Source organism: Catharus ustulatus, chromosome 2 (assembly GCF_009819885.2).
Source record: "Catharus ustulatus isolate bCatUst1 chromosome 2, bCatUst1.pri.v2, whole genome shotgun sequence".
NCBI classification, from domain to species: domain Eukaryota; kingdom Metazoa; phylum Chordata; class Aves; order Passeriformes; family Turdidae; genus Catharus; species Catharus ustulatus.
In genome coordinates, this window is record NC_046222.1 from 97,989,807 (window position 1) to 98,133,985 (window position 144,179).

Consider the following 144,179-nt stretch of genomic DNA (forward strand, 5'->3'; position numbering starts at 1 on the left):
GGAAAACCCTGTTTTATTATAAAAATGAACAGGGTAAGTACAAGTTCAAGGTGCTGAGCAGAAAAAATTAAGAGTAGCTTGAGTCTCCAGTGGGGAGCTGCTGTGTCTCTGCTGCCATGGGTTCTAAACTCTGCTTTCTACTGGGAAACAAAAATCATGTGTCAGAGCTCTAGAGTTACCAGGGAAATCCTTTTTCAGCATTCCTACAAAAGTAACAAGGGGCAGTGATCTCTGAACTGACTCTCTACAGCTTAGTTTAGTTTAGTTTAGTTTAGTGCCTCTGTAGGGCTCTCATCCCACAGCACCAGAAGTGTTTTGCAATCCCACAGCCAAGCGCCTTCAGCTGAGGCACCAGGATGTGACAGTAACTGATGTGGTTTCAAGAGAGGTGATATCTTATTTCTCCAGGCAGCAAAGAAAATCTTTAGTAGAACCTATAAAACCAAAATTCAAACCTGGCAGATATTTTTCCCAGGGAAAACAGCCAACACGTTTTTTGGAGGAATAAAGGGAATTTTCAATGCTTTAATTTTTTTCAGGATGTAGGCAACGGCATAAGCACTTTGTTTTTGGGTAAAATTCTGAGCCTTCTGATTCAGTTTTGGTAGAAAGCGAAGAGCTCAAATCCCCCTCCAGTTTCTGATAGACAAAACCACTGCATTTTTTGTTTGGCTTGCACCTCAGGCATTTCTGAAATTTCCCTAACCAAGAGGGGAGCAGTGCCCCTGATCCTGGCTGGTGAAAGAAGTTTTTTATAAAAAAGCCTTCTTTAGCAAGACTGGGTGCCATCCCCAGCAGAGAAAAGATGTGGACCAGGGGACTTCACCTCCTTTCACTTTTGCCTCTACAGGATGCAACCCCACTAGTTTTGTAGGACCAAACCAACTCAAGGGTTTTTCTGCCAAAACCAAGTTCTTCTAAGAAGAATAAGATCAAAAGCATGGCTATTCAGCTTTTCCTTTACTGACACACAATTAACAGCTTTAAGAGACCCCTGGCTGCCTGGGGATCAGCAAGGGCAGGTGGTAAGGGTGGGTAAATGAACCGGACTCAGAGGTGCAGTGTTACTTGCTCTGGCCAGAGTAGAGCCTATCAGCAGTGTTCATCCCAGGTAATGCAGAGTCCTGCTTCCTAAATATCCAGCTACAACAGTTTTTCACCTACATAAATGAGATGATTTGTTTGAGAGAGTCTTACACAAGAACATATTAAGCATCCTTTGAAGATCAGCTCTCAAATAATTGATTGCTCAGTTTTATCTCAAAACAATTTCCAAGATGACCAAATGTGTTTTCTTTTTCAGATTATCAAGTTTTACCCTGGCAGGGGCATTGCACCAAGGGTGAACTGCACATATGTGGTAAGAGTATGAGGTCTCACATATTTCAAGCACTGCAGCTTTGAGAGCAAGAAAGTGCAATGGTGACCAGAAAAAACACCCCAGCAGCTCTGAAAATCAGATCCCAAATACTTGGAATATTCTCAGTTCTGCACAAGTTCTTGCACCAGCTAACACGCTAAGGAAAAACCCTCCAAGTTTGCTTTATTTTTAAATCACCTGAAAATTTGCATTTTCGTGCTGCAGAGAACATTTGCAGTTTGCTTTCAGCTCCCTGTAGTGACTTTCACATCTCAGTGCAGCTCCCCCAGGCTCTCAGCAGGTCCAAGTCACTGAATTCCCAGCTGCTCTCAAAGGACAATTGCCTGCTTTTCTTGGCAATAGTAACAGCGGGAGATTCCCACTTTTATTGGAAAAACAAGACTGGTGCTTAACAGCCTGCTGAACCTGAGCTTTAACACACACTTAGCAGCCCTAAAACACTTCCCTTGGCTGGTCGATGGTTTCCTCACCCACAGAGCTTCTTCCTCTTGTTTTACAAACAGGGAGAGGAGTCTCGCCCGCTGGAGGTGGACTACTACCCCGTGAATGGCACCTTCAACCTGCACTACTTCCCCTACTACGGGAAAAAGGCTCAGGTGGGTGCCTCTGTATTTAACTTCTCTTTCCCTTTATGTAAGGTGAAACATCCTATGCAATCCTTTGACAACTGGAGAGACTATTTTCAACACCTCATTTTTAAACTGGTAGTGTAAAATTTAAGTATTTTTAATTTTTTTGTTTTTTTATTTCTCCTCCTAGCCCAGCTACAGCAATCCCTTGGTAGCTGTGAAATTTCTCAACATTACGAAGAATGTAGAACTTAAAATAGTGTGCAAAATCATTGGAGCTGGAATTACCTTTGATAATGTTTACGATCCGTACGAAGGAAAAGTGGAATTTAAACTGAAAATAGAAGACTGAGCAGCAATAGAGACACTTACGAAAAATGTATGAAAAGCAAACTTAACTATTATCACATTCATCTATATTTATTTTCTCACTATGCTTCCCATATAAATTACAGTGCAAAGAGACATTTTCTACTGCAAGCTGGCCTATAGAGCTAAAAATCAAGATCCTACTCTCAGTGTGTAAAGATGAAGATTATCTCAGTGTACATAGCTTAATATTTCATGGCTACAGGATGCTGCTGCCTTCATGCAAATATTTGTACAAAACAAGTTTGCCCCAAAGGGTGCAGCTGTGCCTTCAAAAAAGATAAGTATAGACTCAAACGATCCTTTTCAATCACTTTTCAAACCATAATAAATAATTGATGTATGATACTGAATCTTGGTTATTGAGAAATCAGATAGCTTGAAAAGGAAATCAATACTCTGAAATACTAGCAAGTAATTAAATTTTCAATCTCTCTTGTATAGGATGTATAAAAATGTATTAAAATTATCTCTATCCCAATGCATTGGCTTTTTGCACTAGTCAGTCGAGTCAGATTTTTTTAGTTGACAAATCAATGGCTTCAAAAGAAGTGAACTTGAAATCTGTCCTCTAGCTCACAGATTTCACTGTACCACTTACCTCTATGTATATAACCTAATAAAACTGACTGGTAAGACTGTAACATCCAGTTACCTCCAGGAAACCACTCATTTAACTAGAGGCTGCAATTTGTTTGGGGCTTTTGTTTGTTTGGTGTTTTGTTGTTTTTGTGATGGCTTTATTTGTTTTACCCAGTAAAATAGCCCTGTATTGCAATGGTGAGTTGGGTTACTTGGAGTAATCTGGACGATGCTGAAATAACACTAAATCTTTAAATTAATCTAAGAAGTCTGACTGTACCACATATAATACAAAGAGACAGGATTGCTCTGTGTCTATAGTATGTTTATGTTACCTGAAGTCCAGGATGCTCCAGCCAGAGAATAAACACTGTACATAAAAAAAACCAGTTACAGCTTCACTGCCTGGACTTTTCAGAAAGCGAGAAGATGTAACAGATCACCTCCTGTACTACACCAACATTCAGCCAGCCAGCTTGTAGACAGAATCCAGTTAGAGGGGAATGTTTCACTTTCAAAGCCACAAATAATATTTGAGCCTTTTTTTAGAAAAATTCTGCATTTCAAAAGCAGTAAGAAAGTACTTCCACATATAAAACCTCTTTTTTCCCCTGGCGTTTCCTGTTTCAATTTTTACAGTGAGGCTTTGCCTTTGTTCTAAGAGACAATGAAAATCAATTTTATATCCTTCTTAGAACACAAGTCTCCCCCTGTAATCTTTCCAAAATAACATGGAAAACAATAAAATACTTTTGGTAACAAAACAGTAACTGGTTAAATGATGTCTACGAACAGAACATTAAAATATTTCCAAGAAAACCCAGAACTCTTCCCTTGGTGCTCTAGCAGGGGCAGACTCTCTGCTTGACTGTATTTTGTATCTCCAGCTTGCACCGAGCTGGGCAATGCAGTGGCACAAGCTCACACTCCTGCCAGCCCTACAACCACAGCACAGGAATATGCTGAACAAATTCCCTGTGGATTGTGTGCCTGCAAAGCTTCAGAACAACCAGCCAGGACCAGCTTCACAGAAAGACCTGTGATGGAATAAAGAGAAAGGGAAGCATCCCTGCGTTGACCAAATGATGACATCAAAAAATGACCCACCAAATCTGGTTCTCTGCCTAGAGAGATTACCATCCTGAAGTTAAATGTTTCTTGAACTTCCAGCCATCTGAGATGATTCTCTTTCTTTATTGAAATTAACAACAAAAAGCAAGGTTTTTGGCTAGTGTAGCTGAAGTAGAAAAGTGTAATTAATATTAGCCTGCCCAAACCCCAAATGCAAGCACACTTAAATAGCAGAATGCTGATCATGCAAATACTTTGTAATACTAATTGCTGCATGGCACAACCCAACATTATGTACAAACATGTCATCCAGTCAGCACAGATGCATTTTGGAGGCATACAAATGACAAAAGTTACAAGATACAGACCAAAATAAGCACATGGAAGGAAACAGGAAGGGCATTCTGCCCAAGGCCCAAGAAGCATAAATGGTAAAAGCTAAACAAGCTAAAAAGCATGTGAATCCAGGGGAAGGAGGCCAAGAAGCAGAAAACACCAGCAACGAGAGGGAAGAAATGAAGAGAGGTATTTCTTCTAAGAAATACCACCTTCACCCCTGGAGAATGAGAGGACCTTGGCCACCAGTGCCAGCTGTACAGCAGCACCTTCAAGTTACTGTGCAGTCACAGTTAATTTAGTGACTGACAAGCATTACAGACTAACAGTTGTATACACATAGCAAGCGTTATTACTATGCAGGAGCTAACATTAGCACGAAGTGTGTTAAGGAATTAATTTAAAAGCCTTGTTTTCAAATTTGAAACCAGACACATTTATCAGACTTTTGAGCATTTTCACTGCAAGAGTCAAATTCCTTGAGAGAAAGATACACACACATTCAAGATCATATATAAATATATACATATGTGTATCTAGGTGCATCTAGATATAATCATATACACTGGTTATACATACATTCAGCTGCAATAGTAGCAGTATTTGATTAGACCAAACAATAAAAATGGGAGAAAAGAACTTCATCAGGCTATATGGGAAACTGAAGCAGCAGATTGTAGAATGAATTGCAAGCAAATGCAAATTCCTGAGTTTAGTTAGATGCAGATGAGCTATGACGGGGATGGGTGGTTAGTCCATGCCTCTGGAGCAGTGGAGGGGCCAGGAGAGCAGTATCACAGACCACACAGTGCCTCTCAGTGTCAGACTCTGTCCTTTTTTCCTACTAGATGTGCAACAACAAGATTAGCCAGGAGAAAAGGCATGGGGAAGGCAAAACAGGCCATGAAACTAATACACTGACACCATGAATTTCTATATACAATAAATTTTAGTTTCCAGACTCATCTGCTAAAGGTGTTAAATACAACTCTTGAAGATCAGTGCAGAGAACAGAAACACAGCAGTTGCTTTGAGATGCACTTTCCACACCTCCTCATCAATATTCATGGCAGTGGCAAATTATGAAGTGCAAAGTCCTAATGTCTGTTATTAAAATAATACAGTGGAGAAAAACATAGAATACAAGCACCTTGATGCTTAAAGTACTTTGTGCTATGGCTATGAGACTACAGCAAGTTCAAAGCCTCCTCTATCTTTCAGAATTGCCAAGTACTAGATATTAATAATTGAGTCTTTGCTTAATGGTCTGATATGATGTCATTGCTATTGCACTTGGGAATTCCTCCCACCATTTCACAGAGCTGTTTTTAATCTCTTACCTGTAATAAAAGTCAAACAGAAATTGATTCTGCAACAAATAAAGCTGTCTAACCATGTGCTACTTTCAGTAATTGGATGTAAAGTAACAGCTACATCAATAATGCTTGCAGAAATTATTTTTGGCTGTGCACATAAGCTCCCTTCACAAGCTTCATTTCTTTCAGGCACAAAACCTTAAGCTCAAACAAGATTATTTTGTTTAAAGCAAAATAAATATGTGCATGAAAGAACAGGTACCCTTTTCTTCAATTTGATTTGAAAGATTCTTCTCACTGGGGATGAAGATGTTTCACTTTTCTTTCAATTTTTTTTTTTACCAGAGTGATAACAATGGATGTGCCAAATTTCTCATTATTTTAAGAGCAGAAATTGTGCTGAAAATTCTCTTTTTAGGATCCTGCTACACCTCTGAGAAAGCACTAAATTCTGGAGAAATACTTGGGCTAAGACCATTAATTAATGTGTATGTATTTACCTGTAGTCCTACTATTACCACGGTGGGAATGTCATCATTCCAACAAAAACATGTTCCAGGGGTTTATTACTGTCATCAACTAGGTAACTCATTTTAATTACAGTGATTTCAAGTTCCATTTCTTAAATCTTTTGTCACTTTTTCCCCAGATGAGCCTGTTGAAATGGTTATCTTTTGTGGGACCTGACACAAATCCACTAATTTCTCCATTTTCCTCCTTTTTATTAAACAAGCCAAAACAAGATCTCAAGTCTCACCGTACTAGATATTGACCTAAGGAATCAAATAATGGGGGGAAGGGCTTTTTTTCTGAGTGTTTCCTTATTTTGCCAACATCCTTTTGAAACAATGATGCTAACAAGCATGCAGCTGTTCACTCCTGGTCTCACTGAATGTATCTGGATGTAACACCATTTTCCAATCCATTATTAGTTTTACCTACACATCCAAATTCAGATTAGCAAGCTCCTCATGAAACAGTGTAGGAGACATGGAGTTATAATCTACCTTGATGCCCTGGATCATTTTTAGGATCCCACACTTCCAGCAGTCTTTTCTCCTGTAAGTGTACCTTGAATTCTTTCTTCACAAGATGTGGAGTTTAACCATAACACTTTTGGATATTACCTGCTTGCCAAACAATTCCCATTAATCTCTCCTCTTCACTGCTTACTTCTTTTCTAACCAGTACTACTTCCAAATATTTTTGAATTTTTGGGTTACTGAAGAAATTGTTAAACAAAATTACAGTCTTACTTGATGAACTGTTCAGTTAGTGATAATGCCACAAAAACAATTCAGCAGTAAATAGTTCATAACCTCTTAACACACAATTTGGAGATATTGTAAAACATATTTAAAATCAGAATGCAATGAAATAAAAAAGGGTTAAATATGCTGAAGCATAGCCATTGTTTCCTTAATCAGCATTTGATAAGACCTATTCTGTACTTCGTCATTAACAATTAATCTTCCAGGCTTCTAATTTTCTTCAAGCTGTTTCTTTCAACAGTTTTTCTGATGCAAGATTCAGGGCTGATCTCTAGACCACACACATTTGGACCAGACTTCCTCACATCTTTGACACTTTTTACTTTTTCACACTTCAAAAACTGGCACTCTATCATTATTTTAGTCTGAAAGAACTATTCTAAGGTTCATTAAAAATCAGCATCAGAAGCTGCCCAACATTAATTACTGGAGTTGCCTGTTTTATGACTATGTACTAATGTCCTGCTTTATGTTTAATAAATTCTCTCAAGTTTACATGAATAAAGAACAGGAATCTTGCCTCAAGTCTGCAACGCTGCTGTCTTTTTAACATGGTACAATGCAGATGCTCTGACCAGGCAGGGCTGATGAAATGGCACTATTTATAGCAATGTACCATGATGTTGTCCTGGGTTGCAATACAGCATGTGACCAAAAATATCTATTCCATGACCATCTGATGATACCAGGTGGGGCAGTGATCCTTATCTCAGCGGGAGATATTCTGCTAATGGGCCATCTATTGAAACCAGGCAGGGCATTGTTCTTTATCTTTTCACAACCCATCCTTCCTCCAGCGAGTCATTTTCTGCTAATGGCCCACTGAGTCCCACTGGGTGATTGATAAAATTACTGCATCCCATTGGAAGTTGCTACAGCCAGGGGGAAGAGCCAAGCCTTTCCTACCCAGATAAAAATTTAGATTTTGGGACACCACGAGAGCCCTTTTTCCACTGGATTTCAGAGGAAAACTGGATTTCTCCACATCGTCACTGGACCTCCGGAGGGAAACTGCACCTTCTACAGGAGCACTGCTCCAACTGAGCCACATCTGTCACTGCAGGAGGATGCAGCCACCATTTAATGGGACTGCTACCAACACCCTGTCTGACAGGGTGTCAGGTTGTACTCTGACTTTGTCAGGGTTTGGAGTTTGTTTCTTTGTAGTGTTGTATTTCTATTTTAATTTTCTTAGTAAAGAACTGTTATTCCTATTCCCATATCTTTGCCTGAGAGCCCCTTGATTTCAAAATTACAGTAATTTGGAGGGAGGGGGTTTACATTCTCCATTCTAAAGAGAGGCTCCTGCCTTTCTTAGCAGACTCCTGTCCTCCAAACTAAGACTGATGTGTACACAGCAACATGATAAAAGAAGATTAAAATTTTCAGCCTAGATTTGGATTTCAACATGTTGAAAACACCCAAAAATTTAACAAAAATGTCATGGCAGAACAAAGAAAAGCACTTGCAATGGCATTACATGGGTGACTTTCAATTAACATCAGCCTCTTTTCTTTAATCTCTTCCCTATCAGAACATTCTGCCTTTACCACAGCTAAGCTGTGCATCAATAATCACCATGATTTTTCCCAGCTGTTGTTTCATAAAGTGCTGATGTTTACTGAATGTGAGGACAGCAGGTCCCATTTGAGGGAGGGGTAGACACTGCTAGGTCAGAACCATCATCACACCAGACAGGAATTTCCAGTGTAACCAAATGCTTGAGAAACACTCGTATATTGCTGCTTGTTGCCCTTCTTCATCAGTCTGCTTCTTAGAACTTGAAGACAGTCTTCACTTCTATCTGCTCATTTAACCCCCTCTTTCCATCACTTTGGTACCTTTAGACAGCTTCCAATGATGAGTTGAGCTTCCATTTATTTTCTGACAAGTACGGCAAGCCAGATGCCCCACTTGTTAGTCTGCTCTCAACAGTGACACCTTCTAACATGTTTTTTCTTTTCTTTCTCTCTCTTATGGGATCCATATGGCAATTCAAGCTGGAAGGCATCTCACGTTGTCTCCTGTCCAATCTCTGCCCAAAGCATGCTCAGCTGTGAGGTCAGACTCTATATTGCTTAGGGCTTTTCTCCTGTCTGGTCTTGAAAACCCTAAGGATTGAATCAGCACAAGCTCTCTGGGCAGCCTGTTCCACAGTTTGACCATCCCAAGTTGCTGCTCAGATTCAGCTGGAAACTCCCATGTCAGCTCGTGTGTGGTGCCTCTCCATCCTCTCACCACACACCACTGTGCACTGGCTCCACTGCAGCAATAACCTTCCTGCAGCACTGCAAGACTGCCCTTAGGTCTCTCGAGGCTGCCTCTTCTCCAGACTGAACAAGTTGCTTTCCCTCAGCCTCTCCTCATAGAGCAGCAGCCCCTGTCCACTAAGCATTTTTATAACCCACCAGAATCCATGGAAGTTCAAGGACCAACCAAAGGTAAGGAAAAAACAACATGAAAAGGCTGCTTTCATTGTGCTGGCTCATCTTTGCTTTTCCTGATAAATGAATGACAAGGCTTCAACAAACAGTAGCCTCATCTTTCTGGAAGTAGACAGGGCTGAGAAGTGGTGACAAGTTGTTAACTCAATGTAGTCATAAAGACAAATGGCCTACTACACTTCTCATAAGCAGACAAGAGAAAGGAAATCCCTACAGTAAACAATTATCTATCTGGGAAAAACCGTATATGCTGTCCTTTGTACTGGTGATCATTCCAGTAGTGTTACATCATGTTGGTTGGTTTCGCTTTTTTGGTTTTTTTTTTTTAAACTTTTGTCCTTTCTATATGAAAGCAGCATCCCATTTTCAGTTTTCTCATTAATATGAAGATTTTACAACCTGTGTATTCACTGATTAAGAAATGAGATTTGTGACAGTACATCCTTTCATTAAAGATTCATCCTTTCATTCAATTAAATAAATGGGCATCAGTCAAGGGTCAGTACTTTGTCAGCCACATTTTCTTTTTCTATGCAACACTTGGCACCTTTCATTGAAGGAAGGTTAAAAAATCCCCAAAACATAAGTTTCTGAAGTCGCAACTGCATCTCTTTGGTTAAGACAAATTCCCATGGGAAAAGCAACACAGATTATATGTGAAACAGTTTAAGAAATCCTTAACTTGTTACACATGTCAAAATATAGTCTTTCAAAGCTCAGTAACACTTCAGAAAGCATGAAAGATGCACACTGCTCCCAGGATTTATCTGCAGGACCATTTCAGAGGCATAAATACACACTTTGCAACTCTTCTTTTTTTCTTCACAGCACAAAAAAACACTGGTTAAGTAAAGGAATTAAAAGTACATTCCTCTCCTACCATGTTTTACCCCAAACTAAGCCCTTATAACAATTCTCATTCCCTTTACCGTAATTTAATCTTTCTTAAACTGAATTCTAGTTTTTATCTCCTTACAGTATTTTCTCCCACAGATTTCCTCAACAATTTCCTGTCACAATTTCCTGTCACATTCTGTTCATGTTCTAAATCTTTATTTTCCATCTGTACATGCGCGATCACTTTTTTCAGATTGTTACCATAATTTAAAGTTATCTTTCACTTTCCAGTTCCTTTCATGCCATAATGTCACCAGACATTATTAAATATGTATCTCTCTACCTAATTTTCTACTACTGCTCTTTTTTGTAGTCTTTGACTAGTCTTCTCCTTTTTTCCTCATTCTTTCCAACTTACAGCTTCATTTTTTATGTTCCCTGCTATAATTTGCTCTTTCTTTACTGCTTCCCTCCCTCTGCTTCTTCACATTTCCTTTCCTCATCTCAACCTGGCCCCTCACCATTGGTCTCTTTTGGTTTTTTTGTCTTTCACCTGAACACTGTAACCAAGTGACCGCTCAAAATCCAGCAACTATTAAAAAAGTCTATAGATTTTCTCTTGTTATTGATTGCTACCTTTACTAGTAAGCTCTCCCAAAACAAAGGTTATACAGAATCACAGAATTGTTTAGAAGAAAATCTTTAAGATCATCAAGTTCAGCCACAAATATAATAAAAAATAATTTCCCCAAAACCACCCCAGTGTTTAAGGTATCAAATTCCAGTTCAGATTCATCACTAAGCAAAAGAAAAGAGAAAAATAACATCTTAAAAATATTTGTTTTGTCACATTTTCACTCCCACCATGACCTTGTCTTGTTTGAGGACTATTCTGCCAGTAAGAACCAAAACTGTCAGATTCTTTCAGCTCTCCTTTCCTAACAACCCTCTACTCACTCTTTGCAGGTAAATCTTGGATCATGCATTGGAGAACGCAAGGGAAAACTGGAATAATCTAAGTTCCTCTGCAAAGTGAGCTGCCATTCAACATCAATGACAATTTGAATCAACTGTCTCACCCACAAGAACCCTGTGTTTGGCATTAGCACTGCTGAGAATGGCCCCTTCCCTGAGAAGCACACATTCCATTAGCCTCCTCTCCCCCAGATTTTTCCCCAGTCCCACCATGTAATCTGCCTGGTTCACTCATGTTACAAGGTTTGATACAACCTTCAGTGTCTATCAGTTGTTCTATGCTATTCACCCATATCCCCACCTTCCCACAGCAAATTTTCCTATGCATAATCCCTTCAAGAAAAAAAACAAGTAACGCACTTCACATTTACCACAGGGTTTAAGTGCATCCAGAAGCCCTTACCACAGTCAGCACACTTCATAAAACTTTTCAGGGACTCCCTGGACTTTGTGGAAGTATCAAATCCTGACTGTGACAACAGCCTGCAGTGACTGAGCCAGTTCAATTCGCTCTTACAGGTGAGAGCAGAGGATGTGATCTAACAAAACGGTTTAAGGAGGAAGAATATGGAAAGCAGATTTTTTGAAGACAGAGGAATATATGACAGGGAGCTAGGACTGAGTAACATGAGATGAAAAGTCATTAGGCATGGGATTTTAAACAGAAGCTAGATTGGAGTACTAATAGCAATCTGTCAAGCTGAGGAGCAACATGGATGAAATAAGGAGGTGTGAAAGAAGAGAATATACCAGGTACGTTATTGCCTTTTGCATCCTAAGTTATCAAGAGCTCTAAGGGCAAATTATTAAATCAAAGCAAAAACTCTGGGCCCTCTGTAGCACAGATGCAGCATCCCAAGACAGCTAATTCTAGGTCTTGTGACGAGAAGTGGAATGTTCTAAAATAATCCTAGAATTAGAAAAACCACAGAGCTTGTTAAAAATGCCCATGCGCGTTTTATTAATAAAAACTAACAGTGCCAAGGTTAAACAAGTCAAACAATTATAGTCTCTTTATATTTCATAAAATATTACAGAAAAGTTTATTTGTGTTTCAATAAAAAGACTACTGTCTTAGAATAGGCAGCTGACAGTATTTGTGCAGTTAATTGTTTGTGAATAAATTTAAAAAGACTACCACCTGCCCTGAAATTCCTTTTATAAAAATGAACTATTAAAAATGATTGACAAATTTTGAGTTAAAAAACTTAAAACATTCTCTATATTTAATTTCAACTTTATAATAGATTACAGGAAGATGCTTATGAAACAAATACAAACATTTGTTTCAGTACATGTCTTTATATGATAGACTTATAAGTATGTAAACAACTATATAATAAAAAGTTTCCAAAGACTGCCTGTAAGAAATCAGGCAAATTTTACCATAAGCAATAAATCATTCCAAACCTTCAAGACATTTTATATAGCTGCACCAACTGGCAGTAAACATTTGCCAAAAACTTTGTAATTCATATGTCCCAACATACAGTGAAAAGTATATAAACTTGATGGAATCATAACATTAACTATAATTTAAGGGAAAATAAGTTCACAACAACATTCCTGGAATTTAACATGTAAAAAAGTAGGACGTATCTTTCTTGTTTGGTTCTTTGGACACTGCATGATTAACAAAAAACACTACTACATTAGCTCACTATCCCTCAAAAAGTGGCATAATCAAAATACACTCCAAATAAATTGCCATTCAGTGTATTCATTTTCCACAGAAGGATAGTATTTTATTTCTCAATGATGTGTCTACATTTTCTTTAGCAAACTTTGAAAGAACATTTGGGGCAAAATTCTTTTTCCTTCAAGTAAAAAAGAAATCCCAAACAAAAAACAACCAACAAACCAAAAACCCCTAAAACAAGAGTAAATAAAGGCTCTGCATTAACACACTGGTATCAAAAACACACATCCACACCACATTTAAAAATATCCTACATAAAACAATCCTCGCTTGCTTATCAGAGGTGCAATTTCTAAACTCAGAACTGCTTACCAATATTCTCCTTGGGGGATGGGGCAAAGTAATTTGAGACACTTCTCCCTAGAACAATTTATTCCTGAAGCCTGCTGAATTTTAACAAAAAATAGTCTACAAGCAAAGGGCATCAGTCGTCATCATCATTTTCATTAAAATCATCGTCATCATCATCGTCATCCCCAACATAAGAAACTGGTGTTTCGACTCTGGAGCCACTGTACTGAGATCCATTGGAACTTGTAGCCAACATCCCATCTCCACCATTGGAAAAGTCACTGGAAAAAAAAAAAATTCAGTTGGCACTGCTTCATGATTTCTCCCATATCTAGTCCATTCCTTTAATGAATCTGCCACTGCCACTTTATAAACAGTCTTTAGTGTATGTCCAAGCTGTCTCCAAAAAGCTACAACAGTCTCACATAATTTTGAAGTGGTTCTTATTAGGTTTCTTCCTTTAGGATTAATATAAAGTTTCAAACCTTTTCATGGGCACTTTATAAATATATTTTTCAGGTTTCTTCTAAAGTACATTTAGTGTTAAGGCTACAAAGCTAAGCTCTTTAGTATTTTTGGGTAGCACTGGACACTTGCAAGTGAATCATGTCTTAGAATCACTAATCTTGATTCAAAAACCTAGAAAATTGAGGAACTGTTAGCTTTTCCTGGATATTACATAGTAAACTGTGCTGCATTTTTAATTTGAAATTGTTTTCTTCTCATTGTGCAGTATTTTATTTTAAAAGAACCAGAAAACTCCTGCCTCCACTACTACTTGCTACTTTGCCAATCTATTTAATTGTTGATTTTCTAAATAGTTTAGTAAACTATTAAACCTGGCCAGAAACTTGTGACAAAATGTTTTTGGGTTTTTTAATCCCAAAAATATTATCTCACTTGAAAGACATTCACCATTTAAAAACTGCTTTCAAAAGTACATTTGTTAGTAATTTTTAAAATGCTAATCCAGCTAATGCACATACTCAATCATGCACACTTGTTGCTGTATGGACCCAATTCAATGGTCTATCATCACACAGAATGAAACTGCAGGGGTACACCCTATAAGCTCACAAGAAAAACACCCAGTAAGACACTTTGAAGAATTTCTGTGGTTCTGCACAGTTACTCAGCAGCAAGATACTAAGATATCTGTCTAGCTGTAGTCAGATGACTTATAACAGGTCTGCAATAACTACCTGCAAAAGCAGTTTCAAAAGCAAAGAAAATAAAACAAAACAAGAGAGATCGCTCTTGTGCCTTTGTAAACTTTGAAAGTACAAACCCAAAATCCATTCTCCTCTCTTTTTGATAAAAACAGAACTGGATTTCATAACAGGAGTATCCTAGTAAGTAAGGCAAAGGAAGTGGGATGAAGGTAATGGTAGCAGCATCTCAGACTTCTGCAAACTTTCTTTAGAGACCTTGTTAAATAAATGTACAGCCTTTATTTGCCTTGGCAGCACAACCTGTATTGCCATGAATGTTCACGGCTATTGCTATGAATATTCATATGTATCCTATAATTAAACATAATTTGTCACTGCCCTGCCCATTTCCAAACTCCTAAGAAATGGAAATGGCAGAAGTTCTTGTACTCTCACCAACATAATGAACCCCAGTCAGCCTCTGGTTTTCTACTGGTCTCTGGCTAACAGTGGCCTATTCAAATTTCAAAGTCTTAAAAACACATGGTGCTCTTTTTCACTACCCCATGCTCATTACCACAAAAGGAAACTAAAAACAGAGATCTTAGGTACTGTTCAGCATCTCTAAAGATATTTTGGCAGAATTCTCACTCAAGCTTCAGTTCCCTTGCACAAAACATGCAGAACTTAATTCAAGCATTTGTTACGAATGCCAAACGTTTCAATGATCATAGCATCAATTAAGTTAGAAAAAACCTCAGAATCCAGCTGCTGAGTATTTGACTCATTTTACAACCCTGTGGAGCTCACAGAAGGACATCTTTTTGATTAATACAGCAATAAGAAACTAGTGAGTAACGAAGTTGAACACTAGTTATGGTTTATCATGCTACCAGCTTCTGATTGCTGTTTAAAACCCAAATATCAAAATATTTTTTAAAGTTAGACACTAATGATCAAGGAGTAATCTTTCCAATACTGTATCTTTAGAGAAAAAATCTATTTTCTTGTCACAAACTCTAAACTAGAAAAAACCCCCAAGCAAACAAACAAAACACACATTCAAGAATAACACCACTCTTAGCACCTTTCTACTATACAAGAAAGGATTTCCTTAATGACACTGCTAAGAGCCACCATAGAAGTGATGTCTGAGAATAAACTTAAAACATATCCATAGCACATTCAATCAAAACAGAACTTGTTTAATGAAGCATTTAATATCCAGATTTCTTTGATAACCACAGATTTTAAGAACGAATTGAAGATTTCATCTCACCTGGCTGAAAATCTTGTGCCGTTTGATGCAGAACCTGATGAAGATGTGACATATACACTGCTGATTGATCCCTGAGCCATTTCTGTAAAACAAACAACATGCAATTCAGGAATCCTTTCAAACACACCCATCTAATTCAGTGGAAATGCTTAATTCTTTTAAGTCCAGAAAAGGAGTCTTGCAGCCCAAATAACAAAATGTTTAAATCCAAAACAGCATAATTTAAAAATAGGCTACTGCAAGCAACAACAAAATTTCAAAATACATTTTAAAAACCCATTTGTTCTGAAGTGAGCAAGACAGATGACTTCAGTATTCATCATATGCTTGCACTTACTTCCTTTTGCCTTTGCAAGTGAAATCAAGCACAAATACTGTTCTCTTAAAAGAATTACACATTGCAAACATCTACTTGTGTGGCTTGATGCAGAATGTTTTGCAAAGGGCAACAGTCCATTCTTCATCAATCACTATGTTATTTGGTTCCTAAGGTATATTAAAAAGCAGATAAATTTGAGAACTTGACAAAAATCTTTACCACAAACTAGTGGAAATTAACTGATCTAAGGTATTTCCATGTTTCTTCTTAGAGTCCTATATTAAAGAGGAAAAAAACCAACTCTCTTTGGAGTAACTAACCTGTCACATATGGTTCCAGAGCTTTAGGAACCAAACTCCTTGCAATTTTTAGGTCCTCTGCTGAACAGCTTCCAGATTCTAGCCCACAAGCCATTCCCATTCGTTTTAGTACTTCTATATCATCATGAATTTCAAAAGTATTGTCAAAATTAAATAGATATTCAAACCTGGAGAGGAAAACATGTCTCAATTAACTTCAACAACTTTAACTACCTTTCAATTTTCAGGAACTGCAGCATTTCAAAAGCTTTACACACAGGTGAAGTGTGTTAGTGACACATCACACTAAGCAATCAAATTTTTAAAAAATGAAGATTTATGTATTTGCTCTTGACTGCTTCATTCAGTTTTTATTTAGCTGATGAAAACTACAGCTTTTTGAATCAAAAATGGAGAACAGCAGTCCTGAAAGCAAAATCCATTTTCAATTCTGCTGGCTGTGTTTCACTATGTTAAAGCCAAAGGAAAATACTGCTTGGGTAAAATGTCAAGAGAGATGCCTAGTATTGCTAGATAGCAAGTCTTAAATAAGTTATCAAATGTGAATCAATTAGTCTATTCATTAAAGGGGTACATAAAACAGCTGTCTGAAGTGCATGTTCTCAATATACAAAAGGCACAAGTAAATTAAGTTTGCATTTAAGCTTTAACAAATCTACATGAATATTTATATGAACTCAGAGCTCTACCAAAAGCCAGATGGAAAACTTTGTTAGCTTACTTGTCATTTGAAATACTGCAGTCGATCACTGTCTTCTTGCTGGTGTTCACAATGATAAATGGCAAATGGATGACAGAATTGGAAGGGGGAGGTCGGTTTGCCTGCTGTTCTGCTTGACGGTTTCGCTGGACGAGGTTCTTAAAGGCAATTTGCTAAAAAAAGCAACAGCAATATCAAAGTATGAATGAAGCTTTTAGGATCATGTTAACAAAATTCCTAAGGATTCCAGCAGTGGTTGCAGCAAGTAAATGCCTAAAAGGACAGAGTGTTTACCATATTCCTGCATAAGATGCAAGAAGAGCCACAGATCACAGTATTAAAAGAGACAACATAGTAAAACTTTACTGAGGTAAAAAAAAGCACATTCTACTAACTGAATTAGGACAGTTCCTTGGACAGATTCCAGGCAGAATGAAGAGAGAGCAATGATTGGAAAAATAAATTTTCACATAGCATCCTATTTCCTTTCCATTTACTCTTCCCTACTAGCTACCGCATTCCAAAAAATACACCTGAATGTTAATACTGAAATTAATTATATGCTAAAAAAGGTTAATGTTTGGGATTTGAATATCTGCCATTAGGTTTAAATGGGTTTAAATACCCATTTAAGATTAGTGACTTTAACATCTTACCAGAATTGCTTTTTACAATGGCATGTTCCCATTTTAAAACTAGCTATTTGAGTAATTAAAAGCCACAGAAACTCAAGTTATAAATCATACAGTAAGCTACTGAACAAAGTAGCTTTCTCTGATCTTGAAATCAAATGAAATAAACAAGAATTAAGACCAAAATCCAAAGCCAACACAGAGATTGATAAAAATCAGGCAGCTGTCCCACAGCTGTCAGTACTTTCTTTCTACATCTCTGAGATTCTCATTCCTACTGTGTAGGTAACACATTTCTATGGACCAGCAGCACAGTGACTTGGGAAATAGACTATTGCTTCCCCAGGTGTAGTAAGGGAAATGTGGGAAAGAGTTCAGCCACTGTTTCACAGTGGTGCAGCCACTAATACACCAGTGACAGTAAGTCTCCAGAGGCACAATGCAGAGCATTATGACAGACAACTTCTACAGTCACCTAATTTTATCTATGGATGATAACACAGAAGAAAATTCCAGATACCTGTATCTAGTTCAGTTCCTGAACTGAATTAGAAAATTCAAAGGGTATGAAATGCTTCTATCAGAATAAAACCCTGTTTAAACATACTTGAAACTTCGAACAAATTCATCATAACTGATGGAAGGTTGATAGCATCACCAATAGGAACGGCCATCAGCACGGTCCCAGCTAAACTACAGTGTTAAATAAAGCTGCATACACCTTATCCTGAAATTCACCTCTAGTCTTCCTAGGAGTTTCCCATCCCTCAGACTGGGATAAAACAAGAGGAATACAGACATAAGTTACCTTGCCCTATAGACAAGAGTACCTTGACTGTACCTGTAGAATGAGTTCTTGTAGCTGAGACTGTTTTTGCTTTATTCTTTCAATTCTTCTCTGTTTCTCCACCTTAAGACAGATAAAAAGCACTGGTCAGTTTGTTGGTTTCAAGTAGTACTTTATGCCAACACTTTCTTCCTTTAAAATCACTTCAATACCAGAGAAATGGAGGTAGGAGATATAGCAATCAATCATTAAAATTCTACACAATTTAGAGACTTAACTATCAAGACACATCAGTACTACCTATGGAAACTAACAAAAAGCAGAATTAGAACCCTGGGGAATAAAATACAACAACCTGTGAAGATAAAAACATCTTTGCAAACAGAAGTTATGCCTCAAAGGGTTACAGGAATTCTCTCGAAGAGGCAAAGACAGACAAGAAGGATGTATTTGATACAGAGACTATTGATATGGGAGGTATTGGAGAAGATCCATCAAAGATAGTTAAAGACACAAAGCTGCTATGGAGCCCAAGGTTAAGGCCTCACAGTATTTAATATGTACTAAATAATAACAAAAAAGGTAAGAGACAAAAAGGTAGGAAATACACAGCTTTCTCAGTGGAAGAAGCTCCCCAGCAGATTCCCACAGGGATTAGACTGACACACTGTTGTTATTCTAACGATAGAAAATCAGATTAAGTTGACAAGGTGACAGAATCTGCTAGCAATGCTGGGTTACCTGGCACAGTAAAAAGAGAGTCTGACACAAAGCAAACTCGGAGTGTCTTGTAGCATTTTGTGATTACATCACTTAAATTACTTCTGGTAAAAATAGTGTGGTATGTGTGAGAAAACAATCTAATCCATGCCTACTTTAGAAATAAAATGACATTCAGTAGAGATCTAAAATTACAGTATCTGCAAAAACCATCAGCTCAGTATACTATGACAGCCAAAAATTGAATTATTAGGCAAGAAACAGAGTACCAAACAGGAATTACCACTACATTACTCTATGAAGCAGAATGTTTACTTCTTGAATTCTGTAGGTCTGATGATCCTATTTCAAGACAAGCATATGAAAGAGCAATCGGGATCATCAATGATACAGAACAGACTCTTATGCAAGAGAAAAAAGGAATAAATTAAGACTCTACTGAAAGGAGAATGAAATAATGGGGAAGAACATAAGAGAGCCCTATAAAACAATGAACAGGATGAAGAAAGTGAGTAAGGAATGATTAGGTCACCACCACTTCCAACTGAAAAACTATTCAGCACGTATGAATTAAATATAGTATGTTCAAAACTAAACAAAAGGTATTTCATAAGAAGTTTCTCATGTACCTGAAACTCACTGTCACAAATGACCCAATATTAAAAGCAAACTTTGAAAAAAGAGTAAAAATTTGTGAGAGAAATATTGAGGGCTATTGAATAGAAAGATAATGTATCTGCCTCAGTTATGCCTGAACCACAAGTTACAGAAGAAAACATCACAAAATACCTTCTCTAATCACTCACAGAACAGATGTGATTGGAAGGGACCACTGGAGGTTATCTATTCCAACCTCCCTGCTCATGATGTGTCCCCCCAAGCACATAGCTCAGGACTGTGTCCAGATGGCTTTTGAGTATCTCCAGGGAAGCAGTCTCCACAATCACTCTGGGAAATCTATTCCAGTGCTCAGTCACCCACAGAGTAAAAAAGTTCTTCCTCATGTTCAGGTGGAACTTCCTGTGCATCAATTTCTGCCCACTGCCTCTTGTGCTATTGCTGGGCACCACTGAGAAGAGCCTGGTTCCATCCTCTGACACCTCCTGTCAGATACTGACAGACATTGATGAGGTCCCCTCTCAGTACCCCAGGAGTGCCTCCCCAGGGCTGAGCAGAGGGGCAGGACCACCCCCCTTGACCTGCTGGCAATGCTCTTTCTGATGCACACCAGGACACTCTTGGCTTTCTTGGCCACAGGGACACTGCTGGTTCAAGGACAGCTTGTTGTTCACCAGGACCCTCAGGGCCTTCTCCAGAGAGCTGCCTCCCAACAGGCTGCCCCAGTCTGTACAGGTGCATGGAGTTATTCTTCCTGCATCTGCCTTTGCTGAATTTCATACACTCCTTCTCTGCCCATCTCTACACCCTGCTGAGGTCCTTCTGATGGGCTGCACAGCACTCTGGGGTATCAGCCACTCCTCCCAGCTTTGTGCTGCCACTGAACTTGCTGAGGAGGCATCTGCCCCTTCATCCAAGTTAAACAATACTGGACCCAGCACTGAGCCGTGGGGAACACCACAGTCAACCAGAATCTGTGCTACCAATCACATCCCTCTGACACTGCCATTCATCCAGCTCTCAGTCACTCACTCTCCACTCTCAGGCCACACTCCCTGAGCTTGCCTATAAGGATATAATGGGAGAGAGTGTCAAAAGCCTTGCTGAAGTCCAGGCAGACAATGTCCACTGCTCTCCCCTTCTCTACCCAGTCTGTTGTTCTATCAGAGAAGGCCATCAGGTTGCTTAAGCACAATTTGCCTTTGGTGAATTCACAATGACTACTCCTGACCATTTTCCTGTCCTCCAGATAATTTAGGGAGAACCCCCCAGGATGGATCACCCCATCAGATTCCCAGGGATTGTGAGGCTGACTGGCCTGTAGTTTCCCAGATCCAACTCTCCCTCCTTCCTAGGTAACTACTACTGTCAGCCAAGATCCTGAATAGACAGATTGCTGGCCCAGGAAAAAACCTTATTTTCTTACATCTTTAAAATGTGCAACTAGCAAGGAAATTACTCAAGTTAAAAATTCACATGAATGAAGTTTACTGTTTGGTTTTGGTGAAAAAAAACCAAACATCTCCAACCTCCCAAGTGTACACAGTTGAAAAAACAAAAGATGCAAAAAGGCCTGAAGCTATATTAAAAAAAAATATAAAAGAATTAAAAGAGTAGGATCAAGTCTTACAATTCAGCATTAGAAAGTAAGCCAAATAACTGCCTCCCTCCAAAAAACTTAAAACTCACTTGAGATATTTTTGTATCTCATACACATAGCCTATACTGCCTTACTTACTTCATTAATAGCCCCATACACTCTGTTTTTTTATCAGACCAAGTCTAACATTACCAAATCTAACATTCTAATTTACACGCTAAGGACAAGTTCAAGAATATTTAAAACAACAAATAGTTGATAAGGAAGCCCTCAAACCCCTATGTTCCTTATAAACTCTTTGGCTTGATTTTCAATAGTGTAAGGATGAAGCTAAACAGCATTGGATGGAATAGCAAAATGAACTTTATTAGAAGTGAGAATTTTACAAATTAAACATTAGCTTTCAGAAACTCACTGTATCACACTTGTGGCTTAATTATTCAACAGTTAACAGAACTCCCCCCTCCTCTTGTGACAGCTAATTAACACGTTCTCACTTTCTTTTAACCAGAAGATAACACTGTTCCCACCTTACATGCATGAACCTTCACTATACATTATTACATTCTAAGTAGCTTTTTCTTAACTTAAGCACTAGTATTATCCTACTCTTCTTTAGGACATTATCAGTCCTCACATCAAATCCAGCTGGATGAGCCACACTTCTTTTTCTTTTGCTCCAACATTGCTGGCAGTGCCATACTTTGTAAAACAAGGAGATCTACTTTTAAAATCCCTCCAGTTAGCTGGTTCCCTGTTCAGTAAACAGCACTGTCATCCTGGAACCACTTCATCTTCCATACTCACCCTATTAATTATGTCCCAATTATCACTCTCTTATCTAGTAATTTTCACTTGGGATGATATCCAAATAAATCTCAGTTCATGATTACACGCCCTGTACTTACTTTATCTAGATAGCAATTACACTATTAAAAGAAAAATCAATTATCAAACAAAAATTAGAATCATCCCTTTGTAGATAAGGCTCCAAAACACTTTTGTTCCACTTTTCCCCCCTCACTTTGGCACCTTCTACACTGAATTTTTTTGTCCTGCTGAAGGAAATTTAGACATTAAGAATAAATACAACGTCTCATTCTGTTCTGATGAAGTGAATTTACGTCAGTAAACCTCAGAACTTACAAATCTCTTTCAGAATAAAGCATTTCACTTCTTCCCCAAAACATGCATTAAGAAAGCCTGACATACTCACATAAGAGAATTGTCACAAAAAGCCAAGACCTGCAACAATGGAGATGCCTATGTGTACTGACTTACATGCACCATCTATCATCACACATCTATTGTCTGCTTGGCATCAGGAGAAAACAAATCTTCCCAACTCCTGAGTACCACTACTGCAATCTTGGAAACCCACATTAATTTTTTACTACCTTCTACTCAGAACCACTTCTCATGTATTTAAAAGCTGTATTTTTGACATAGAATAATGAAACACAGACAATTTGAACAATGTGGAAGTTGAAGAGTGTGTTTTCAGTGTATAAAAAATAAAAAAAGAGTCAAAGGACCATACTATCCTATGTTGCTATCTCAGAGAATTATAGGCATGTATTGCATCACGACATATTAAAGCTGTAAATATTTACTCAAACACAAAACCATTGTCAACTTCCAAATGCACATACCTCCAAATTCTGACATTCCTGAGCCGAGTTAGTAGGTAGACCAATCCATTTGATTTCCTTTTTCTCCTTAGAGATAATGTTCATGGCCATAAGGACATTTAAGGCATCATAGACACGTCGTCTAATATTCTTCTGGTCATAAGCCTGCTGTAGACACAGTGCATTAATCAAAAATATACCTGTGTCAAAAATATTTGAAAATAAACATATTACAGCAAATGGGTTAACTCAGTTAATAGCTGAAGTGCTTCATTTAGCAGTAGGAAAAACAGAAAAATATCAAAAGAAATTTCTCTTCCCCCATTCAGTTCACATGTAATTGACTTCCCATGTACTTACTGATTCATTTGGTGAAATGTGATTATCAGTGGTAGTGAATTCTGCAACCAACTCGTCTGCCACCTCATTGTATGAGGTGGTTCCTTTTCTTTGTACCTTCTCACAAACCTTCATAGAGAAATGACGTAAACCCTTGCCATTCTTCTCGCCTTTTTTGTTCCGCTTCCTAAATATATGTATAATATATATTTTAAGATTTAAACTTTGGAATATTTGATGTCTCTTTTTCAAATACAGGCACAGTGCTGTAAAAAACCCAAGCCTTCCCTTTTCTTCTGCTTATCCTTTCCCAACCTTCTCTCTTACATTTTTTTTCCTTACAATTTACAATATTTACAAACAATTTTAGTATTTTGATGCTGAAACACAATATAATTTTTTTTTTTTGCCGACCTTGCTAGCTCCGATAGAATCACAAAATCACAGAATAGTTTGGATTCGAAGAAATCTTTAAAGGTCATCTAGTCCAACTCCCCTGCACTGAGTCAGGGTATCCTCAACTCAGTGAGGTTGCCCAAAGTTCTATCCAACCTGGCCTGAAACATTTCCAGTAGCAGGCAATAAATTAACAATAGGGATATTCCTTGAAGAAGTCAATAAAGTAAACCTTCCAAACTTCAATAAAAGAAGAGATAAGGGGATAAATACTAAACCATGAAAACTGAATCAGAGGAGAGAACTTTTTTGTCCTTTTTAAAAATTTTTATTTTTAATTTAAAGCAGCACATAGATTGAGCATTTTCTATGCAATGTGATACTGATACTGACTGAACAAACGAAGTCTGGTACTGGTTGAACTCACTAAACATTACACTATTACTGTAACACAGATTTGAAGTGCAGCATATGAAATTGCTATTAGAACTTGAAAGTTACACGATACAAGCAGTATAACAAAGTTTTCTGCTTTGTAAAGTTTTAAAATAAAAACTTCCTTGTAACTAGAGGAAAAACACAAGTATCAACAAAATTAATTTCAGCAAGGGGAAGTCTCAATTCTTACATCTCATTTCATTGTATAATTCCAAAGCAGAAATCTATTTATGTGTAACAGGCCACTGATAATAAATTTAGTCTTAAAGCAGCTACATTTAACAAGGTGCCCTTAAAAACAAGCTTGCATGAAAAAAACACACCAAAAGAACGCATTCTTTGTATTTAATACTTTTCGTCAAAAAGGATTAAATTCTCATTTCAAATATGACACTCTGGGATACCCTTGTTCAATCAGATATATACCATATTTTTCTGAAAATACACCATGACAGAAATCACAGAACTAAGCCAGACAAATGCCTGTGTCCTTTTAGGAGCTAAATTCTATAAATGTTAGTAATGTCGGAATATCTACCAGACCTTACAGAAAATATCCTGCATTCTTTCACAAGAAATAAAGAGGTACTTATTATTGTGTGACTACTCCCTATTTTAGTAGACTTCAGTGGTGAAGTGCCCTTGATGAAAAGACTTTCCCACACTGCTAACCTGAGGAGCACATACACTACTGCAACATTTAAAACAAAAGTTCCAACATTTTATTAATCCTTTCTAGCTTTCATTTTGCTCACCCAGCAGACCAAGGTGAAGAATCTCCAGTCTGGTTCTGTGATGCAAAATGTGTGTTAGGTGTGTGTGGACTTCCTACAAGGATAGTATTTTGCGCAGAAGGTCTCTGAGGTGTACCGATAACCTACAAAGATAAAATAATAAAGATAAAATAATTTGGAAAACAATAAGAATTCCAAGACATTTGTAAGTGACACAATTGAAATGATACATTGCCCAAACACTAGTACTTTATAGACTTCTCTTAGATGCATCTAATTTATACACACTAGCATAAAAAGCTTCCAACTACAGTTAATATTATTAGACCACACCCTAAGTTGCAAGCATTTATATTTTAACCTCCTTAAATCAGGTTTTCATGCTTGCAGGATTTCTTAACACTGTTCAACACTTTGATAAGATCAAATACACACTCTCTCTCTCCCCCTCCAAGGAAAATGGGGGGAAAAAAGGAGGAAAAAACCCCCCTACCCTACCAAATTATGTATAAAGATGCTGCAGTAAATTAAAGTTAAAATACGAATCTAAGAAAATCTGAAAATCAGTAAAATCAGAGAGAAAATGCATAGTTTTTGCACAGCCCATTCTCCTGGTGTCAGACTCTTTCACTAAAATCAAAAGTTAGAGGTGAAAAAGAGTAAGAGCAAACTTTTCTCATCACTGCACTGAGTGACATCAAATTAAGAAAATCCATTCCACTGCAAACATGTTAAGCACACACTTGGCTAAGCACAGTTTTCCAGTCTCCACGTGAACCGTCCTGAAGATGTGTTAATTTTATCATAAAGTAATAATACATACATTAGGACATAGAACTGCGCCCTGCTACCTCTGAAATTAGCTAAATAAAGCACCCAATTTTGCAGGTGATGTCTTTTATCTCTGAATTGCTTTAAATGTAACTTTCTAGAAAATATGGGAAAAAGTGGTACCATATAAGATTACTCTATTGTAGAAAGATATGCCTACTTTTTGGGGGTACATTTACCTCCCAGCAGAAAGAATTGGTTGCATCCCTGACATCAGGTAAATTAAAAAAACATCAAACAAACCTAAACCCATAACCACTTACAAGCTTGCTATATCTTCCTGCAGCTACATTCTGTCTGAGCAGCAAGACTTAATTTTTTTTCCTTGGGCCAGGTTCAACAGTTTAGTCTCAACAAGAGTAAAATACAAAAACTGAAAATGGAATATTTCATGTGTGGAAGTTACACCGACAGTGCCAAAGGCAGTCCAGCAACTGTTGGATGTCCGTGATTTCAGCTGTCTGGTAAGACAAACAACTGTATTTTTTCCCAAATATTCTCTTTGTATTATGCTACCTCTCTGAGCAGTTAACATAAATTTGTTACATTCACTTCTGACAGCTAGAATATCTTAGGTACTCCTTTCCAGCAGCTTTGTACCATACTTGAAATGTTTCTGTCTCTTATGATAAGCCAAATAATCTCCTCTACTGGTTCTCATAAACAAAACTTCCAATTGTAGGAAATAGAATGAGGATGGGGAATGCTGACACAGAACACATGTGAACCCACTCATTTTCTCCCCATTAAAAATATGCTATCAGCTCTAATACCAACTGGTCTGGCTCACTAAATGTCTCCAAAGAGTGTGAAAACCAGCCATGTGCTATTCGAATAAGCAGACTCTATGGAGAACTGAAGAAAGCTGTTAGCTAGTTTCTATTCCCTAGGATGCAGTGGCAGAAGACTGCAAGAGATGATTTAACACCTCGCTTGCAGAGTCCCACTCTCCAATTCCCTACCTTACTTATTCCATGAGCAGCCTCACCAAGTTACCACATCTACAATTTGTATCACTACAATAAGATGAAAGCCAAACCAGTAAGGGGGCAGGGTGGGAGGAAGACAGGAATTACAGCAGGAGAAAAAACAAACTGGCAGCAGCAAACACCAAACCTCTACTGCACTCAGGAGAGTCCAGAAATACTCAACACTTCAAAGGAAGAAATGAAGTGTGCACAAATTCACAGGCTTACTTCTAGAATGGGGCAGAAGTGTGATTAACACCTACTCCACATTCAAAATCTACTCTACTGCTTTCATATCAAGAAGAAACCCAAATATAAGACACTCTAGTTCAGATGTTTACATGTTACAGTTGCTTTCCAGAAGACTGAGACCAATTCTATTCAGGTCACTGAATTTTAATTTTGATTACTGCAAGAATTACTATAACTTAGGTATTACCTATTGCATTATAAGGTTCTTTGAAACATCTAATTTCATATTTCTCACACAAAGCTCAAAGTATTTCAGCAAAAGAATATTTAAATTAAGCACTAAAATATTGTTATGGTTTCAATTTTATTCCACCTAGCTCAAGTCTCTAAAAACATGTTTATGCATTTTCCCTATGCCAGATTTCAGGGCAGAATCTGAAAGAGACACTGATTTTAAATGGCAAGATAACAAAAGATCAAGCCACACGAACAGTGAGGTAACTTAATGTTGATTTGAGAGTCATCTTTGAACTTCTTTATGCAATACGTATTTTTTTAACCTAAGTCTATTAAAATTAGAAACAAACTTAGGTTATCTACCCATGACAAGTGATACAGACTACCAGGCTACGTCAGATTTGCAGCATATGTAAACAATAGGACAAGCAATAAAACAAATAAATAAAAACCCAAACAAACAAAATGCACAAAAACCCCAAAACAAACAAAACCCTCAAACAACCCAACCCCCCCCACATCTTACAAACAAAGAAACAAACCAAAAAAACTCCACAAAGTCTCCTTACCACTTGTTGTGCAATGTTGACATTGGACTGTCCAAATGTTTTTGGCAGGAGCTGTTTTCCAATCGTATTTACTGTAGAAGGATGAACAGCCAATAGAGAAACAACCCCTAAAACAAATGCAAGTAGAGAGTTTAAGGTCAGCACAGCGTATTATTTTAGCAAATAGTCTCAACTCTACTTCAAATGCATATTAATGGAAACTGAAGCCCTGAAACATGTAGTCTCAACATAAATGTAGCATTCCCTGTATTCCAATTTTTCCCTTAAAGCAGAGTAACAGAGGCAACCAGTATTTGAAAAAAATTATAATCCTCTCATCTTCCACCCTTATCCTTTGTGGCTGTTGAAATCTTTTTCAGTATCACCTGACAAACATGCTCAATGCCAGAGCATACGGCAGCCTTCCGAGACATTATGATCTACAGGAGATAAAATCTGGCTGGAAGGGGCCTTTCCAAGAGAATATTCCCAGCTTTAAGTGTCCCCTCCCACCTGAAGGTAGGGAATTAAAGAACAAACATCCTCAAGAATCCATTATTTCAGAAAAATACATACAACTCAGCAGACTGACCCTGCAGGAAAGGTTGTTCTCTCTCTCCCTGTTCATAACCTATACACAATCAGCACTGGCAGTAAAGCAAGTCTTCAGCCATGTAGAAGATGAATCAACTACAAAAATAACAACCCAGGTATCCACTAGCAGTTTGATGTTCCACAATATTGTTTAGAGGAAAGAATCCCAAACCCACCAATTCAAAACAAACAAGAAACTCCCCAACCAACAACAAAAGAGAGCAAGAAAAAAGCAGCTACTGACTACAGTAAGAAAATAATGAACAAATCAGTCTTAAAATACTGGAGACTTTTTTTTTGCCAAATCAACTGTCAAGTGGTTGTCGGGTTTAGCAATTGTTTCTCTGAGATGACTTTTAAAGAGGCCAATGGGGTCAGAAGGACTTGGTACAAGTTTCATTCCTCTCTTTTTTTCCCCATTGTCCAACACAGAAGCAATAAATAAGCATTTTACAAGGGTTGTATCAGGAGGGCTGTAACAGGTCCTTGATGCCTATCATCCCTCTTTACACATTCAGGAAGTCTACAGGAGGTTGAGGACAATTCAAATCTTCTTTAAGCCCTTGTTTTCCAGAAGGCTTTTATTTCCCAGCTGCTATTACCACACCACGTCAAAGTGATAGCTTCACATAAGAATCTCCTCTCAGTGATCAATCTATTCCCAAATCGGATGCAGCAGCACATCCTTCTTCCGTTGTTAACCAATTTTCCAGTGTACTTTCAGAAAGTCAGCAGCTATCCAGTTTGTAATCTAAGTCTGTTATACCTTCCTGTCCCTTCAAGCACACTCATCGCTATCATGACCTGAATTGTGTTTGTTCTTCCTCTCTGTGGAATACAATAAATAAACATAAACTACTCTCGCTAGTAGTGCTTGTGTAGCTGCTTCTCAGCTTCCTGGAGGTCTTTTTTTTTAAAACTTCTCCTCACTGCTTTAAAATAATCAGCGCAATCTGAAGACAGTATTTCTGGTATAAAAGAGGAGTTGTAACTGCTTTCCAAGGTTAAGACACTTCATCTATTTGACCATCCTCTCAGAATCACAGAACATTCTGAGTTGGAAGGGACTCACAAGGATCATCAATTCCAATTCTTGAGTGAATGGCCCATACAGATAAAATCCCCAACGCTGGCATTATGAGCACCATGCTTTAACCAACCTTCCCTTACCTCCGATGGCCATTGTTGCCCATGCTTACTAGTTCTCCTGCCCTTTCTTTTGCAGATGACAGGCATCCATACTGTATTCATGACTGAAGAATGCAGTTTGTTAACTATGTCTCTACCGCTTGTTTACTGGTTTATTCCCTGTTTCTTTCCAAGTAATTATCAAAATTCAGTTTGCTTCTTCCCTACCAAACACTGATACCACATTTTCATTAATATAACCTGCGACAACTTCAAGATCTTTCTTCAGTGCTAATAGCTCACTTCGGATACTCATTGTACCAAGTTCAGTCTTCACCAATTATTAACTCATGGGAGGACCATCCAATTCTATCACACCTTAGCTTAATGGGCTGATTAAGGACCTCGATAGTCAAATTTTTTATTATTATTTTTAAGAAATCCAAGGACATCGCTCTGATTAGATAATCCTTATCCACATGTTTGTTGACTTTTTCAAAGCATGACTTTGAAAAGAAGTAACTGCAGACCCTCCCTTTCCCCCTCCCTCTAGAAAAGCCCTGTTGAAGGTCATTATCACATCTGTGCACACATGTACTGCTTCTCTGTTACGCACTCAGCCGAGCTGCCACAGAAGTCTGATCTATTCATCTGCCATTATATGAGCCCTACACAAACTGGTGCAGGCTGTGTGGCTCTTTCCTTCTGGTATAAACCAATTACATACATACTGAGTTACAAGGACAGAAGGACTACTGCTGGTTCCTTTAAGAATTCAAAGGTAGACAGTTTTCTGACAATGAGCGCTACACTCATTCAAGTTAGGAGTTTTTTCCTACAACTTCCAAATATTACTTCAGTAGGACAACTTCATAAAGAACAAACTCCCCTGAGACGCCCGCTCTAGCCTTCAGATTTGCTCAAGAGGCTTAATTATTCTGGTATGTTTAAAAATAAAGTAATTCTTTATGCTATCATGTTATTTAAAAATTTTATGTAGACAACAAAGACAAAAATTTGGTGCCAACATAAGTTGACACAAGAGCAGAGGTTGGGGTCAGTGGTTAGGAAGCAGATACTCAGGAAAGCATCAGGGGGCCTGGGCAGACAATGAGTTGTGTGTGACCCAGAGGTGCTCCTCAACACTAACAAAGATTTAAACACATCCTGGGCTGTATTGGGAAGCATACAACAGTAAGTGATTGTTCCCTTTTTTTTCAGCACTCCTTACACTGTCCCTGGATGACTCTGTTCAGTTTTGGGGCCCGTGGTGCAAGAGCAGCATTAGCAAACAGGAGAGAGTGCAGCAGGAAGACACCAGTGTGCCTTGGGAACCAGAGTATATCCTGCACAAGGAGAAGCTCAGGGAGCTTGGGGCGTGCAGCCTCTGGAAGAGAAGGTTAAGGTGGAACAAGGGCTGTTATTTGCAGAAATTGCTGCCTTCAACTATGAAAGGGAAGTTACAGAGATGGCAGAGGACATGACAAAAGGAAAAGAGGAAACAGTCACAAGTTGTTGCATGGCAATTTCCAATCAGGGAAAAATGCCAAAGGCAGCGCACAACAACAGGCTGCATAGGAGGTTCCCTGGTGATACACAGCAAAATTCAAGAACTGAAGGCTCTTTGTGACAAAGCTGACCCTGGTTTGAAGGTAAGGTTTATTAGATGGCCTCCAACATCCTGTTATTAATAGCTCTATTTTCTGAACAGAAATAGCTATCTTGCAACTAAAACATCCATGCGAAGGGAAGAGCACACACTATGTTTCTTTAAATTTTGTAATTACACTAACATTTCCTGTAGTGCTGTGCCAGAGTTAATTCATGCAACTGAACCAACCTGGCTTTAAACAGAAACTACAAGGTTCATCTTTCCATACAGCACGAACTGACTGGCAAGGAAACAAATTAAGTGAAAGAATAGTAACACAAGCATTACTGTTCAAAGCAAAGTCAAAGTCAACTTACAAAAGCTAATACAAAAGAATGTAACTGCTCACTTATACAGAAAAAAGATTTTTTTAAGAGGATATTTTCAATGTCTCTATCCAAGTGCATTCCATTTTCTCATTTCCCTCACATGCAAACCTTTTCCTCACACTTACCTGCATTTTCAAAGGCTCATAGTACATGGCGGGGTTTGTTTGTTAAGTACAAGCAGAAGTAATTTTATCAATCTAGATTTATAAGTGATTGACAGCTCAGTTTCTCAAACAAATCTTACTACTAATTTCTTAATTACTATTACTCAGCAATCACTGCATACAGCAATCCTGTATTTTGCAGACAACATACGGTGTACATAACAGCATGTAAAATTAAAACCACAAGTTTGCAAATGGTTTTGTTGGCATCAGCTCTTCTTCCTTTTCAAAACAAATTATTAATACTGCTAGTACTGACACATCTTTTTTTTCTCCTTAAAGACTTTGAGAACCACAGGAAAATGCCATGTAGAGCAGAAAAAACAACAGAAGGATGTAACTACTACTACTGCTACTACTTACATTCTCAGAGTCCCAAATGTTTGGAAAACTACTTTTAGTAACTTATAAGCAATCAATAAACCTAAAGGGAAGTAGAACTTCATCAGTATGATGTTCCAGAATACCTTCAAACACAAGAAAATGATGCAGGTGGAATCAAGGAGTAATGGCATAAAAAAATTGCAGATCAAAAGAAGCAGCACTAACAAAACCTGCTATTTATCTGTCTACAAACAAGCAAGTGCTCTCTCTGGTTACTGGTTAACTAGACCTTTGCTTGCATAGAAAAACAAACCAAAGAGTTTTAACAAAAACAAAGAATCTCTTGCAGAATTTTAAAGGACAGGCGATAGAGTTAATTAACAACATTTAAAATAACTTAAGATAGCACAGAAAAAAGACACAGTATCAAAGAAATGAGTGCCCTCTACAGACAGTAAAGCAGATCTCCCGAAAAGCTGACTACTCTAGTTCTTGAAACAGTAATGACTTTGAATTTGGTGTTCAGGTTAGAGAGGATGGGCTGAGATACTCCTTGCCTCAGGAGCAGAAATCCCATTCATTCTAGATACTCTACCATTTCCTGAAGTAATCTGCATTTATGTTTTCTTTACTTGTAGAAAAGAGAGCAGTCAAAGACAAGCAATTCAGTTCCTTGTAATGTACAGTAATTTCACGACTATAAGGCGCACCCTTTTGACTAAAATTTCGGCCCGAACCCGAAGCGCGCCTTATAGTCCGGTGCGCCTTATATAATGGACAAAGTTGCGAAATTTGCCAACCTGGAAGTGGGAGCTGCAATGGGGGGGTGGTGCCATGGGAGTGCCGAGTCGCGAGGGGAGCAGGTGGGCGTGGTGGGCAGGAGCCACACGGGGAGGGAGGGAGCCAGTGCTGGCTGCTGCACGGGGAAGGAGGGAGCTGCTGCCAGCACGGCGCAGGTGGCACAGAGAAGGAGGCAGGGAACAGCCGCCACCGCTGCCGGGCCGGCACGAGCGGCGCAGGGAAGGAGGGAGGGAGCAGCCGCCGCCGCCAGCCCGGTGTGAGCGGCGCAGGGAAGGAGGCAGGAAACAGCTGCTGCTGCCGGCCCGGCGCAGAGGAGGCAGGGAGTAGCCGCCGGCATGGCGCGAGCGGGGCAAGGAAGGAGGAACCAGGTGGCCACAGAAGCCGCAAGCCGCAGCCACCCTGACTCAACCCGGACCACAGGCAGCCCTGAGCTGCCCCAGACGGCGGGCGGCCCCGAACAGCCGCGAGCCGCGGCCGCCCTGAACTGCGCCTCGCCAGCCGGCACCGGGGGCGGGAGGGATACCAGGGCCCGCGGCAGGGGGAGGGCGCCTGGGATTGCATTTAAAGGCTACACCAATCTGTGAAAAATGTTTGCAAATTGAGCGCCTGCCAGCAAACCCTGCTATTGCGCGATTCCGTTACTATTTCATTACTTTGTTGCGTGCAGATCCTCGCTGCACAAAAAAAGTGCACCTTATAGTTCCGGTGTGCCTTATATAATGTACAAAGTTGCAAAATTTGCCAGCTCCCAGAGGTGCGCCTTATAATCTGGTGCGCCTTATGGTTGTGAAATTACTGTAGTCTCTAACAAAGTTCTGTCATACAATAGAGGTGATGATTATATCCTGGGAGCTGATTCCTCATGTCATTCCTATGATGCTGCAGTTGTCAACATCTCTGTCATGAACATCACAGATATGTTATTTTATTAGTTAGCTATATACTAATTTTCAGAAAACACTGAATTCTTTTTGAGGATTTCACAGATGATTGTCTCCAATCGTGTGCCAAGTCAAGTAAAAGCACCTCTACTTACTGAACAAGCCACACCATCGTGTTAAGACAACAAACATACTTAATAGAGCAATTCTGAGCTTTTATACAGACATCCATCTCTTCCAGTGTGTAGTACTCACTAACTGCTTACATCAACTCAGACTTCTATGTGACTCTTCCAATCGTTAGAGACTAGTTCAGCTATTACAAACCAGTTTTTCCAAGTCTGTGTTGAAACAAACTGGGGTCTACTTTTACACTTCCAAAAACTCCGTTTCTACTTCCAGAAATAGTTTTATTTCCTTAGCTTGACTTTAGACAATAATAATTGGATTTACCTCAGCTGCAGTAATACATACACATTTTATAACTACAGTAATTTCACGACTATAAGGCGCACCCTTATGACTAAAATTTTTCCCTAAACCCGGAAGTGCGCCTTATAGTCCGGTGCGCCTTATCTGATCTACAAAGTTGCAAAATTTTCCACCCCGGAAGTGAGAGCCGCGAGGGGGGGCGGCGCCGCGGGAGCGCAGAGTAGCCATGGTGGGGCAGCCGCGGGCAGTCCCAGGCACAGGGAGCAGCGCGGGCTGGAAGGCAGAGGGCGGCCCCGGGCAGCCCCAGGCATGGGGAGCAGCGCGGCTGGAAGGCGGGGCGTGGCCCCGGGCAGCCCCGGGCACGGGGAGCAGTGCGGGCTGGAAGGCGGGGCGTGGCCCCGGCGGCTCCGGGCACAGGGAGCAGCGTGGACTGGAAGGCGGGGCGTGGCCCCGGGCAGCCCCGGGCACAGGGAGCAGTGCGGGCTGGAAGGCGGGGGACGGCCCCCGGCGGCTCCGGGCACAGGGAGCAGCGTGGACTGGAAGGCGGGGCGTGGCCCCGGGCAGCCCCAGGCACAGGGAGCAGCGTGGGCTGGAAGGCGGGGCGTGGCCCCGGCGGCTCCGGGCACAGGGAGCAGCGTGGACTGGAAGGCGGGGCGTGGCCCCGGGCAGCCCCGGGCACGGGGAGCAGTGCAGGCTGGAAGGCGGGGGACGGCCCCCGGCGGCTCCGGGCACAGGGAGCAGCGTGGACTGGAAGGCGGGGCGTGGCCCCGGGCAGCCCCAGGCACAGGGAGCAGCGTGGACTGGAAGGCGGGGCGTGGCCCCGGGCAGCCCCGGGCACGGGGAGCAGTGCGGACTGGAAGGCAGGGGGCGGCCCTGGGTGCCCCAGGTACCGGGAGCAGCGCGGGCAGGGAGGTGTTACTACTTTGTAACTTTGTTGTGCGCAGCGGCCTCAGTCGACGGGACCACAGTGCTGGGGGCAGCGGCGCCACAGCTGATAGGGGCAGGCGCAGCCAGCGGGGCTGCGGTGCTGGCGGCAGCGGCGCCACAGCTGATAGGGGCCGACGGGACCACAGTGCTGGGGGCAGCGGCGCCACAGCTGATAGGGGCAGGCGCAGCCAGCGGGGCTGCGGTGCCGGCGGCAGCGGCGCCACAGCCCGATAGGGGCCGACGGGACCACAGTGCTGGGGGCAGCGGCGCCACAGCTGATAGGGGCAGGCGCAGCCAGCGGGGCTGCGGTGCTGGCGGCAGCGGGGCCACAGGCCGATAGGGGCCGACGGGACCACAGTGCTGGGGGCAGCGGCGCCACAGCTGATAGGGGCAGGCGCAGCCAGCGGGGCTGCGGTGCTGGCGGCAGCGGGGCCACAGCCCAATAGGGGCCGACGGGACCACAGTGCTGGGGGCAGCGGCGCCACAGCTGATAGGGGCAGGCGCAGCCAGCGGGGCTGCGGTGCTGGCGGCAGCGGGGCCACAGGCCGATAGGGGCCGACGGGACCACAGTGCTGGGGGCAGCGGCGCCACAGCTGATAGGGGCAGGCGCAGCCAGCGGGGCTGCGGTGCTGGCGGCAGCGGGGCCACAGCCCGATAGGGGCCGACGGGACCACAGTGCTGGGGGCAGCGGCGCCACAGCTGATAGGGGCAGGCGCAGCCAGCGGGGCTGCGGTGCTGGAGGCAGCGGGGCCACAGCCCAATAGGGGCCGACGGGGCCGCAGTGCGCCGAGCCGAGCGAGGGATGGGAGGCAGGGCAGTGGCGGCGCGGGGCAAGCCCGCCGACATGGGGGCACCCGGAGCACCAGGGAACTCTGGAGCAGCGGGGCCCTGGGGACGCCGCACGGAGCGGCGGAGGGCTTTCTCCGGCCCCGGGGACGCCACACGGAGCGGCGGCGGGCATTTTCCGGCCCCGGGGACGCCGCACGGAATGGCGGATACAGGCAGGCCCGGGAGCCAATGGCTGCCGGGTTGGGGCAGGGCCTTGGCCAGCAACCGCGCGGGGGGAGCTGGGGGCGGAGCCTCGCTAAAAAAAAAAAAAAAAAAAAAAAAAAAAAAAAAAAAAAAGTGCGCCTTATAGTCCGGTGCGCCTTATCTGATCTGCAAAGTTGCAAAATTTACCGACTCCCGGGGGGTGCGCCTTATAGTCCGGTGCGCCTTATGGTTGTGAAATTACTGTAATTTCAAGCATGTATCTGTTTGTCAAAGCATAATTCATGGGTTCTGAAATTGATTTCTAGTTCTATTCCAGAAGAACAATTCCAGTCATTGCTAAAAATCAGGGAGTATGAATTTTCACATAAAAGTAACAATAACATTACACCGCAAGTTTCTTGTCATATAAATAAAAAGAACAAATCAATCAAATCAATCTATAGTTAGGCAGTGTTGAAATACCAGTCTAAACACATCTTAAAACGTTACATGTTTGACTTTTGGATTTTTTTCAAATCTGAAACGTAAATATAATTAGCCACCAAAATGTGAAAACTTTTTTTAAAGTGTAAGTGGTGAAAGGAGCTAGAGACATACCTAACAAGTATTTTCTTGTACATATCAACTTACATACCAATAATGCCACCTACTGGCACAAGAGAAGATACAACTTTTCTTTCTGAGTAATTCTTAAACTAAGAGCTTTAATTTCAATACAATATTAACACCACTGGTTACCTTTTCCTTGCACCCATCTGAAGCAAATAATTACCTTCATCCAAATTTCTCCACAAGTAAGGGGCAGGATTAGAATAGAACAGCATTCTATTTAATACTTAAATATCAACACTCATTGAATATGGCAAGGACCAGAATGTGACAGCCTTCTTCAAAATATAACCTCCAGAAACAGCAAAATTTCTCAGTTTCTAAAATTCATTGCCAAATACCAATAGAAAACACAAAGTCATGAGGAAGTTTTACTAGTTCAGCCCCTATTAAAAATTCTTTCTATCCTTCCAAACCATATGTATTTGCTAACTCTCAAAATGAATTAGTCAGTTGGAAACCACCTTCCTGGTTACCAAGTAAAATAAACCTTCCACAGTCATACTGTTTTTTTCAGGGCTATATGGAGTGTTACACTCCAGTAATGGATATACACAGGGGAATCAGAAAACATGGGCAAATTTAAAGGCAATCTTTTCTGGAGATTGCACAAACACTGGATGAAACTCAAGCTGACATCTAATTTCTATCACAAATAAGTTGATACCTCTTTATTACACACTAGAGATGGTTTTGAAGAAATACATTTTTAGAGCATTTTCTAGAAAGGTATTTTATGTGCATGACTAATTTATTCAAAATTGCAGCATTACTCATTATAAACAAAACCTTTGTGGGGGTTGTTGTTTGGGTTTGTGGGGCTTGTTGTGTTTTTGTTTGGGTTTTTTTTTTACATACTGTTTTCTCCTCTTAAAACAAATAAGGTTAGTCTCTGCTTTAAAACAAAAATCCTAATCTGGAGTTCATGGTTGAGACCAGTTGCTCCAAAATGAGCTACTGGAAGCACGTCGCCATTTGCTGAAGCAAAAGGGTTGTATATACTGATAACCTGTTTCTGTCAGCAGAGATTAATGAATGGTCAGGGAATGACTGTATGGATAACACTTGCATACAGAGATTATTTTCTAGCATACCCCCTCTCTCTAATTCCAAATCTTTAGGACTTTTTGAGCAAGGGGTTGTTCAGCATAACTGTTCAGCAAGATGGTGATGTCCCCTCTTCATTATTCATCTAAGAAACAACAGCAACATAACCCTACCAACAAAACTCAAGTCTGAAGACAACTTACCCAGTTAACATATTTCTGCCAGTGCAGATTAAAAACTTACAGAAGCTCATTCACAGCCTATTCTGAAAGCATTGCAACAAAGCTGTTCAGGCTGTGAGAATTTTCGCATCATAACCTGTTTTGGCCAGAAAAGTCAATTTTGTTTATCTTTCACAGCTGAGTCATATACCTACCACTTAGTCACACACCTTATAGACTGCTGACCATGATGGTATAGAATCATTTCAGTAACAATAGTCTGCTCTTTCTCTTCAACCCTTTCTCTTTCTTGCAAGCATGTCCTTATGACCCAGCACACAAGTCATTTTTTGTCCTCTACCATCCCCCTAAAACCTTTCTTCCTCTGACAGCTGAACTCCTCCCTCCTTTCACATCTGGCTAGCAACAAAAGAAACTGAAGCACGTAATGGATCTCTTGTTGGATTTTCACTCTCAGTCCCAGAGCTGGACTCTCCCAAAACTATGATGGAATGCACTCTCAGGTATTACTAATCCAATAACTTTGAGTGCTGTAGGAGCATAAGAAGGATGAACTTTAAAAAGTAGCCAGGTTTCTGCATTCTCCCTCAAGAGCCTGCCCAATTGCTGTTGTCAAGGGGAGCAGATTGGGCTAAACAAACCACTCATTTGACACAGTAGGGAGATTTGATCCCATAGCTAATATCAATCATGCAATGTACTCTCAATCTCTTCTTGAGATTGATTTGAAATTTTCAAAAAAGACTCCTTCTTTTTAAGAAACACAAATCCAAAGGGGAAGATGAAGAAAAAAACCAAAACAAAACAAAAAACCAAGCAAACAAACAAAAACCACCTTTTAAAGATTTTTTCCCTAACCACCTTCAACTCACCCTAAAAAATACACCAGATATGCTTCTGCTAACCTATGGAAAGCTTACTCCACGACTGTCCTCTCCACCATGTAATTAAGAAAAATTTTGCACAGATTTTAAAAGATAGCACTTTGTTGATCTAATGGCATGCAACGCAGACAACTACTTTTAGAGAGAGTGTAGCACTTTTGTGTGTAGTTGCCAACGTCAACATTTAAAGACTGCACAAAACTCCCTAAAAATTATAAAAAGTGGCAAAGGAAAAGCATACTACTTTGATAAACAAATTCTGATACATATTTGAGTACTTTAGTGACAAATATTTGCAAGTTTAAGCTCTGATTAAGACTACAGAGCCTGCACATAGAACACAGACAAGCTAGAGACAAAATCCATGAAGTGATGAAGCCAAAAGAAATAGTTTTTTCTTCTCAATATTAAGAACTAGCTACTGTCTATTAACTTCACAGAACTCCCCTCAAAACACTGAGCTGCAGAAATTGACTGAGGATAGTTCAGTTTGCTGTGTTATACATTGAGAGTAGAGCTTGACTCTCAACATGGACAAAGTGCAGGGCTAGAATAAACTATTTAATTTATTTATTTATTAATTAAATTTCTTTACAAAATTCTATAAGCAATAAAAATGCCCTCTAATCTGACCAGTTCTACTTAAAGAGCTATGTAATAATGGAATAGTCATATTTCCAGTTCTTGCTGTTCAGACTGCACTGTTTTGACTGGGTCGCCACTGACTGTAACAGGGTCTAGACGCCTAGATGTGGGTGTAAAATGTACTCTCCTAAAGTATCTGCCCTGAGAAAAAAACACTTTTACTGCTCACAGGGTTGGGACATATGGTACAGCTGTTAAGGATCAGGTACCTACTTGCACGCTTCTTTAGCTCAGGGGGGTGTAACTCTGTTTACAGAAATACACCTCCACCAGTTAATACCGGTCTTTACTGAACCCTGAGTGCCCCTCCACCAAATGCAGAACAAGACAGATTAGTGGGATAGCCCCCTTTTGTAAAGCAATGCATATTTTAGACAAGGAAATGTGCAAGACAGAGTCCAGTGAGATGCCAATAAAATACTTGCTGTACCTAGTGGTGGTGACAGAAGTTAAATGGGTTTCCTGAAATTATATATAAAATACTAGAGCAGTAATACTAAAGGAGTTCACTTGAACTGGACTACAGGTTAATCTGGGAGTACTGAAGCATTCCAGCAATGCTTAAAGTCAGTAGATTAGTCAACAGTAAGGTTTGCAGACAGTTTGCAGATGACTGTCCTAATCTAAATTTCAGCTTACTTCATACAGCCTATCAAAGGACACCATCTATTACACACAAGAATAAAACAAACTGTTTTAAGCAGCTACAAATTTTGCCAAAATATATTGTGAGATGCCTATGAACCAAACATGATGTTGCATAGAAAAATTACTGATCTCTACATATGACTGACACTTCACTTGGGAGTCACACGTACTATTTTAATCACTTGTACTCAAGAAAGTTGATGAAAGCAATCAAACAGGCTCAAAGGATATAATAAGGAAAACACAGAGGACAAAGAGCACATCTGATGAGCAATCTAGGAAACAGTGGCAAGTTGGTCTGTCAAACTAGTAAAGACTAGTTAAGATACTCAGTTGTTCTTTATAAAGAGTAGGTAAACACACTGGAGAAAACTATTAACCTAATAAACAGCAGAATGCATAAACTGACAAGAATGTATTTTACTGGAATTAGAGAAGAGTTCTACAGTCTTGCTATGGAAACAGCCCTCTGGTAAGAACACATGAAATGTAGTCTTCAAATAATCAGTTTACAGAAGAGGTTACATGACACAGCTGTCCAGAACTGTGAACTCAGTGTCGCTTGTTTTTTCCCCCAGCTATGCTAAGTGGGAAAGTGCAGCTCCTAATCCCCAGATGTTTAGGTACTCTCAGTTTTTTAGCTCACGTATCAAATTCAAGTTCAAATTTGTATCTTGTGCTTTATTAAATTGCTTAATGACATTACATTATCATATATGCACAGGCATTATCTGCAAGTCCAAAACAGTTCTGTTCACAATATATTTTGAGATAATCTTGCAGCAGAGTGGTTGCACTATCATAAAAACTGTCATAACCCATTTTAAACTTCTACCCTCCTGCACTTTTTTTTCCATTTGCTAAAACACAGTGCCCCAAAGATGTCTCAGAACATCCTGGTCTTTATACTGAAACACAAGCTACGCTAAGGAGATCACATATGGGACAAACCACCACTGAACTGCACCTGTAGTTTTAAGACAATTATAAACCACAGCAAATCTACAGTTTGCTTACTGATCATATAACTGAAGAAAAACTTCACAAAAAACTATGCTAAGAAAGCAGTTTAAAGCCAGTAAAATGCATAACAACTAAAAACCAAGAAATGCAGAGTCTAAGAATTGTGTTCTTACCTTTTCCAGGACTTAGGTTTTGGTCTATAAACACCTTAAGCTCTCCGTTGGCTTCAATTAGTCCAGCCTGTCAAAGAAAGCAACTTTTATTAAATTTACAAACACAGATAGCTTTTTATTGGTAAAGATGAAAGGTATCTTACCAGTAGCCTTTACTGCTACCACTCTCATTTTGTCACAAATCTGCCACTATGTATTGCTTGGGGTATAGTACTTGTCAAATTTTAAGGTCTTGATTTTAAAAACACCATATTCTTTAAGAGTAAGCAGAAAATCAGTTCACACTTACTTTGCTATTTGTGTCCTAAGCTCTTACAATGTGTACGCATGTTAACAGACTGCTAAACACCCTTCTAATCAAAACCACTGACACCTGCAACTACAACTTTCTCTCTGTAGATACTACTCACCTAATACATAAGGTAAAAAGACATTACAGCAAAAACAGTACAGGTGGTGGAGACTGCCTGGGCCATTTTAATAATGAAAAATACAATCAATAAGAAATACCTTGAGCTTTTCAATTATTATTTTTTAAAGATCAGAATACAAACCTCTTAAGTGAAAAAAGCTATAGGGTGACATAAGGTTTACAAAATCATCACTGTCCTTTGAGAAACCTCACAGTAGTGATTACTTTTCAAAATGCTAATAATTTTTGAATAGAGAACTGGATGCAATAATTTCTTTGCACATGAAGATAGGACACACTGTTTCCATTTAGATACAACTACAAGCAAGTCAATACCTGTACTTAACCACAGTGTAGCATACAATGTTCCAGAGGCACAAAGTCCCGAGCTGCATTCTGCACATAGTGGGTACGTGCAGACTACTGACAACCCTGAGCAAGGATCAAGTGCTTTGCTGTCATTTAGCAGCAAAGCCTCTCCCTTAGAAATATACCTGAAGAGCCTCACTTGAGATCTGTCAGAAGTTTAGGAAAACAAGGAAGCCACTAGATGATGCTGTGGAGCCATTACTATCCAGGTGTATCAGACCAAGGCTTTCTTACCCAAGACAGGGAACTTTACAGGAAACTTTCTCTCCACAGTGAATGGGAAGAGAAGATGATGGAGGCATAGGAGACAGGCTGGAACTCCACAGAAGACAAATTTTGCTAAAAAAGGCATAAAGAGCAGTGGCCTGCAATAGCATGCAAGCAATGAGGACCTAGTTACACAGAGAAAACATAAGTGAGCAGACAGTAGAAGTGATGGATAGAAGAGCCTGCAGCAGTTCTGTCCTCCATTCCCCCCCTCCTAAAAAGTAACACAATAGCATAATTTTAGTGAGGCTGCAACAACTTTCCAGTTGCTTCAGAACACTGCCTGTCATCCTTCTTGCCCACGGCAGGGATTTCTAAGACCCACTCGAACAAAGGATGGTTTTACCACCCTATTCCCAGGCACCAGAACTCTTTAAAAGCCTCACGCTTTATCACACTTAACTACATCAGACACTTCCAGAGAAAAAGGCATACTCACCAATATGAGCATGACATTCCAGAACACTGAAACCCCATGGGAAAATATGAAGGAGAATTTTTGGCCAAGTGTTACCTTATACTCCCATTCTACCTAAATTTCACAACAGAAGCGTTAAACCAGGCAGAAGGGCAGTCTCACTGTCATCATTTCTTTCAATGCAGTATTTAATACTTTGTATTCCACAGGAGAAAAAGGTTTGTACTCAGGACACCTGCAAATTCTTTTTCCATGAGAATAAATAAAGATTATAAATGAGACTGGGAAAGCATTTAATATATTGTGGTTTTGATCAGAAAACCACCAAGAAAATGGCTGTTTTAATCTGTAACGACTTGCTTTCAAGCACATGAATTTAATAATTTTGAATTATTAAATCCATTCATTGGTTTAATATGCAAAAACAAACCTGCACCAAGTGCAGTTGGGATATCACAGTATCCCAAAACCAAATATTTAAGATGTGTCATTCAGCAAATTTAAGTATTAATTAAGTATTAATGTAAATCATTATGGAAAATTTGGCAATCCAGTAATCAACTACTTATTGGTCCCTTCCATTTTCTATTTTTTCAAATTAGAATGTCTCCAGTAGAATATTTTCTATTCATTTTACGTAAACAAACCAACATCATAGTATCAAATAATCTCATAAGCTCCAAGGCTTTTTCTGCATAATTAAAACATACAGTGAGAAAATACAACCCAATACAATATGCAACTCCAAAAGCCATAATTTAATCCAGCATTACAAAGACTCAGGTTAATGATATATACCCTATACTACGCTTTTGTGTGACTGAAATTACGGAAGTCACTGAAAAACTAGAAAACATTTGGGAAAAAACACCACACTTACTCAATAAAAGAAAACAATTTGGGAAAATTCAGAGAATCTCTGAATAAGAAGAATCCCCTCAGAGACCACAATACTAATGACCAATATAGAAGTTACAGTTCCACCACCTTTCTATCAGTGTCTTACTAAAGGTCCACCTCCAGCAGTTAAAATGGTACATAAACATTCAACTCATTTGTAAGCATATGCCCACAAAGACTCCAAGAAAGCTATTGGGAAAGAATACTTGAATCCCACAGCAAAACAGCACCCCTTGCCCCTACTAGCTGCTATCATTCATAGTGAAAATTCATTTCTAGTGAAAATTCTGTTATTCCAGTCCCAGTATGCTCTTCACACTTCTGCATACACTTTTAATTGTAAGGTTAGCAAAACTCATTCATGGTTGAAGGGGCAAGTTTTGGTCAAAGAAAACTGAGAAGCAAAACTTCCATCCCATACAGAATTCTGGTGTCTTTGTTCTGAAGTGGAAACATTAGACAAAACATCTCTCAGTGTGCATTTTGAGGACATTCTCGCTATTTTTCAAGCCAGGTTATTTTGGAGGAAGTACCAGGATTACTCCTCTGGGACCTGTGTAGCATAGTGCCCAAAAGAAAGAAAATCAAGGAAAACACGACTATAGCGCCCATTCCAGATATTATAATCACAGATTGACAATAAACCAAAAAAAAGAAAAACTCAAAACAACACCAAAACCCCCCAAAAAACCAAAACAACTACTACAACAAAACAAAAATAAACAAACAAACAAAAAAAATGAAACAAAAAAAAACACCCAGGAAAAAGTATTAGCTTTTCCCAAATGGAAAGGTAGCTTTCTGTCAGGAAGGGTTCAGACATCAAGGAAATTATATTTCCTGATGAAAAAATACACTTAGTTTTTATGCCTTATCAAGCTACTTGTAACAAGGTATTTGGATTTTTACTATCTTCATTTGTAATTTTTTTGTATCCCACAGTTTCTTCTTATCCTCTCATGATTCGCCATCTCAAGATGTGTTACATCCTTTGATGTGATCCTTGAGCTGTTTGAAATAATAATGCTCTTAATATCTGATTTTGAAAGCTTATTTAGTGTGTGCAACTTCACGATTCAGGAAAGTTTTCCTCTTCAAAGACAAGTTGGCTATGTCTACTTCTCTACGGCAACAAAAAGAAACCCCTGAAATCCTAAACAGGCAACAGATACGGATACAGCCTTCATCTTTCACACACCACAACAAAGCCAACAATGATTTTAAAAAATAGTTTTTGACATCCAATACAGCATCTAAACTGTAGTAACTTAATATCCTCCTACAATCACCAGAAAGGAGGATAAAGCCCACTGGACAAATCAGTAGATCTGACAATTTGAACTGCAGAAGCTGTGGTGGAGTGGAGATCCCAACCATCACCAAGGTTTCGTTTCAGCTCATTGTTCAGAGCTCATTAGGAAAAGAAATTAACTGAAGGGCTAAACATATAAAAAAAATCAACTAAAGTTAGCTTTGGCCTGCTATGAGATCATTGGCAGTCCTAAGGACTGGGAAGTCTATTTCTGTTTTGTTTACAAGTGAAAACTGAAAAGCACTACAAGTGCCCTCAGCCTGAAAATCAGTAAACTAGGAAGTATCTTTTTGTTGATTAACCGAAGTTAATCAAAATTTTCTGAAGATTCAGAGAATTTCAATTATTAAAGAATCCCTAGAGATTATGAGAGAATAATTTAGTATTTTACTAACAAGCACTAACAATAACAATCTTACTAACAAGCAATTACTAGCAATAGTAATTTGCAGTCTCTGAAGTTATGCACTAGAAAATCAACAACCTTACAACAAAAATACAATTTCTTCCACAGTTTTCAGGTCTTGTAATTCAATTTGTTAATAAAAACTGGCATCAAATTATTCACTAAACCTCCAAATTAAACAGGAAAATATGCAAGGTGAATTTGGACTAAAAAACAACCTATAAAAGCAAGAAGTTTATCTGACAAAAACCAAGACTGAGTGAGTACATGTGCTATGTATATCAGATTTAACCCAAAAGGCACATTGCCCCACACTACTTCAAATAAGCACGGGGAAGAGAAGGGTGCTTTTGTGCCACAGAAATACCTCCTCTACCCTGCTTCTAAGTAATGAGCCCATTTTAAGAACACTACCTGAAAAAGTTCTGAAAGAAGAGCAAAAAGGATAGAGATACATGGAAAGAGAGGTCCCTGCTACAAGGTTGTTTCCCAGAACAGAAATTTTCAGTTAGTAACAGCAGATTAAGCCCACAGAGCATGAAGGCACAGGACTGGGTTTGAAAAGAGATACAGGTGCCAAAAGTACAATAATAGTGAAAGAATGGGAGTCAGAATGGGACAGTTTGAAAGAGAGACAATTTTGGGACTGGTTGGGAAAGACACAAAAAACGAGCTAGAAAATCGGATGGAAGATGGCAGAATTAGGCGCTGAGGCAGAGAAAGAGTGAGTCACTGAAAAAGTACAGGCAATACAACTGAGGAGAACCTAAGAGAGCTTTATGGAACAATGAGATCAAATCCTGCAAGAAGAAGGGAAGAACATGGGAAGTGGGAAAATGAATACAGCCTGAACTACAACTGAAAGGGGAAATAAACTGGGACTCAGACAGAGAAGTTCAAAATAAATTAGGAAAGCAGTAGCAAGACAGAATCAGAAAATGGAGGAATTGGGAAAGAAAAGCATTTCCACCCAGAGCTTGTCAGAGGCAGTTGGTGCTGTTGGTTTGATAGCTGGACTTCTTGACCTTTGGTCTTTTCCAACCATAACAATTCCACAGTTTCATGACCAGGATGATGCCTCTGCTGTCTACAGGCATTTGCAAAGCCTACCAGCAACCACCCACCCATCTTCTGCAAAACTGCACCTAACTGGATCCATGATGATCCCCAGTCATTCTAAAGGCAACATGCCTAAATGTTCCACACCATGCAATTTTACTGTGGGCCACTTTATTGACAATGCAGGGTTCCTTTTTTTGTTTGCCCTACTTCAATATCAGGAAGCAACAGAAAATAAGCAAAGTTACAAAGTGAAACTGGAATAAAGTTAAAATCAGAAATAAACAACCTCATTTTAAGACTGCTTAAACAATCTTCATTATTCTTTCACCCCTATCCATATGCAAATGCCATTTATAACAAGATGATAATGAACTACTTTCCCCATTGGTTTCTCATCTCATGCAGGGACCAGAGCAAACATGCTCTGGGAGTGAATTATTATGCAACTGCAAAAGATTAATTTTATGAGACATCCATTTCATTTTTTGCAAAAAAATTAAAAGGCAATCAAGATATTAAGTAGAGGAATATTGTAGAAAAGTAGAAAAAAGTTGTTAAATTTAAAACATTTGGATTTCATTTTGAAAATGAAGCCGATGAGATCCATTCTTTACTGTACAAATAACATAAAAACTTTTGAAGTTGGGCTACAGGAGTCTGATTGTACAAAATTCTCAGATGTGTTGTTTTACTCTGTTTCAGTAGCCTTTTTCTGTAACAGAGATAACCATATCATATCCTCAGTTCACGGCAGTATCGTCAACATTAATCTGCCAACCTCTCAGCAATGAGCTACACCATAGAAATGAGCTTTCCAAAGAGCACATTTGAATTTTTAGCATCTTAACTAACAAGGCATAGTCAAAGCACTAAAATAAAGGTCTGGATACCATAGAATAGTGAAGGCAAAAAGCTAAATACAGGTGAGAAGCTCAGTCAAGCATTGTTGATCTTTGTCTGATACAGGTTCTGCTGATACTGCAGGTAAGCTGGACACTGAGTAATAAACAAAGTGACCCTCAAGGTCTCCTCTATTGGAGAATATGGCAAGACCATTAGCTTCTTGGCTGTTCATTCTGACAAGAGCAACATATCCAGAATACAACAAAAATTAATTTAAGAACTCATTTAGAAGACAAGTCAAATGGTGGTCCTGTCTAAGCAGCCAACAGATCAAAAACACCTTAAGAGTCAAAAGTCACTTCATGATGTTGCTTCTTACAGTAATTCAATTGCCCAAGTGATACAACCCTTGCAAAATTTGAAGCTGACATCCCCAAAACTGACAGTGAAGTTGTAAGAACGAAGCAGAATTGAATATGAGACTCCTAGTGGTGAATATGACATCAAAGCACTGGTTTTCCACTTTGATCACATAAATTAATCAGAAATAAAATCATCATTAGTATCCTCCTGGACTAAATACTCATATGTGGAGGTATCAGCAGTAGCCACTTCCACAACTATGTCCTGCAACCATTCTAGGTTTGACCATAAGAGATTGTTGTTTTTCCAGCCAAACCAAGCCTTTAGAGCAGCTTGTTCACCAGCATCTGAACCACAGCTGGAATCAATAACATTACACTGGACCTTTCCAAACCATTTGCCTCACCAACCTCCTTTTCAGTGTATTTCAAGGCTGGAGTGGTCCACAGTGTAACTTTCAACCAATTCTGTGTAACCAATAATGCAATACTGGAACACTTAGCAAAGGTAATGTAACACAAGACAAGTAGCTAGAAGCATTTTTGGGGAATATGGACCACCATCCATCTTTAAAATCAATTTGTCTGCTACCTGAGAACCGTTTCAATACAGACAACTTTTAGCAAAGATTGATCCATTCTTCTTCCCACTCCTAATTAGCAAATAATAAATCTCCATTAATAGATACCCACGCAATCAAACACAAATATTAAAACAATTGATCCCCAGTGTAACTTCTAAAATTTGCATTTTTGTTGAGCCTGTTGCCATCACAGTGTAGTTATTCAGTAAAATACAGCAACATACCTATATAAAGCCACTATGATTAACTGGCACATACAATAAATAAAGTGTAACACGGGCTACAAGAAAATGCCTCATTAAGACAAATAAATTGGCAAAGTGACAGATAACTTCTGATTTGCTATTTCCTGATTTTATAACACAAACCAGCATAAGAAAGAAACAGTTCTGTCTGTGTGCCTGGAATGTATAAAAGAGAGTTTAAAGATCACTTTCCTTTTGCCTTCTTTGAAAAAGCAAAATAAAAAAAATTAGCAATATTCAGAATCCCAAACAGAGATGCCTTTTTAGATGACCTAATTTTGTAATATTATTTGATCACTACTTTGCAAACTTCTGGACATGTTAGAACTCACTAAAGGCAAACAGAAGTAGATCAAGCTACTGAACTAAAATGATACCAAAGAAGGTGCATGACCACTCGAGATTCCTCAAAGACTTAACTTCTCTAGTCCGCCTCAATGAAATTTCCAGTACATAACCCAAAAATACACATAAAAGGAGAAATGTATGCTGGTATTTTAAAAAAAGTCTGAAAAATGTTTTGAAGACCTCTCATACTTCCTAGGGATTGAAAGTGCATCATGTAAAAAAGGTCCAAAACAAAGTTGTTTTCCCACTTCCATTGGGTTCTTGTTTTGAATTCATCCCAATATCAATTTTTCTAGACTCACTCAAGACTGATGTAGAAATATAACATAGAAGTTATTAAAAAGTACCACTTTTGTGGTGTTCGGCAAAGAATTAATACAAAAGCACAGATTTTGAGTTTCCACAAAAACAGCAGCCCTGTTAATCTATCCAGTAAAACTGTGTGAAGAAATCAGTTTGCTGTGAGTTTTTAAAATATTCTTTGTGCAAAATAAAAAAAATTATTAATACCGCAAAATAATTCCACTAAATTAAGCTACACACCTGAATGTATTCTGAATACCCAACTAAAATAAACCACCAGTGTTAATTCCCACATCTGTACATCTCTTAAATAGTCATGTTAGATCAGGTGATGAACTTCTTACGGTGTGTCCTCATACTTTCACATATTCATGGAGTTTCCTTTGCAAAACTGGATATATGTGCCATATCTGTTACTCAGTAAGATTCATGGAAGTACCATAAAAAACTAAAGAGATACAATAATTTTTATGCAAACTAGGGATCAAGAGAAAAATCTCTTTTAAAATAATTCAAGCAAAAGATGACAGTAGAACGCAATTTTTAAAAATAAATTTAAAAATCTAATTTTAGAACAAGCAGTTCCAAAGCCAACACCACTCTCAGTCACCTATGAAACAGTAACTCAAGAACAACTCTCAAGAAAGGTATTTTAACCTGTGAGAAATTCTGAAGGCTAACAGTGGTGTGTTGGTTTAAAAGGTTTTTTTATCTTTTTTTCAACTTCAAGCTCTCTGTGCACAATTAATTTTTTAAATGGCTTGAAGCAGTCCATCCACTAATAGTGAACAACACAAGCAATCACAAACAGCAGGACTAGGTAAGAATATTTCATTTACATGATTCATCTATTCTGGTAAGTGTAATTTTGGAGATCAGAAGGAACCACACTCATTCCTTTTGTCTAGCCCCTTCTCTTCAATATTCACTGTAACACCATGCATTAGACTATCCTCCGTAACAGATCTAGTTCCTGCAAGTGGTTGTATTAAGAGTACAGAAATTCAGGAGAAAATAAAACTCCACTGCCCCTGCTTCTTTCCTATGTAACACTGAGTCTTGGAGAAAAGATCCACAAGCTTCTCTTTCCTTATGGCTCCTTGAGAGGCCTCAACAGTTCAGCCAGTGACAGAAGTAACTGAGGGGAGAAACACGGTCACCACAAGCTGGATCTTCAGCCATGCTACAGACACTGGTAATTTAATGGCAGAAGGTACATTAACCAGTGCTACTAAAAGAAGTATTTATCGTCTTAATTTACAGATAATTCTCAAAATACAACTGAATATAAAAGTGGCCAGCAGGCACTGCCCTGTCTTTCACTGGAAGCTGGAAAAAAACCCAATCTATCAAATTTGCTTTCTTGCAACAGTAATTCCTTCTACTTCATTCAACGCTGCATCCTGCCTAGTTTTAGGCACGCCAAGGGTGGATGGGTGAGCACTGCACACAGGGAACAGCTTTTCCTTGGCACTATTACTCCCATGAATCCAGTAAGCAGAACAAGTAGACTGAGGACCTTGGCTGTACATTTGGCTTCTTCAGCTCCTTCCTGGAAGGTGCCACATTTGTAAGTAGTGGAAGAGTTCAGAAGAGATGAGGCAAACTCAGTGACAGTGACTAACCAGAAAGAGTAATTCTGGCTAAGATGAAGTTTCTGGAGACTGCCCACATGCAATGACCAAGAAATTTCCCACACAGTGCAAATGTCAGTGTAAAACTGTACCAAAACTACTGAACTCAACTTGTCATCCCAACTCTGAAAAGCAATGCAATGATCCCACTCTCAAGGTACGCAAGTCCTTGAGTTACGGCAATTGCTGTTCTCCTGTCCATGTGTATTTTTTCATTGTTTCTTTAAACTGCACAAACAGTAAAGTCTTTCTAGGAACTAAGATGTCCTGAACTGAATGTGATATACCATGTCTGCCTGATTCTGTTAGAATTGTTTCCCAGCTTCACATGGTGCTCATAAACTCAAAAATGCTGTGCTTCCCGCTATTACCAGATCACACTAGAAAATGAGTGCTTCTTTTTTCTGCCCTTTATCTTTACTCCACTTCAGATCCTCTACCCAAAACAAGAATTGATATACCCACAGATACTTTAACCTTCACAAGGCAGTATCTCTTTTTGCATTATTATTTTTCACACTATCCAGCTATAACATTGTGATTATGCACTTAAACTCCATCTGCAAGTTCAATTAAGGTGCTAGGTATGATTATATCTTTTCCACCCCCACCTCACAGCTTCCTGACTACTGCTGAGGAAATCAAAGTATTTTGCATAAAACCCCAAAATATAAATGAAAGAAAAATAAAATCAGTGCTTTGCTACTTATTTTCTCTTGATTGTACACTCTGAAAAGCATTAGAGAGATACACTTTAAAGTGATACTTCACAGAATTTAGTCCTGGACCACATAGTTCATAAACATTAATTTGCTTACCTGATCACCACTTTAGCAATTCTTTAATACTTTATAAAAACATTTCAGTGGATTTGCTACTACTCTCCATCACACTCTCCCATTTGTTCACTTATCCAGTAAATTTTCAGACTGTAAACTCTTACAAGTATTTAATTTTCCAGCAGGTGTTATGAAATTATAGGTTTTATAAAGAGGCATCAGAAGAACTGGAAGGGAGCAATAGAAGGAAAAGTGCTCTCCTGCAGCAGGCAGGAAGAAGCATAAAGTAGGAGTGTGTTCTGCTGTGGTCCACTGTCTCCAAACCTTCCCCTTCTGCAGGGCTCCCTGCTCCACTGTCACCATGGCACACTGGCCCCAGCAGCACAGGACACCAGGGGTGCACATCACTCCTGCAGCGGGAGCACACTGAACACGCCTGCCCATGGAAACACCACCTGAAGCACAGACTTAGCACTGTACCAGCACAGCCCTTGCTACAGTTTAGCCATCTCAGCTCTGCTGAGAAAAAGGGAAGGAAGGGGCAGGAGCAATCATCAGCTTTGCCATCTTCTTCACCACGACATCTCACAGACAGTTAGAGCACTTGATGGGTGACATGGCAGAACCACAAGTCATTAATCACAGCAATATTTTCACATCAGCATGTTTAAATTTACAGCAACACAGGTTTTCAGAGACTCAGTGCCCAGAAATTTAGTGATACTGTCTGTATCATGCTTAATTCCATTATTCTGCTTGAAAAACAACTTGGACTTTGAACAAATGCATGGAAATAAATATCTTCCCTTCTGAAAATTAAAAAAAAAAGTGTTATACCAATTAACATTTCTGTGTTATAGCATTAAACCACAATTCATAGGGCCCATATTCAGACCTAGAAATTTAAAATTTCCCAACACTCACTACACATTTTAGGTGTCATGTAATGGTGGGTACAAAAAGGTAAGTAGTTCATATTTCTTCCCTGAGGCAGGTTTGAAGCATATGTAGATGTTTTTAAGAACAGGTTAGACAATATTCAGTTAAGATTTCATGCCTTTCCAGCTACCCAGTTCCAGTGCTCAAGTACACTTAAAATTTTACCTAAAACCTGACCCAGATTTTCATTTTTCCAAATTCAGTTTATTACTTGTTCAATAAAGATACTGAAAGCACTTTCTTATTGTATCTTGAGCACCTTCTCCCATTTCTTAAGTTTACTATGAGGTAGTTTATTCCTTCCTTTCTTTCTTATCTACTTTCTTTCCTAGAATAACCTAGATCTTTCAAAAGTAAGGTTTTTTCTTGAATGTCTTATTCTCACTTAGAGCTGGCAGGACATTCATCTGCATTTCCAGGTCCTAGCAACTCTTCACTTAGTTGATCTCTCTCCCAAAAGCTAGTATCAAACAAATGTACTTTGGTATCTCAATTACTTTGAACTGTTTCAATTTCATCTAGCCTAGCACTCCACTTTCGTTTTCTTCCCGCTTATATGGCCTATCATTCCCTGAACTCTGCTATCTGTAATGTACTTGGCCACCCTTATCTCTTCCAGGCAAGCTTGGAGTGACTACGTATGTCTGGTTGCTTCTCCACACATTTAGATGTTTTTCAGTTGAACTACTAAAAAATTACATACAAGATTAATTTTTTAAACCAATCACTTTTTCATGGTAATTCCCGCTATTTGAAAGCTGAAAGTTTAAACATTCCACATTAGGTTGCAACCTGCTGTTTAACCAGTGAGTTGCAACACTTTTCTTCAGCTTGCACACTTGTTTTTTGAGGGTTTGGGGCTTTTCTGAAGGGGAGATATATTCTAATTTGAATATAGACTAGTATTTTGTCTCATTTTAAATAAGAAAACATGAATGCCCAATTATATTAGGTATGAACAATGACTGACATCTTAAAGGAAGAATAAATTGAATTTTTTAAAAGAAGTACTAGAAGAGGGGAAGAGCAAACCTGCTCCATGAGGCAGGTCACAGAATCAATGCTGCAAACCTTAACGAGAGCAGTTAATGGAAATCCATGGTGGAAGTTCCCAAAGTCTGTTTTTACAGACACTAACGAGCATCTTTTGGTAGACAGAGATAAACAATGAATGCATATGCAGAAGGAACCATCTTCCCTCAAATGTCTGATGCCTTCTTGAACTCAAGAAAGGCAATGTTAGTTGACAACAGTAGTCAACAACAGCCCCACCATCTGAACAACACTTGCTGGGTTTTTTTCAATCCAGTCCAAACCCAAGCTGTCATAGTGTTCAATACGAACGCACATAACAACAACGGCCCCAGTGCTGTTATTAGCACAGAGAATTCTCAAGATTAATCACTCTGAAAAATGGCAGCAGATCTGAAGCTGGTTTACACTGTCTACAGGAAAACAGCCTAAGCTTGATGCACAGTATAGATAAAGTTCCACATATTCATTAATGGCAGCTATCATAAAGCATGACCCCATTTGCTTTTGTTAATAAAAACATTCTATGCTCCCACATTTTATGTGCTACAAATATACTTACATCTTTTGCCATGTTACCAAAGACTAAAAACCAGTCGTCTTAAAATCTTGATGGCTGCAGGACACAGAGACAATGCTATTTTCTGGAAAGCAGAAAGCAAAGACAGCACCAGCTATAAAAAATAAAAGGAGGGAAAGTTTTTACAATTGAAATTATTGACTACTACCAAGTACAATTTAGGTTTCTTTCTGAAAAACCACGTTTTTGAAAAGGGAAAAGTTTCCCATCACCACCTTTGCGTCCCTCGAGCCCCACGCACACGTGTGGGGGGCACTCCTTTCCCTTCGGCGGGGCGAGCCGTGCCCCGGCAGGGAGAGCCCTTCCCCCAGCCCGTGCCCGATCCCACGCGGGGCCGGTCCCTGTCCAGCTGCGCCCCTTCCAGCACCGCGCGCAGGGCGCGGGCAGCGATCACGGCCTCCTCCCCACCCCCATTTCCAGCAGCAGGCACAAGTAGGCCCCAGGGGCAGCTCCCCCCGGCGCCTTCCAGCCCCGCTTTTCTCCTCCTCCTCGCAGGCGGACGGGCCGCGGCCGCACCGGGCGGCACAGAGCGGCGGCCGCCCCGGCAGCTCGGGCACCCCGCGCCCGCCCGCGCCCCCCGACCGGGGCCTCACCGCCCGGGCAGAGCCCTGAGCCCCGCGCCGCCTCCCCCCGGCAGCGAGGGGCCGCGCTAATCGCCTCGGCGGCGGGGGCGCGGGCAAGGGGGGACGTGCCCGGCGGCCGCGGGGGGAAGGGGCGGCGGGCGGAGAGCGGGTCCGCGCCGTCCCCATCCCCATCGCGCCCGACCCGCCGCCGTCCCACGCAACCCCCGGTGCTCCCATCCTCGGGCGCGGGCTGCCCGCACCTGAGCGGCCGAAGGCAGAGAGAGCCGGCTCCATCCCCCGCCGCCGCCCCGAGACAGGGACCCGGAGCGCGGAGCGGGAGCACCCCCCGCCCGCCGCCGCCGCGCTGCTGCCGCCGCTTCTGCTGCTGCCGCTGCGGAGGCGCCCGACTGCACATGTGCGGCGGCTGCGCGGGCCTGGCGGGAGGGGGCAGGGGCGGGGGGAGGCGGCGGGACACCGACATCGGCAGCCCGGGAACAGGGGAGGGAAGCAAGGAGGGAGGAGAGGGCACCGGCAGGGACCGCCTTCCCCCCCCCCCCCCGCGCTCCGGGGGAGGGGGTGCAGGGAGAAGAGGCGGCGGGGGAAGAGGGTCTCCCCCGGCGGGCTGTCACTTCCCAGCGCGCCTCTGCCCCCACCGGCCGCCAGCCCGCCGGGCTCCCGGCCGGCCGCCCCCGCACGCCGCGGCCCCGCACACCTGCCCAGCGCCGCTGCCGCCGAGGGACTGCCCGCGGGAACGGGGGCGATGCGGGTAAACGAGCGGGGACGAGCCAGCGCAGCGATCCCCCTCCTCCCGCAGACCCAGCGCGCGCGACCCCGCCACTCTTCCCCCGTCTCTTCTTTTTTCCTTTTTTTTTTTTTTTTTTCAAATAAAATTAAAAAAAAAAAAATTGAAACTTACACTTTTGTGCGTCCCCCTGACGCTGCGCGCTGACGTCACGGGCGCGGCGCGCCTCGCACGGGCACACGCGGAGCGGCCAAGCCAACCCGCCCGCCCGCCGCTCCAAGGCGCGGAGGGAGCGGGGCACGGAGCATGCGCGGGATTTTCGCGCCTTCTTCCGACTCCCGCCCGCCCCGCGGAGCCGAGCGGTGCCCGCGGGCGCGGCCGCGCTGCCGGCGCGGAGCGGGACCCGGACCCGGCGGGGCAGGGCCGTGCGGTTTCGTTGCCACAACATCCTGCTGCCGGTGCTTCCTCATCGCGTTTTGTCCGGCCGTTACTCGAGCAAAGTTTCGCTTGCAGCGATCCTTGCTAAAATTAGAGATTTTTGTGGTAATCCAAGCGAAAGTTTTCCTTCGGGCGGTTGCAGCTCTTAAACTTGCGCCCAAAACTAAAGCACCTCGGGGCTGTGCAGCCTCTGCGTGCAATGACGACCGCAGGAACAGAGCATGTTAGCGAGGCTCGTGTTGATGTGCTTACATCATTGTCCTGTAAGTTTTGGGAAAAAACCAACCAAAACGTGCAGCGTTGCTGGGGGGCTACAAAGGCAGAGCCGTTCTAGTGGAAAGCAAGGAAAGCTCACGGGTCGTGTTGCTCAGAGGGGTGGGTGCAAGGCTGTTTGATGGGGAGGAAGCTGTACAGAGGTTCTGCACACAAGACCAAGTCTGCGCGGTACAAGGCTGCTCATAACGCAGTGAAGAGGGGAGCAGTAAGAAGAAGTCTCGTTCGCTAAAATCGTGCTGCTTCCTGGGAAAGAAAACTAGCTGGGGATAGAACACACGACCATAAAGCCATACATTGCAGCAGCAGACAAATACAGCAGAGAGAATGCTGGAGAAGACGCATTTCACAAGTCGACAAGATTCTCATTTACTTTTACACCTTACTTTTTTTTTTTTTTTTTTTAAGACATTGAATTGTTGTGCTTTACAATAATAATGAAACACCACGTTCATTTTGCTGATAAATAGCAATCTTCAGAGTTCTTAATTAACAATATCTCCCCACATGATGCTCTAGGGCTATTACCCCATTTCTTCATTCCTCTTGATTAAGCTTGACATCGAAGAAAGGTGATAATGAAAATGTGTCTGTGATTTTATAACTTTCCAGAAAGCAGCAAAAACCTTTCACATACAAAACCTATAAGCCAGCTGCAGAAAATAAATGCTTCCTGAAAGACATCTCCAGTTGATAGTGCTGCTCTCCACCTTCCAGGTCATATATACTGTGCCTGAGGGTTCAAACCGTCTGTGTATCTCACGTCCCTACCCACCCACCTCCCGCTCCTTTGTTTTATATTAATTCTTGTAGGAAAAACACTTGCGAGTCAACAGAACAAGCACAAACAAGAAGGAGTGTCCTAGTTTGCTAGAATTTATTTTGATACATACTGCCCAAACACGCCCAACTCTTGGGTAGTGGTTTTTTTTTCTTTAGCCGAGGGTTGTTCACAACTAATTTGAAGTATTTGTAACAGTGAAAAAAAACCTTTCAACACCCTTCTAATCTCTGAACACACCTTTTTCAGGTATTCTGGAGCTTTAGGATTTTGTTTGTGTTCGTAGTGGTGGAAGGCTATTCCACTTCACAGTTTTCTGGGGAGTGCCTCTCCCTTTTAAGGGCGCAGGAAAAGCAGAAGGGATCGTAACTTTAAACATCATCAGTGCAACAGGACTGCATGACAGACACGAGGAAATTGCCTCAAGAGGTCATCTAGTCTATGGGCAGAAAGCTTCAACAGATGCCAGAGGAAATGCATGCGAAGTGGGAGCAATCTGAACACCGTTAAGGACCTAATGCCACCTGACCACCTTGTCAGGCAGGTACCATCTTCCAATTCTCAAATTTCTATTCTATTTTAGGAAATAACAAACACAGCTCGGTACAGTAACTTTGAAAATTTTACTATTCTCTGATCTAGGTTTTGTCCCACAAGGCAGGATGTTATTCCTAAATCACTCTTGTCACACCCTTGTCCAGTTTGTTGTCTCCAGCAAGCAGGTTTTCCTAGTCCCACTGTCCTTAAAAGTGTCAGTAAATCCAACTCTGTTGGTAATTACTCAGCAGAGGTGGTGGGAGAACTCAAGGAGCAAATCTCCTGGGCTACCGAGTGAAGTTGGTAGAGACATGCCTTTCCCTTCTGCCTTAGGGGTTCAGTGGGCTACACATCTCTGAGCCCTGAGGACAACTCGCTGTTCTTCCTTTTCCCTGCAGTAGTTCTGTTGGCTCCCTTGTTGCCAGATTATCAACACTGAATGTCTGATACCTTGCTGCTCCTTACAAGCTATTGCATTTCCCACAAAATAGTAATGCTCTTAGTGTGGCTTGCCTCTTGTCATTCAGGGATCCCTTTCCTCCACCTTTGGCACTGCCCACGTGCTGGAACACTGCCAGGACTGGTTACAGAGCAGAACTATGGATTCCTTCCCTAGACTAACCCCAGGAGTGCTTTTGCGGTTAGATTGTTCCTGGGATTGTTCCAACAGGCAAGACCACACTAGATTTCTCATCCCCTCCATCAAGCATCGTCGTACAGCAATATTCTCTCATACAAGGCACCCCCACATCTTTCTGCCTGCAAAGCTAAGGATGTCCAATTATTAAACAAGTAAAGTACAATGCTTTGTTGCATGCTTTTCCTCATATTTGAGAATTATAGGAATTATAAATTCTTGCAGCTTTTAAAAGGGTATGAAGTCCCACGGACTTAGTCCACCATCACCACATTCTTGAGCCCTCCTAGATTTACATCAGTCACAGTTTCAGAAAACCACCTCACAGCTCCCACAAATACCTTCCTACTGAAGCCACCTGCTCTGTATGGGATAAGCCACAAGTAGGTTGGCTGTGGGTCCATATATGGTCCATACCAATCTGACCCTAGGGCCAGGGAAATGGCTCACAAAGCATAGCCCACACCACCAGCTTTTAAACTACTCTGGTTCCTTTATCTTCACAGAACTATCAAGGATAGCAATTAAGGGGAACACGTAAGAACTCAAATTTTCAGAAAGCCATGCCAAACAAGCACAGCTAAATCCACCTACAAAATAAATCAAACACCCCCCCCCCAAATAAAAAAAATTCAATCCCAAAATAGGTTAGCTGAATGAACTGCAAGTTGAGCACAGAGTAGACCTTCCTTTTTACTCCCTTAAGTTCAGCTTAACCACAGGAATATCCTCTCATCACTTAATGAGGTTTCTACTCTCTATCAGCTTTTCTGTATTCAAAGGTTGCTGATCATTAGTTCATGAATGAGATAGAACCACTGTCCAAGAAGCTGGAACAATAATTTCCAGAAAAAGACCTTTTGTTTTTTAAGGAACCTTTAATAAATCAGCAGATTTTCCTTTCAGGGCTCCTGGAACTCTGCTTTAATTTTATCTGCTTGACACAGAAAGGGAATATTCCACAGTACAAGCATAAGGTTTCCAAAAAGCTGCAATTATATCTAAGTGGGCTGGTTATGTAATATTCTCCCCATTTTCCATACAGGAATGAGTGATCATTCAGGAATAAGGTCTGTTGTTTCTGTCCTAAGAGCCTATCAGACTACCCCATTTGGACATGGAATTATGCATGAAGCCATTATTTGCAGTTCAGGCAACATTTACAGTATCTCAATATACCTCCAGATTTCTATGAGGCAATCTCAAATGTCTGACTGTAACATACGTCTGTTAAGATTACTAATTTGCACTTACATCTAATATTGAACCAGGCAATCCAAGTCTGTGTCAACAGAGGCACAGAACACTGGCACTCACAGGAGGCTATTTCTCTTCCCCCAGATCTCCTAGCCAAGTTGGCCTGGTTTTGGACAGGACAGAGCTTTTTTTCACAGCAGGCATGAGAGGGGAACCTGAAGTGGTGTGGGCATGTTAGTTACCTCGTTGTTCTACACCATCTTACCTCATTGCCAGAGGCAGGGAAAAGGGGCTCTCCCTCTTATTTCCAGAAAGAAAGGTGTCCCCTTTGTGTGGGGTGGGGAACTGTTGTCTGGAGATCCTCTTTGTGCACTTTTGTTATTAATATTGTTGCTGTTGCTGTTCATTTTCTTATCCCACTGCTGTTTACAGTAAATGGTGCTTATCTCAACCCACAATCTTTGCCTTTTGTGCTTCCAGCTGGGGAGAGTGGGGAAAGAACTGACAGCATGGTTTTGGTGAGAGCACTAAATTTGAGAATACCATTCCTAAACCATGACAAAGTCTTTTTGGGAGAGAACTGAGAGAGATGAGACAACCAATAAGGTACCTAGATGCTTGCTTTCCTTTTTTGAACATGGTACCAAAGAGCTTTTCACCCAAATCTTTTAAAAGATATTCAGGAAAATATTTTCTTTCTTTCAGGAGACACAAACCATGAGTATTTCCTAGTCTCCTTCCTAACTTTTAAAGAGTTTTCTAGAGAACTACAACTACCCACAGCAATTTATTTAGATAAAAGTTTTACTCATCACAGGTGCAGTATGTCATATAATTGTTTCAAGGGCTAACTAAGTTATGGAAACCATACAGAGGTCTCTACATGACCTGTCATACATTTCCCCCCTGAAAGAGGTGGCAAACTACAAGTGAAATAAGCATGTTTCAAAGCCAAAATGAAGCATTCAGGAGAGATGCTTGTCTTTCATGCAGAAACAATGAGCTAGGTCAGTGGATAGAGTGGATAGGACAGTTAAGAAAAAAATTATTTCAGTGACATACCTGGAAAAGAGTAAAAGGTCTGAGCTAGTAGACTGTTAAATGGAACCATAAAACTTGAGCTGCTCCTCTATTTTGAATAAAAATATTGAAATACACCAACAAATCAGTTTTGAGTTTCTTTTCTGTTATAGGTTAATTTTATTTTAAAATATTTTACTTATAGGGCAGCTTTTTGCTCTGCATTTGTCTGTTCTGCAACAACTTTTGAAACCATTTGAGGGGAGGTGGAATTGCCGTACATTGCTCCAACCTTTATGAAGCGTTAGTGCCTAGAGCAAAAGCCCTGAATCCAGTGAGCAAGAACTCAAATATAATGATCTCTACCCTGTCCCACCAGTACATACACACTCCAGACTAATGCAAGTTTAATTGGGACAAGCCTAGCAGATGTCAGAGAAAACAGAAGAAACTGAGGCTGCTATGTGGAAAGCGGTATAGAGCACAAAAATTCATCCAAAGCTTTGTTTTGCTACTAGGAGGACAATTTTCATTTTAATTGGCAATTTAAACCTGGTAACATGCGTTTTTCTATCCATTTTGTGGGTATCAATGTTATTTCAAATGACACTGCAATACTGACCTGAAGTGTTCATGTATCTTAAATAGTATTGATTTTAGCAGATAAACCTCAAGATGATTCTTAAATGCTTTGTCACAGAGTAGACTATAGCTTACTGGAGTAAGCTTTCTTCATGGCACTTAAAGAATGGGCTTTTACACAACCTATCTCACTACATACAACATTTTAAAGGAAAACCACATTTAAGATCACATTCAAAACACTGTTTTCTAAAGTATCACAATATTTTAAAAAGACTAACAATTTATTCAATGTAAATGTAACTTAAAAGGTCATGGGATTGCAAATACGCATCCAGTCTGCCATTTCCAGTTTTCTGCAAGTTAATTCACTTAAAATAGTTTCAAATCTAGAATAGTGTCAGCTAAGACCCAACCTCCAAGGTTACAGAAGTGCTATTTTTCACATCTCATTGAAATTGCACTTCCCAGTTTTACTACATTTCTTTTTGATTTAAAAGAAAACACCCCTGCAAACCATTACTGTAGCAGCAGTTAGCAACAAGAATGGGTAACAACTGTCAGTCTACAAACGTAAGTAATGCCCTTTCTTACTGTCAATTTTTAGTCAAATATGTAAATAAATACAAGAGCTAGCACAAAATATAACACTATAAGAAAATACATTATATGCTGCAATTTGGAATAAAACATCATACAGTACTGGCTGCATGATTTGGAACATGTAATTAACTGCTTGGAACTGATGCTAAACAGTTAAACCTTTTCTTTGTGTAGAAGATCACTCTTTTATTCACCACTAGAAATTTGTTTTGTAATTAATTTTATACTGCTATATTAAAATCCTAAATGTGAAAATGACTCAAGTCATTTAGTGAAAGAAGATACCATAGGCACCATAATATATATATATATATATCTTTTTTTCCTTTCTGAACAAAATCTGGTGATAAACCAGCATTAACAGGATGAAAATTAAAAGGCACATTCAGGCAAAAAAAATAATCAACATAGTTTGCATGACATTATATTTTAAAAAAATAATTTATGCTCTGAGTGATAGATTGGATCAGAAACAAATATCCTAGCAGATTCCAATCTGTCAGAGTTAAAGTAAATTTTGTAAAAGGTGTGCAATTCAAATGATGCAATTATTTTTAGTACTGAATTTTGTTTTAAGGTCAGTATAAGGCTTATAACCAAGTGCTTGTTAAGAGGACTGACTACTCAACAGGTCTTGTTTTCTGAGTGCATAGAGATACAATGAGCAATGAAGATGTTTTCCTTGCAAGAGGACATATTCTTCTATTTGTGCAAATCTTGATCAAGTACTTGAGCGTCTTTCAGGTCTTGGAACGCATTTCATAATTGCAGCTCTCCACAGGGCAGGGGCAAGTAAAAGGCTTAGAGTAGTCACACTCAGAATAAGAAGATAAACCTGCAAAAGGCAAATAAAAGCCATTACTTCTTTTGGTTACATGGTAGTATAAAGAAGTATCTAGAAGTTTGAGGAGATCAGACTCTTCTACACCATGTTTTCAAGAGGCTTCACCTGTCATCCTTAGCATCTTCGTGTATTGCTACAAAAGCAAACAAGTGCATGCTCAAATTATAATTACCTGTTTACCTGCTGTGAACATACAATTGCAAAAGCATCATTGAGATGTTATAGAAAAACAGTTGTTTTCATGTGAAGTGATAAATTTTGACAGTATTCATTTAAAAAATCAAAGGCCAATTATTTTTGCTTTATTTAAAATACAAAATGAAAATCCCCAAACAAACATACCGAACCAAAAAGACCCCCAACCAATCAAACAAATAAAAACAGCCCCACCACCACTCTAACTATTCTTGTTTAATGATATAACGGCAAAGTTCACTGCTAGTTCACTTATCAAGAGAAAAAACAAACAAAAATCCCTTTAAGTCATACTGTACATCTTCTGAAAAAAAAAAAAAAAGATCCTAACTACATAGTCTGAATAAGTCCTAGAATACAGTGGCAGGAAATAGTTTTGAGGTCTCAAGCAAAATAATGAGTTTAGGAAATTTCAGAGGTATGAAAACTTATACAGTAGATAATCATGTGAGAACAGAAAAAAAATGAAAGCCTAAAAGCCTCCAAGCTCAGTGGGTGGGCCTCTAAACTGGTTCTGTGATCACATATCTTGAAAGTCTATGCAAACATGCAATATTTGTAACTCTTAATTATATGAAGGAGTGAACATGAAAGTGAATCACCCTTACCTACAAGTGAACAGCATTGTGTAAGTTTTTCACATGTGTTTTAGTTGGAATTGGTTCCAACACTATGCAGTCCACTGGCTCAAATAACAAAAACCTTGGAGCACCAGGACAGCATTTTTTGTGAGCAGAAGCACAAAGGATAAAGCAGCTAGTACTAGAAAGTGAGGTCAGTTGCTCTATCTCTGTAACCACAATTTACTTAATTTCATAAATCAGACTTCACCTTCTTTAAAGAAAAAAAAAAAAAAAACAAAAAAAACAACATTCTCATAGGTTCAGTATAAAACTAAGTTTAATGCTTCTTTCCAGGAGGACTTTTTTCATGACTACCAAAAACACTGGCTGTTTCTTCTGTGGAGGATTTAAAATGAAGAAGTTTTACAGGTTAAAGTGATTACAAGTTAATTTGCTTGTTTAAATGTTAAGGGAGTTTTTACAATATCTGTTCTCCAGTTCTTATTTACTGGTATTTCCTTCTTCAAATCTTATATTCTCTCTGTATTGTACACTCCTATACCTCTTTCAAGTGCAGTATCAAGATTTTAAAAGCAAGGGCTTCTCAGTCTTTGTGACTTGGGTGCTATCTGCAACTCACTGTTCACATAATTAAGTTGTGAGAGAAGTTAAGGTAAAGCATTTATAAGTAATCTATTTAAAATTCTAAAGTACAATATGAAACAATAAAAACCAGCACTAAGAACCATGTCAGGGACATGCAAATATCCATTTTTATGGGTTGATTCTACTCTCCTACATTTGAGAGGTGCCACAAAACTGGAGTGTATTAGTGTAAGTTATTCAGGTGCAAGAAATGAAGTTAATAACCACAGAACAGCTTACCTCCCGAGATATGATCCCTGCTCTGCGTGCTCTACTTCCCAGAACAAAAGAGAATTCACTGACTTGTGCCAGTCCTGCTGAGACAATCCACTTGATATACTGGCTGGTCTTTGGAAGAATCAAAGAAAGGACAAGCACTGCCAAGACAAACTTTAAAAGCAGGGTTTTTTGAGTCATTGTGGGTTTGTTTTGTTTGTTTGTTTAAACAAAGAAGTGCAATAAATAAAATAGTATTATCTCTGTAAGATATATAGCATCAGATAGAATAATTTTGGACATAACATAAAATAACAGACTTCCAAATGTGTCTACTGTAGTAATGTCAAAAGAGACAAATGTACATTGCACAGTAAGAAGTAGCATCTTCTTTACTATAATAAAACACTTGACAACTGTCACAAATCCCAAACTAGAGAATTAGATGCTTTGCCATGTGCAACTTTTAACCTGAAGAATATTGTATCAAACTGTATCCTAATCAGTAAGATTCCTCCAAATACATATTTACAGTAATATTCTCTGTTATATCAAATGTTCGGTTATTGCACAGAATTTTCTTTAGGGCATGCAGCACAAAGATTACTTAGATTATTGAAGATTAAAATATTTTTAATAGTGTAAAAGAAAATACCTTCATTATGACGACAGACAATGTAAGGAATAGCAAGACTGTGAGTTCATATATTACAAATGTGGGAAAAACATGAAGTCCTAGAAGAAAAGAAAATATTGCACAGTTTGAGGCCAATATCTTACTCTGGTAATTTTCTATGTTAATAATATATTTCATTGCAAGATAGTATTCCTAAAATCAATCAAACAAAAAACCTTAACTTACCCACCAAGCACTTGATCACTAAAGCCCTAACTACCTACTTGATCACAAAAGTATTTCCCGCAATATCCAGCCCTTTTTTCCTTTGGGGAGGTTTAGCACAGGCAATATTCCCAGCTGAATTAAGTTACATATGACTGATGCACAAGCACTTCAATTTCTAAAGCCTTCTGTCATCCACACTAGTCAGCAATATAAAATCTGAACTGAAACAAATGAAAGCTATAAAAATCCTGCAAGAAAATAATTCCATTGTCATGCACAGTCACTGCAATATTTTGCTGGTCATTTAACTTTTTTTTTTAATGATATGGTAATAGACTATCACAGTGCAAGGAACATGATACTCAGTATTTGCACAGACTATAGCTACAACAGAAATCCAAACTGTTTTCATTCTATGACCCTCACTTCCAAATGCTGAAAGTCACCTGAACTTGAAAAGTCACTTAGACTACAATCAGGTAAGGCCACAAACCCCTGAGCATGGTCTAACAATTAAGGAATTACAGAAAAACCCATTGCTATGATGTTGATGGTGTTTATTTTGTTGGAGTGGATTATCATTGGGGTTTTTTGCAATTTGGTCATTTTAACGTGGTAATTATTAGTAAAGAAAGGTAACAAGAACCTCAAAGAACTCAGAGACATAAAACTAAATCCTGCAAATATTAAACATAAGAAAAATAAATATTTGTTGGGGAATATTCTTATTCTGAGGAATAATTTTACAAATAAGTCCATTTTTATCTTCTGAAGCATGAAGAACTTGTGCAGGTAAACATAACTGTATCTTCAGAAGCTCGTTCCTTTTTCATAAAAGCTTCTAAAAAGTGAACTCAAAATAGTGGTGGTGTTCCCAATAAACTCATAATAGCTGGCATTTCTCCAACCCAGTTATTTCTGATGAAGGACAAGAATTTAGCTTTCTGAAGCATAAGGCGTGTAAACCAATGCTGTAAATAACTTCCTATTTTAATGCATGACAAAGCTCCGCCAATTTTCCCTCTCTCCAGTGCTGCAGATCCAGATGAGCTGTAGAGAACCAAGAGTTGTCATCTCTTCCAGACACAGTAACTTCACAGGGTTTTGTCTGTATGCACATTCAATTGCCCATGGAAACTTTCTTCAATTACATCAGAGATCTTCATACAAGTGCCACCCAGACAGCATGCACACACATACCCTGCTTTATTTCTTAGTTTCCTTTCAGCTACTGAAGCAAAATGCAAAAGACTATCAAAATAAGAGGAGAGACAGCAGAATAAGAGATGAAAACCACACCCAAAAAAAGGAATCCACATATATGCACAGACGCATGTGCAAGGGCAAGTAGCTTCTGTTTTCACTGTGTATCACGTGCACAGTACTCCTTCACCTTTAGGCCGACCTCAGAAAATACAGAAAAGCAATTAGAGAAATACAGCCCATAGCAATGGCATGTTTGATAAGAGGGACAATTCTGCCAGATCTAGAACTGAAGGTTTCCAAGGGAGGCTATAAATAAAGTCTAGCGCTGTCATCACTACGGGTGGCACTACGTGTTCAGTTCTGGAGCACACAGGCAGTCTGAAGTCCATTTGAACAGCTGCCCACTGTGGAGATTATTGCCATATTCCAAAGAGCTGAAGCACAAACTACAGCAGATTTCTATAACAATCCTTTGGAGGAGAGTCTCGGCAAGGTGAAAACGAGCCTAAACCTGTCACATACACTATTCTGAGCAGACAAATCAACATCCCAGAAACCAGACATTTTTTGAAGGAAATAAATCCCATCATAAGGTATTTTTATGGTCAGCAAAGACCTTTGCCCCATTCCTAGATGAAAACCCAGGATAAGGCCAGAAGTGCTATCAGACTCCTATACAAGCACATGACGCCTTCCTGACAACATAAACACCATCACAAAGAAAAATTTCGTAGGCAGAAGGTGCATGAATATGGACAGTTACTGTAATGATTTTGATCAGACTTTGACTAAACTCAGGATTAATTTTTAAATCGTTCTCTAACATGGAAGAAACACTTCAAATAACTCAGAAACTTCAGCAGTGTCATTGGCACATGTCACATTGACCAGGAGTCAACAGCTAGGGTAACAGTTACGTACATTTTACAGAGCTGACCACAAGCTACCAGACTTCAGCTCTAAGCAGTGTTCACAAAGAGCTGGATCACAGGCCTTGGGGTGCATCACTGTCAAGCCAAAAAGCACAGTATACTCACAAAGCTGGTATGTATGTGCAGGCAAGACTGCACAATCTTTTTTAAAGTATTTTTTTCTTAACAAGTAAACTCCCTCTTTTCTCAATTAGACAGATTCTACCAATCTGCTGGATAGCTTCTGAACAGCATGCGATGATCACATCTTTACCACATTTTGGTAAGATCAAACATCAAAAAAAGCAATCTTGGAGATCCTTGATGGCAAACAAGAGTACAAAAATCAGAACTCTGTGGGTCAAACTGGAGCCAATAGAACTAATTCTGACACATTCTCAAGATAGGACATCACTCAGAAAAATCAAGTTAGCTATGCATTGAAATGCTGTGTCTACTAAGAGTCTTAATGAACCTAGGATCATAGCCAGCAAATGCAATAAATGCTACAGCCCTGGCTAGATCATTAAGCAGCAGAGGGGAAAGCCAATCTTCTTAATCCTTCTGCAAAGGGGAAAGTCCTTTTGATTCTATTGTCAGTTCTGAGAGCATGAAGCCTCCAAATTTCATTGTGGTCCGTGTAGAAAAACAAAGCACTAGAGCTGGATGGGTAAGGGGAAGGTAATGCATACCACCTAACAAACTCCAGTTGGAATCTGCCTTTGATTTTCTCAGATTCAACAGAAATGTTAAGAGGCTTATTGGACAATCCTTGTGTGCATGTTTGTTCTTGACAGTGGTGGTTCCGGCAGTGTCAGCATCACCCATCTTCTCAAGAAAAAGACTGAGCTGTTAAAGGGTTTTCAGCCTCTTGCATTCAAGGTCCAACACCGACCACAGGAGTTACTCAGAAGGGAAATGTGGAACCTGGCAGATGGGTACATCTGTACAGCCATTGAGAACACACAACTTGTCAATCAGTGGAAGTAATCTGTTACCCCACCACATGTAGACTAAAAAAAAAAAAAAAAAAAAAAAAAGCTTTTTTAAAACAGTCAAACAGGCTATGCAAAGATGTCTTCCATCTTTCCAAAAAGCAATCAAAACAAAATCAAACGATGTATGGGTAAAGATCTGTGTACTAGATACAAAAACAGGAACGAGAAAGAAAGTGCCCAAAATGTGGCTCTAAGGGATTGGTCAAGGCATTCTCTGTCCAGTAAGGACAGAGACTAACAGAAACTGTCTAACCTCAGCAGGTGACATAAAGAATGCCAGGAACCTTGAAGAACACCCAGAGGCCTAAATGAACGTACAGATAGAGAGTAACTCAAAGTGCAGCTGTTAATGCCTAACTGCAAAGGTGCATTATTCCCACAAATGCACCCAAGCGCAAATTTGAAAGCAGTACCATTGCACAGGTCAAGGTAAGGGCAGGTCCACTGCTATGGATATTACATGAACAAGTACAGCTCAGCTTTTAGGCACCAGAAGGATTTCTGTAGTAAGAGCAGAAAAGCAGGCATTTAAGACAAGCAAAATAGGAATGACCTTTTCAAAATGACATACTTACAGTATGAACTTTTCAATTAAGAGAATTTTTTCCCATTTGTGCCTTTATTCTAAAGGGACCAGAAATAATACTCTGCAGTGGTGTTCCTCAGAATCTCAAGTATTTCTGCTCTCTATAAGGGGCTTGCTGCATATAGTAACAAACAAACCTTCTCTTTAGGCAGCGGGGAGGAATAATCTTTCTCTGTGGCTTTTACATAATTTCACACAGTAAATCTCTACATATTTATATATACATACAATTTTCAGGTGTATATACGTAAGTAGAGAGCAAGCAAGAAGTCTTTAAAAAGAAATCTAGTAAGAAGAAAAATTAAGGAAAACTCTTTGTTCTATTAAGTTTTCTTTGCAACATCACATCACTCCTTTTAAAACCTACCTCCTTGCCACCCCACAGAATTTCCTGTTAACCACAAAATTTAAAAGTAACTGAAAGGGGGAAGGGGGGAGTAATTTTTATTTGGGGAGAAAGGGGATTTTCTTTTAGGTTGGGGTTTTTATTAGGGTTTTGAGTCTTCTCTTTTGTTGGTTTTGGAGGGGTTTTTCTTGTTGGTTGGTTGGGAGTTTTTTTTAACAAGCAAGCATTATCGCATTTTGTCAGATGTCTATAACATGGTTCTTCTGATTTTTTAGCTAATTTTCTTCTGAGGCAGGAATAATACCCATTTTATGTAAAATCACACCAATTTGTGAGGCAATTTTCTTTTCTTCCCTTCTTGCAATTATAATGGCAACATTTGTTAAAAAGAATTTTAATTTTGTAGCAGAATGACTAAAATAATTTCCTTAGAGTACAATGTAGGCTGTATGGAGCGCTGCTAGCATGCCAACTGAGGTCTTGCTATTTTCTTTTACTCTAGTAAAGTCTTATCTCTAGTCTTAATTTATGCAGCCACAAGAGTGTAGGACAGTATTTTTGTTCAGTCTCTTGTAAAATTAACTTTGGGCTTATAATCACTTGTCATGCTTTGTATCCCTGATAACATTATCCATTCCATCACCATCTTTACTGAAACACAAACAACTTATATCTGTGAGCATGTAGCAACTACTATCCAAGCTTGTTGGCTTTACGGGCCCAAGTTTCATCAGAGCTCACCACTTTCCTCCCATTATTAAAAAAAAAAAAAAAAGTTATTCAAATAAACATATTTATTATTAAGTAATCTGACTCATCACCAGATGCTATTATCATGGACTGGATTAAAAAAAAAAGAAATTAAAATTAGAACTGGCAAGCATAGCTATTTCATTTTCATTTTGACAGCCCTCAGTTTTAGTTTCTGTTACAAAACAACGAGTATTAAACAGGCATATAACGAAAAACATTAAAATCATGCTGATGGCACTTTATTGTTATCTGAATAAATAGATGGAGATAAAAAGAATAAAAAACTTCAAATAACAGCAGAAGAAAAACCAAGGGTGTTTTGAAAAAAATCCAAGTGTAAACCCTAAGACTTTCTTAGTAAACATGGATTGAAGTACGTTGGATTGATGCACCAGGCCACATCCAAATCTCCTCTTAGACACTGTAATGTCACCAACACAGGGACATGTATCTCCTGTACAATCCACAGGGAGAGAGAAGTGCTTTCTCAGGGCCTGTTTCCTCACCCACTGTAGCCCAGCACCTCAGTAATGTGTTCCAGTTTCCTTTAAAGTGTATTGGGGCATGCACACACAGCTGCAGAATGTAGCAGTTCAAAAGGAAGTTACTAATTTACTGTAAGTATCCTGAGTTAACTCCTTTTGGATATCAGGCACCATGAGTTACTCCCTCATACTTCAATGCTGCATTTCAGTTGGCATTCAAGTAGTGTCTGAGATACATCTTCTTTCAATTATTTTTCCATGCATCGAGAATACAGATCACACCCTCCCAACTAAATTTCTAAAGAAACAAGCTATAAAAAATTATGATGACATTCTGCTTCTACAGAAATCCAAATCACAAAAATTTGAAATCTATTCTATCAATTGACTCAAAATAGTAATACAATTTCAGTATAAATTACAAATACAGCTGCTGGGAAGACAAAAGAACATTCAAAAAACCCGCAATGAATCAACAACCAAACCAAGGCCTCTTTACCTTAAAATATTTAGTTACATGTTTTAAATAGGATGATTTCAAAATTAACATTGAAAAATTGACACTAAACCAAGTCTTGGGAGTATAACACCAAAATGGCTTCTGAAACTGAATGTTACATTTAGAAGTAGTAGCAAAGGCAAACCAATGTTGTGGTCAATTAACAGTACAGTATTTTAACAAAATAAAATCTATCTCCTCCCCTCACATTATAGACACCATTTTTTTCTCCTCACACACATTGTAAGCAATGTTTTTATAAATTATATATATTTTATATAGTATAGATTTAACAATATTTAACATTACATATAAACATCAATTATTTTAAAGTAAGATATCTTGAAAGTTACCTATGGATGCAAAGAAAATGATGGCAAGAAAGTCACGTATTGGTTCAATACAGCACATAATCTCCTCAGTAACCATGTGACCCTGAGAAGAGATCAGAGCTCCGGCTAAGAAGCATCCCAGCTCCATTGAAACATCCAACAGCTCTGTGACCTGTTAAGGAATAACAGAGAATCTATTGCTGAGTGACTTTATATACCATTTCACAGCAAAACTATAAAACTTTACATTATACCAAATGCAGGAAATTACTATGTCTTTATGCAAATTCAACAACAAACAGAATTCAGTGTTCTGCAGTATTGTATTTATACAGAAGACTCACAAATCTAGCTTCTCCCTTTATGTTACCTCCTTTTCCACAAAAGCAAAAATAAATTTTTAATCTACATTGCAATGCCTTGTGTGACCCTTAAGGAGAGAATATGATTTCACAAGTCAGAGAGAGACTATGACAGCTTTGGAGTCAGGATTACACAATACACTGAGGCTGTGAAATAAAGCAGTAAAAATAAGGTATTTTCCAGCTGTCAAATAAGAGGGGAAAATGGAAATCTAAGCTTGTATCTGGGAGAAGAGTCTCAATCTAGCAGAAGTCCCTGGCATAAATTATGTTTTATTATTGTAAATTTGGTCTGTAAATGTGCCCGTGTGCTTTACTGAATAGGAATTCATTTAAGTGTGCGAAGTAAACTGCTGAAATGAAGCACAATGACTGCCTGAAAGAATTCAGACTGCTTCATTCTTTTTTAGTATTTTAATGCAGTAATAGAAGAAGAGATGAAACACATGTAAAGAGACTAAACAAAACACAAAGCAACTGCTTAAGGCAATGCTTGGAACACTAAAAGAAAAAAAAAGCAAACTGCACTTCTAATGTATGGTATAGTATAGAGTATGTTTGAAAATAATAACCTCACAATCACACAGCTGTACGTGGTCATCTTGCTGAGAAAGGACAATGTTATTAATATTAATAGAACCTATTTTTATTCTTAGAATAAAGAACTTAGAAAACTAATAGAACTTATTTTTATTCTAATTTAGATTAAGCAAGAATACACTATAGTACAATTATGGACACCATTCATCGTATCTTGAATGATGTTTTACTGTAAGATATTAAACAAAATCTCAGGCAACATTAAACTAATGGAGGAGTGCAAAAAACACAATAAACAAGTCTCCACACCATGCATAAGATGCCACCTAAAAATAATCCCAAGAGCTTTGTATATTGAAGTAATAATGTCTGAATGTTCATCACATAATTGTATTTGTGATAACACTCTGTAATTTATTGCAAGATATTTAAGATAATAAATTGTTTTTGTCAACTAATATAATTAGTTGCTGATCATGCAAAGCAAACAACATAATGTTATTCCCATTTTAAAACAAAAGGAATTTCAGTGCTTTTTAGAACCATTTGAAATTGTAAGAGGGAAGAAGCCGATATATACATGAATGATTTTAAAAACACCAAGAGATTAATAAAATTAAGGAAACAGTTATGAATAGGAAACAGTTAAGTTCTTCTCAATCATACATTAGCTGTTTTAGAAGTCACAGCCTCTTGTGGATGATTAAGATCCAGTATAACCTAGTCAAATAAAGTTGGAATTGTTTTTACTACCCAGCTATAATCTTCCCACACTTAAGTGCCATCAGCTGCAACAGAGCTCCACATCAAAACTTTTATAGCTAATATTTTAAACATTCCCTTGGACAGGATTAGGTTACAATAAAGGAAGAGATGCAGCGTTATCTTGGACCAGAACTGCATGATACTGCACTGTTACTTCAAGCAAGGAGCAACTTGAGTGTGAAAGAAATATGTTTGTTCAGAAAGCATCAGACATAACTGGAGCAAACTGTATGTCTAACTGGGAATTTGGTCCCACAGCATAAAAACTGGATCACACTCCTGCAGTTTATGGCAAGCCAAGCATGAGCCTAGGGGCCTGGTAAAAAAATAGGGATGTTTTACTATTTTTTGTCTAGTGTCTGGGTACTACACAGCTTCAGCTCTACAAAATCCATGGGTCACTCTACATGCAGGAAAGTGTGAAGTGTATCAGACAGCAAGAAAAGAACCAAAAATTACATCATCTTCTTAACACTCTCTCCCCTCCTCCAATTTGCTCTTCACATAAACAGAATCAACTAGGTTGGAAAAGACCTTTGAAATCATAGGAGTCCAACCTTTTATATGTAGCTTTACTCAGAAATTCCTTTTACAATTCTCATCTTGGTTGCCAGTTGTCCCATAGTATTACCTACAAATGGACACATTTCCTCAGCTAAAAATGTAACATCATAAAAATGTATGCTACATAATGTATGGGCATGTATATGTGCATATGTAATGTATATGTGCATACATATACTGGAGAGGACTCATTTGGCTGGCAGGAAGGCATTCACAGCAGAGTTTTTTACATAAGCAAAACCTGGAAAGCATTGAGCATTTAGTATTCCCTCCCTGCTTGCATTACTTCTAACGTTCAGCTTTTACCAAACAGGACTTTAGCCATTACTAACCCCTGGGCTTTGCACTGTTCTCTTCTCAACTCCTAGGTTTACAGAAAACTTTTTCAGTCAAAATTACATGAAAAATTTTGTCAATTCGCATGTTTTTCTCAGCACAACTTAGTTTTCAGTTGTATTCAAGGGTCCCATTTCACTCCAATTCGGAAAGGATTGCTTTGCTTTCACAAGAATATTGGATTTTTATGTTCAAATGTTCTATCACATCAATAAATCAAGAAATAAACATTACTGCTATAGCATGTTCTGGGTGAATCTCAACCATCTGTTCAGCAGTTGTTTTGCTTATATTCTCTAATGATGTCTATCTTATTGCCACTCTTTAGTCCTCACAGAAGCTTAATGAATATGGTAAGCCACTAAAATTAAATAAAATTTTGGTGGAAATAAAGGTATTAGAATTTCAGGCTTTAGTAACTTAAATCTGCTCAAGAGTAAAGAGGTGAAGCTTGCATTTCAAGAAAGCAAAGCTGTAACATAAATTGAAACAATTTTAAGTGAACGTTGCAAAAACTCTATCTCAACTGTATTTTATGAAATTATTAACTAAAATATTTGACATTACAGTTCTTAATCTTCTTAATTGATAGAAAAGAGTTCATAATCAGGTTATAAACCATTGAGAAGTACTTCTAGTAAACAAAGAATGATATTCTAATACTAGTAATGACATCCATAAGACACTGCAGAAAAACCTCAATACATTTGCATATGTGAAGTACTGCAATAACATCACCGTATTTTCTTTTCAGTATATAAAGCAAACTGGCAATTTGCCTCCACTTGCTGCCACCATCCCAGGTCAACCATCAAGCAGTGAAACTAGAAACCACTTTTCCCCCACGTGTATGCACAGTTCTACAAACATGTAAATGCATCTGCTGTCCTTCCTGTCAGGTCAGTTTTATATTTTTCCATTTCCCTTATAACATTCCACAATTTCAGTTTTAAAAAATGATAAAACTGACTACTGTGGTCCTGCAGGTTTCCAATACAACACTTCATTATCAGGACAGTGTTTAAAACAATTTTCTTTGTAATGTTTCCGTACATACAGAACAACAAAAAGCAACACTACAGCAGTGAATGCTCAGTCTGACATATTCTTCAGCTCATCCTGGTAAATACCTTGACTTAAAACTACCAGTTTGGCCATTGATCCTGAATGGTCACGTTTAAAACCGTATGTTTAATTTATTCCTTATGTTGCAATTCAGGAGAACAGTTCACCAACTCAAACAAACAAACAAACAAAATAAATAACTAATCCCTATCTGCATAACTCAGAGCTTGAAAAGGAGATGCTGCTGAAAGTACAATAATGATCTACTGAACCTTTGTTACCGAAGACAAGGTACATGAATCAAAGATCCACAACTCTGTCTCAGTGTCATCTATGACAGGATTGGCACTTGACACAATCCCCACCTCCCAGACCTGACCTGCCTAACTAGCTGAAGGACAAAAGGGAAGTGAAGTTCAATTATTTCTGAGAATACTGGAAAGAGAAAGGGTATCTTAAGCTCCCAGTCTTACTAAAATATCTGCAGGTGTACCAAGCTGCAGTGTTATCCAAGTAACTCAGATTCAGAAATGCTCAAAAGTCACAACCATACTCGAAGGTCCTCAACTGACATGATAATCCTTATATGAAAATTGCTTACTAGCATTGCAGTATAGGAACCTCTTCTGTCTCATCTTCCCTGTTGTTCTCCTATACAGAATTTACCCTTATTGGCAGGAAAATGGCAATTCTTTAATTAATCATCTGAGATTTTTCAAATGCAGGAACCAAGCAAAATAAATCAAGTCTATATATAATGAGCGTTACACGTGCTGGTGTTACACATTAATCCAAATACAGAAAAAGCTTAGCTGGACCCCAGAAACCCAGCCAACACTGAAGCATGTAATAACTAACTATATGCATGAGGCAGGAATGCCCTGTCATTCCTAGTCTCTTTTTTGTGTATTGGAAAGGACATGTCCTGCAGAGTAACTCACAGTGCTAGACAGCGAGTTAAATAATTTCATTTAAAAATGTATCTCAAATTTCCCAAATGGTACCACAGAGCTGTCTTTGGTTAAGAATGCTAAAATAGACTCTCTCTTATTGCTCCTCTACAGATTCAAAAGGTTTTTCAGTGTAATTGTTTTCCTACCTGGCACCCAAAGATATGCAACTTGTTTTCAGCTTAGATTGCAATCACTCATCCTACATTTGTACTCTTGACAAAGTACAGCATCTATATTAATTAAGATCGGTTTTCCAGAAGATTTGTTCACCTATTCAACTCAACAAGCAAACACTTTTTTACTTTTTTTTTTGGTGTGAGTGTGTATTCAAACTCGTACCATTACTCTAATGAATCTGTAAGTGTCAGCAAATATCAAGCATCTCAACTGGTTCCCCGAAGCTACCCACAGTATCCTTCGTGCCATTCCCTTTGATAAATTATTCATCAACTTTAAAAGGGAAGAATTTTGAAAACACTGAAGAAGCCTTCTGGGTTTGCAGTACAGATCCAACAAACTCAAACATATTCTCCCCCCATATTTGTGTACACACATGTATTGTGTGAAGTCACGTAGACAAACTCCTTGTATATTTGAAATGCAATTTGGGTACAAGAAGCTCAATTCTATGTAGGCCATGGTTTTAGTTAAAAATAAAATTGCTTCTAGATACCATAATATTTTACACAACTTCAGTGGTTTCTTTGCTGTTTTTTATTAAAGTTGTTCTACAGGTGTAATGTTTGCTTGTTAGAAAGTAAAAAGGTGAAACCAGTTTTGTTTATCTTATTAGAGGACACATTTGAAATATGAACAGCTGTTTAGAGCAATGGCATTTTTAACTTACACAGTCACTAACTAAAGCTATGGTCTCACTAACTTCTTTTTAACCTTCTTCCTGAAGATGGTCAGCTTTTCCTGTTGGCCTGTCGTAACCAACCAAATACCCCTAGAAAACAGGCACAGGAACTTTATGGTTTAATTATTCTTGGGGGATGTAACAATCTGCACATTCAGGATAACGGAGTGTTAAACCCACAACATTATCAAGCAACTGTCACATTCTGCTCTCCAGCAGTATAGTTTTTCAGAAGGCTGAAATGTGAGATAGAAACAAAAATGGAGAATTCAGGGGAAAATGAACTACATTCAATAGAGTCAATCAAAATCTATAAACCTTAAGGCACTTCTCTACTTTCTTAACTTCGTCCCAAAATTTATCTCTCACACAAAAAGAAAATTATTTTATTGTTGAGAATTTGCTGTTGAGAAGAAACTTGCAAGCAAATGTCACAAATGTCATTATCAGTATCTCAAAATCATTTGAATGATTTTCAAATGCAATAAGTACCCCACAATTAAAACTCAGATCATGATTCCTAAACTATCTGTATTAAAAGCTAACACCAGAATTTCAGCTGACTCACAAATTGTACCTCTTCTTACTCATCTGTGCTATAATGCAGGAATCATCTGCACATTTGGGGGCTGTTTTAAAACAATTTAAAACCAAATCATTACAGAGGCACATGTATATTCAATAACACTAAGTGTGATGGCTTTTGTGATACTGATGAAGTAAACTACCACACGTATTAAAATGTTTTATCAATTTAAAAGATTACCGTTAACATAAGGAAGGTGAATGCAGTTATTCCTAGAATGAGGATTTCTTTATTCCCTTTGCTTTCTGTGTGCAACTTGCGGTAATACGGTCCTATGAGATAAGTCTTTATAACAAGACATAGAAGAAAAACAGCAGCCAGAGAAAACAGAATTTGGCCAATCAGTATCAGTATTCTCAGAATTTCCTTGAAAATGCTGGAAGAGAAGAACAAACAAAAAGTTTCTTTCAAGTGCTCTCATACCGGCCAACCAGTTCCCTGTAAATGAAAATACCTAATTCCTTAAATGCTCAAAACTGAATAGCTACAGGAAGGTACTTATATATATTAGTAAACAAGATTAAATCTGCAGAGTGCCTAGAAACCTCTTTTACAGTCTAAAATTGACTTCCATGTTGACTCAGAAAGATTTTCATTGACTATCTCCAAGGTAAGCCATTAGGCACAATAATACTATCACTTAGTCTTTGACAAAAACATGACCTGCAGGAATAAAGTAAGTGAAGAAATGAACTTATTTTTTTACAGTAACAAACTTTTCACTAAAAAGTTTAATTACCACACAGGACTAAAGCAGCAAAGAGATTATTTTATACAACTACTCCTGGTATGACTACTACAGGTTTCTACTTCACAACAAGTAGCAACAGTAAAGGAAATCTCACTGAATAGAGTGCCTATTTTCCATGGAACTGACATTAACTGTTGTGCTTTCACATTCACATTGGCAATCTAGATACTAATTGCAAGAGGCAGGGGAAAGATCCATACAATGATTTTTCTTACCTGGAATATGTGCTCACTCCTGCTTGAATAAGTGTAGGCATGACAGCTATAAATAAACCAAGCTGCACATCCTGCATCACCAACATGCCAAGCAGTACACTGCTGTAGTCAATATCTCCTGTACACCAGCACAGAGGTTATGGAAACAGCCATCAGAAACTAAGAATGCTTGCAAACACTCAGAAATCTAGAAAAGGCTTAATCAAAAGGAAACCAAATATAGCTCTTAATGGGCTGAAGGTCATTTAAAGTAGTCTAAGGACATTTTTCCCCACTAGTAGGTAAATTAAAATGTTTCTGTAAGACATAATAAAATACAAACAAAATATTTATATGAAACTTCTGTTACACAATAAAAACATCTACTTTGCTTAGCAGTTAAGCCCTAGTTAAATTTAGTGAAATGAAATTTAGTTACTAGAGCATTTAGTGAAATCCCTCTACTGAGAGTATACAGGCTTTATTCTGAAGACACACATTTGAGCCAGCATGTGTAAAACACACACCTTGAATTTTGGCATTAGAATGAATATTCTAGAGGGTGAGGAGTACTTTAACACAATTTGTATGAGGGAGATTTAAGTGGAAGAAAGCACCATGTCAAAACTTCCAAAAGGAAACATTTAGAAGTATTTGAGAAGCTAGAAATATGGCCCTTGAAGGTCCTTATTTGAAGAGCTGTTAGCTATGAAAGACCATCTGGACGGGTTTCTGTTTCCTGAAGAAGGATGTGAATTTTTACAATTAGCCTTTCTGCCCTGATGACAGGTAGAAGAGAGCTAATCTGGTAACCTCCTAAAAAGTTCAAGGATTCGAGACACTCGGTAAAGTCAGTTCTCAATGGAGAGCACTGGTTGTACTACACTGTCTTTGCCCAAAGAGGACTGGCTATGTACAAATCAAGTACATTTCCTAGCGAGAATACTCACAACACTGGCCAGCATTAAACAAGGATGATTGCAAACCAGGCTTAAGAGCAGGTTTTGTTTTGAGTTTTTAACTGGCTTCTCTTATAACATTACAAACTCAACGTCTTTTAAATTTTATTAGATACTACAGTAGTCCATATTTAAAGTCACATTTACCTTCTTTATCTCCTCGAACACTACCTGCAAGAAATCTGGACACCAGTGGTGTGCTTGACAAAGACAAACAAGTGGAAATGAAGACACTCTGTGTTGGTCTAATTTGGAGCAAGTGCCCCCATAGTAAACCAAAGGCAATCATCAGAACTGTCATGTAGCAGGGCCCTTGCAAAGAGATTTTCCATACCTTGGGAAGAAAACAAAGTTTTTATGACACTTTTCTCACTGATCAATTACAATGTTTTTCATTACAAATAAGCATTTTAAAGATGTGTGATTTGGGGCTCTAGTACTGGGGAAGAGTAATGGACTGTCACACTGTATCACCTAAAACTCCCAATGAGATATTCTACCGCAAAAGACTCCATACCAGAAACCAGGTGAATTTCCCAAAGCTCATGGACAAATTAATGGTCAAATGGTCCAGTATGGGTTGAAATACACTAAAATGATCAAATAAAAGACCAGTTATCTGATGCAATTCTAAGATGAGGAAAAAATGGGTGTGGCAAAGGCAGTCACCAATACCAGTAACCTGCTCCAAACTGCACAAGTAACCTGCACAAGCAATTTCGAAGCAGAAATTTACTTACTACAGTTTAGGAACCCTTGAATTACTGATTTTTATCTTAAACTTCAGAAGGACTAGAAATAGGAGATTAAGCTAAATGGTCATAAATTGCAACACATTCCAATTAAAGTTTTTCTAGTATCAAACTCACAACCATCAGTTTGGGAACAGATCACAGTGAAATTCTTTACATATCTACAGTCTTCACATATTTGTAGCCATACTTTCCACTATTAAAATTCTAGCTGATTTATAACTTTTTCTTTACAAATTAAAACCAAAAGAAACTTGAAGCTTTTGCTGAATTCTGATGGCCGTATAATTTAATATTTCAGATTGTGTTAACATACTTGCTTAATCATTTTATTAGCCAGTAGAGTATGTATTATCAATTCAGTATGCAGTTCTTAAACTTTCTGGGTTTTTTATAAGAGGAATGGCAAACATCACTGACACTCCATAGCAGCAACTGCACATTACCGCATGTTAAAATAAAGCAGAGATGGACTGTCAAACTGTGAGAGATTTTTCTAGTAATCAAACTGTTTTACTAAAATAGGGAGTAAATGTAGGGTTTTTTGAGACGTTGAATAAATAATTCATTCTGTTCTTTCCAAAGTGCAGAAACACATGTCACATTTGTCTTTTCAAAAATGTACAAAGCTACACCAGTGTATTGTAGGAAGTGTGTAAAAATCTAAAATATAACTGAAATCTGCAGTTCCAAGAATTAGCAATTAAATCCCACAACACAGAGATATTATAAAAACATACCTTTCTTAATCTTTCAGGAGAAAATTCTAGACCAACTAGAAAGAGAGTGAAGAATACACCAAATTCTCCCAACGTCTCCACCTGTACAATAGACTTAGGGGGGGAAAAATAAAAATCAGGGCACAGAAGTGGACTTATAATACAAAATTATATAAGTACACTACAAAACAAATTGATTCTCTTATGTTTCCACAGGTAGTTCACTTGCTGCTCATGTATCACAAGTTCCCAGAGCACCTTTGGAGTGCAATTATTTTCCCATCACCTGACTGATAGTAGGTGATAATCTGGTGGAAGAGTGCTGGTGACCCAATGTTCACATGTGCATTGATCTTGGTAAGTGTTGAGGAATTACATCTGATCCAGGGTAACTTGGCTGGCAAGCTGCAGGCTGAGAGTTGGGAGCCTGCAACATGTGTCAGTGAACTACCAACCTTTGGGATAACCAAGGGCACAAAGGTGAAGAAGGCAGAGAGCCTTCTCAGTGGACAGACGGGGAAGTTTCCTTAACAGAAAGCTTACTTGCTGGTTGAAAAAAATAGGTTATGTTTTATGCGTGTACTATTAAATCTCCAAGGCTTGCAATCCCGAAGCTACTTCTTGCTAGTTATTTTATTGGTGTATTGTATTCTGCTAGAGTGTAGTTGCTGTTCTGTTCTCCATCCTACAGGCTCCACGCATCCATTTCTCAGATCACCACAATTATCAGCCTTTGTGCTACAGTGTACAGATCCAACAGCAAGAAAAGTGGTTGTCTTCCTCATCACAACAGAAAAATGGGGATACTTTCTGGCTGGCAACTGGTATACCCTCAGGGTTCAGGTGTGGGGCCAGTACTATTCAATAGATACATACATGTATCAATGATCAGAATGGAAGAGGTGAACACACCACTCCCAAATTTGCTGGTGGTAACAGACTGGGAGTGCTGTTGACGCTTTTGAGGGACACGATGCCTTGCAGAAGGATATAGGTACACTGGAGTACTAGGCAATGATTAATGGGAGGAAATTATTTAACAATTCAAAATGCTGGATTCTGATCCCCCTAGGATGGGGTAATGCCAGGCACAAGTATGGATAGGAGAGGAGTGGCTGAAGAGTAGCCCTGCGGAAAAGGATCTGGGGGTGCTGGCGGACAGCAGGCTCAGTGTGAGACACCAGAGGGCAAACCCCATCCTGGGGTGCATCAGAGCATCACCAGTCACTCAAAATTATCTTGCTGTATTCAGTGGTGAATGGTCTCAGGCCTCACAGGTGTGAGGTGTGTGAACTGTGTGCAGTTCTGGGCCCCACCATGAAGGAGGACGCGAAAGTCCTTGCATGCACCCAGAAGACGACAAAGCTGGTGGAAGGCTGGAAGGAACGTCCTGTGAGGAACAGCTAAGGACTCTGGGTTTGCCTAGCTTGGAGAAAAGCAGGATGAGGGGCAACCCCATCATTCTCTAGAGCTTCCTGAGGAGGGAAAGTGGAGAGGGAAGTGCTGACAGGATGAGTGGGAATGGTTCAAAGCTGCCCCAGGAGAGGTTCAGACTGGACATTAGGAAGCATTTCTTTACTGAGAGGGTGGTCAAACCCTGGAACAGGCTTCCTAAAGAGCTGATTGATGCCCCAAGCTTGCCAGTGTTTCAGAGGCATTTGGACAACACCCCTAACAATATGCTTTACCTTTTGGTCAGCACTGAAGTGTACAGGCAGTTGATTGAATTCAAAACTCTAGTATTTTTTTTCCTGTGTATTTACAGGCCAGAGTAGAAGAAAACAAGGTTTATAATCAATTACAGAAGTGAGGACGAAAACCATCTTTTCTGCCAGATTAGAATCTGCCTGCCTTCTCACTTCCTTGGACATTCAACTTTTTTAGGAAATGGACAAGAAGACCAAACACTAGAGATCCAGTCAACATGAGCATTATTCAGGTAAATAATGTTTAATGACAGCTCCACAAGAAAAAGGCAGGTCACTCAAACTGTCCTAAAGAAACTTCTCTCATATCTGTTCTGACCACATCATCATCCTCAATGCAAGTCTCTTGAAAATTCTTGTTGGGTCTCTTGCTCATGCCAATCTTACAAACTTGTTTTTCAGTCTAAGTGGTCAAACTTTCCAGACATTCTCAACCCAGAAATTATGTACAACACTGAGGCCGAGATTATTTAATCTCTTCCAGTACAAGACCAACAAAATCCTACAATTTCTACTAATCCCTACTTTTGAGCCCAACAAACATTTTCAGCAGAAGCCCACGTAGGAGCAGATGTTACAAAGACAGTAAGTTCCAAGTGGTTCTATGGATATCAGTGCAATAAACACATGCAACTTCAGCAGACATTACTGTGCAGCCTTAGCATGTGTTCTGTTTTGCCTGCTGGCTAAACAATCTGTTAATGCACACCAGAGCACTAATCAAAACATGTCCAGCCAACCACAGCTCATGGTTTCGCAGGAGTCAGTAATCAGGGTACACGTGATGGAGCTAAAAAGGTTCAAAAGACTTCAGGAATGTGGGGAGGGTACTGGGAAAGGAATAGGGGGACTAGGATGGATGAAAGCACTACTAGAAAGCCAAGCTATGTTCCTTGGGGAATTATTTGTTTTAAATGCTTCCCCCCATTAACTTTTTGCAAGTTTCTGTATATTTTATGTCATTTAAATAATTGTGATGCTTTATGATTAAAATCAAAAAGAAAGAAAGAAAGAAAAAACTGACATAAAACTTCCACAACAAACAACCTTCAATTTTCACTTTCAACAACTGTCATAATTTTACAGGAGAAAACAAGATTGAATACAAAATGATTCAAAGATATAAAATGTGAAGTCCTCCTCTTGTAAAGGTTCAGGTTTGGGGATACATTTTTTTAAAATACATTTGATGTTGGCAATACCACATTATTTTAAGACTACTTTTAAAGATTTCAACAAATTAAATCAGTCAAGAAGTAACTTGCACACTTACTTTGATACTATTTAGTCCTGAGGGTCCTAAGAGTACTCCACAGATGATATATCCAAACATGGTTGGCAATCCTATCGTTGTGCACAGCCAGCCACATGGCAAAGATAACATTCCTATTGTCACAATATCCTAAACAGGTAAGATTTACAAAGGCATTAATATGAAGGACACATACATTTGGGATGAAATTGAAGGCTATTATCTTTCAAAGATAAACAGCACTGTAAAGTTTAATGTAGAGCATATCCTACAAAAAGAAAACAAAACTTCTGTAAATTAACCTCAGTGCTGTTGCAGGTGTAAGCACAGCGGTTTTTCAGATGAAGCAGAGGTACTGACCCTAAGTACCTGGGGGACTTTAAATCAATTTATAAATATTTAAAATATATTACAGAAAGTAGGCAATTTCTGGGTGGAATGACACCTTGCAATAAAACAAGACTGAAACAGAACTGTTTTGGGTTTATAATTTAAAAAAATACTATTCCAGTTATTGTATATGAAGCACAAATACAATCAAAACTCTACCATGTCTATGTATTTTCCAGGATCTCTTTTTTCATCACAAGGCACAAACAGATAAATTTTCTCTATTGACAGCATGCAAGTGGTTTATTAAGCACAACAGTAGCTTTGACACTTTGTAGTCTGAGAGAAGGGACAGTGTGCCAAAGGTGCAACAAGAGAAGCTGAATAAAAACAGAGGATTCACATGGCATCATGATGAGTCTTGTGAAGGCAAACCTAAGAGCAGGGAACACATAGCTGAATCACCATAGATGGGGGAGTCATGAATGCTGGCATAACTTCAGAGACAAATGCTGAAAATATACTCACTCCAACCAAGTACTACTGACATGCAAACTAGTGGGACTAAATCCAAAAGTGAATGACAAGAATGTCTCTAAAATTATTACCTTTATGAAATGATGATCAGCACGAGGAATGGTTGAATCTCTGGGTTTAGTAAGGATATACTGATTGTTCTGAGAATCAATAAGCATACTAAGACCTAAGTCATCCTCTACTTCTCTTTTTGAAGCATTTCTTTTGGAGTTGGCTTCATCTTCTTCCACCCTTAAAACTGCTTCAAAGTTCACACCTCTTACCTTTAAGAAAAAGAAAACAAACAATCAAACAAACAAAAATGGGGGTTCAATTAAGCATATCATAAAAAAGGAAAGACTATTAACTGTGCTTGAAGTTTCTACAGAACTTGTTGATGTCAACTAAAAATACTGCAGGTTTCTTCTCTAAAAATCTTTCCATCTCTTTAAAAGTAACATCTTCTTACCTTGAACAAAACCAATTGGAGATTACAAAGACAGATTCATTTCACAAAAATCTGAACTAAAGACTGCATTCCAAGTCAAGAAAAGGTCATAATCCTGTAAATTTGAAGGAGAGGTTATAAGAAGTGTTTGTACCTAGTTGTTTTCAGGATTTTATTTCTCAGAACAGTAATTTCCAAATGCAGGTTGTAGTGCAGATTTTTTTTTTCATTTTTACCTGCTACACTTCACTATTTGGCTATATTTTAATAGAAGTTTGTGCATCTTTATCAGAATATTGATTGGGGTATTAAAGCTTCTGTGTTCTAAAACTCCCCTTTTCCTTGCAATGATGGAGCAGCACACAGTCCCTCCTCCAGGTTGCACTTGAGCGCTTTTCTTTCCCGGAGGGAGCTCCGGGCAGAGGAGCAGGGCGATGCCGGGGGAGCGAGGCGCTGCCAGCCCCAGGCGCCGCGAGGCTGCAGTACCCCGGCAGGACAGCAGAGGGCGCTCCGCCGGCCCCGCCCCGCCCCGCCAGGTGCGGCTCCCACGGGCCACGGCCGCTCCCACCGGCTGGACACGAAATTAAAAAGCTGAAAAAAACCCAAACAAAACAACACGCGGCTTGGCTCTCTGCTACAGAGAAACTGGTTTTGCCTTCTCAGCGGAACTCAAGAGCTATGCTCACCTCGGGAGCCAATCTAGAAATCAACAAAAACCTCCCAAGAGCAGAAGCCAAATAAACTGTAACCCGTGTTTATGCGAACAGGGCCAATTTAGGGAGTCTGTTTGAGGATGGCAAAGTTGGACACTAGAATAAACTGACGTATTCCTGGCTCCAGAGACACATAGCCTTAGGAGAAGGATACTGCCCCATGATGCAACATAAAAACAAGGATCAGTGCAGGCAGACCAAGGTACAAAACGCAGAGGAAGTCAGATGTGGAAGGAAGTACCATCACAAACACATTTCAGGTCTTTCGTTTGAACAAGATATCTTTTCCCAGACTGTGAAAACCCACTGCAAGGATTCTTGCTCTCCCATAACTTTCTCAAGAAAATGCAAAAGTGGCGAGTGCTCAACATGGTAACTCCATACCCTGCCAAGTTGAACCATCACAGTCTCCACCATCCCCGCGATGCTGTATCTCTCATGAGCTGTATCAGTGAGACAGACTACTCTTGTCCCTGTCAAAGTGGCAGCTGCAGGGTTTCAAATCAAAACCACAGAAATCACTAGCAAAAAGGAGCAATTACTCCTGTTTGCTCACTCTTTAACAATCACTAAAATCCTAACAACTATAAAACATAAGAGAAATACAGTGCAAACACCAACTATAAATAAAGGCACTGAACCTAAAGCATCACTTACAGATTTGTTGTCATCAAAGGCATGTTCTTCTATTTCCTCTTCCAATCTATCAGCTGCCTTCCTGACATCTTCCAGAATTTCATCAAGCATCGACAGGCTTTTGTTTTGGTGCTGCATGTTCTTAAGGGCTTCAACCTGGTGTTTTTCTGCTGCTAGGAGTTCAACATATTCCATTTCTTCCTGTTGAATTTTACAACACACAGATAAAGTGCTTGCAGGCCTTTGAGCAGAAAAAACATTTGACATAAATGTGTGCTTCTTTTGACACATAACATTTTCTCAGTGGAATTGCAAAAGCAATATAGATGTTATTAAGATATTTAAAGATTCCTTTTCCTTGTGCCAATTTTCATTCAGTAAGTGGGCAAGAAAAAGAACAACCAAACAAAATACCCATCAGTTGCCTTTTCTATTACACTAAACAGTAGACCAGCCCCAAGGTTATGATCCAGAAAATACAAGAAAGGATTTACTTTGAGAAACTCTAGGAAACATTTCAGAGCCAAATAAAGTTTAGAACTTCATGTTTTTGAAGGGAAGCATAATACCTTGAAAGCACGGCTATACTATCTACAACAAACAAATTAGATGTAAAGCACAATGAATCTTAACTTTATAAGCCCTTTCATAAACACAGGAAGAGGTCTGTTTATGGTTTTCGAAAATTACAGTAACTGTGGAAACAGAAAGAAAAGAGCTGGGGGAGAGATGAGCAGCCAATCACCCTAGCCAAGCTTCCTGTGCATGTTTCCCAAAAAGCACTTTTCCTATAAGAATTAAAACTTCTTCCCCTGTTTCAGTTTGGGTCTTTTATCAACTTGCACTGACAACTTCTGAAATTACTAGGTTTCTGAAGGAAAAAGAGGAAATATGCTAATATGGTTTGATATGGTGTAAAAATATTTCAGTAAGTTCCCTGATAAAGTTACGATGTCTCATTTTTCTTTGAATGTTTCAAGTTCAGAAAGAGAACTAAAAAGCTTAATTTACTCATAACATCTTTTACATAGTTACCATGACACTAACAAAACAGAAAATTTTGTGTATTGACAAAGAACAATTTGAGGATTTTGGGGAAAACAGAGTCTTTACTTTACAGGCCTCTATTCTCTTAAAGATTGTTGAAGAACAGCTATGAGTAAGGACACATAAACAAGGACACATATATCCTTCCTTTCAGTTAGATTCAGGATGCTGAGAATACTTGGATGAGAGAGACACTTCTGCTCTTTTAGAGAGCCAATATTATTAAAAGGGGGAAAAAAAAACAGGCAAAAAATTTGCAAGCAATCTATAGGTCTGACTCAATTCCCCGTAAACACAAGTTCCTTCCTCCAGATGCTCTGCCCCTGCCACACCCAGTTAGAAATCACAGAACACAGGTCTCCTATAGGTTGTGTGTTTTATCTGCCTACCCTCCAACGATATCTGCAATAACCTGAGCTCATAAAATGGTCCTAAACACCTATGCTTAAATAACTGGAGTGTCTCCTCCTCCACACATTTGCAGATGAACATTTTTCCTTTTGGAACCTGCAAGAACATGCTCATAATTTAATCAATTCCTTGATGCCAAGACAAGAAAATGTTCAATACAACCAGTAACTGTAGCCTTTTAAAATACTGACAGTCAGATGAATGCCTCTGATTGTGATGAAACCACAGTACTGCTGTCTGTTGAACTGTCTGTTACACCCTCATGGTGAAAGTTACCCAGATCCCAAAATAACTGGAGCTGGGAAGAATGTAACTATCAATGTGTTTGGTCCAATGTCAACAATTAGTTCTTATGCAACACGTAAGTAGGAGACAGACACTCTCACACAGCCTCATGGAAAAACACTTCCTATCTGTTGCTCTCTGCTAGCAGACATTGCTCAAAAGATGTAAGAAACAGCCCCCATATGAGCTGCAGATTCTCTGCTAATTCAGCAACTTAGAACACAAAATGGAATTGATAATGGTTGGATTCTTTCCCCTCAAAAACGGAAGAGGTTTTGGGTGCAAGGAGCCCATCTCAGTCCTTTCCATGCGCCAAGACAAACAGGCTGATCAGAGCTAGAAGAAAACCACATAAAAATAATTCTCTGATTTCAAAGAAGTTAACTTTCCCTGAATAGCAAGGTAGAAAAGCTTTGAAAAAACAAGAGTTTAGCTGCAAGTTCCTTCAATTAATGGAGATAAAGGTTTATGTAGTCTATTACAGTGGCACCTGTTTCCACCAGGAAACAAGTGTGATAGCAGTAAACTGGGACAACCCCAGGCAATGGTGTCCATAAAAAGCACAAGTTAATTCAAACAACCTGCTACATGCTAAGCAAGAGTGCATCACAGTACAAACACTGTTCTGCAGCTCAGGCTGGGATTGGAGACACTTGATCACGAGGTACATACCAAGCAACCTCTTAAGCAAAGTAATACAGATAAGGATTGTGCACTTAACAGGAACACCTAAAAACAAAATGGGCAAAATGAAGCAAGATAAAGTAAGGCTTTGGAGCAATGCTGATTCAGAGAATGCAGTGTTGCTGTTGCCCTCTACTACTTAATCAGAGATGACAAAAGCACATGCAGAAGAAGTGGCATCTTTGTAATACTTGCAAGTTATTTTTTTCCACCCACGTCTCATTAGAAGGTATACCCAAGAAATTAGAAGTTAATTAAAAAGTAAGATTTTGTTGCCTTTTTTCTGAATTTCTAAGCAGGATACTGGAGCAAAAGAAGGCAGAAATCATCTTCAGTACTTCTTTCTTACTTCCCCCTGCCCCACACCGTGAATGATTCCATTACATCTTTTCCCAGCAGCAGAGTCAGCAAGAAATACATCAGATATATATACTTATACTAGCACTAATGACTTCCAAGCACTTCAACTCCACAGAAATAAAATAAAGGGAAGAGTCCAGCACCCCCTACAGTTATTTGTATTTCCCATTCATTCATTGTTTAAAAAATAGATGTTCTATGAGTACACCAACAGTTGTCTTATGAACAAAGAACAAGTCTAAAACAAATGTATCCCATGCAATTTTCATCTTTTTGTCATGCATTTTTCCATATTCTTTGCTTTCCTTTATACATCAATTATAAGGTTAGAAACACAAATATTCTGTTTAAATAATCACATGCATGGCATAAGAAGGAAGGTGCAAAAGATTGCTCACTCAAGTAAATATTTTGGTAATACAAAAAAGCCTGCACAATCCACTTCTGCAAAAGTAAACTTTTGACAGGACACACTTCTAAAACACATCATTGTACACAAAGGCTTCCTATTAGGAGAAGCACCATGCTCAAGTTCAAGGATAAATTGCTTCATTATTTTACAGTAGCATTACCAAAAATTGGGTAAATGGGAAAGAAGGATCTGGACAGCCTCACTGCTGCTATTTTAGAAGCTCTGACAAAGAAAAAAGGTGGAAAATCAAGTAAAGCTCATGACAATTTCTATGACATTTCTATACAGCAAAGGCTGGCACGACCATAAAGTATCAATATACAAGTCATATAAAGCAGTTCATTGGAATACATCTAGATCCAAACTACTCTCTATTCAAATTTATTGTAATTTGGTCTCCATTTCCACCGCACAGAATCACTCCAGTCTGCTAAATTTACATCCTAATTTCTAATCCCACCAGCCTATCTTGGCACAATTCACTGGACACCTTTCCCACACATAATTTCTTTCCATCTTTACCTGTCAAGATCTGCACATTTCTTAGCACAAAAGCCCTTCAGAGACTCTCACAACTCAAACGCTAAATGCCAATTATATTTCTGTTCCTTCTCTTGCTCCCTTGTGCAAGGGCAGCCTCTTCTTTTGGAAGACAGAAAGCAAAGAAAATTCTTAATATATTCCTCCAGTGGTTGAGGGGTAGAGTAAGGAAAAGAGCAGTTTAAATACCAAATACATTAAATTACATTTTCTCTCAATGGGAGACTTTCAGTACCCAGTCTGAGTACTACCAAGTCCAGAAGACAGTGGCAGATTGTGCTCAACCTAATGGAACATGGGAACTCAAACTTTCCATGAAGTATTTGTGTTCAATTGTTACTCATCTGTGTTTTTTCTTGGCAATGTTATTTCAGCTGACTCCTTCTTGGAAGCACTGCTTTTCAAACCTGCACTTGTTAGGCTAGGAGTGCAATACTGAGCTTAAAAATCTACTCATCTACTGTTTTGCATGTCCATTTTACCCATATCTACAAAAACATGGAGATGAAAGGCAGCAAGTCATTCTGTTTTAACTGTGGACTTCGGTTGAGCAAATTAAATTTCCATTTAAAATGGAAAAAACAGTTAATATTTCACCATTTGATGGCATTATTTCCACTCAGCTGGTGCCACTGGCTTGTCTAGTGCAATTGTGCTAGGTGCACTGATTCACTCTTCTTAATCCTCTCCCTTTAACATTATATTTGCCATAGGTCTTATGATTATGCTTAGCTTTGAGATAAGAACTATTGACAGCAAACAAGTTTTAAGCTCTACACCAGAATTACTTGTAAATTTACTAATGAAAACAAATACTTCATTAAACAGTAAACATTGCAAGTTTTATGTAGATACCCTTTCTAATTAAAACATACTGAAACTGTGCCATAATAAAGTTAAAATCGCAAGTGGAATATGAATACTCCAGTAAAAAAGATGGGGAAACCAACCTTAATTGCAGCTTCTCTCAAGGCCTCCAGTCTCTGTCTGCTGCTTTCTTTCATATTTACAACATCTTTGTAATCACCCTGTAGAGCTCTCTGGAGGCCATGGATTGCCTGAAAGACTGAGTTTTCACTTTCATTTAGCTCCTTTTGGAAAATTTCAAAGGTATGCACCTGAAAAAGTTTCTCTTCATCAGACAGTCCTGCATCCTTCTCAACTGCTCTTATGGCATTTTTGAGTTTGTTGAGAACAACGTTTTTTTGGCGAAGAAGACCAGACAGTTTTCTGCAGCTCTCCAACACCCACTGCTTCCTCTGAGTGATAACAGCTCCTTTCCCACGGTGCAGCTTTATTGCATGCTTCACTACATCTTCCCGTTCTGCAGGGTTTGCTAACGGGCCACAAGGCAGAGAAACCAACGTCCACAGGGAAATAAATCCAGTCGCCTTCATTCTTCACTTTATATTGCTCTTGGGAGAAACTGATGATCCACAGCTGCTCAAAGCTTTCTGCTACATGGTTTCTGCATCTCCAGTGTGCACACCAGGCTGAAAGATAGCACCCATCAGTTATCAAACATGGTAATGCTGGGCCATTAGATCAAACAAACATAGAAAATAGATCCAAGGCTGCCTCCTGCACCACAAGCTTTAACAGAACACACATAGTCTTCTTCACTCAACATTTATGAAAACCAAGAAACAGTCTGAGGTTACCGATAGATTTTTGTTTTCCCCTTCACTCTTTCTTAAATAACATTTTGTTTTACAAGAACTGACTGGAAAGCTTAATCACTTCACAAGGTCACTTCATCTGCACTTCTCACATGAAATAAAAGCCTTTAAAAATATCAGGCCATGATGTCATAGGCTGAGTTTCAACCCAGCACTAGAACTCATTATTCTTAGCTATCAGTAAATCTCCTGTCTCCTCTCAAACCTATCCTAAGACATTGTATCATAACAATTTATCTGAGACTTTATTCACAAAGTCTCAGAAGCATTAACAAACTAAACTACACACTTTCAACACAACAATAAAAAAACTGAACTGAATCAGATTACATTATAAATCATAACTGCAGAAGAAAAAACAGCAAAACTTCCTGGATTTCTGAGTGCTACTAGTTAGGATCAAAGACGTCCTTCATCTGAAAGGTTGCAGGGCCTTGGGGTAGTTTACCTCAAAACCTATTAGGGATCTTCAAGATTTTAAAATAAATCATAAAAACACTAAATCAATTCATTCATAAGTTTATTTCCCAGCAACTACTTGAACATCTATATTTAAACTGCTATATTTAATTTTAGCATCAAGCAGGATAGAATTTAAACACTAATTTCCTTCCCTTAGAACCTAGAAGGAACTACTAACGTTATTGCACAAAGTAACAGTTATGTTTTCTTTTTAAAAAAATCCAAACAAACATAAAATCCTTCAAAAAAACCCTCACACCACAAAGCTACACATAACAATATATAAAATTCTGTACATGGCATTCTAAAAACTCACATCACACACAGCATGTTAACAGATCATCAATACAGCAAGTATTTCCTTAAAAATTTAGTTACAGCTCTGATCACTGGGCCAGCAGCCTTAATCAGGATCCAACACATGGACACAGTCACCTGGAAGCAGTCTGCCTAAGAGACAATCTTCTTTTCCTACAAGGCAGTAGCAGTCACAATCCCAGATATCCAAGCCAGCCATGATCAATACACAGAATAAGTTCTGAGCAACCTGGTCTAGTAGATGTCCCTGCCCACAGCCCAGGCCATTCTGTGATTCCATGGCAAGGGAACATAGCAAGCATACTCATGCACTACCTTCATTTTTAAACGCCCTCCCATCTCTGTTTCAGAGAGAAATTAGAAAGTCTGCCTGTGGGTTTGGTTTATTCTTTTTTCAAAGCATGCCAAAGTATTTAGTTGCTAATAGTTTACTATGGGCTAGGGTTTAACAACACAAGGAGCTAAAAATTTAAAATTAAGAACTGAAAGTGCAATCAAAGTAGCAAAAGCATATCACATCAGTCTAATCTCAATAAAATTAAATAAAGTACAAACATTCTGGAACTTTGATAAAGCTGTGGGGTTTACTACTTTTAAGGAATCAGGAAAATAATAATCCCCACCCACCCGGCAAAGTTCTAGAGTGAAACTTAAGGAAATATTTATTCATATATATAAACTAGTGTTCTCCCTGTTTAGTAGGCTTGGGGCAGAGATTTTGCTAAATATGTATTACATCCTATTTTTGCAAGAAAGAAGGAGAAGAAAACACCCAGTGTATATCCAAGGTGAGTAAAGGACTCCACTGCATACCTCACGTGGTACAGCAAACCACATAACTAAATTTTGAGCAGAGATTTACACCAGCAAAGTTCACTCACAGTTGCACTGTGCAAACCTAGCACTGTGGTTCACACACGGGACAGATTTGTTTGAGTGCTTTTCACTTGCCTAGCAAAATCTGTTTAGAGGAGCGACACCTGGGGCAGTGCTCAAAAGCTCTTAAGGGAATAATGATCTGACGTACCAAAAAAATGCTGCGATGCTGAGCGAAAAAAAAAAAAAGGCAAAACACTAACAATCATCTCCATTCACCACCACTAAGTATCAAATAGAAGGGAACTACTGTCGTTTGGAGTCCTTATTTAAGCAGCGTTTGCTTCCTGCTGGATTGCAGTTCATCTTCCCCTTTTTTCCTTCCAGGACACAACACTGTAGCACCTGATTTCATCAAGCTGATAGTGCCAGACCCTGCCTCCAGACCCGTCTCGCGGGTCCTTCCACACCCGTGCGTTGGGCTCCGCTCGCCCCTTCGCCAGCGCAGCCCCGTCCGCGGGAGCCGCAGGGCAGGCGGGGCCGTGCCCGCCCGGCACCACCGCACCTGGGCGCGACGGCAGCGCCGCCGCTGCCTGGGGCGGGCCGGGCGGACGGCGGGGCACGAGGGGAGAACGGGAGGAGAAGAGTGGAGCGGGGGGACCGGCCTGGCTCCCTCTCCCTCATGGCGGCGGAGGGACGGGGGAAAAGAGGCCGCCCTCTCCGGCGCTCTCGGCAGCGACGCTCACCTGAGGGACGGAGGAAGGCCCGCGGCGCCGGGGCGGGAAGGGCGGGATCGCAGGGCGGCGAGCACGGGTGTAAGTGGGCGGCGGCCGCTGGCGGAGGGCACCGAGGAGCCCTGTCCTTGCGGCCGCCCCTCGCCCCGCGCCGGTGCCCGAGCGCCGGGGCGGCGCCTTGGAGCGCAGCCGGGCGGGACCCGCGCTCCGAGCGCCGCCTCGCGGCGGGAGACGTCACCGCGGCTTCTCGCCGCACGCCGGGAGTTGTAGTCGGAGCCGCGGCCCCGCAGCTGCTCCAGCGCCGCGGCCGCCGCCGCTCCCCCCGGCAGCGCCGCGGGCTCCGCGCCGCGACCCCGCGCTCCGCCTCTGCGGCCCGGGCCCGGAGCGCTCCCCGGCGGGAGGCGGCGCGGGCGGGCCGGTGCGCGCCTGCGCGGGAGGCGGCGCCGGGCGGTGAAGTTGGTGGGAGCGCCGGTGATAAAATGGTAGGTTGTGCGAGCCGGGGGGGAGGGGAGGTGGCGAAACCGTGCAGGGGGAGTCTCGGACAACCCCCAGGCACCCCCCGGGCTGGCGAGCCGAGCGCCCCCGCACCTCCCGCCGCGCCGAGTCCCGTTGCCCTGCCCGGGGAGGCGCCAGGCGGGGGGGACGAGCGGCGCGGGGACACGGGGACGCGCACCCCGGTGCGGAGTCGCTCTCCCGCCGCCTCCTCCGCCGGGCCAGGAGCGAGGAAGGTCACCGGGGGCGGCGGGGGAAGGGCGGGGGCCGGGCCCCGCCGCGGGTATTTCGAGCGCAGGCAGCCGGCGCAGCGCGTACCTTTCCCTTTTTTGGGATTGGGGCTGGCGGGGCAGGTCACGGGAGCTGCGATCCCCGCTCCCACCGGCCCCTTCCCCGCCGCGGGACGCGGCAGGTGCAGCCTGGGGCGCTGGGAAAGGTGCGGTACAAATTCCCTTGCTGGGTCGGGGTGGCGAGGTCGGCCGGGGCTGTTGTAGGGAGGAAGGGCTCTCCCGGTGCCTCTGCAGCAGCTTCAGCGCTTCCCTGGGGTGTGCGGTGCGGTGTCACTAGCGCTGGGAGAGGGCTCCGGGGAGGTGACTGAGCTGTGCTGGATGCGAGGTGCGCGTCCTTGCTCGGGTGCCATCGGCGAGGGGTCATGCTGGGGACGCGCGGTGCGGTGCGGTGCGGAGCCGCCCGGCCCGGCCCGGCCCGCGGGAGGTGCGCGGAGCCGCTCCCGCCGCAGGGCACCCGCCGCGGACGGGGCTGGGAGCCGTGCTACGTGGCAGGGCAGTGGGCTGGAGAGTCCTGCGTGCTTCTTACCGCTTCGCATCACTCGGTGCTTCATTTCGCTAGGAAATACCCGCAAATGCTTGGCGTTAACTAGGCTTGAAAGTGGACATGAGGCATGCCTTGGCGTTGTTGGCAGAGTTCTCTGTTTTGAAGTGATTATCGCTAAGTTTGTTGCCCAGAAGTAGTTTATGTAACTGAGGAAGATGAAGGTGCAGAGACTCCCTTAGCTAAACGTTCATGAAAATTGGGAGGCAGGCTCTGGAGCTTGCAGCCAAATGATTATTGGTTATTTACTTACCAAACTATGTAGTAGTTGTATTTTGCACGTTTTTCCTCCCACTGTACACATTCCTTGTATAAAAAGAAACCTGTATGTTTTTTCTTATACTCGATTGAAAAATCTTATAGGAAAGACCAGACTCCTTATCTTGTTTACATGATGTGTTTCTTGTCGCAGGACCATCTATAGTCAAGATGTCCATATGGGTACAAGAGATAAAAAGTAAACTGAGAGATGGTCCCGTGTTTACTGCTCACTGGATCAGGATTTAGTTCTCCTTTAAGAGACCCGTAGTTTTTCCATTATACCTGATGACTTAAGCTGTAGCGGGGAATTTATACAAATTTCTCAGCTTAATTGTTGGCTCATGTGTTAAGTATGGTTTAACAAAATTGGACAGTACAGAATACAATAAAAAAACATTTGATTTAAGCTATCTCCTACTTCCAACTTCATGTAAAGAATAATGTTGAAATATGTTACTAGCAAATTTTCTCCCTATAAAATGTCCATTCCTACCTCTTGGGTATTCCAGAAGTTTGGGGATTGGTTGCTGCAATTTGAGAGTAACATCAAATTAGTTCCTATGGACTTGCAAGAGGCATTTTTGTTGTTGAATATGTTAGTAGTATAAACATATTTTTCAAAGTTTAATTAATGTTTTAGATCATATTTACAGCAATCTTGTAGCATTCAGCAGTGTCTGATATGTCCATTTCATCTATTTCATTTTTGCCTCATGTCTTCTGTTGGCAGTGTTATATAACATAATTAAATGAGAAATGCTTCTGCCTTTTTCAGCTGATGACTTTAAATGATTAAGCTTTGCATTGTTAATTGTTGCTAAGAAAATATTAGGAAAACTCCTGGGTATTTTTCTCCATGTATGAAGGACTTGTACAGAATTTGAGAATCTGTAAGTTGCACCTTTTTAATTTCTTTTTTTACAACCACTAGGCATATCTTGCAGAAGATAAGCATATTGTAATGTGATGAAACTTGTGTTTACTGCTGTTACAGAACAGAAAAAATGTCAGCATATGTGAGCAATAAAGCAGAAATACAAGTTTGTTACTGACAGAATATATGCTGCTAAAAATGTATATATAGATGCTGTCATTTCAATTTTCAGAAGAAAATACTGTCTATTTAATTGCAGAAGAACAAGGCTTTGTCTTCCTGTAATTCTGAAGTGAAAGTTGTCATCAACAAGAAAACTAAAACCTTTAAAAGATAGGCATTAGTAGTAGAATGCTGAAACAAACCTCTGGATTAGCTTCATTGGCTTTCCTGCTTCTTTTGCATCCCAAAGCATAAACTTAAATCGTCCCAGAAGGACAAGGTCCGCCAGTTTATGGCATTTACCCAGGCTGGTGAAAGGACTGCTATATACTGCTTAACACAGAATGAATGGAAACTAGAAGTGGCAACTGACAACTACTTCCAGAATCCAGACTTGTACTACAAAGAATCAATGAAAAATTCAGTAGACAAGAAGAAATTAGAACAATTGTATAATCGATACAAAGGTAAGGTTTAGTTTTCTGGGGAGTTTTTGGTTGGTGGGCTTGGGCTTTCTGTTGTGGATTTTGTTTTGGTTTTTTTTCCTGAATTGTGTTGTATGAGGAGTATTTCTGCTTTTCCCTCTACCATTTTTAAGGAGTTTTAAGTAAAACTTGTTAGCTTTTGCTCCTCTGTGTTTATAGTAATGAGAATGAAAAAAGTTTTTAATTGCTGTTAATGATTTGTACTCAACTTCTGTAGTGATTTCTGTGGCCTTTAAAAGTAGGAAATTAAACTTACAGTGAGGAAAAAGTGCCAGCTGTCAAATATGGTAGCAAAGTTTATTATGCAAGTTAACTGGCGTTTTGTCAGTAGCTGCACTTGAATGTGTATGATGGTCTTTCCATGGCAAAATAATACATATTGTTCTTAGGCTAACATTTGGGGGAATTAATTCTGTTCAGAGACAGTAATATTTCTATACATTAAAATCAAAAAGTGTTTCAGATAACATTACAACTAGGAGTGTGACAAAACAGGTCAGAAAACTCAAAGACTAGAAACATCCTTATTTAATTCCTTGATGCTGGTGTATTACAGCGAAAGTGATGTGCCTTTTCAGAGGGTCTTGGAGGGAAAACCACAGGAAAGTGGATTAAAGGCAGAGTTTCTTCTTTTCCAAGTTTCATTTTACATCCTTGTTAAAAAGAACAAAAATAAAATAGGCATTTAAATGTAGGAATGTATGTGATCCAGGTGGCAGTGCTTGCTGAACTGTGACTATCTGACATGGGTGTGCATTGTTCATGTTGGAGCAGTGCCGGAGTCATTGCTAGCTCCTGTTGAAATCTATACATCTCATGTTTAAAAACATGAACACTTAACCACTACTCAACTATGATTTTCCACCATTTTTGTTCTTCTTTACATAATCTGTTCTATTTTAAGAATAGGGATTCTTTAATTTATTGTGTGGTAATGAATTATGTAGGAACAAAGAGACTGTAGTGCTATAGCATTTCTTAGTGAAAACAAAAACCCAGAGACAAAACTCAGATAGCTGTGTTTTGTTTGATATGTGCCTATGTGTGTATTTATTTATATACATTTTTTTTAATATATAGCATATACATATATCTGAATCTTTTATTTGCTCCTTGAATGTCAGTCTTGGAAATTACTGGGGCAAAAATATATATTCAAATTCATAAATGTTGTTAAGAATATCTAAAATGGAAGAAGATTATCACAAATGTTGTTATTGACAGATTACTAGAAGTGGGAGACTGTACCATCTGACTTTTGTGGAAGCAAATTTAGCCCGTTTACATCAGTATATTAGCAGCACACTTTTGCAGTTCTGGCACTTAAACACTGAAGCTGTAAACATTAAAAACTTTTGCAAGATTTGACAAAAGTCATGAAAGTTTTGGTTAAGCACCTTTCCTTGATTCATATCTGGCTTAAACCCAAGTCACTGGCCCCTCAACAGTAAGGGATTCCTTTGTTCTACAAGGCCTATAGCATGGTGCACTATACTTGAAGTCTGAAATGTCTTTTTATGTGCTGTTTTTTCTTAGTTTTCTCACCTGTCTATCCAGCAACTCTGTCAAAACAACAATTCCATTTTTGTTACTACATGCCTGGATGATGTGAAATATGATAGAGATGAAAAGTCCTTGTTGAAATCCAGCAGAATTTTTCATTGATTTCAAGACAGTGCACATCTTGCCTTCAGTTCTTCAGTTACTCCCCAAATACTCAAGAAATATGTTTTACATGTCTTAGAATTAGTTGAATGGATGTATTTATTTGTTATTTGGGATCAAAGGTCCCTGAATTATACTATAGGTGTAATTATTGGTTTAAGAGATATACGTCTGTTTGCCAAATTTACTTCCTCTCCAGAATTTATGATTTCTTTCACTCTAGTATTGGCTGGTAAAGTAAAAGAGATCTTAGCTTAAGAATTAAAATAAAATTCAGAAGGTTTTTCGTAGCCAACATACATAGCCCAACTTATGATATTGAAATATCTTCCCCCCCCAAACACTAGGAAAGACAGTTTTGTGGTTTGTAAAGCCTCAAGCTTTGAAAACTAGAGGATTATTTTCCTTTTTTTTCAATTACTTTTTTCTTCTCCAGTTATCTAAGTTGCAGGGAGTTGTTTGTTTGGGGGCTTTTTCAAGAGAGAATTTTGTTACAGAATTACAAGGCATTGACTGACATTCAAAACGGTATTGCTGGGGAAATACTGTGTTTCACTTTTACTAAATTGTATTAATTAGCTTAAGAGTCTGGTATGCTAAGGCATTGTTTGAACAGTGTTTTGGTGATTTCCCTGAGTTATAATTAAACCCCCAAAACATTTAAATGTGGTCTTTAAGTAGGTATAATGGATACCCATATGTCACTATCAGGAAAAAATCTAGGGTCTAATATAGTAGATGTGCTTTTGTTGGTCTTGATTTTGGGTTGCTTTTTTTTTAAGCTTAATACATGCTGACCAATATAAATATGTTGTACATTTTGATGTGTTTATCATCCTTACTGTTTCTAAATGAAGGCAACATCTTCTGAGTTAATTAAAATCTTTCATAGAGGATTGTGGAGGAAGACAAAATTACTTAATTGATGTTAGCAGATAAGTTCAGGAAAAGTTGCAAACCAATATCTCTATGAGTTTACAGAATACTTAAACTGGTTACTGATTCTCTTTTAAAAATACCTAGACTTCAAGTGAAAACATTTGAAGGTTATGAAAAAATGAATGCCTGTATTATGCAGCACATCATAGCTGTCAAATGATTATTAATATGTTTTGTAAATAATTATAGTTCTTCTCTTTGTGTTTTGAACTGCAGACCCACAAGATGAAAATAAAATTGGCATTGATGGGATTCAGCAATTCTGTGATGATTTAAGCCTGGACCCAGCCAGCATCAGTGTTCTGGTTGTGGCATGGAAATTCAGGGCAGCTACTCAGTGTGAATTCAGTAAAAAGGAATTTGTTGATGGCATGACAGAGTTGGGGTAAGTATCCATTTCTGCATAGTTGATAATGTAAGGCCTGAACCATGTTTCTGTTCAAAACATTTTCAGTTAAATTGTGTGAAGCTTTAAAAAGCTGTTGAGGCTAGTGCCAAGCTTAACAGGTGCAAAATGCCTGTAGTCTTCCTTGTCTTAGTGTTTGTCTTATCTTCCTTGAATTGGTGCTTTACAGTAAAGACTTAGTGACCACAGTAGGGGGAAAGCAAAACCATTTTTACCTGTACAGCAGGGGAGTCAGATAGATCAAACCATCTTTTTATGTAGTTCATAGTAAGCATATGCATATTTGTGTTAAGGATTTGAGTTGGAGTTCCTGCTGTTAAAAACTGAAAGTCACTGGAAGTGTATGAAGGGGGGAAAAAAGTCAGTCTTGAAGCAGAGAAGAAATAAGAAAACAAAAAAGGGCCTTCAATTCTTTCCCTTTACCTTGCCACCAGCAAATGACCCCATCTTTCTTTTTGTCCATTTTACCACCTATACTTTCTTTCTTTACTACCTATACTTTCCTCTCTTTTATATATTTGTACAAAATATCTATGAGGAATTGAAATAAAAATGAGGATATTGGTAGTAGAAAAGATTGGTGCAACTGTGATGTAACTGATAAGTTTCCTTCCTGGATTATGGAGCTATTCTGGATAATAAACTTTGAACATTGCCTCTTTCTTACCAATAAAGTCAACCCTTTGTCATCATAAAATAATATTTTGTGTATAACTTTTCCTTGCAAGAGGAGGAGCATTTCTTATATTTAGCGATTCAAGTGACTCTTTTTAACAGATTGCATTAAATGGGTAGATAAGTACAGTTTATTGCTTGTTCCTGTTTTTTGTAGCTAAACAATTTCATTTGATCTTAGAATGGCACCTTATCAATACATTTCTAAGACCAACTTTTAGGAAATGTAGTGGTTGTTTCTTTAGTAGAGATTATAGCAGTCTGATGTTACTGACCTCTTCAGTTATTGATCTCTTTTTAAGCTTTCCTTTTTAGGAAATTGTGATGAAATAACTTTTGATATCATCTGAAGTTCACTGCTTTATTTTATCCCATTGAGTAGCTTTGGGTAGAAATTGCAAGAATAACTATGATGTTCTAACCGTGGACAGAAATTAAATGCTCATGCTATTATATTAAAGGTTGCCCGCATTTTTGGGGTTTTTTTCATAAAAGTGGTTTAAAAGGTTTTGCTAAATCACCTGTTCTTGGAACAACAACTGTTCTTGGGAGCCTGATATGGATGTGCCTGCTTGTCACAGCACTTTCTGAGAATTTGGAATTATTTTGTTGCATACTTGGATGCACAGTGTGTGTGGTTTTTAGCAATGAACACAAGTGAGCAGTGGAATGGAAAGAAATTCCCTGAGGCTTAGATCACATAGCATCTTTAGGATGCATATGGGAAGGTATATTTATTGACTAGATCAAGTCCCAATGCAACTGAGCTTCTCAGTTGAAGGCTGTTGGCAGAATTCTTTCTTTTCTTTGCCAGGTACTGCTGGAGGCCAGAAAGGTACTTATTTTTATCTGTACCATGCAAGACAGTTAAAACTGCAGTTGTATTTTATGGATGTTGTTATAGTTACCCATCCTTTAATAGAATCTTTAGAATAAATACAAGCATTTAAATATGCAGAATTTTCAAATGCACAGTGTTAGTTGTGATAGCTGCTTCTTTTGAAACCCATTTGCTTCACTTTGAGTTTCTAGGTACAATTTAATATATTGGTCATGTCCTGTAAACCTTGAATATTCATTTGATGCCTTGTTGTGGCAGAAACACTTTCCCTTTTAAAAGTATGTCTGGTCAGATCAGCTGTTTTCACTGAAAATGCTTTGGTGTTACTCAGGGTTGTGTTTGTTAGAATTTCAGTAATTTGATTCTATCTTAGGTTACCTGTGCCAGGCTTTAAAACAGTTTACCAGCCTTCAGGCTATGATTCAAGGCTCATTTTGTTCCTTGGTTTTATTCTCAAGTGTTCTGTGATGGGAAGAGAATGCCTATAAATAATAGTTATTTTAATTGGAAAGTCCTCAAATATTAAGATGAACTGTAAAAACATCTGAAGGTCTTCATTCAGGAGAGCGGGGAATAAGCAATGTCTATGCAGATTTAAAGCAAAACATCACACACTTGTGTTACACCATCTGTCTCAGGGGAAGGAATAAGAGTTCAGTGAGGTTTGGGTGTTCTTTAAGAACAGAATAGCATCTGTTCAGAAATTCATAAAGAGATAGAAAAGAAGTTAAATCACCGAATCCTGTTTGCATTCTGTACCTAATGGATGCCTGTATACAATGTTCCACTTAAAATTGTTTGTAAAGGCACATGAGCATTTATATTTTTCAGAATGCTATCCACCAAGATAATCTGTTTTTGTCTTAAACACTGTTTTGTTTTGCTCTTAAACTAAACCATAAAAAGGGTGGGGGAAAAGTAGGAAGAAATTTTAAATATATGCAAATAATGTAATCTCTTTTGAACAGGTGTGACACCACAGAAAAGCTAAAAGCTCTATTACCAAGACTGGAACAAGAGCTAAAGGATCCAGCAAAGTTCAAAGATTTTTATCAGTTTACTTTTAACTTTGCTAAAAATCCTGGACAAAAAGGTCTAGGTAAGTAGAAAAAAAAAAAAAAAGAGAAAATGTCTCCAGTCAGTGAAGTCTTCCACTTTCCAGTACTACAATATTCTCATTAGCAATTGTATAGTAAATTCATGATTGATTTTTCACTGACTTCTTTCTCATCTTCTTTCATTTAATCTCTTCTTGATGTCCCCTTGGTACAGATAATTTAATGGAGTTCTCTGCCAGTATTGACAGTCTCTCACCTCTTGTCAAAAGAAGTTCCTGCAGTTCTTCGAGACTTGTCAAATTTTATTTTTTTTAAATACTGAGCTAGTGAGCTCTGTGTGTTAGGAACTACTGAAACAAGATTATCCATATCAGCTCAGGAAGAGGGAAAAAACTGGGCAGTGGTTGCTGTTCATAAAGTTTTTAGTTTTAGCTCAGATTTTATGTAAAGTTTAGTAAAAGGGTGATATGGACTTGGTTTAAAACTAGTGAGTAAAAATAGGCATAGTTATAGCATTAAACTATTATTCTTCATAAAGTTTGTTTCAATCTATGCCTTGTATTGCTGGAGTAAGATTGATATTAAATTCCTTTTTTTTTCTTCAAATCAAAAATCTCTAGTTTGTGAATAGATGAAAAAATAATGTGAAGTCTACTCTTAGAATTTATATCTGCTTTCAGAAGATACTGTGTAGGAAGGAATTAATGTTTTGTATATAGAATAGCACTGTACCATCATCCCTGTTCTTTGTGTTGTGTGTGACAGGAAGTGGTTTATTGGGTTTTTTTAGGGCTTTGGGTTTTTTTTCCTTTTTTAGCATAGTCACTTTAAGTCTGTTTCTAAGCTGCTTGGGAAGTTGATAAATGTTTTTCTCAAGAACTTTTGGGAGAGCAGAATATCAATTTAGACCTCAACCAGGTGTGCCTGTTCCACATTCTTTACTTTGAATAATCTCTCTTGTTTTTCCTGGAGTTTTGTTGTTTTTTTTTTTTTTTTTAATTTAATTTAAACTGTGGACATCTTCTAGGACAGCGTTTATATTTTTCTTCATTTTTTTCAGCCATTTCATTTTTCATCTTATCTGTCGCTCTCTCATGGCTCACGAACCACTTTTACTGACATGAAAATGAAGAACTCTTGTAGTAGGCTCTGTGAGGTTGGTTAGAATTCTGGTCTCTTAGCTAGTCTTCATTAACAATGCTTAGTACTTTCAAATTGCAGGAAAGAAAAGGCAGTTACAGCTGAGGTTGGAATTTATGAGATACCTGAAGAAGTATTACAAATAGCTTCCTGTTTTAATTGGGTGTTCCAGCATGAAACCCATGAACTTGGGCAGTACATCTCAAAAGCTTTTCACCTAAGCATGTATGAAGAGTGGGGGAGGGGAGGCAGCCCAACCCAGATTTGGAACTGAATGTTCATTTGACATGAGGAGGAAGCTGACTTGTTTTCCATTACTTCTTTTTATTCAGTATTGGGTGTCCTTTCATTTTTAAGTCTGTCTTCTCTGATGTATAAGAAAGACGTTCTATTGACAGAAAGTACCAAAGTTCCTTCTTGCACTAAGAGTTGAACTATTAGCAGGAGAAACTAAGAAGTGCAAAAACTTAATTACTTCTTTACTAAGAAACGAAAACTTAAACTGAAATGAATTGATGGGAACTGTTGCCAATTTCAGTTTTCAGGAATTTTAGTAATTTTATTAATATTTACAGTCTTTTGATTTCTAGTATTTAGTTCTTGCATGGCAGTATATTGGTGGCATTTTTCATTAGACTTTTTCTGGTTTTGCTAAGATGATTCTAGATAATAAAAAAACATAAGCAGATGCCACTTTTCTTACTTCATACACCATATTTCTTGGATCACCATAGGTTGAGTAGAAGGAGACTTGTGAGCAAATGTATGGTCTAATGTGACATTTTCAAATGATTGAGGCCAGTGATAGCTTACCCAAATATAAATTAGCACTGTATAGGTTTGGAGATGGACTCTTTACAGGGATTATCCATCACAGTGGAACAAAGAGTGAAGGAAAAAACTAAGTTTACAGGTAGTTGTCTGTAATAACTGCAGAAGGATGCAGTATGTTGTAACCAAGGAAGAAAATTCCACCAGTTATTTTACCAGAGTGCCTGTATGAGCTGAGAATTCTAGTTACTTCAGCTATATTTAATACAGGTTTAGGTTGGTGGAGTTTTTTTAAATTATTATTTTTATTTCACGTCCTCTTCTCTGTATACATTTAGGTATTTTTTTCCTGGAGTGAGAAACTGTCCATCTTTGCTCCATGTCCCCAGGGTTGTTTTGTATTTGTGTCCAGTGACTGTGTGCTCTGTTGTCAAAGAGATGTGGAAATTTATATCAACCATGTACAAACTCTGTTTCTGTTTTAGAGCCTTTACTTTGATTAAGTCCAGATAGTTAAATAGAATGAATAATTAGATTTGTTACCATCTGAGCTGGTAGAAATCTGTGCCTAGCTCTGTCTAGGTTGTCTTACAGTGATGATCTCTCCTTCTTCCCCACACGCACATTAGATTCAGCCAGTATAGGATGCTGCTTAGCTCCTGCCCAAGCTGCTTGCCCTAAAGTCTTTCTGGTGAATTGTGAGTTGGAGGAGGCTGAGAGGTCTGCAAGTTTGTCAAGTAAAGGATAAAAGTGAATGGTTTGAATTAATGAAGTAGAAATAATCTAGGAATTCTTTCCTAAGTTTCAGTTGCAGAATATTTTAATGTGATTTTTCTAGAGTCTGAAATATTCAGTGCTTTGTCTTTTTAGGCTGGGAGCTTAAATCACCAAGTCTGGTAATTGTACTTATTGGTTAGAGGACTTATCTATAGGCTAAAAAATATTGTTTGATTCTTGGATATACACATGACCTATAAATGCACCTATGTGAAAACTAAGCAAGTTTGTCATTAGTGCCAGTGACAAATGGAGAATTAATATTCTTAGCAGATTGTTAATAGAAACCTTTTATAAAAGAAGACGTAATTAAACTCCTTCTGTTGGGTCATTCAGTCTAAGTGCTAGGGCATCTTATTCTTTAAAAGAAATAACTTTGAAACACATCTGTGATGGGCAGACTGACACAATTATTTTTCATGTTTTTTTCTTGTTTCTTGTCTTAGCATATTGAAGCCATAAAAAGAGTGAAGTATCTCTAAAATGTTCAAGTAGCAATGCTTTTGTTATGAGTCATATTCATGACTCCATCATTTCAGGTTACTTTTTTTAAAGTCTGTATCTGCCATTTTAAGAAGTGATATGCAACATTTGTTACTTTATTTATTGTCCTCTCTCCTCTGAAAAACACCATGAAATAATGATTTATGGTTTTTTTTTTATATGCCAGGTGGTCTTTACATTTAGAAGATAGAGAAATACTTGCATAGTGTATTCCCTTGTGCTAGACCAGATCACCGTCTACCAAAACTAATTCTTGCACACACTTTTCTAACCAAATGCTCTGTGGTATGCTGCAATATATACTAAATTGCCTTTTTAGTTTCAGTAGGTTCTAAAATGATTTGAGGTTTGATTTGTACTGGTGCTCTGGCTGAACAAGTTTGAGAGCCATTGCCTTCACAAAATAGAATCTTAAATTTTTGATGGTAGGTTTCATATGTCTTTGTCCATGTTTGCTTAAACCTATTTTTAGATTTTCTTTATCTAACATATAACTTCAGTCTGTTTCTGAATTTTTCAGTTTAATACTTTAAACAGCCAAAGTAAATATGCAGACTTCTCCTTTGAGTAACAGCTTCTTACATAGTTGGTAATTATGTATATGTCTTCACTTAGTCTCTGGACTGAGTAAAACCAACTACCCTGACAAATTTTATCTTCTAGTTCTCTGATCTAGAATTTTGCCTTCCAACTCTCATTTCCTTCGCAATCAAATTGGTCTAATTTTCTCTTGTCATGCAGTACCCAAACAAACCAGATACCTTCCACGTGTCTTAGATATTTTGCTTTTTGTTTTGCATTCTTTTGAGTTTGCTTAAGTTTGATACTGTCTGCAGTTTGCAGTCTCTTTTACTGTTGGGATTCTGCAGCACTGCAATGTACCCAGTTAAGTCTGATCTTTCTGCAGCTGATTACTCCCACTAGCACTGCGACTTTGCACTTCTCTTTAATGAAATCTTCCTTATTTACTTCGAAGTTATTTTCCAAATAATTTTGAATCCTAATCGTGTTAAATCATGTTAAACTTTTTTTTCAGGTTTTGTCTAAGTTGCAAATTTAACTGAAGTTTTCTTTGTTGTATCATCTGAGTTATTTTAAGTATTGGGCAGTGTTAGATACAGGACTGACCTGCTTGGATGAGTTATGTTCTCCCAGTTTGGCAGGGAATGCCTGAGGTTCTTCCAGAACTTCTTTGACCTTTATGAAGTTTCAGATGAAGCAGTTTGAGATTGCTTCAGCATACAAAGGTGAATTTTACCGTATCTGTCTTCACTTTGGGCAGTAGTGCTTAAAGAATGATTTTCTAAAAGTTATTTTCTGAAATAACTGTCAGTTTTCATTGAATCTTTTTGCTTGGAGCATAGCTTGGAAAAAAAATCTCCCTGTGTCCCAGACTTTCTGGAGTTATTATCAGCAGGAAACCCTATCTTTTATCACACCAGCTGCCATTTGTAAGATGAGGAGTGGAAGGCACAGAAACCCTTCTTAGAAGACTTTTGGTGATTGAAGAATTTTGATGATACTTGACACAGCTGTCTTCATAATTCAGAGAGGATTTTGCTCCAGGAAAGTGGTCTTGGAGGGTAGGAATGTGTGTAGTTTCGTGGTTTATTTATTTTTGGAAAAGCCTGTCTTCCCTTGCTCTTTAATTTCTTCTTCTCCAGTTCCACTCAAAACCAATGCGAGAAACTGTGTCGTTATGTAATTAGATGGGAAGAATCCTCTCCAATAAACTAAGTTACATCTGTTCTGTCATTCCCTAAAATAGACACAGAATTCAGTACACCGATACTCATTCCTAGAAATAGGATTGCTTTTTATAGGAGTCTCTTTTCCGCAGTTCATGTGGTGGCAGTAGGGAATTTTTTTTCTCTTTGTATCTGCTGGACTTCTATCACTGTAGTCTTATCCAACTCAAATGCTTGCATTTACTTTTATTAGCTTAGTATTACCAAGTAGAATGAATGTGCCTCTCTGGACATGTGCTGTTTAAAGAAGTGAAAGTAGTAGCAGTCCCAGGGTGGTATTTTGTGTAGGGAGTGAGATGCAGGAGGCAAAAGCTCAGTGCATGAGATCTGCCATGATGATCTTGAAGCCGAAAAGGATATTCTGATTAATATTACTCCTCACCCAAGTGTTGAGTGTCTCTCACATATATCTGAATAGATTTGATCATTATCAAAGAAGAAAATGGATGCTTATAACTGTCAAGACTATGACTCTTGAAGTGGTGAACATAATTAAGGAAAAAAACCAGCCAAGTTTCAACACAGCAGAGCCATCTCAATGGCTGCATGTTGAACCTGGAGTACATAATATTTAGATATATTAGTCTTGATTTTAATTTTGTCTCTGTATTTTGAAGGTGCAGTTTATCAAGTTATCTGGTTTGCCAGGAGACTTTATAAAGAACTATTATGGATAACTGTGATTCTGTCTTTAATCTACTTTCTCATGTTCTTACTACTATATATAGAACAATAAATCTTTAATTTTTGCATGGTGCAGATTTGGAGAAGTTTCTCTTGCCTTCTACTTCCAAGGTTCAGCTTTTCTACTGTAGTCTGAGTGAAATTTTGTATCCTAACTCTTGTTGGTAAGTTTATTAAAGAATAGGATTACAGGTCTTTTGTTGTGTTGTCTGCAGAGCAGTTGAGATTTCTGAGGGCACGTTCAAGCTCAAAACAAGGCCTTAGCTCTCAATTTTTAAATTTTTTTTTTCATTTTTTGAACCTGATACTTGGTGTGATTCTCTTACTGGGTCTCCCTTTGAGCCCCAAAAAGACAGGCTCAGGAGTTTGTTACAGTTTGTTTCAGCACCAGGGAGGAGCTTAATGCATTCTTTCATGGTCTTCACCTTCCAACATGGAAAAAAAACCCGATTTGGTCCTTCATCACTTCTTTGTGATCCCTTCATCTGCTTGCTGGCTCAAAAGGTTGTGCTTCCTTCTCTCTGCCAGTTGCCTGGGATCAAGCAAGAGATGAAAGATGAGGAGGGCATTCTGACTTGAATCAAATATTACCTCAAGACCAGAAGAATGACTATCTTTGCATCCGGTATGTGGACTTCAAGGAGGTTTCCTCTCCTATAAGCAGATGAGTATAATGTACTCTTTTTAATTGAAGCAACATCAACTTACTCTTTGAAGAGATCTTTAGACATTAGGGAAGGATTTTTTTTCATTCTATTTTGTTTCTTTTTTTACTCCTGCCCTCCCCCAACCTAGTTATCCTCCCTTTTCAACGAAGAATTAGATAGGGAATTTGTAGGAGTGAGTGCATGGAAGAAGCTGAGTGAGGTCTATAAATGAATTCTACATTTTTTTGAAAGAGGTCTGTGAATGCTGTATTTTAGGTGTTCCAGTGACCTTGTTTTGTGTGTATGGTTCTTGCTTTATTTTTGTTCACTTTTTCCGTGTTGAAAATGCCAGCAGTTTAAGAGAAACATGGTATAGAAGAGGTACTTAGATCTGTAGAAGTGGGGCGTAATTGCCAGTTCTACTAATGCCTCATTGATTCTTTCACTCATGTTTGGGCCTTTATTGGTAAATATATATCCAGTCAACTTTAGGTCATCTGTTGTAGTTTATCTGAATGGTACGTGGAGAGATTTGTAGAAGCAAAAGGATTTTTGAACTGGCTACAGTCAGGTTCATTAGGCTGCACTCAAACTGGTGTTCAGACAGCCATCTCTTAAGTCTAACTTGTGTTCCAAGGCAGTTCATCTGTTTTTGTGCTTAATGTGATAAACAGATAAATGTGAAAGGTTCTGCATGGAATCAAGCTGCTTCAGTGTGGCAGATGCTGAGACAGAGCCAATGAGCACAGCCAGACCCTGCTGGATTCCTGCAGTGCTCCTCTGTGTGCTGTGCTTTACCATTCTTCCTGTCCATCACAGGCATTTAAACCTGATGCTGTGCATTATCTGTTCCCTAACACAGGGCACTGGGAAGCTCTTTGCTTATGTCTTTGCAGGGATGAGTGGATCCTGCTCAGCTACATCCCAAGTTTAGCCGTGGTCTGTATTTGTATCACCCCACTTACTTTTTTGTTCCCTTCTGCATCTCTTCTGTGGGGGCATTTTTGCTGTAAGCTTTAGGCAATTAAATTAAGTGTTGTTAGGTTTAATCCTCATGGTATAGTCTTGTTATTTTGCTGATTAGGAAAGAAGAAACTAATTCTTGTGTCTATGTTCTTAGCAATTTGGAGGCAAAGAAGACTCTTACAAATCAGTAATGAAGAAACAAGGAATTTATTAACTCACTGAATCTTGCAAGTATTCACTTGATGCTTATTGGTCAGGCAGGTGTAATAGTCCTGTTGTTGAGACAGATTGACACCAGTTTCCATTGTTCTTACCTGTGCCCCAGTTTCAACACAGTGTTGAAAAGTTATATTAGTAATTCAGGTGAATTAGTGGTAATATTCTATCCATTTCAAACATGAGTGCATGAACTGGTCTTGTTGGTAGGGCAGACTGTGAGCTAGAAATCTGTTTGGCAGAGGATGGCACGTGTGTGCTGCAGTCCTGGAGGGTGGTTTGGCACAGCTGGTCTAAATAAACTGTTTCATGTTCCTCAGAAATCCTGCTTTCTAGCCAGTTCCTTGCTATCTGTTGATTTCTCTTTTTGTTTTCACACTTCCTTGATGTCTGGTGTAGTGACTTCATTGCCCTGGTCCAAAATCACAGTATGAGGAACTTAATTTGATTTCTTACTTTTTTCATGCAACAATCTAATAGTGATATTTTTCTTTCTTAACACGATCAGCACTTGATGAGATCTTAAAAGTAGATACAGAATGTATTTCTCCTTCTGCATTAATTGTGCTTTTGTTATCACTTCAAGCTTTTTGTTCAGTCAGGATAGAAGAGGCTGTGGTTTTTTTATAAGCAAGTTTAGAATGAGGTTTATATGTTTGAGGATAGATCATACTGCGTGCAAAATGCTATTTCTGATTGAGGAAAAAGGTCTGTGTGACATACAACTCTCAGATATTGACACTGAGAATATTTTTGGGTTGAAAGGAAAGCTCAAACTGTATAATGTACAGTATGTGATGTGGTATTTTTATTATGTTCTTTAACCATTTAGCAATTTTATGCTTTGGATATGAGCATGGATGTTAGCAATTAAGTCTTGTTTAAACTGATCCTTGTCTAGGTGTCTTCAGAGATCTATGCATCTGTCTTTTTCTGTTTATAAGACTTACATTATTGGTTTGTAATGTGGGTAGCATATTTTTGGTGTAAAAAGCCCAGCATATTTTATAGTTGTAGTTTGATTCTTATTGTAATGATGCCTTTGTATCTCTACAGCATTAAAAGAGGTGTTCCTAAGACTGCCTGAGGAATTTTTGCCTTGCAAAAGCATCTTCCAGTGGGGATGCCAGAACTCTAATGGCATAAGGGCTTTTTTCTTTTTTTAGTATCTATCAGTGCAGCACTAATTGTAGCACATGCACAGGGTTACTGTTTATTGTTACTACTGTTGGCTTGCTAACCTAGGATTTGAACTCTGTAACTAGGTCTTCCCTTTGAAACAGAAAAATCCTCTTTTTTGTCCTCCAGTGCCAAATTTTTCAACCTAGGTAGGGAATTGTCTTCAAGCAGAAATGTAAGCATATCCCCTGAGATTGTGGCAAACCTGAAGACCTAGTTTTCTCATGTACTTTAAGACTGCAGAAACTGGCACCACTACCAAAAGTGATAGTCCCATCTAGTCCTTGTGTTTAAATAACACTTGTGTTAGTTGATGGCTTTGTAGGGTAACAATGAACCAGATGAGGAAGATTAGACTTTTTTTTTCCACTTTAAAAAATTTTACCAAGATAAGAACTTTCTTCCTTGTCCTCATTGGGAAGAGTAGCTCCTGTGTGGACCTGTTTCATCCACTACAGAGCAGCATCCTGAGTGGGATATGCATTTTTCATATGTTATAGCAAATAATCTTTGTGCAGAATTCATTGGCAGACACATGTACACAGTGCCCCTCTTAACAACTTATGTTAAGTGTCAACTTAAACAGTATTTCACATGCATTGTGTTAAATAACAATTTTGCAGTAATCAAGTTCACCTTAACATAATACTGACTTTGACAAAAGCTAAGGAAGTGTTCTCTCTTCTTCCCGTTTTACCTCTTCTTTTGTGGCACCTTTAATCATCTTTGGAAAAAGGAAGAAAGTACAGGTAGGGAAACAAAGAATATTTTCATCAGAAGTAAAAAATCTGAAGAAATAACACCTTAATAGTTGAAAAGTGCATTTTGCTTGAAGTTGTCACATGATAGGTTTACAAGATCTGCTTGGAGAGGTTGAGACTTCATAAAGAAGCCTAAGTGAGTGGGATCAAAACTAGTTATTTCACAATGAAGTTTAGAAATTGTTTCTGCTTTTTTCAACTTTTTGCTTTTGATTTGGGAAAACAGATAAGAAAAATTAATCTCCATATCTAAGCAGCAAGTAATGTAAAGTAATTAGTCTCTTCTACTTTTTTTTTGGTGAAAAATGAGCATGCTGGCATGGACAGGAAGAACTGAAGGAAGCTTGTTGAAGCATAATTCAAGTTCTGTGCTGAAGAGCACTGATTATAGTAGGACAAACACTGGCAGCACTTTGCCTGTGTATATAGGTAGAGGCATATTGCATTTCTCTACATCTTAAATGCTACACTTCATCCAGGCCCCAGCCTGGATGACTCTAGGGCCATGGCTGTGTTAAAATCTGGAACATCTCTTCCAGACGTGAAGCTTGATTTCAGGTGACCTTTGGTTTGCAGTATGATATATGCAATTTCAAAAAACATTCTTCCTTCTTGTAGGTGCAGGTCAAGCTTCTGGTTTGTGCTATCACAGTACTTTCTCTTAAGCTTCATGTTGTTTACACCTCCTTTATACTGAAAGCACAAGCTGAAATATTTCTATGGTTTAAGAAAACCTGTGCCTTATTTTATGGTTGCCCAGTAGTATTCATGTACTGAGTGCTGTTACCTGTGGGAGCAAGCACCAAAGCCATCAGGTATTGTGAGCTGCTGAGGATAAAAACAGGCCTTCAAGGAAATATCCTTTCTACCCTTAAGCTGCATCCAGTGTTGCTTCTGCTTTTCTGCTGGAATATATGGATGTGCTGCATCTTCTTTGAATTGAACCCTGCTCTCAGATCACTGGTCATGATGCAGAATAAGGGCTGATTTCTTGGACATGTATTTTCAGTACTGGGTGTAGGTGTTTGTCTATTGAAGGATGCCAGAAGAAAATTACTGCTGTAAGGGGTTCTGTAGAATCACAATATCACAGACAAATTGCTTTTTTTCGTCCCTTCATGTCCTTAAATTCACTTTGAAGTAAAGTGTGTATAAGATGTGATAAATTAAGAGGGCTTGACATCTGTGGATTTAAATGTTTGTTTCTATTAATATTTGCTATGTTTGTCCATGTGTGTATATATTTTTCTTTTTTGATTTGCAGAGAGATTTATCATTAAGTATTGTTCTGTTTCTGTAGATTGAAAGTAGCGTTAATCTGGCACTGGTAGATAGTGACAAAAATATATTAGTTTTATTGACTTTGATGTTAAATGCAAAATTTATACTGTTATTGCTTGTCTTCTACCTTTTGGGGTCAGGGAGAGTAGAAACCAGTTCCTTATACGTTTTTTTTAGTGATTTTAAGAGTGTTATTTATTTGTATCATAATGTAGTAGATGTAGCATTAATAGTTTCACCAGAAGGGGTTTATTGCTTATAATGTGCTGCAATATTTACATGTTGCTTTATCTCTTGCAGATCTAGAAATGGCGATTGCATACTGGAATTTAGTCTTGTCAGGAAGGTTTAAATTTTTAGATCTTTGGAATAAATTTTTGTTGGTAAGTATGTACTTTATTCCTTACTGCCTGTCTTATTCCACAGTAGTCTGGTTTTTGTTGGCTGTGTGCTTCCAATAAGAAAAAGATGGGATATCTCTATAATTCCTTGAGACTTTTTACTTTTTGAAAACTGATGGCAAATAGTCTCAAATCAAGCCAATTTAAATCTTCTGTTTGATTTTCTAATTCAGAAGAATGCAAAAAGATGCAGCAAAGTGATAAAGTGTTCTGCTTGCTTGATCCTGTGTCCCTCCTACTCAGGAAAGTTCCTGCATGAAAAGAAGCCATGATTGCAGATGGGTCTGGTGCTGCTGACTCTCAAGGCAACTGTGATTATTGTCAGCCACGTATTTTACCATGCTCTGCCTTTTGTAGTACTAATGCATAAACTTGGTCTTTTTAAATCAGTCATACCAGAATTTGACATTAAGAGACTTTCCATTTTCAACAAAATTTCTTGCCTGGGTAATTATGTTGATTAATTTTTTAGCTAATAGTTGTGAACTGATCTTGACAATTTTCTTATTCCTAGTGCAATTCTGTGGGCAGTGGAGTTAAGATGCATAAATTAAACTTTAGAAATTCAAAAATATTCTTGTAAGAGATGCAATTCATGTTTTTACATTTGCATGTCTATATAATTATGAAAAATGAAGTTACATAAAGTGTAATTTATCTTGATTTTCTTCATTTTATCTTTTTATCTGTAGTTTAGGAGAAGTAAAAAGTCTTTCTGCGTTTTTGTCCCCCAGTGCTTAATAGAGAAGGTGAACACTTTTTGAAATATTTTTTGTAGTTTTTTCCTAAATTTTTTGGCAGTATATTTATTTGAATCATTGAATAATTTACCAGTTTCATCAAGAGGGCTTCTGAAAGCATTTCATGTTTTAACTGCCCTAATACATTTTTATGACATCCAAATTCAGATCTATAGATGTAACTGAAGAAAAATCTGCAAGTTACGACCTGGTATTAAAGTGTGTTACTTTAGGAGAAATATTTAACCTGGACATTTAGTTGAGAAGAAATAATTAAATTAAAATATTTCAACCTAAGAAAGAAGCAAGCTGAAACTCTTCCAGATGGGTTTTTTGGTTATTGTTTTTTAAGATAAAGAATGTGAAGAAATGTTTGTAATAAGTGTATTTCTGTATACGTCAATATAAAATACCTCTGTGGAATTTGAAAGTAGTTTGCACTGAACAGTATTGTTATTCCTCTGTACAGGAACATCATAAAAGATCAATTCCAAAAGATACTTGGAATCTTTTGTTAGATTTTGGAAATATGATTGCAGATGATATGTCCAACTATGATGAAGAAGGTAAGCAGTACCTGAATGTTTTTAAAATCGGTACAGCAGAATTAAAATACTGCTATAAATGAACCTGAGAACATGTTGTTACTTCATGTCCTAATTTTCTTACCCTTAAAGTTTCAGCTGCCAATACAATGTCATACTTATTGCCAAAATAGTAGTGATAAGAAGGGTAACTGGTTTGCTGTAATTTGAAAACAGAAGAAAAGATAGTCCCACCATGACAGACCCCATTATTTAAATGTGTTGTGCTACAGACCTGAGTGAAACAACGTTTAGTACAAAATTTTTGATACCCTAAATGCAGTTCACTCTCTGTTACTAATTCTGTTTTGCAATGTGTGTAGAAATAAGTCCTAAGATATGAATGACTGTAATAAGACTGCCATGGTTTTGCTGTCAGCTAATGTTTATATTTGTAGTGTGGAGCTCTATGTTTTAAATACATTTTGGTTGACATGAGAGCTATTGCTGCAAGAAGAGATTCAAATGTGGAATTTACTGGTTAGGTGTTTTTTCAAGTATTTTATCATGTTGTGCCTGTTGAAGCTAGACTAGCCAGAAATGTCAAGATGAGCTTTTAATCCTTTGTATTTGTAGACTACACCAGTTTATTGCTGATGGTGGTAGGCTAATTTCTCAATTGCTTGATTTCTCTGTAGGAGCATGGCCTGTTCTAATAGATGATTTTGTGGAATATGCACGACCAGTAGTCACAGGAGGAAAACATAAAACTTCCTAACCCCAGATTTGTCAATATGGACTAAATGAACTGCACTGGGTAATGATTTGTTAGCTGATAACTGCACATTGGTGCCGGTTTCAGTGGTCATGATGACATTCTACAGACAAAACTGAAATTCCTCCTTTCTGCCTAAAGAAAATGATGACTACGTGTGGACACTTCAAGAACAAACTCAGAAGCTCCAAGCTGTTTGTAGGCTATTGGCTTCAATTATTGTATTGGTTGTATCATATAGGATGTAGATTTTGCATGATTTTATACTTTGGAGAAGTTTAACTAGAGGCCATTTTATTAAAGTTTTGACAGCACAGCATGCCATTCAATTCATAATCCAAAGTGAACACCAGCAGTTGCATAAATAAAAATGTATTATATTGTACTTATATTAAAAGCAGTATTTGTGTTATATAAATTAAATCCACAAATAAAACTTATGCAGTATGTTGTATTTTTATAAAAGTTACTTCTCTGGATCTGTCTTAATACAGAATTGTAAAAAAACCCCAAACAAATGAACGTATGTCTTTTTTGTTTTTAACTTACTGCCAAAATTTAAAATTTGTATTTTCACATCCTAGATGTATACAGTGATTACATCCAACCTTTTGCTTTCTCCCAATGAAATTCAGTTCCTCATTTTTATTCTTGAATTGCTTGGACATGTAACAATAGCATTGCTGAGGACAGGCTGCTGCTCTATGTGTTTTGCAACTCCAGCATTTTTTAGTAACCATTTTAAGGTTGACATTAAACAACCAAAGATGCTTTCATAATTAATGTTTAATTATCATAATTCAGTTGGTCTCCAATTATGTGTTTTATTTATTTTTAATAAGGAACTGGTGGAATGTGAATTTTATTTGTAACTTGAAACATATCATAAATTCTAGCTAAATGCAACTTAGTTGTAAATTTATATTCTGGGAACTTATCACAGAAAATTGATGTGAATAAGCCCAAAGACTTAACTAGTTTGCTTCCACGGTGGGGAAATCGTTATGGGTAAGGAGACTTTATATTAATGAGTATCAATCTTCATGCCTGTGGATGTATTGTGCATTCAGTTGCATTTATTTAAGGGGAGAAAAAGGCAAATTAATGCAGTTTCAGTGATTTCAAAGCTGGTGAAATAGGACTAGTGTTCACCAAATCTGAATGTGTTCACTCACTTGTTTCTCCCCTTTTGCTGGCCTCTGATTGTGAAGTGCAGAGAGGTGTCAGTCTTTGTTTGTCATCAGTGTCTTCCGCTGTCTAAGCGCAAAAAAGTTTTACCAGAAACTATTCAGTGCATCTTTGCACAGGGCTCTTGCAAATGCTACCTCACCAAAATTAGTTTGTCATAGCCACTGTAAAAGTTTGTTAAAATGAAGAGTTGCTAAAGAGTACATATAGCTATGATAATATATTTTCTGTATTTACATCTGAATAGATGCAAGAATTTTGGAGAAGATAGTGCATTAAGTTATATAAATTATATATGTCTGGATCGCTGCGGTGTTGCATGATAGCAGACTAATTTATTTTGTAGTTGTCTGGGTATAAAAGCTTACAATAGTCCCTTAAACTCTAATATTTAGAGTTTCATACAAGCAGTCAGCTTTCGTTATGTCAACACAACCTGCAAGGACGGATGTCTATGCTGTATACAGCAACTGCCTTCATTCTTCCACTTGATAGGATTTCAGTTGTGCATGATGTTTCTAAAGCAGGACGAGGGAAAATTTGAACAAATTAGTGATTTTCCTCTTAGTACGAGCCTAGCAAGCAAGTTACAAAATGCCCTCTGAGTGATTTGTTTTGAGTATTTGTCTTTTTGTTTGAGTGTCAGCCCTGGCTGAGCAGCCGCCAGGTGTCAGCGTCCGAGCCCGCTGCTGCCTGGCACTCGTGTGCAGAGTGACCTACTGAGGTTATGCCAAGTTACTGCTTTCTGACTGCATCTCTTTAGGAGGGCATTTATGTACATGACTCCAAGTATCCTACAGAAGTCAGTGGTGAGCTAGAAGAAGCTAAGCTCATTCCACTGTTTGATTTATTCCTCCTCCCCAAACCAAGCCATTTCTATATCTGTCCTGCAGGCTTTGCAGAATGTGTAACATCTTACAGCATCAAGTGCATTTATCTAGCCAGAAGCAGTGGAATGCTTATTATTCACACAATTGCCACTTAGAATATATAGATAAAATATAACTGACCAGAAGCTTAATCTATTGATATGTGATGTAACTGAACTTTCATAGCACTAGAGTTTGTGAACCATTTGCTCATGATGAGAGCTCCATCAAATCATTCTGATAAACCTTCTACCTTTTAAAATAAATAGAGCATAAAAGATATGTGTGGGTTGAGGTTTTTTTCCTTGTTAATCAGAGCAAGAAGAAAGGTGCTTAGCCCAAGATTCAGTGTGTGTGTATACACATATGTGTGTATATATATATGTGTATGTACACACACACATTTACTCTTAAACCTCTTTCCTGAGGAGGATCCTTCATGCGTGACAGCTTCCAGCAGGACACGACTGGGCAAAATGTTCCAAAGATGATAGTTGATCCTCATCAGCCAGCTTTTGGTGTTTGCTCTGCTTTTCCTTTTACTTCTGTTCTCTTGATCCTCCACCCATTTTAAACCACATGTGATTTTTACATTCCCATACATAATAGCATGAAGTAACACCTTCACACTCACAACAAATGCAAATAAACTGTTTTCACCTTACAAGTTTCTTACGTATTTTAATTATTTGCTGCTCTTCACAGTTCCATTTTACAGGGTACTCTGACTTCCATTTTAAGTAAGCTGATACAGTGGTAACACCTAGGCTGCTCAATTTATAATCCTAAATGGTACAGATGTCTTCAAGTTGTTCAGTGCATACAGTATTACTTCACAGATATGCTGTATGTATTTTTAAACTTGGTGCCAAGTTGTTTGGTTTGAAACTGAGCCATAGGATTTGTACTTGCCAGTTCTAAATTTAAATGTTATTTATCGTGTGTGTCATGCCAAGGAGAGCAAACCTGCAGGCATCTGCTCATTCAATGCACCTGGGAGCTTTGCTGCTGAGTAAGCTGTACATGTGTGTATATTTTTTGGCAATGGAAAAAGGAATAAATGGACTGTCAAAGGATTGAAGTCAGTCATGTGAGATGTCTATATGGTTCTTGTCAGTTTTCTGCTTTGGAAGTCTTGGTCTGTGGGAGGTTTTTGTTGTTGTTTTCTGGTTCATTTATTAGGTGGCTGTGTTACTACTCCATCAGCCAGAAGAATGTAACCCATTAATTTTTAAATGACATTAATAAATGTTTGGTTTGGTCATCTGTGTCACCATTAAGCTTTTAAGAGGCTTGACATGTTTAGCTGGACTATTGTATTCACTGCATCTATCTGCTGGTCACCAGACTCTCCACAGTGTGTCGTTAGTTTGTACTGGCAATGGGAGCTGTAATTGCGGGGAAGTGTTGCTCAGTCCTGGCTCTGAGCTCTGTAGGAGAAGCAGCATGCTCAGAAATCTGTGCAAAGACCTTTGGAGGTATGCATTTACCTGTTGTTAATTCTCTTCCGCAAGTTTAAGTCAAAATAAATGAGTTCTCTATCTTCACCCAGCTGCCATCCTGCTCCAGTGCTTTCACCATCCGGGGGCTGCTTTGGTGTTGCACAAGTCTTGTCTTCCTTTTCTTGTGACAGTGAAGCTGCAGATGTTGATACTTGAACCATGGCAAGGCCTTTTTTCTTTCAAGTGTCAGCACCAGTAACTTTCCTCAGCTGATGGCAGCCAGCATCTCGCTCACCAAAAGGCACAGCCCTTCTGAAAGAGAAAAAGTGTAATGTTTTTGCAACCATAAACCTGTTCAGAAAAACATGTTTTCTGGTCTTTTTGTTATCTGCAGTGTGCTGGGTAGAACTAGGTGACACACCACTAGAATTAACTTTTTTGTTCTAAACCGTTTACAGAGGGATCAGCAACTGCAGCTTCTACAACCACATGCAGAATATACTGTTTCAGACAAGTATGTGGAGTGTTCACCTCTTAATGAGTAGGGCTGGGGAAATTTAGGGGCATTCACATTTTGGTTGAGTACTGGGATACTTCCTCTTGCACATACTTGACCAATTCCCATGGGGGGGGTTTGAGCCTCCTTTTCCAAGCAGTGAACTACTCTATTGTTTAGCAAACCCTATAGGTTTTATGTCATGACCTCAGCTTTCTGCCAAGACAGTAAAGAAGAAATCCATCCTGTGGTGTTAAAGGATTCTTTTTCCTTCAAGGCAGTGGTATTAAGCTTTGTGGAAATAATTCATTTCCATTGTTAAAGAATTGAGTAAAACCAGTTTATTTTTTTTCTTGGATCTCAATGTGTTTTAAAGGAATGATCCTGATGCCCGAGTAAAATCCTTCAAGAGTTGTAAAAGTGCAGCTTTGACAGAAGGCTGGCACCCATCTGGTATCAACCTTACTTTTCCAGGATATGGCTCTGTGTCCTTTGGATGGGTGGACTTGGAATCAAGAGCATTTGTCTGCTCAGTGTCTTTGAACGGCAAAGGATCACTCACTCACTCACTCATGGGAAAAGATTTGGGGTGTAACTTAAGGCTTGTGTGGACCCAGCATCAGTGCAGCTCTGTGTGCCAGTTCCATGATTTGGAGCAGAGCTCAGCACCTGTAGCGTGCACAGACTGTCTGGGCTGGAGCCCATCCATGCACATCCCTCTGCTGGAGGAGGCACAGCAGCCACGCTGGCCAAAGGCTGCTTTCATGTTCTCACCTCGGGCTTCAAACACAGTTGAGCTGAAACAACAGTGTGTTGCCGTCAACACGGACAAGCCTTTTCTCTGTCCTGCCTTCCCATTCATTTTTTTATGGATTCTCCCCATCTGAAAGCTGTCATATGTATACTAATGAAAATATACCAAATTTTAATATGATTTACCAAATAGTTTTGCCAGTTCTGCTCAGATTTTTTTTCCTATTGTGAGTAAGTTACCTATCTTCATGGAACTACTGTCTTTTATCTCTGTTTAAGACATGATAGGTATGATATTTTACAAACAATTATCTCCTTTGTGGGGAGTGGGGGCAGTTTAGTGTGTCTAGCTTACCTCTGCTCAGAAAGCTCACAATAGCTGGAAGTACCACATGAAAAGGAGATCACGTGTAATTAAAAAATTAAATAAAAATGACTTTGCTGCATGTTATGTTTTACAGAGTTGAAAAATATAACTTTTCTGAAATTTTCTCTGGGTTTTTATTATAGCTTTATTCCTAATTTGGGCTTTGTTCTGAGCGGCTGACTGTGTTGCAACAGAATAAAGTCTGTGGGAGGCAAAAGGGCAGTGCAACTGCCAGCCACATTCAGAAGAAAAAGATAAATGGAAAACTAAGAATAGCTTTGCCCATTTTCAGGGAGGAACCTTCCATCTGATGAGTCCCTCACTAGCTCACCACAGTGCCTCAGCAGGTGATTCCTCCTGTCCTTGCTTTGCAAGTTCAAATTCCACGTGCCTGCAGACCGTGATGCTATGTGGGAATAGAGAACAGGTGTGTGTCACCGAGGGGTGGATGGACCTGTAACAGAGATGTCAACGTCAGTGCTTCTGCCTGTGTTCTGTAAGCTGTCCTGGCCTTGGTTTTCCATTTTTAGTGTTTGTTTTCAGACACGTGGAACGTGAGGTAATGCACAGGGCAGGGGTGACTCTAAGATTACCTCTGCGTTGCGTAAATGCCCTGATTGTGGGGGATGATGCTTGTTCCCCCTGCCCCACACAGAGCAGTGGGGCTGGCATCCCCACCACTTGTGGCAAGTGGAGATACTTGTCCTGCATATCCTCTGGTCCTTAAGGCATTATTGTCCTCCTTTTATTTTTTTCTTTTTTTTTTTTTCTTTATTTTTTCTTTGCTCATTCAGCGTGGTGCCCTTACACTCTAGCAATAGAAAACACATTCTCAGTGTCCTTTTCAGCATTTCTGTTAACTAATCCCAATCTTCAAAACAAGAGTACACTAACAGAAGCTACTTTCACCATTTGGGTACTTTCTTTTTTCTAATGTAGACCAGGCATGGCAATGCTACTGTGTGTCCTGAAAATCCATTAAGTACAGGGATATTTCTACACAGATCAATAACTCAGATTAACTTATTGTTTATTAACTTGTTGCTTTGGGTGCTAGGATGATGCATCCTTTATACTGCTGGCCTTTTCCATCTGAATAGCAATCAGTATTGCCCTCTGAAAAAGATCGAAGAAAACAAAGACCTTTCCCCTGGTATGAGTTATCAAAATTACAGTCAAGTCAATCAATGCTTTCTGTTTACCACTCTATGTTTATATTTGCATTTCTATTTCTGTCTGTAAAGTAATTTGTGAGTCTTTAGGATTTTATTTATTAGACTCACAGGATGCCATTTCAATACATCTTTCCAAATAGTTTCCTTCCAGAGTCCAAGTGTGGATTGACCTCAACTTTAGGAAAAAGTCACTCTTTGCCAGGGAGTAAGAGCATGGAATTGAAGTTGGTGTTTTGCTCAGTGTTTATCCAGAGGTGTAGTGAATTAGCAGAACCTTCTTGTACTAGGTGGACCAGAGCAAGAAAACAGTTAAGAAAATATCTTCATAGGGGATAAGTAGGAAGGGGAGAGGTCACCTGCATTTCACTAGATTTCTTACTGTTTAATCCCTCGTTCTAGTGTGTACAGAGCCTGGAAAACTGCTTTTATAATAGCCTTTACTTCTGACTGATCCCTGAGAGGGAGGCTGATTTCAGCATATCAGGAATGGGCAGAAGAAAAAATATTAATTTACATGTTGTTGAATAAATAAGCACCCCTGTGGAGACATCTGTTTTTCTGGGTGTAGAGTTACTTTGGCTGGGTAGGGCTAAGGATCTCCTGGCTTACTTTAAGCTGGGTTACAGAAACGAGGCTTTTGCAGGTCTGCTCTTACAGTTTCATTGAACAAAGCCCCTGCAAAATCCCTGGGTTATGAAATATTTCCTCTCTGTCGGGTCTCAGACAAGAGATGGCATCTGCAGAGCCAGAAAAGGAAGTCCTTGCCTTATAGAGAGAGCTCTTGGTGTGACACAATGGCTGATATAAAGTGTCGTGGGAGCTGAGTTGAAGGCAAAGGAACAAAGGAAGATCAAGATTCGGTGGCTGTCTCAGGCAAAAGGAAAGTGGAAAGTGTCTTGGGGATGGATAAATTTAAGGCTGCGCTTGTTCTGGCTGGGGTAGGGGATGCTCTCGGTTATCGCAATTTCTCCCGTGAAAACAATGCCTTAGGTGCAAAAATCCAGCAGGAGCTGAAGGAAATTGGAGGGCTTGAGAACCTGGTGCTGTCTCCCGACAAGTGGCCAGTAAGTGACAACACGCTCATGCACATGGCTACAGCTGAGGCTGTCATCACAGGTAGGTACGGCGGGAATGGCAATCTGCAGAGGAGCAGTCCTGTCAAGCTGCTGCATTTCTTAAAATAAGCCTGATTGCTGGGGAAATCGTGAGAAAGCGTGTCAGAAATGCTGCTTATGTGAATGATAATATGCATTAGTTTGGCTGCTCCATGAGCAAAGTATTGTGACCATCTTACAAACTGGGGGGTTCTGATTTCTGGAGTGTGGATTGGCTCTTCCTGTATTTTCCTTAGAGAGATACCTTTGGTTAAAGCTTAAAGACTAAAATACCACATGTCCAGTGTAACAACAATAATTGCTGAGTAGATTATCTGTATGCTGGAGTGCATCAGGGAATAATACAGCCACTAGAGAGTCTTCTCTAACAGATAAGAACTCTTCTGGGTGCATTTTTTACATGTTTGTGTCCAGAACTCCAGGCTGGAGTAGAGTTACCTTAGTACCTCTTTCGGGCTAAAAGCACTAGTGCTGTACCTCTTTGCTGCCCCTCACATCTGCAAAACCTATTTTTTTTATAAGCAAGACCTATGTCTTTAGTCCAAAAAGTATCCTAACATACTGTATTTATAATGAAATCTGTCAGAATAGTGGAACTTATTAAGATGTCTTCTAAAAACACAATGGTTTGAGAGACAGCATTTGGTTTTTTTTAAGGTGGGGGTAGTTTTTTTAAGATGAGAAGTGTTTGTGTCAACACCTTACCCATCAAACTAGAGCTTGCTGAGACTGGCAAGATCATAGAAAGTACAGAAGACAGTGATCTCTCAACAGTATTTTGCCTCTTCAGAATAATTCAATTTTTTTAAATCTCTGTAAACATATTCCTGATTTTTGTTAAAACTCATGGCACTGCATAACTGCATAACCAGTAGCAGAAACTCCCAATGTAGTATCCTTCACATCAATGAGATTTCCTTTGTGCTAGTGTTCCACTCCTTTATCTGCCTGCTTCCAATCTGCTCTAAATTTAGTAGGTAGAGATCAGTTGAAGAGTGTGTAGGACACTTCATACTTGGCTATTAGCTAGCCAATGGTTTAAGGGGTAGCTAATACACTAAAGATAAGGACAAGATGTCAGCCTATCAAGAAAAAAGATGACTAGCATATTTCTGAATATAGGCTATGATTAAATACATATCATATGTTTCTTGCTTATTGAACCCTCTAAAATCATAACTTCTGGGTAGTCAAGTCACTTGGACCAACAGTAAAATAATAATTACTTTCTTAAATATAGCCTGTAAATTGCTCTAAAGAAAAAACTTTAAGCTACAGTTTCCATTGACTGTGTTTATCCTACACTCTCATTTCTTGGACCTCATCAGACAAGCATTTTAAAAAGGTGCTTTCGTGGGCCAGAGAGGAAACAGCAAGATGGAGTAGGGAATTTTAGTAAAAAATTTTCATCTCACAGCAACATTGCTGAGTGGGATAAAACGAGTCCTTCTCCCTGCTTCCCACAAGGGAAACAAGAACTGCTCCTGCTCACAGCTGTGTCTCCTCCTAACATGGGGAATGCAAAAAAGCCCCATGGCTTGCTCATGGCCCAGCCTAGGTGCCAAATCACCCACGTCAACAGAGTGAAGCTGAAGAAGGTGAATGTCTGTGAGGCTGAAAGCATCTGCCACCAGGCTGGAGACCTGCCCCTACTGCTGCGGGAACAGATGTTAAAGAATATATTGGGTGACTGGAATATTGTAAGCCAGGAAAAAAAAAAGGAGGGGAATTAAGCAATAAAAATATCTCTGTCGTTCAATGCCCTGCTCCCTGCACATCCTGTTTGCCTGGCTGGCTGCCTGCTGGCCACAGCATTCCCTAGACACTCACCGGCGGGCAGTTGTACGATACTTGTAGGCTGGGACAAACATGCCCACAGCTTAGAGCCATGAAGTCCTGTTGTCATTGTCAGGGCACTGCCCTGGGGGAGCTCCCAGCCTGGGCTGGGGCAGCAGCCAAGCCTGAGGTGCAGGCTTGTGTTAAAGGCAGTTCTCACCTGGGGAGGGGATTTTGGGCAGTGCTTTGGAGCTGCATGGAGAACATCCCAGGAGGCGCATGGCCACAAGCAACTGGGGCTGTGGGCACTGCTGCAGACTGAGCTGTGCCCCCCCAAACCCACCATGTGCTCTGACTGAAAGGTTGACCCGACAGTGAAGGATAGACAAAACATCTGCTTCCAGGAGGAATCTGTCCTGGGAGGGAGGAACAAGGACAGCGTCATCAAACCAGGGAAACTATCTCTGTAATGACAAAAGTGTTGTTTTCCTCTCCTGCTTACACATGGGTTGAAAAAAATAGGAGTTAATTTGTAAAGAAAGAACCTGCCCTATTGATGGCTGAGACAGCAATCTGGCTCCAGGCGTGGGAACCTTGGTGGGCTCGAACAGCCAGGAGGTGCTGGACCACAAGGACTCTGTGCTCTGGGGATGAGGTTTCTGCAGTAAACCCTGCTCCTGGCTCCTGCCTGGATAAACTGTGACACCTGACTCCTAAATCTGGAAAGAGATGGCAGCTTGAAAGTGTCTTGTTTCTTTAGGATTACATGTGGGATGGCCAGTGTAACTGATAGGGTATTATTTTATGTGAAAGAAAAGGAATCTTCGTTCTTCCCTTCATCTTCTTTTTTGCCTGCCTCTATAACTGAATGTTTCTTGCTTCTGGGACTCCAAACTTTCTCTTAAGTTAAATTGTGGATTCCCAGAATTCACCATCTTTGACAAAATGAAGATATTTTTAGAAGAATTTTGCCTGCTGTGTCATTCAGCCTGTGCAACTAACCAAGTATTAAATGGGGTTTCACCAAGCATGTAGAAAATATATAAATGGATAAATGCCTTTGCCCTCTGCTCTCACTGATTACACAGCTGTAATAACTGCCAGTGGAAGGTTTTCCTTGACACGAGTCAAGGGCTGGATTCTTCAAGACCAAGACCAGCAACACCAACTGAGAGAAGCAGCAATATTGAAGAATCAGTCTGTGCTTAACAGGGGAAAGGTTCCTCCTTAGACAACACTGTAGGACTTGGTAAAAATATCCTATAAACAGATATTGTTAGTGAACTTATTACAGAGAGAAATTTATGTGCTGGAAAATGCCTTCAGGCAGTAGGGTTTTACTACTCTTACTTATTTTTATAGTGTTTTTTTAAACCTCACTGTTCATGATATTATAAGATGTTTGGATCCCTGCATGAAAGACCTACAAATTTTAGACAAAATACAATTAACATACAGATTTTAAAAAGGAAGTTGTCAATTTGCTTTTGTATCTAGTCATACATCTCTCTTAAAGTGATTCTGTAATGTGGTAATTAATAAAAAAAAAAGGGAAAAAAGGCTTTTCTGTTTCAATTGGATTCTCATCTGTAAAGGCAGGGGCTGAGCCAGGCACAGTTGGCTTCACCCAGACCCTGTGGCAGCCACGCTGCCACCTGACAGGCGAGCATCTCTGTAATGACTTCACACCACAGAGCTTAAATAAAGTTAATTCCAGTGAAGGAATTAAACACAGAAAGGAAAGGAGGGGAAGATGAGAACTGAGAGTCAGCAGCATTCTCCCTCCAGCCCGCTGTCGTGTTGTGTAAAAATGTGACAGTGGCACCAGAAACATGACTTGGTATATTGGAAGCAGAAACAGGAATATTTCTCAAATGCACAGTGAGCTGTTTTCTGAGTGTTATTGCTCTTCTGCCTTCACACAAGAACCTTCTGTTCCCTCCCCTGAGCAGATTACTGGTGTTTAGAAGACCTGTACCGGGAGTTGGTGAAGCGCTATGTGGATGCTGTGGACAAGCTGTCGGGCAGGCGGCCGGACCCCGCCACCATCGAAGGCTGCAGGGAGCTAAAACCTGACAACCACCTTCTGGCTTGGCACACACCCTTCAACGAAAAGGGTATGGTACTGCTCTCCTTCCAGGAGGCCTGGCTGGAATAATGCATGCTCTCGGTGTTTGTGGCTATATGGAAATGGTTTCCTTTTCCCTCCTGACATCAAAGGCCACTACCCCAAAACATTTCCATGTTTGCCTGAGGATGACAAGAGACCTGCCAAGAATTCCTTCTGTAGGGCACTGTGTCCTCTTGTAAGCAAACCCCTCCCTCTTTAACATCTATTTAAAGAGACTTTGTCCTTGGCTCTGTGCCTCAGGGTCCAGATCTTTGTCCCTGAGTTTAATGGTTATTTTAAGACATATTTTCTGCCATTTTTCCTTTAAATGTTTGTAGACTTGGATCTTTTCAGTAACACCAGATCTGAAACAAAATGCCAAGCCTATAAATTGCTCTAAACACCAACATATTCACTGGAGGGAAATCAGAGACTTTTCTGCATTTGGATGTCCTGCTACCAGCTATGATTGTTTTGTTGGTAATCTCTAACATTCCTAGCCTGGTTTACCTATGCCTCACCCTCTCTTTTTTCTCTTTATGATCATTTACGTCTATGAAAAAATGAAATTAAGTAAAAATCATTTATTCACTGAGAAACATTTCCACATCAAGTTAAATAACACACACACACAGCTATGTGCACACACAAACACACACAGTGCAATTAATCTGAAAGCCTGTAGGGTCACTCCATGATCAGAGGAGGGAGACCCAGACAGCCAAAAACAGTGTCAGCTCACACTGATGTGGCTGTGTTTGTGTGATGCTCAGCCACTGCAGAACACACTGTCTCAACAGAACTGAATATTGATGCAACACCATGGCAAAGACCCGGTGGCACAATGCCACAGCTATTTCTGGGTCTCTGCAGCCACTTTTCTCTGACAAAAAAAAGCTTCTTTCACTTGTCCTCTGCTCCTCACAACAGCTGCTGGGAGTGAAAAGGGTGTATTCTTCCCACCCTGATATCAGCCAGCCAAATCTGAGAAAGTGTCCCTTTGGCAGCTGTCATGTGTTTTGTGACTGGCAGTGGATAAAATTTGGTGGAAATAATTGTGGGAGCTGCTGTTGGCCCCAAGTAGCTCTTAACAGTTTGACAAGCAGTTGAGTATGGTTGTTCCCTGGTCCACCACAGGGCTGGAGCTACCTCTCTTCTTTCAGCCTTCCTCCTCCCCAGTTTTCCATGATGGGCTATCTGCTTTGGGGATACTCTGGGCTAAAAGAGTCTAAAATTAATTCCTGCCTTGAGATCTGACAGCTGAAAGCCACTTTCTCCATCTGGTCTGACAAACTAGCATTCAGGAAGGCTTTTTTTCACCCTGAGAGCAGAAGAACTAGTGACCTGGAGATGTTCTGTCTTCTATGGGACCCAACACTACTGTGAACATAATTAACTGTTAACTGAATTTGCACAAAATTCTTCTTGAGGCAAAAACATGCCACAGGCATTGAATACCTGGGATTGAATGCCTAGCAGTCAGATAATATTTTGGATGGGCTGGAACCAAAAGGTTTGCTGATTTGCTGTGGGAATTCTATCTTATCTTGCTTCCAGCAATAAGTCATGTGCCAGCCTTCATGGACTTGTCTTAGGTAATTTTGCATTGCTTATGGATGCTTCTCTGCTCAAATTCTTGTGGGTTTAGTCAGCACACTGAATCTCTAAGTCAAACTGCCCTATGTGTCTCTGCCACCTCATGTCATGCTTATTGCCACACTCATTGCAGGGATACCTGGGTTATGTCAGGGGCTGGTGAGATTCCTGTGATCACCAGAAAACCTGCCCAAGATTGTCTAACACCTTCCATTTTAAGAGCTTGTTTACAATTTACAACATTGATAAGCACAAGGCTGAATTTCTCTCCGTTAAGTGTTTGCCTCTGTTTGTAAGTATTTCTGAGACATGGTAAAAATATTTTGACCCACTGCCAAAACTTCAAATTGTTCAGAAGAGAACTGTTGATATTGTAGAACTGGAACCAAAATCTGAGTAAGGTAGTACCATCTGAGCCAGAGATTTGCTTTAGCAGCCACTGCAAAAGGCCAGGTGGGTCAAATAGCTGGGCTCTAGCTGTACCATGTGTCTTTCAGGCCAAGACTGCAGCATCCAAGCAGGTCTTTATTTGCATCTATGGAAGCAACCTTTGGGCTTCCTAGAAGTACTTGAGAACTTTTTGCTGATGATATTGGCAGAGGCACATGAGGGAAAAGTGTGAGGGAAAATGCAGAAAGTTGAGGGGAAAGTTGAAGAGAAGGTTAAGCTGCAGATGCATAGGAGATAAAGGTGATGGGCTCTAAGTTTTCATGCAGAATGATCTGTAGTCACAAAAGGCACATCCTCTTCAGGACTTAGCAGCCATGACCCTAATCTTTGTTATTCTACAGGTGTAGAGTGAAGAAAATCACAATGAGATATGACACACTAAAAAAGAATAATGTAGTGCATAAATGAAAAGGAAAATAACTGGGAAACATGGATAAGTACAGCAAAAATTCACTGTCTCCTCCAGGACACAACTAGGGACTTCAAATGTAACTAGGAGGTCATGTGCTCAAAGCAAGCAAAAAAAAAGACTTCTTCACACAACACCTACATAAGCTGCATGACTATTTTCCAATGCCAATTTGCAGATGCTACAGTTCATGTGAGTTCAGAAATGAGCTGGGCAAATTCACCCAGGGGAAATCCTTCAAGGGTTTTTAAGCAGGAAGATGAATAGTCAGCTGCCTCCTGGATCAGGGAGACAAATTATCAGCAGCTTAGTTAGTACAAAGAGATAATGTCATTGTACTTCTCTTTTACTCTTTCTTGAGTATCCTTTTCATTGTCAGACATGATGAGTTGGCTTGACCTTTGGTCTGATCATGGAAGACAGTCCTTATGTTGTCACATGTGTCACCCCTGTTGCTTGGACTAGTCTTGCTGTCCCTTATGTCCTTAGCTCAAATGGTAGATGTGATACATGAGAGTTAGCTCCCTGAAGCTCTGTCTGGGTTTAATGTTACTCCATGTGATGGAATTTTTTATTATCAAGTTTACTCATCTAATTCTGCAGAAGATTTTAATGGAACTCCCCAGACAGTAGGAATTTGATGAAGTGGGTTTGAAGCTCCTCCAGAGCAGCAGTCAGTTTGCTGAAGTACATCTTCCACTTCAGATATACTGAGAGATGTTATTTAATTAGCAGCTTTGTGTATTGCAAGAACCTTCCCTCTTGGATAACCAACATTTCTCCTTTGGAGAAACCAGGTTTGCACAGTGAAGACTCTCATCTGCTATCTATGGCAGCAGATGGTTTAATGAAGAGTTTGGTCCTGCAAGCAGAAGAAGATATTTTCTCCCAGTTGAGTGGTGCCCTGGAAGACAGGATTTCCTTCCTGACTCTTCCTTGTGGTTTCTATGTCATCTGTGGGATAAGCAGACAGTTTTATCTGCTCCTGGATAGCTGCTCTCAGGGTAGAAGAACTCTACCTAACCGGAAAATTCAGATGTTGCACCTGGAAATGCCAGTAGGTTGTTCATGTTAGTTTGGCTCAGGTTCCAGTTTAGCTTGAAGTAGATCTCAGTGCCACCCTCACTACCCCACTTGGATCACACTCATAATCTCAGGACATCGGAGCTGGAGCCACTTGGGATGAGACTTAATGGCAAGAGATGTTCCAGAAGAGCCAAAGTGCTTTGCTCTTGCAGCAGACAAAGCCCAGTGGAGCAGCTGAGTGCCCTTCTCCAGATAAGTGACTGAAAGCTGTGACTCTGGCTCCTTGGCATTGGCTGCTTCATCATACGCACTATGGACATACTGCCTTTCTCCATGCTGCCTGTCCGGGAAAGACAAGGAGGTTGGGCTCCTAATGCAGGTTCACATAGGCTAAAATTAGGCAGCCTAAATATGCCCCTTATCTCCCAGGAACCAAGAAGAAATGCTGATTGCTCTCAGCTATTCCCAAGGTCACTGGGAAGTGTGATTGAGCAAAGACAGCGCTGAAAAATGCAAAGTACTTTGAAAAATCGAAGCCTATCCATCCCAGGGTGGTTGCCTACAATGAGTTAATGCTTTTTTGGGCATTGGCTCACCAGCTGCAAAGAGGAGATAATCACCTCACTGGTGCCTGGTGAAGATAAGCTCATTAAAACTTCTCTGGGATCCTAAAATTACTGTGATAAGTACTGCAGAGAAACTCATTAGTAAGTTTAACTCCATTCAATGAAGTGTTTAAAAGTTGAACACCTAGGATCACACACTCAGTGCTAAGGATTAAAAGAAATTCTGAATTAGCTAGTCAATAAATTCTGTGCCACATGGAGGTGGAGATTGCCAAGACTAAGCTCAGTAAGTGTAGGCTGTAGCACAACACACACTAATTCTAGGTTGCATGGCAAACTTCAGTTCTGACATTGCCTAACTTTGCAGGATTTGGTTTGGTAGCCTTTAGTTTGTTTTGGACACATTATTTTTGTACATAGCAGAAACAGGTGAGGCTCTCCAGGATGAAATTGAAAGGTGAACTGTGAGACTCATATAAAGTATTTTAACTGTGTGCTTACAGCTATAAAATAAGGGTGTGGGGAAATGTATTTCTTTCTCAAAGTTCTATTTCTGGTGTGGGCACCTGGAGCAAGCAAAACAGCAGTGTCAGCCAAGAATGAGTGAAGTTGGGATGAGAGTTTGGATCAAACAAGTACTGTGAACAAGACAGCACACAGCTTTCTGAACCCACTATGCTCTTCATAGCATTTGATTATGTACGTGATTATATATTTTATTATATTATTCTGTAAAACCAGAGTGACTATGTAGGAGCAAAATTCCTTGCAAGAAACTTTCAAAACTTGTAACTTGTTTTGCATGGTAATTCCCCATTCCCTGAGGAGTTCTCTTCCCACGTATGAGGGTGAAGTGTGCTTGTCTCATATTTTATTAACATTATTGTGTGAAATGAGTCTCCTTTTAAATGCTTGGTGTTATCCCTTTACTTTAGGTTCTGGATTTGGAGCTTCCACAAAAGCCATGTGTTTAGGGATGCGATACTGGAAGCCAGAAAGGCTGGAGACACTTATTGAAGTGAGCATTGAATGTGGACGAATGACTCATAACCATCCCACAGGTAATGCCTGCACTCTGACATCCCCTAAGGCAGCTTTGTTCTTCTGCAGGAATTAACATGGCTCCCCTGGTTAAACCACTTCTGCTTTGCAGACTCCAAGCCCTCAGTTTGAACCTTGCTTGGCTAACACATATATGTGTGTGCTATTTATACAGGCTTATGTATTTGCCTGTGTATTATGCAGACAACATCCTCAGGCATAGTTGTTTTCTCTTCCAAAATCCCAGTATCTAAACACAACCTGCCTTGTCCAAAGCATATTCATGTTAGTTGCCCTGACCAAATTTTAGGATTCATGTATATCTAGATGATTCACTGTTACCATGCAAATTTATGGTTCAGGGGACAACAACATTTTTCTCTGGGCAGATTTTGTCATATCCAATCATGTAGGTAAAGGTAGTAAGCCAAAAAATCCTAACTCCACATATTTTAGGATGCAATCTGAAATATTTTCAGAACAAAACCTAAATAAGCAGATTTAATGTTGTTTTTAATATTCAGGTCTGTCATTTTGATAATTTTATGCTATGTAAACTTGTATTCATTCTGTCTGTTTTTGACAGCAATAAATAAAACCATAATGAATGGTGACATGCAACATGCTCAGTGCTATGAAGCAGTCAGAAAAGCCATCAGGATGCCATAAAATTAGGAGAGAAGGGCTCAAAACCAAGCAGAAAATTAGGCTGGTATGCAAAGTCTGTGGTGCATTAGCAGCCATAAGACAGTTTGTAGTCTGTCAGTCATGTCAAAAAAAGGTTTATGAGACCCAGAAAATGGCAGCAAGGAGGATCCAAGTTGTCAAACACCTTCCATGCAATGAGAAATTACATCCAGAAAGAGTTTTCAGCTGGGAAAAGAAACAAGTGGCACAACAGGGAGGCAGGAAAGAGTGGGATAGAAGGCTCACATGCACCTCACTGCCATCCTGAAATGTGTCAGGGAAATGCCTCATAACTCAGACTCAGAAAACCCAACCAGTGAGTCAGTTGGGATCGAAACGAGCAGACAAAGGAAATATTTCCCCATGTTATGCACAGTGAAGCCTCAGAGCTTGCTGCTAAGGCAGCTGCAAAGTCCACAGGTGTGCCATGGTTCAAAGGAGACCAGGTAAAGGGGTTGTCTTGTCAAAATCAATCAAGCTGTGTAATTAAAATGGCCCCTAAAACTAGCCTAGCTGCTCTGGGAATGGAGAAGCCAAACCATTCCATGGTAGGGGTTCACTCTGTCTTGCAGAGGCAGACCCCTTGGCAGGTGTGCTTTCCTCCCCAGTGGGGAGCAGCAGGCTGGGTGAGAGCTGCTCTGAGCAGGGGCAGCAGGCAACAGCAACAGCAAAGGGCGTGGGCAGCCTGGGGAGCAGGCAGGAGGAGACTGCCAGCCCCCAGAAATCCTTCAGGGCACTCCCCAGCCTGTTACCCTCTGGACGAGCTGTCCCACTGCCCCTCTCTAGCCCTTTGATTTACCTTTATCAAACCCTCTGCTGCCACCTTCACAGGAAATGTGCCCCTCAAGATCTTTGTTATCTGGGCTAGATGCTGTGCATCTGAGTGAGACCCTTTGGGCTGGGTCTACACAGGCTTTCTTTTTATTATTAATACAATAGAATATGCAAATATTCTATTCATATATGGGACTCTAGTTAGATGTGCCTTGAGCCTGACTCTGTAGTGCAGGTCTTGTGGCAGAGGTAATTAGTCATCACCTCATCTGGACTTGTCACCTACTAAAATAATTTTGTTTTATCTTCAGCAAAACACACAAAATTCATGATTACCTCTATGCATGAATGAACGCTTTTGGGAGAGAAGCACCTGCATCAATACTTTGCTCACCTGGGATTTATTTAAATGATTGACTGCTTTTCTTAAGCTTCTTCTGCACACTGCACCAGGTTGATGCTCCTGTCCTTGACAGAATGCCAAGGGCACAAGCAAATATAAGAAATGAGCCAACTTTTTCTGGTGTCATGGAAGTGTTGAGTGCCCATCAACAGTTATAATACTTGTAATATTTGCAATGCTGAAATATTTGTAGCCAGAGTTACAAATAGAAGACCAGCATGTCTTTCTTGGACAATTTCTTCTTTCACCTAAGGGGCCATGGGTTTGTTCCCTTAGAGTCTAATGAGCCAGAAATAGTGTTAGATCTAGCAACCACCACTCTTGGGGCGAGTGATACTGTAAACAAGCTGATATAGTTTGTAATTGAATCACTTTGTACAGTCAATTATTTCATGTGACTTCAATTAGAAGATTTTCAGTATCCCATTGGTAGATGGTGTTTATTTTTGACCCCTACCTCAATTTCTATCGCATTACACCACTAGAACAGAAGCTCCCTCCTCTGTAAGATAAGTTGCCAACCAATGCGCAGCACTCATTAGCCAATAATCCTGACATGCCACAAGTCGGGCTGCAAAAAGGCAGAGATGGGTAGTGTACATTTGTTAATCTACCTGACAGCCATGAGGCATTCCACTGGTGATTTTTTGAGGAGAAACAAGGACAAAAAGGATGGTACCAGCACAGATGCACTGATAATCCTTGTTATTTGTGAATTCCAGGTTTTCTAGGGTCCCTCTGCACAGCCCTCTTTGTGGCATACGCAATACAAGGGAAACCCCTGGCGCAGTGGGGAAGAGAGATGATGAAGATTGTGCCAATGGCTGAAGAATACTGCAAGAAGACCATTCGTCACATGGCAGGTACTGAGTCTGGATCAAGAGTTTATTTTCTTAAAGCTAAGTTTAGCTGGAAAGGCACTGAAGAAATGTCACTCCCTAGTCTTTACATCTTACTGCTTTCCCCCCTCTCCTCCCTCCAAAGGTCGTCCTCCTGCTTTCTCTGCTCAGAGAAACAAGCTCCTCATAGGTAGTGCCACCTTCTTCTACCACCAGTTAGTTGCCTGGTGAATTGGTGGCAAAAATACAAAGCAAAATAGCAATGACCGTGCCCTACTGCACAGTTTTATTTTTAGGGAATCTTCAGAGATTGCTGGGCAGGGGGGGAGGAAGGAAATTATATTTAGCAGGTTATTAGGCAAACTGACTGCTGAGATTAATTATTCAGCTGCCTTCCATCAATTAGTGCAGTTCAACATCTTCCAGGAATAAAACCACTGACGCTCTTCATCCTGCCAGGAAATTTCACCTGCAGATACCTCCTGACCAAGAGTTAGCTTTTGGCCACAATTCAGATTTGAGTTGTTGCTTTTCTGAACAAATCTTAAAGACACAACCTGTTTTATCCTTGTTTTAAACAACTGAGTGTCACCCAACTACTGAACTTGATACTACTACTTTATTATTGCTGTGCACGTGGTCTTTGGGGCTAAGTACTTTAGTCCCTCTTGCCAGGAAGTGATGTCTGTAATGGTGAGACCTGCCATGGGCAGACAAGTATCATTACATTGAAACTTCAAGGAAAGACATTAAGGGACAGCTGTTGAGAAAGACTAAATTCAATAGAAATCTTTACTCAAGAGCACTCAGAAATTAAAACTTACCCCTGAAGAAAAGCTGCTGCTTTAAAATCTGAAAGGAGCCCCAGGAAGGCTTTCTGAAAGACCCTGCATTTTCATCTGTGCCTCATTGCACACCAGGATTTTTTTAGCAGGGACCCATGAGAGCAGGTGCAGGATTAATGTGATCGAGCTCTGATGTGAGTGTCTCTGCAGCAGGTCCCTGTCACTCCACCCCAGCAGGACCCCTTGGAGTGGAGCTATGTGTGCTGGGCTCCTGAGGCATGCCCTCCAGCCAGTGCCCGTATTGTTGAGCTTCATCCTATTTTGGTAGTGGGAAAAGTGTCCTGCATTAAAGTTAAGCTCCTTGGCTGCTGAGATGCGCTGCAAAGAAATCCTGCCAAAGAGTCCTCCAGTTTTAGAAAATCCTATTTTAGCTATATTATCCCCCATGGATAACAAACAGAGTTTGTTATCCATGTCACAGAGAGTTCCACTTTATACCCCTCTATGATATCCAGTTGCAATGACTGGATTACAGATAGTTCCACGGACCGGAATGTGGCCATCACCTCGGCTGGGCTCGAGGGATGGTGCAGAGCCTTGCTAGGCTTAGTGGCATGGGACTCTGACCATGCTACAGGTCCACCCAACAGAAATCTCCTTCAGCTGCTTGATCCCTCTATTTCTGAAGCTGTGGAAGAAGCACCTTGCTTGTTAAGGTGCTACATAGAAAACATTCATTTTTGAAGCATTTATGGTTTATTGTCATGGGGGAATTAGGAAAAAAGCACACAAACAAACAAACAAAAAGCCAACAAAAACTAAATAGAATGGTCAGGCCACTGACCTTTCTAAAAACTGTCATAACCAGCTGCTGTAGTGGGTTGCAATAGTTTACATTTGCTTTGCTTACATTTGTTTTCCTCTACATGTTGTAGATACATCTAGATGCTGTCCTTGGCCTGATTGCTGTAAATGCCCTTTAACTCTGTTTTTGTAAACACATCCCCTTTTTAGGGTTCTGGTGAATGGTTTCTTTGAAATGGGGCCAAACTGGGTCACAAATTCAAAAAAAGGGCAGCTGGACATTTCCAGGTGCCTCAGGCATGTGGCTGAATGCTCATCACTGGCTGGGGCTGGGGGACACTAGCAGCTGACAACTTTGTGAAAGCATCAGGTCCTACAAAGCAGCTTGGATTTTTACAAAAAAGCCCTACTTAAAGATCTTAATTGCCAAAGAGAGTCACCACTTTAGGCATTTTAGGAAAAGAAGCAAAATCAGATTGCATTCTTCAGGTGAAGGGTTTAGTTATGTGTGTGCTCAGCAGCACACACCACTGAACAGCCAAGCAGGAGGGAGACAGGGGAAAAGTGGGAATGTTGCATTTTATTTCACACCCATAGTCCCATCCCAGATTGCTAGTTTTCTTTGGCATATTTAGCCATCTGAGCCACCTCACTGTTCCCTAACTCCTCACCCCGCTCAGCTTGGCAGGCGGGTTTCCCTCAGGTCTCAGTTCTGCAGGGAGGCACATGTGTATGTGCTTAACAGCCCTGTGTGACTGACTTAGGTGCCTTTTCAAGCCTTTTTATAAAGGGTGAACCAGAGCACTGGCTGGTTAAATAAATGTAATAATTTTATTTACATGAGAAACATTAAACATGATTAGAGATCACTTCCCAAAGTGGTAGAGAAAAATGAGAAAGACATAAGGTTATTTAAAAAAACCTTATTTCTAGGGACACAGTTAGCAGATGTGTGTGTTATTTATCCCTTTGCTACATTTGATATGTACTGTAATATATGCAAATGGAAATTTTAGACTTTTCTATCTACTTTTTCCTGAATGATCACACAATAAATGTGATGAAAATAGAACAGAAATACTGGAGAATTTATGCAATTAAAAATTGGTAACTGAGGTAGGTGGCAAATTGTATTTAGGATGTGGAAGCATTTTTAGATATTCTTTAATCATAGGAAATAAATAAAAACTGACAAAGAATTTATTATTTTCTATTTGTTGACTGTTATCTTTTCCTTGGAGTCCGTGTCAGTAAATTCTTGTAAAATTTAATCTTGATATATCTTAAATGACATTAAAATAGCACAAAATTCTGAAAGTGTTTTCTTTATTTTCTTCATCCTCTGTTTTCAATTGGATGTCCCACTCCATACATACTTAGTATATATGCAGTACATTACTGTAAAATACCTGGGGTTTCATGTCAGTCAATACGGTCATTATCCTTAACATATGTTAAAATAGAACTGAAAATTTTCTCAAAGTTAAACACTACATCATTTATTTCTTTTACCTTCAGAATACCAAGAGCACTGGTTTTACTTTGAAGCCAAGTGGCAGTTTTATTTGGAGGAGAGAGAAATCAATGAGGAAAATCAGAATCAACCTGTCTTTCCAGCCAATTATGATGCAGAGGAGAGAGAAAAGGTAACTACAACTTCCAAAATTTCTTAGGATGGCTCTGAACCAATAGGGGTATTTTCAAAGAAACAAACCACTGTTATTCAGCTGATTCCACTGTCAGAGCAGGCAGGAAATTTTCTTTTTTTTTTTACCTGAAATTTCAAGGAAGAAAAAACAACTCCCATCCTCGACTCAGTTTTTTGGTTCTTTTAAAAAACCAAAACAAAACTGTTACCACCAATCTTGGGTTTGCTTCAATGTGAGAAAACAGTACAGAGCAGCAGGCTTAATGATCTGATACCCAGAGCAGGTACAAAACATGGGCCATGGATATCTGAGGGTGGAAAAGCAAATGTCCTGCCTGGAGCTCTCATTAAAGTCTAATGGAGCTGTGGCCCCAAAAATGCCCCCAGGTATTAGAAGCTGGATTTGGTCATGTTTAGTGGAGTACGTCCCGGTCCATGGCAGGGGCTGGAACTCAGTGGTCTTTAAAGGTCTCTTCTAATCCAAACCAGTCTATGATTTTTTGGTCCTTTGAGCAGAAGACAGACATCCCAAGTGATTGATTCACTGCCAACTTGGGTTGTGCCAAGCTAGTTTTGAGTGTCTGGAGAGATGGTGTTTCACCACATTCCATGAGATAGTATTTCATAATGTACATGATCTTTTCTTTGCTGGTTATATCTTCTTAACTCGAGAGAAATAATGTGTCTTCTTCCCTGCTGTTTACAGCTATCTGATATGGGCTGGCACTCCCCAAAGCTCTCCACTTAGCAACTAAGCAATAAGCATGTGGTTCTTGTCACCTTTTACCATAAATCAATCTTTCTTTTTCAGACTATTTAAGCGTAGTTCTATGCTGAGATTATCTGTGCAATGAAAGGTGCCTATGGAAGTCCAATTGACTGTGGATAATAAGAAATTACTAAATATAAATAATAGATTCCCTTCCAGGTTTATTTTACTAATTCAGTGCCATGAATTTGCTACTAGTTTCATATTCTTTCTAGTACTAGTAGAGTCTCAGCAAAGCAAAAAAGGAGAGATTATACCAAACAGTAATTTCCCATGATCATTTCAAGAGAGAACTGTGTGAATTCCTAATGCAGAAGCAAAATTTACCTTCATTACCCAAGCCCAAATATTTTGGCCTACTGAGATATTTATTTTGATGAACAAGAAAAGGGGAAATGGTGCTTGGCCCTCAAACTCCCCCACCAGGCAGAGATCATAGCCTGGCAGAAGCCAAGATGCTTCATTAGTGTGACAATAGCTATGGAAAGCATAGATGAGGAGAAGGTGACCATTCCACCTGGCTTTTTTCCAGGAGTGCCCTCCCTTTGCTTCCCTCCAAACTAGCTGTCCCCTTGTGTTTGGGAGTATAGCCAGTTGCCTTTTCACATGCAGTTAATAAAGCACCAGTATCTGGCACACCCCTTGCCCACAGGTCACCACGTGCGTGCTCCTGCTTGGCCACGTGCACCTTTCTGCATGTACAATGGCAGCATGTGAATGTGAAGCCCTCAAATGTGGCTTGGACTGATTCAAGCGTGTTTCAAAGGCAATTTCCCCTCCCAAAAAGAAATCACAGCTTGAAATGCTTAGTAGCAAAGGCCACATTCTCTATAAGCTGGTATATATAATTTTTCAGTGATGTGCATTTGGAAGGTGTTAGATACATAGTGAATGGGCAGACATTGTTAAACACGTGGGATCAGCCTTGATTCTGCAAACAAAACACTGGTCTGACTTGCTTTCCTGTGATGGACACAATGTGCTACAGAATGAGGGAGGGACAAAATAAAAATAATCCAAGAAATTTAGACCATCAGGACTTCGTTTTCTTAAGATGGAGTTGCTTAAACCAGCAGAGTGAAAGAACCAAGAAAGGAGAGGGAAAGAAGAATGGAAAGGGAGTGCTCCTGAGCAGTGAGGAAGTCAGAGGCAACAGTAATTACTGGTGGCAGGAGTTGACAGCAAGGAGGAGACATGTGAATTACCTCCTGGGCTTGGCAGCAGCTCAGTGCCTTCAGCAGAGAGGGCATGCTGACACCCCATCCAAGTCCTAGGTCCTTGCTGGCCCAACCAAGGCAAGCTGGGCTGGTTCCACAGCACAGCACAGAGCTGCACAAAGGCACTGGAGCTGAAAGGAGAAGGAAGCAGTTTGGGAAGTGCTGCCTTGGGGCAGCCAGGTTCAGTCCTAGGACAGCTATCCCCAATGTAAAGCTGTTTCAGCAAGGCAGGATGACCTCAGACGTGTGCAGAGCATCAGGGACGAGGAGGAATAACTGCAGTGACACTTGAGCAAGCCTGGCTGCACACCCAGAACAGCCCCTCCGTGCTGAGCCCTCCTGCCTTTGGTAGCATTGCATGTGTGTCTGTGCAGCTCCACCAGCATCCAAACTGCAGCAAAAGGGCTGGAAATTTGCATGGGCAGAGGACAGTATAAAGGCAGAAATAATCTCTCTAAATTGTAAAAAAAAAAAAAAAAAAAAGAAAGCATAGAGTAAAGCTGTAGTCTGACTCTGCCATGTTTGATGTATGTGTAGATAAACCTCAACCAAGTATGAAATAGCTCAGGTGAAAGTGAATAGAGAGAAATGCAGACCCTCCATACATGTTGCAGAAGCCAAGAGCCAGCCAACCAACAACATTCAACTTGCCATGATAGAAATTAAACTTGAGGAAATAGAACTGCCCATTTCTTCATAGGAAGGTATTTTTTAACTATAAATTTATTAGTGTTGAGATAATTTGGGTATTTGGGGTTGGAGGTACCTGCTCTAGAGAAAATCCAATTTTCCTTTGCAAATCTCACTGTGAGTTTGGAGCTCTTTCTTCTTCCTTCTTCTCCTGCACTTGCAAATTATTTCCCCTTTTGTTCAACAAGTGTTTTTAGAAGAGGAGAAAAAAGGCTTGGCAAGAAAAAGACAGAGAAAGGGGCTTGAATTACACAGTCTGAAACTAAGGCCCTAAAGAAATTACTGGATCAGAACATTTTCACCCCCAATGAAAACTTGGCTAATTGAAACATTTGCAAATGTGCGGCAAGGGGTGTTGAGAATATTCCCAGAGGCAGGAGGAGGACTGATGAAGTATGTCCTTACCAACCTTAATTTTTTACATGCTAAGGGATTTCTAGGATGTGAACTTGAAATGTGTCTTGATGTACTTTTTGGCATTTCTGGCTTGCTTAAACCAGCCTCTTGGCCTGCCAAGAACTCGGTGCATTAAGCTGGACAGCAGGTTTATATCAGCACCTCAGGGATCACTGGGATCCCACTCTGCAGGGGAAACACCAGCCCGGTGTGCCAATGCCCAGGCCTGCAGCCGCAGTGCTGTAAGGCTGTGGTGTTTTGCATCACTTAATTAGTGGCTTATTTGAAGTTTTTTCTGTTTTTACTTAGAACTAGGACTAAAAAACACACAAAGGAAATGGATTTTCTCGTGTTTGGGCTTGGTAGTTTATTAAATCTTATCAAAAGTACAGAATGTTCAGCAACACTTCTAGCCACCAGCTAGAAGTGAGCAAAATGGAGTGAGATTTAGCTAACTACAAGGTCTCTTAAAGCTAAACAGTCCAATAGACAAAAAACACTTATATTATTTATAGTTTTAACCTAATCACCAAATTCCTGTGACCCTCAGTGTAGCACTGAGAAACTACTACCTGAAACTAGGAAGAAGAAGGAGGAAGAACACCAAAAGACAGACCACCTAAAATCTTCCATCTTGTCCCATACCTATTACTGTGTTATAAAAAACTCCAATTTAAAACCCATCACTATGTGAAAGCACACACTTCCATTTAACTACACACCCGTGATTTTAACTTTATCACTCCAATTTGGAAGCCTGCTCCAAGGCCTCAGGTCAAGAGCGGTGTTCTCCAGGGGGTTAAGCACAGAAAGCTCAGAACCCCAGGTTTGTGGGATCCAGCAGTGCCCTGCCCTGCCCTGCCAGCGCTGTCTCTCCCGCAGACGTACCGGCGGTGGAGCTCCGAAGGCCGCGGGGGACGGCGAGGCCACGACGCCCCCATGATCGCCTACGACGCCCTGATGGGCTGTGGTGGGGACTGGACAGAGCTCTGCAACCGCTCCATGTTCCACGGAGGTGAGGGTCCCTGTGCCTCCCACCCTGCTCCCTCGGCAGGGCAGCATGGAGCGCTCCTGGCTGCCAGCTGCCTCTGCTGGCCAATCTGCCCTGCTGTCTGTAACATTCTCACATTTTAGCCTCTAAACCCCGTCCTTCTGGCAGCAGCTGCCACACAAGCCAATCACAGCACTTTTCAAGTGTTGCTCCATCTACATCTCATGGTTCCACCAGAGGTGCATGAGGAGTAAATCCAGCACGGCTTTCTAAAGGGCCCGCAGATCCTGACAGAACACGAGCGCCTTTGGCAAAACTGCCTTTTAGCTGCATGTGATGGAACCGAGTCAGGGAGAAAAATAATACAGCACCCAAACAAGTGCCAGCCAAATAAAATCCAGCATTTGGAGGCACACAATTAAGTACTTCTCCAGCTTTGTGAGAGAGAACTTTCTCACTAGCAGACACATCTATCTGGGTTTTTGGGAGGGTCAGCATAGCTGGGGGGTAGGAGCCCAGCCCTGACTCACCCTCTCCCTCCTTATGTGGTGTGAGTCCTTTGAAGGGTCTCTGGGTCTCTGACCTGCCCCAGGACTGTGGTGAGAGCTCACAGTCCCCACTGCAGACCCTGGCAGGCACAAATCCACGGGCACTGCCTGCACAGAGCATCAGTGCTCCTCAGCAAGGCTGGGTGTTTTGGAGCCTGCACTGTGCTGTGCTGTGAGGAGGGAAGGGATGCTCTCCAGTCCAGGACCTGTGCTCTATATAGACACCCTTACAACTCCTTATTCCCTCCTTTGTTCGTAGCAATGGCTAGCTGCCTGCAAGAGCTGCTGTGCTGGGGTCGATTTTCCCAAAACCAAGCGAACTCCCAGCCCAGGAGTGCACGCCACAGTGGCATCTCCATGTGCTTGCCTCTCGTATCCATCCTTAGCCTCTAACACGCTCCCACCGTGCTCCATCGGCGTGGAGTGCTCCCTCCTTTGCTCAGTGCAGTTTTTGGCTATGTGTGTGAAGGTGGCACTAAGAGACCACTGCAATTGTGCTTAAACCTGCAGGGGAGAGCGCGGCCACCGGGTCCATCGCCGGCTGCCTGTTCGGGCTGGTGTACGGCCTGAGCAAGGTGCCCAAGGGCTTGTACCAGGACCTGGAACAAAGGGAGAGGCTCGAGTTCTTGGGCGAGAACCTTTACCGACTATCCATGGAGGAAAAGTAAAGCAGTTTCTGCCATTTTCTCTTTCTATAAAGACTATATCAAACCCTGTAGATATCTGACTGGCGTTCACAGTGAAGGAAGTAGCCCTGAGTTAGTCTGAAGAGCTCTGTGTACATCGCGTGCAAGTGAAGATAGCTGAGTTATTAGACTGATTAGAATTATTAGACTGACTAGATATATGTGATATTTGTGGGTTTTTTACAGATGTAGGGATTTCTAAATATAAGGAGTGCTGCTTAAACCTCAAATGGCAGAAAAGAAATAAAATGTCTTTTGACTGATTTCAGTCTAACTTGCTATAATACCACTTCCTAAACAGCTGTTTCCAGTAATTACACATATGAAATTAATTTTCAGAACTAATGCTTTCTTGCGAAACTAATGGTAGTACCCACTCACGGGGATATTCTCTGTATATTTGACAATCCTTTCACCACTGTGTCCCTCCTTGTTCTCAAATCTAATGTGTCTGTGACACTTGTAAACCTAATGTCTCATGGATTAGCTTTTAATGAATCACTGATCCCTGTATCAGCACTGTGGTGTAAGGTATTGTTACATTAGAAGCTTCCAGAAAAGGAAAAGCCAACACTAAAAATACCTCCAAGGAACAAGCAAAGCATCAGTGTGTCTAAAATTTCTGATCAGTGTGTCTAAAATTTCTGAATTATGTTTCTATTCTTCAGTCTTCAGAACAAAAGTTTCTCTAAAATATAACTGGCTGAAATATTGGTAAATAAATTAATCTTGCACTGTTTTCTAAGTATCAGTCTTTATTTTTAGATTGAACAGATTATATGTTGCTGTATCAGTATCAGAATTTTTGGCTGAGGTCTTCAAGCAGTTGTAATAGGTCAACAGTTAGGCTGTGATACATTTCACAAGTGTGAGCACCATGAAAACTCCAAGAAGAAAAGTTACAACTGCTTTACCTTATTTCCTTTTGTTTTTTCCTCCTTCCTTTTATTACCTTTTGCTCTTTTTTGCCTTTCCTTGGCTGGCTTCATCTCACCTCTCCTCTCCAAGCTCTTCTTAACCATTTTTTTCTTTTTTTCTTTTTACTTTTTTTTTTTTTCCTCTTACTTTTTTCTTTTTACTTTTTAGTTTCTTTTTTCTTTTTTCTTTTTTTCTCTTTTTTCTTTTTTCTTTTTTCTTTTTTCTTTTTTCTTTTTTCTTTTTTCTTTTTTTCTTTTTTCTTTTTTCTTTTCTCCTTTTTCCTTTTGTCTTTTCTCCTTTTTCCTTTTTCTTTTCTCCTTTTGCCTTTTTCCTTTTTTCCTTTTTCCTTTTCCCTTTTTTCTTTTTATTTTTTTTCCTTTTGGCTTTTTTATTTTAAAATTTTTTTCTTGTCCATTTTTAAATTATTTTTTTCTTTTCCTTTCCCTTTTTTTTTCTTCTTTTCATTTTCCCTTTTTCTTTTATTTTTTCATTTTTGAAGAAAACCAGCAAACTACAGTTGGGTTAGAAGTTGTGAACCACA

At 39.7% G+C, this 144,179-nt stretch overlaps 5 protein-coding genes across 11 annotated transcripts in view; 3 read left to right on the top strand and 2 right to left on the bottom strand.

Moving 5' to 3' along the window:
• ATP4B (ATPase H+/K+ transporting subunit beta) overlaps positions 1-2,302 on the top strand; it is a 6,156-nt gene extending 3,854 nt beyond the window's left edge. Inside the window, exons 4-7 of the mRNA XM_042779068.1 lie at positions 1-33; positions 1,304-1,360; positions 1,885-1,977; positions 2,141-2,302. The exon at positions 1-33 is cut by the window's left edge and continues 167 nt beyond it. Of these exons, the coding sequence (XP_042635002.1) occupies positions 1-33; positions 1,304-1,360; positions 1,885-1,977; positions 2,141-2,302 (345 nt within the window). The remainder of the gene's footprint in view (positions 34-1,303; positions 1,361-1,884; positions 1,978-2,140) is intronic.
• Positions 2,303-12,088: 9,786 nt separating this feature from the next.
• Positions 12,089-54,673, bottom strand: TFDP1 (transcription factor Dp-1). 3 transcript variants are annotated; one of them, XM_033052268.1, is made up of 12 exons: positions 54,575-54,673; positions 53,734-53,815; positions 40,957-41,023; positions 27,603-27,709; positions 24,827-24,948; positions 23,259-23,424; positions 22,920-23,066; positions 18,384-18,452; positions 16,932-17,083; positions 16,211-16,377; positions 15,572-15,653; positions 12,089-13,422 (listed from the first exon to the last, which is right to left on the bottom strand). In XM_033052268.1, the coding sequence occupies exons 2-12, from the start codon at positions 53,743-53,745 to the stop codon at positions 13,275-13,277; spliced, it is 1,239 nt and encodes a 412-aa protein (XP_032908159.1). In that variant the 5' UTR covers positions 53,746-53,815; positions 54,575-54,673; the 3' UTR covers positions 12,089-13,274. The 3 variants fall into 3 exon arrangements, with proteins under 3 accessions (XP_032908159.1, XP_032908160.1, XP_032908158.1); XM_033052269.1 differs by having other exon boundaries at positions 22,920-23,063; positions 53,734-53,845; XM_033052267.1 differs by having other exon boundaries at positions 53,734-53,845.
• Positions 54,674-60,784: 6,111 nt separating this feature from the next.
• On the bottom strand, positions 60,785-93,456 carry TMCO3 (transmembrane and coiled-coil domains 3). Its single transcript, XM_033052079.1, has 13 exons — positions 93,314-93,456; positions 90,243-90,785; positions 85,575-85,754; positions 83,849-84,040; positions 82,932-83,060; positions 79,974-80,066; positions 78,629-78,815; positions 77,544-77,661; positions 76,758-76,953; positions 70,569-70,719; positions 64,243-64,322; positions 63,612-63,761; positions 60,785-61,959 (listed from the first exon to the last, which is right to left on the bottom strand). Exons 2-13 carry the CDS (start codon positions 90,687-90,689, stop codon positions 61,846-61,848), a joined length of 2,037 nt encoding a protein of 678 aa, XP_032907970.1. The 5' UTR covers positions 90,690-90,785; positions 93,314-93,456; the 3' UTR covers positions 60,785-61,845.
• A 255-nt stretch (positions 93,457-93,711) lies between these two features.
• Positions 93,712-118,708, top strand: DCUN1D2 (defective in cullin neddylation 1 domain containing 2). 5 transcript variants are annotated; one of them, XM_033051953.2, is made up of 7 exons: positions 93,712-93,783; positions 96,172-96,388; positions 99,227-99,395; positions 101,901-102,031; positions 112,965-113,047; positions 114,275-114,371; positions 115,028-118,708. In XM_033051953.2, the coding sequence occupies exons 1-7, from the start codon at positions 93,781-93,783 to the stop codon at positions 115,105-115,107; spliced, it is 780 nt and encodes a 259-aa protein (XP_032907844.1). In that variant the 5' UTR covers positions 93,712-93,780; the 3' UTR covers positions 115,108-118,708. The 5 variants fall into 5 exon arrangements, with proteins under 5 accessions (XP_032907844.1, XP_032907845.1, XP_032907847.1 ...); XM_033051954.2 differs by having other exon boundaries at positions 93,730-93,783; positions 96,019-96,388; XM_033051956.2 differs by lacking the exon at positions 93,712-93,783 and adding an exon at positions 93,985-94,229.
• A 3,588-nt stretch (positions 118,709-122,296) lies between these two features.
• Positions 122,297-142,773, top strand: ADPRHL1 (ADP-ribosylhydrolase like 1). Its single transcript, XM_033052530.1, has 7 exons — positions 122,297-122,510; positions 126,238-126,402; positions 131,378-131,503; positions 134,070-134,210; positions 137,294-137,421; positions 141,378-141,510; positions 142,545-142,773. The coding sequence occupies exons 1-7, from the start codon at positions 122,297-122,299 to the stop codon at positions 142,700-142,702; spliced, it is 1,065 nt and encodes a 354-aa protein (XP_032908421.1). The 3' UTR covers positions 142,703-142,773.
• Positions 142,774-144,179: the final 1,406 nt, after the last annotated feature.

Excerpts from the sequence above, each read along its gene's own strand:
- TFDP1 (XM_033052268.1), bottom strand. Across the intron at positions 18,453-22,919 it reads AGGAATGTCAGAATTTGGAG|GTGGAGAAACAGAGAAGAAT; the intron begins GTATGTGCATTT and ends ATCTGTCTTAAG. Across the intron at positions 17,084-18,383 it reads TACAAGAACTCATTCTACAG|CAAATTGCCTTTAAGAACCT; the intron begins GTACAGTCAAGG and ends TGCTTTTTTTAG.
- TMCO3 (XM_033052079.1), bottom strand. The coding sequence starts at position 90,689 with ATGAAGGCGACTGGATTTATTTCCCTGTGGACGTTGGTTTCTCTGCCT. Across the intron at positions 83,061-83,848 it reads CTGATCATCATTTCATAAAG|GATATTGTGACAATAGGAAT; the intron begins GTAATAATTTTA and ends TTACCTGTTTAG. Across the intron at positions 70,720-76,757 it reads TCACCTTCCTTATGTTAACG|GTCACAGAGCTGTTGGATGT; the intron begins GTAATCTTTTAA and ends ATTCCTTAACAG.
- DCUN1D2 (XM_033051957.2), top strand. The coding sequence starts at position 94,855 with ATGATTATTGGTTATTTACTTACCAAACTATGTAGTAGTTGTATTTTG. Across the intron at positions 94,921-96,171 it reads TGCACGTTTTTCCTCCCACT|CATAAACTTAAATCGTCCCA; the intron begins GTACACATTCCT and ends TGCATCCCAAAG. Across the intron at positions 102,032-112,964 it reads TCCTGGACAAAAAGGTCTAG|ATCTAGAAATGGCGATTGCA; the intron begins GTAAGTAGAAAA and ends TATCTCTTGCAG.
- ADPRHL1 (XM_033052530.1), top strand. The coding sequence starts at position 122,297 with ATGGATAAATTTAAGGCTGCGCTTGTTCTGGCTGGGGTAGGGGATGCT. Across the intron at positions 126,403-131,377 it reads CACACCCTTCAACGAAAAGG|GTTCTGGATTTGGAGCTTCC; the intron begins GTATGGTACTGC and ends CCTTTACTTTAG. Across the intron at positions 134,211-137,293 it reads GACCATTCGTCACATGGCAG|AATACCAAGAGCACTGGTTT; the intron begins GTACTGAGTCTG and ends TTTTACCTTCAG.